This window comes from Vulpes lagopus, chromosome 6 (genome assembly GCF_018345385.1).
Source record: "Vulpes lagopus strain Blue_001 chromosome 6, ASM1834538v1, whole genome shotgun sequence".
NCBI lineage: Eukaryota > Metazoa > Chordata > Mammalia > Carnivora > Canidae > Vulpes > Vulpes lagopus.
This window is the reverse complement of record NC_054829.1, coordinates 45,233,324-45,371,632: the sequence shown is the minus strand read 5'-3', so window position 1 is coordinate 45,371,632 and position 138,309 is coordinate 45,233,324. Positions and strand designations below refer to the sequence as shown.

General features: G+C 41.3%; 2 protein-coding genes across 3 annotated transcripts; one reads left to right on the top strand and one right to left on the bottom strand.

Annotated features, from left to right (window-relative positions):
• The first annotated feature begins 25,420 nt into the window (after positions 1-25,420).
• On the top strand, positions 25,421-40,574 carry RTRAF (RNA transcription, translation and transport factor). The gene is made up of 8 exons (XM_041758540.1): positions 25,421-25,585; positions 27,150-27,274; positions 29,319-29,418; positions 34,027-34,113; positions 34,977-35,065; positions 37,738-37,806; positions 40,093-40,141; positions 40,245-40,574. Exons 1-8 carry the CDS (start codon positions 25,525-25,527, stop codon positions 40,397-40,399), a joined length of 735 nt encoding a protein of 244 aa, XP_041614474.1. The 5' UTR covers positions 25,421-25,524; the 3' UTR covers positions 40,400-40,574.
• A 104-nt stretch (positions 40,575-40,678) lies between these two features.
• On the bottom strand, positions 40,679-101,355 carry NID2 (nidogen 2). 2 transcript variants are annotated; one of them, XM_041758539.1, is made up of 21 exons: positions 100,678-101,355; positions 99,696-100,004; positions 90,226-90,458; positions 85,977-86,695; positions 75,774-75,923; positions 75,098-75,343; positions 74,061-74,261; positions 72,481-72,711; positions 64,051-64,194; positions 63,234-63,362; positions 62,239-62,382; positions 55,736-55,855; positions 54,708-54,938; positions 48,386-48,607; positions 47,602-47,771; positions 45,210-45,339; positions 44,591-44,762; positions 43,923-44,080; positions 42,572-42,695; positions 41,645-41,757; positions 40,679-41,346 (listed from the first exon to the last, which is right to left on the bottom strand). In XM_041758539.1, the coding sequence occupies exons 1-21, from the start codon at positions 101,122-101,124 to the stop codon at positions 41,336-41,338; spliced, it is 4,404 nt and encodes a 1,467-aa protein (XP_041614473.1). In that variant the 5' UTR covers positions 101,125-101,355; the 3' UTR covers positions 40,679-41,335. The 2 variants fall into 2 exon arrangements, with proteins under 2 accessions (XP_041614473.1, XP_041614472.1); XM_041758538.1 differs by lacking the exon at positions 40,679-41,346 and having other exon boundaries at positions 41,637-41,757; positions 100,678-101,139.
• Between the last annotated feature and the right edge of the window lie 36,954 nt (positions 101,356-138,309).

Below are 138,309 nucleotides of genomic sequence, written 5' to 3'. Positions count from 1 at the left end.
GGGGGCGGGGGAAGCTTCCCTCCAAAAGCCCTGATTTGAGAAGAGGAAGAACACAGGACAGAGGCCCTTGCAAATGCAGCTTCAAGAATTCACCCAGAGCCTCTTGGAAAGAGATAAGAATAGTGCTCATTCCCTTTCCTCTCCCCACTGCCACCCCATTTCCTGTCCCTGCTCCAGGAATATGCAATATCCCACAGGAGCTTGTCACACAGGATCCCAGCACAGAGCAACAGATGCTCCTGCATTTGCATAAGCACACACATGATGAAAAGCTTGCTGTTCCAGACTGTTTGCAAAAGAAAACTGTCACTTTAAGAAAGGGGTCAGCATGATGCTCTGGTACATCCCATCAGCAAAAAATTACCGCTTCCACCTGTGCAACATCTTGGCTTACTTTACAACAGCAGGTCTCAAAAAATATTCCAGAACTCTGGAGGATCCTAAGATCCTTTCTGAGGTTCTGATAGCTCAAAATTATAATGCTATGATATTATTTGCCTTTTCTATTCTCATTTTCTTATAAGTATAATGGAGCTTCTAGAGCATATGTAAAATTGACGTCAGTAAGTTCTATGTATGTAGTTCATAGTAAGTGAATAGCAAATGCACATGTGAGAATCCAGGACTCTTTTATTAAGCCAAGCGATAAAAGGATTTGCAAAAATGTAAAACAATGCCATTTGTCTTGCTGTATTTTTTGTTTTAGAACAGTTATATTTCATAAAAATATGTTATTTATATTAACATGTAATGGGTTTGTTATTGCTACTTCAATGAATTAATAAGTGCATTTAAAAATTTCTTAGTTTGTGAAAATAAATAAATAAAAAAATTATAAAATAAAAATTTCTCCTTTGGGGGTGCCTGGGTGGCTCAGTAGCTGAGCATCTGCCTTTGGCTCAGGGCATGATCCCGGAGTCCCAAGATCGAATCCCACATCAGGCTCCCCGCATGGAGGCTGCTTCTCCCTCTTCCTGTGTGTGTCTCTGCCTCTCTTTCTCTGTGTCTCTCATGAATAAATAAATAAAATCTTTTAAAAAATTATGTTTTAATTTCCAACGTGATAAATGTCAATAGATATAACCATAAGCCAAATCCTTAATAATTTGAGGGTGTTCTCAATAATTTTAAAAGAGGAAAGGGGTCCTTAGACCATAAAGTTTGAAAACTGCCACTTCATGAACAGTTTCTCCTTCAACCACTATTTTGCAGATGGGGAAATGTGTTATTCAAAGTCTTATAGCTATTTAGTGTCAGAGTCCTGAGGAGAACGTAAAAGGAGATGACTCAAAAGGACAAGCCAGAAATGTGTCAGGTTGTCCCCTAGGAGGCTGTTCAAGTGTTTTCTAAAAAGACACTCCTGAATTCAGTTTCACAATTAAATAGTGTATTAGGAGATAATTTTTCACATAAAAGTTAAAAAGTCATGACTTTCACACAGGTGTAAAATAAATACATCGAAGATTTTATTTAACTCATTATTGATAAGGACACAGAGGTTACAACTGGTTCAAAGCAAAAGTCAAAAAGCAGAGACACTTACAGATCAGGAATCCTGAGGTGAATTTGCAAATGGTACAAAACTATCTTCTTGTACAAAGGAAGAGAGAAATCACTTGAACCTCCCCTGGACAGAATTTAGTTGCATATCTAAAGTGAGATACATTTCACATGCCTATCAGTTGTCTGTAACTCACGAAGTTATAAAATAGCAAGAAAAGGTGCAGAGCCCCCTTGACCTCAGAACCAGATCGCTGAGAAGAGCGTGCTCTGAGCCATGCATAGCTTTCCATTAAGCCATCAAGGCAGTGGTGTTTCTTTTTTTTTTTTTAATAATAAATTTGTTTTTATTGGTGTTCAATTTGGCAACATACAGAATAACACCCAGTGCTCATCCCCCCCTCAGTGCCCGTCACCCATTTACCCCCAGTGGTGTTTCCCAACAACTGAGGCCCTCTTCAGGTGCCAGGTACTGACTGAATGAGTCAGAAAAAGAGAAACTGTGTGTATGCCCTGCTCTCAAGGATCTTACAATCCATTCGTATTACCATATTCTATACCCTGAATGTGAATGTGTCCTCTAGGATTCGTATGTTGAAATCTTAACCTCCCAAGGGGATGGTATTTGGTGGGGGGCTTTAAATGGTGACTGGGAGGAGCAGGTATCTGGGTGGCTCAGTGGTTGAGTGTTTGCCTTCAGCTCAGGCCATGATCCCAGGGTCCTGGGATCAAGTTCTGCATCAAGATCCCTGCAGGACTATGTCTCTGCCTCTTTCTCAGTCTCTCATGAATAAATAAATAAAAATCTAAAAACAATTTTAAAAATAAAAATAAAAGGTGATTAAGTCATGAGGGTACTCCTCATGAATGGGATTAGTGCCCTTAGAAAAGAGACTCCAGAGCAATCCCTCCTTCCTTCCACCATGTGAGGACACAGAGAAAAGACAGCTGTCTGAACCAGGAAGCAAGTTCTCACCAGACACTGAATCTCCCAGCACCTCAGTGTTGGACTTCCCAGCCTGTAGAATGGTGAGCAATACATTTCTGTTGTTAATAATCTACTCTGTCTATGGTATCCAGCCCCCGTGGACTACTATATTCTGTGATCATAGCAGCCCAGATGGACTAAGATACTATATAAGCCACTACTAATGTTGGAGCATATGTTGGTTCTCATACACTGATGAAGTATTTCTTAGGGTTCATTTCTATCTTCTAGGTAATAAAAGCTGTCATCTGTTTAGCACCTACTGCGTTTCAGGTTCTTGAAATCCCCCTTAAAGCCCTTTCAGATAAAGAATATTGTCCTGTCATTTTATAGATTAGGAAAGAGCAACTAAAGAAGTTCAGTCACATACATGTCTGAGACCTTGATCAGTAAGACTATGTGTATCTGGCTTCACTTGCACTCTCTCTGCTAGTTCAGTGCTGATCCAGCAGAGCCTCCCTGGCAAAACATGCATTTGGCAGTAAATAATCACACCAGAAAAAGCGGTTAGTTGTTTGACCCTGGAATATCATGTGTTTTTATTAACCCCTTAACCCAGTGCAAAATTTTCAACAACTCTCTGCTCACTAATAGTAGGAGCTTAAATGTTTTGTTTCCTTCATAATTTTTGGAGGATGTTTCTAGGTGGTCTCAGGGAGAAACATTTACAAAGATATTCTCTCAGAGAGGTGTAGCATTTACAGACGGAGTTGAAAGTTTGGGCTGATGGGATGGCTTAGGTAAGCAAGAGTTTGGCAAACCACAGGCTATGAGTCAAATCTAGTCTTTGTATGGCCTACAAATTAAACACACTTTTCCATTTTAAAATGGTTGGAAGAAACCAAAAGAGGAATGAGATGTGTGACCTGTGAAAATTATACAAAATTCAAAATTTCAGGGTCCGTAAATTAAGTTCCATTAGAAAACAGCCACACCCATTTGTTGTGTATTTTTTTGTGCCTGCTTTGGAGCTACAACAACAGATTTGGGAAGTTATGACAGAAACTACATGCCTGCAAAAGTGGAAATACCTATTATTACCAGAAGTTTGCCAACTCCTGGCTTCGAGTGACTTTCTGCATGAATGTTGGGAATAATTTCTCAGGAACCCCAAAGTAAGTAGTTCTGACTGCAACGCGGCAGGAGCTAAAGGTAACAGGTTTCAGAATTACTTGGGGGGAAATTCTGTTCTTGCAGGAGTTTTGGTAAGGAGGCAACCCCCATTAGAGGCTTTATATCCTCATCTGAGCAACACTTCGGGAAGGTTCTCCACTGGGTTTCCCGCCATTTGCACCTCTATCACTCTATGCCTGTTCTGGTTTATGTCCCGTGGAAGCTCCACTTGCATTTACCATTAATTACAATAGTTAAAATTAAGTGGTGCCTCCTGTGTGGGAATTTTCAGTCCCTGAAAAGAAGCTTCCAAATAATTCTTTTTCAAGAGCACCCTCTGCTGGTAAATTCTCAGAAGGCACCGTCATCGCGTTTTCATCTGTAGGTGGGTTTTGTGGTCAGGAAGAAGCCAAGGGCAGATTTTAGTCTAGAGACTAGAAGCATTGTCTCAGTGTCATGGTCTGGTTTTTCACAGCACATGGGCATGAACACCTAAAGGTAGGGAATTTCATTGTCAAACTTGGTGAGAGAACAAAACTCCCTTTGAATACAATCTAGCGATCTCCTACGCTAGATTGTTAACTGTTAACTGTTCCCAAACAACCTGTTAATAAGGCAAAGCTGAGTTTATCGCTAATCACCATAAGCAAGTCTGATAGTGTGTTGATAGGAAAAGCGGAAGGTCTAATTAAGACTTTGAGGTATGGTTTAAGGTAGGTTTTTTTTTTTTCTTTAAGATTTTGATGTGTTTAAGTAATCTCTACACCCAATGTGGGGCTGGAACTTATGACCTCCGAGATCAAGAGTCACATTATCTACTGACTGAGCCAGCCACATGTTCCTATGGTAGATCTTTTGATGTAGGGAGAAGGTTTGGTTAGGATTGGGTAAGGATTATGATACCATAATAAGAGTCTATGACTGGAGGACACAGCAAAGTAAGGCAAATCTAGGAATGCAAACTATCCGCTGATGATTTGACAAGGCTTTCCAGAATTTCTACAATGATAAAAGTTTTGCAACTTTGCTTTTCCCAGAGTCTCTGGACTAGTAAAGTGATGCTAATGAAGGTGATAGAACAGTGAGGATGCGTAAAGGTAGATAGTAGGCTGTGGAGTTTGGGATGGATGGTTTGGGTTCTCAGCTTCTTAAGATGGTGAATGTTGTCTGAGAAACCCAGTGTGGATGGGATGTCAGCATAGCCAGTGCCCTGATGACTTGAAGCAAAATGTTTGGCCTGCTCCAGGCTTCCAGATTGGTTAGGAGTTGGAACTGTGTTTACAGTTCTTCATGTTTAGATATGGGACTGGCTATGAGATAGCCCATGAAGGAAACCAGAATACATCACCCAAAAATACGTCTCTTTGACATAAAAGTTATTTTGAGGGCACCTGGGTGGCTCAGTCGGTTAAATCAAGAGCCTCCGACTCTTGATTTTGGCTCAGGGTTGAGAGATTGAGGCCTGCGTTGGCTCCTCACTCAGCAGGGAGTCTGCTTGAAATTCTCTCTCTCCCTCTCCTTCTGCCCCGACTCATGCACTCTAGAGTGCTCACTCTCTCTTTCTCTAAAATATATAAACCTTAAAAATTTTTTTGAATTGAAGGTAATTAAGAAGTGATAAACCCCAAGAGAAAAACTCCCCTTTTTCTGACTATCAGAAGGAAATAAATTCTTCTTTTACTAGAGTCAGACTCCAATCAGCCCAGAGATGGGATCAGAGAAATTCGCAGACAAATCTTGTTAAACTAGATCTTATCTTCCAAGGACTACCTAGCCCTAGTTGGATTATCTCTAGCCCAAATCCCTTTGTTTTGTCAATTCTTCACAAGTACTATTTCTTCATCTAAATGGTATGAAAACTTCCTGCTTTGATGACTTCTCTCTTCTCATGTACATGTAAACATTTAAAAAATGGGTACGCTTTTCTCCTGTTAATCTGTCCTTGCCAGTTTAATTTTCAGACTCAGCCAAAGACCCTAAAAGGGTAGAGAAAAATATTGTCTTCCCCAACACTTGCCAGGAAAGGGGTTGATCTCCATAGGCTGCCACAGTGCTGGTTAGTCCTAAGCGTCTGCATTGGGCCCCAAGGGGACCAAGGCCAATGGGAAATGGCCATATCCCCTTCTAGTATGGAGGAGCTCTGCAGGGACTCCCCTTTAAGAGCTACTGAAGGTGCACAGGGGATGGGACCCAGGCTTGGCTGGGTGTAAAGAGAAGTCAGGGAAACCTGCAGAATTGACACTAGAGCTGGGATTCATGGGCTGGTGGGAACTCACCAATTGGGAAAAGAGGACCCATGAGGAGGCCTCCCAGGCCCAGAGACAGGAAGGCTCCTGTGTTCTGGGAATGACAAATGGTTCTGTGTGGTTGGACAATGCAGGAAAGAAGTTTGGCATCTGGTGCTCAAAGGCCTGGTTTGTGAGAGTGTTGAACTTTCTCCAGGAGGTGGTAGTGGAAGAAGTCTTTGCTGGGAAGTACCATGATTGGATTTTTTATTTAAAATCTGCTTTAGGCACCCTAATGTTTCTAGCAGCAATGTCCACAATAGCAAACTGTGGAAGGAGCCTCGGTGTCCATCGAAAGATGAATGGATAAAGAAGCTGTGGTCTATGTATACAATGGAATATTACTCAGCCATTAGAAATGATAAAGACCCACCATTTGCTTCAGTGTGGATGGAACTGGAGGGTATTATGCTGAGTGAAGTAAGTCAGTCCGAGGACAAACATTATATGGTCTCATTCATTCAGGGAATATAAGAATAGTGAAAGGGAATAAAGGGGAAAGGAGAGAAAAATGAGTGGGAAATATCAGAGAGGGTAACAGAACATGAAAGACAAAAACAATAAAAAATAAAAATAAATAAAATAAAATCTGCTTCAGGGCAACCCTGGTGGTTCAGCGTTGTAGCACTGCCTTCAGCCCAGGATGTGATCCTGGAGACCTGGGATCAAGTCCCTCGTCAGACTCCCTGCATGGAGCCTGCTTCTCCCTCTGCCTGTGTCTCTGCCTCTCTCTCTCTGTGTCTCCCATGAATAAATAATCTAAAAATAAATAAATAAAAGTAAAATCTGCTTCAGCTGATGAGTACTGGGCAGGTGTAGAAAGGACGGACCAGCCTGGGAGCTGTTGTCGCAGCAGACTGAGGGCCTTGGCTAAGAACATGGCTTCCAGGGTGCAAGAAAACAGGTGGTTTATGGTGAAAGGTGAGAATTTGCTATCCGTATATATGCCCTGTTGGCATATAGATTATTTTGAGTTGATTATTTTAAGAAACAGCAGACAGAGGAGAAGTTACCCTTTCACAAGGGAAAGTTATATTTATAAAAGAAATCTGCATTTGTGAGGGTTTCTCCTTTCTATACCTCGAAGAGAGAGATGAGGGAATTTTAAGAAACTCTCATCAATGGAGAAACCACCGACTAAAATTCTGATTGACCAAACTCCCCCTGGTCATCCCCTTACCACTGGCCTTCCCCTTACCTTTTGTTGCTTCTAGCTGAAGATGGCATTTCTGCCTGAATTCTAAGCCACCTCTTGGAGAGTTTCTCACATTTCCCTGGGTGTGTCCCATATATACATGAGATATATGTGCTAATAAACTTGTTTGTTGACCTGTCTTTTGTAACAGGGGCTCCAGCCAAGAATTTAGAAGGGTAGAGGGGAAATTTTTTTTCTCCTCCTCTCAAAGATGATATGTTCAGCTTTGAGCCTGCTGGCTGGGAGTTTCAGAGGATGGGGCTAGCCCAGGAAATACAACAGTAGAGCTTCTCTGAGAGATGGGGGTGGAATAGATAGGTACTTAGGCTTCCCTGACAGGTGGGAAGCTGAAGCATGAAATAGCTGAAATCAGCATCATTGACAGCATAGGCAGAAAAGAGATGAAGAAGTCCCCTGCAGGAAACAGTGATACTGAGACAGAGAAACTGAAGGGACCCTAGGAGAGAAAAAACTGGGTTTTTTTTCCCCCTTTGCTTCCTTTCTGGCTTCTCTTCTTGCCAGGATCTACACCCCCCACCCTCCTACACCCCACTCTACACATGCCTTGTATTGCCGATAAGCACATATCCTCCTTTTAAGGGACAAGGGGTTGATGATTTCTCTTGAATAGATAACATCTAAGGAAGGACTAGCTGAGCTGAAAAAGACCAGAGGAAGGAAGTTATCGTGCATTATTCCAGACCACTGGTGCTAGACATCTTGACTCCAAGACCTCTGGCTTCAGGGAATAAGTGACTTATGATGGACACCCGGACCTTGTCTTCATTCTGACAAGTTTCTGGATGCCTCAGAGGACAAGTGCACCAGATAATCATCAATAAAAAACCCAGAACCCAAGCAAAGATGAGACTCTTTTCCTCTTCAAGTGTCCCAGATGCTCTGTCTATATCTTTCTCTGTATATCTCTTCAGTAAACTCTGCTTTCACCTCCTGCTGGCTCACATTTGATTTGCATACTGCACGAAGCCAAGGACCCTCTTGGCTGGTTCTATGGGACCACTCCTCTGGGTCCTTGAACTTGTACTGCTGGCATCCGTATGTATGCTTCTGTATCAATGGCTGAGCAAAACAAGATGGCTTACAAGCTCCTATGCTCCTCCTTTCAGGGATAGTGGTTCTTCTCAGAGGACCAGAGATGCCTCTTAGAACACCTACACACATCTGAGGGCCTTGTGCCACCCTGCCCTATGGAGAGGACCTTGACAACATAGAAAACTGCGCTGAGAAAAAGGAAGGAAAAAGACAACCCCACCTCACAGGTCAGAATGAGGAGGACAGAGAAGGTAATTAGTTTTTATGGAACAGAGGATTTGACCTATTTCTTCCTCTGAATTTAATCAACTCAATGCCTGAAAGACTGGGAAACAATAAAGTGGGAAGGAAATTGTTCAAATGAAGGCTGTGCCAGCTGCAGGAAAACCAGGTGCCTCTGTGCTGTTGCTCAGTTCTCAGTGGTTGAAACAGAATGATGAATGGTCCTAAAGGGAGGCAGGGCTGAGCCAAAGCTGGGGAAAGGATCTGAGCTAGAAACTCCTGGGTAGAGGAGGTCAACTCACCAGAGGGCACCAACTTCTCTGACAGCTGTTCTTAATCTTGAGCGCATCACCTGGGGTGGGGGGGCGGGGGAGAGTGCTGGTTAGAACACAGGTTGTTGCCCGCCCTGCCTCGTCTCAGAGTCAGTAACTCTGGGGTGGGGCTGGAGAGTTGCAGTCTTAACAAGTTCCCAGGTGATGTTAATGCTGTTAACCCAGGGATTCCCCCTTTGAGAAGCACGTGTATGAGATTCCTCAAATGCTAATGGGCCTGCCATCACCCAAGATGATTTTAGAAAGCACACAGATGAATGTTATACGTGTGACAGTTATATGTATGTTTTCCTGCGTCTTCAAAAGTGTCACTTGCATATCAAATTCATGAATTTAAGAATATTTTTGTTTGGAACAAGGCTGAAGTGGTCATAATTAAAAAGTGATGAATTTAAATAAAAGTGTTAAGCAAAAAAGTAGTGTAGGTAAAAATGTGAATATAGGAAAAATCAGAAAGTGGTATGCAAATGACTACTGTTTACTAAATAGGAGAATAAAAAGAAAGCAACTTTATATTTATACCTAGCATGTAGCTAGGGACAAGTGTGGATGTTGGAAGTCAACAAATAGGCTCTGCTGCAGAGGTCTGTCCAGCTATATGTCAGCCCAGGTCACTTACTTAATTGGGGATGAGGAAGCTGAAGTTACGAGAAGTTGTTTTCCAAGCTCACAAATTAGGGGCAAAGCTATGACTAGAATCTACAGAATTACAGGGATAAGAACAGCAAAATATTCCCAGGGCATTCATCTGGAAAGCTGCCATGTTCCTGCTAACCCTGTCCCCTTCCTCCACCACCAGGAAATAGAGAGGCTTCTCCCATTGTACATATGCTGGGCCTCCTTCCTCTCCTGTAGATTCCCTAGGCTCCCCGCAGGTGTCACTGGCCCACACTTATATGTGTATATCTGAGCACTTGTTCAACAAGCATTTTGTGAACCCTGTCTGTGCCCAGGCACTGTGCTAGACAATGAGGATACAAAAGCAGTAAGACACAAATGGTAACCTCAAGGAGTTCATGGTCCAGTGATGGAGATATATAAGAAATAATTACATAGAGTGGTGATATGCTGAGGGAAGCTGCACATGTGGAAAGGACACATAACTGGAGAGAAGTTGATCTAAGGCCTCCTGAAGGTCATGACCTGATCTGAGTTAGAAAGACAGCCAAACAGAGGGAAGATAGGAGGCTATTCTGGGCTGAGAGAGGAGCAGGTGCAAAGGAGCAGAGAACAGAGGAAACCACTGTTAATTCAGTGTGATTCTAGCACTGAGCAGAATAATACAATGTGTACTATGTTGCAAGTACTTTATATCCACATAAACACACATTCCTTGTATATTCATGTATACAGGTATTCATGTATACACATGTGAATTAACATAGAGGTAAACCTATACATATGTATACATGTAAAACATGTCTATTGTATGTAACTGCATACAAGTTCATGTGTGCTATGTGTATACATATATGTACATGTATGTGTGTAATATATGTATAATATACACTGGTGCCCATATTAATTAAAGTTTTAACCTTCACAAACCTACCAGATAAGCACCATTATTATTCCCATTTTACAGATCTGGAAACTGAGGCATAGAATGTTTAATAATTTCTCCAGACCTGAGGATATGGCTTGAGAATAAGCAGACGTGTATGGCAATTAAAACCATAAGAATGGATAAGAATGTTGGGGAAGGTTTGACTATGCAGAGTAATGGCTGCAAATGGTTCCCAAGACAGACTCAGAGGCAAATATTCAAAATTTGGGGGACAGAAAGAATGGAACATCAGCCACAAGTAACCTGAACCCCCAATATCTTGGCTGAATCCCAAACAGCCTCACAGGCTTTTAATTTCCATGTATGCACTGTGTGTGTGAGAGAGAGAGAGTGGGGGAAGGAGAGAAGTATTAATTTGGTATGTAATAAACACTTAATTTATACCACAATTTTGACAAGGCTTTGAGTTCCTTAATTTTCAAAATAAACCTAAAACCTCAAAAATCAGAAATGGTCTGACCTCCTTCAACCTCAGGGAGGCCCTGAATGGGAAGTCAGGATTTTACAGGTGTCCTCAGTATCCCTCCCTAGCTGGCTGGTTCCTTCACTGCTGCAGCCCTGACAGGTGTTCCTTTCTTAGAACAGTCTCCTCGAGGCTGGGTGATCTCCCTCTAGCACCCACCTGAGTAATACCCCTTTTGGATCTCTTGATTCTCTTGAGTTCCTCTCCCCACTCCCTTTATTAATACTGAAAAACAAGAGGGAATTTCATTTCTGGTGAAAATGTACCACGGTCAAAGCATGCAAATTCTAATTCTGGGGCTTTTACATGAACTTCTTCAAGATGTCTGAGCCTTCATTATAATTCAGGTAAGATACTCAGACTGCCAAATTTCACTTGGCAACAATAAATAGAGCTGTGGTTTTCTTTCTTTAATCAGATTTTTCTGTGATTCTCTTTAATAGAAAGCTCAAGGGTTTTTGTTTTTATTTTTGCTTTTAAAATTGAAATATGAAAGAAAACATCGTATAGGTTTAAAGTATATAGCTGAACCAAATGAGAGTTTGTCTACGTGATGTGCAGCAAGCCATAAAAACTGACACCAAGCTTTTGCAGAGAAGAAAGAGAGCCTATTTGCTGGTGTGAGATCACCCAGAAGAACAGGGAGCTAATGCTCAAAGTCCTGAAATCCCTGATGGCTTACAAATTGAGGGATTTCAAGGGCAAAATTTGGGCAGGTGCCTTTTGAGAAGATGGATGCTGCTGACTGGATGCCCATGATATCATGCTAGCAATTTGGTATTGCTTTTTCCGGTCCCTCAAGTTCTTTTCCATCTCAAGAGACTTAGAATCTGAAAAGATTTCTTTATTCTTTGTTAGAGAATTCAATCGGTATACTTTGTGGTTATATCTCTAAAGTGGTGCTAGTAAACTACTTATAAGCTAGTGGGGTTGCAATTCATATAGGTTCCTTGGTCAGTTGGGCTGTGCCTGGGGATGATATGACATCTAGTGTTCATTCTTCCATCTGAAGGGGCAAGATGGACACCAGCTTCAGATGTACAGGACATATTGGTTTGGTGCATTTACATGTTGCAATATGATTAGTTAACACCTCTATCATGTCACATAACTATCACTTCTTTTTTGTGGTGAGAACAAATAAGATCTAGTCTCTTAGCAACTTTGGAATTTATGATACAGTATTATTGACTGTATTCACTATTCTGTGCATTAAATCTCCAGAACTAATTTATCTATTAGCTGCAAGTTTGTACCTTTAAACAACATCTTCCTGATTTCCCCACCCCAACCTCTAGTAACTACCATTCTAATTTCCATATATAGGAGTTCAGCTTTTTTAGATTCCACGTGTAAGTGATGTCATACAGTATTTGTCTTTCTTTTTCTGACTTACCTCACTTTTAGGGCTAAATCTGTGAGAACTCATGGTAATTAACTAAAAGCCCAAAGCACTGAGTTTTGTTCCCACTTAGCCTGTAACACTATGACCAATACAATGGCATCCTTGCTTTTTTTTTTTTTTTCTTAATTGCAGTATTTCAACCCGGCAACTGTGTGTTGAAAGCTTACCATATACTAGGCTCTGGGTCAGTACCATGAGAAAGTGCTTGAGTTAAGGAAGTTTAACACCAAGTAGGGGTATGATAACATCACATGCAATGATCATTATGCGATGTCAAGGGGATGACAGTCAATCTATGCCCAATGGGGGCTCACAGAGCAGGTAAGAAGTCTCCTACCAGAGGTTGCATTTGAAAGGGTCTTGAAGGATCAGGAGGTCTTTGGAAGGTGAGCACATTGAGGGGGAGAGAAGTAAGGGAAGGTGGACAGCATGCACAGCATCCTGTGAGAGGGAACAGCATAAGCTAAGCCACAAAAGCAGAGAAGTCTGGGAATTGTTTAGGACAATGCTTACAACTATTATTGATCCACAGTCAGGAAAGTACAGAAACTGAGAGTAAGCATTTAAAAAGCTTATACAGCAATTTTATAGAGTAATTTTACGTTGGTCCAAACTAAAAATAATAATAGATTGAGCTTGTATTTCTGTGTATCTCTTTAATTTCATTTTTCTGGTGTTAATTTCTTTTTTTTTTTTCAAAAGTATTGATCTGTGATAGACTGGAAATTTAAAAACTGGTCCTTTGCCACAAAGAGTTTGAGAAACACGAGGTCTCGGGAAAGTCAAGTCTTTATCACCATACAGTGTTACACATAAAACAGAACTGGAAACAAAAGCTTGAAATGGTTGATTGAGGCATGTTGTGGGCAATTATTTTTTTAAGGTGATATAAGTCTATTTGTGGGTTCAGAGAAAGCAAAGTGACAGAAAAAGGTAGGAGCAGGATCTGAAATATGTGAAATCTTCTGATTTATGTGATGGTTATAATTTTTAATTTTTTCATCAATTAGTACATGTCAAACAAAACATATCTGATGGCCACATGTGGGCTACCAGTTGGGATCTTCAACGTGGGCAGACAGGGCTGAGTTGCTTTGTTTCATAGGCTGTGGCAGAGGATCAATTCTGCAATCCCAGGGTCCCAGAGGCCATGGAAATGGAGTTCCTGTCACTTAAATGGTGCAGGGGCCATGAGAACAACTGAAGGTTAACACAACGCAGAGAATCTAGAGACCCAATAGTGGCCATAAGCCAGGCATAGCAGGGACTTGTACACCAACCAACCAAGACTGGACAAAATGAGAACATCCCAGCAGAGGTCAATGAGGACACTGAACCCATCTAACTCCTGCCACTCACTCCTTGGCCTTAGAGAAGTTCCCCCCAAATTTAGGTGCAACCCATAGAGAAAGAGATCATACTTGGGGCTTAGCTTAGAAAGGAGGTTCAAAGCAGGAAATAGGTTCACATTTATGGACTGTTTTTATTTCACTTTCTCCAGTGATGCCTGGAGTGGACAGGCTGGGACCTACTTTGTCTCCTAGTGGCACTATCAAAGAGGCCCATATCAAAACAAAACAAAACAAAACAAAACCGAAAAACAAATTCCAAATATTTCCTGACTCTGAAACAAGGGTGTGAAAATGACAGCAGCTTCCAGAAAGTTGGGCTCATTGGGGAAATAACTCAAAATCTCATTAACAGTCTCAATTATTTATTCCTCTGTAGTCATTAGTGGGACCATTGAGGTCAGGTCTCAGGTTCCAGCCGTGTCATCCAAGAGCCTGCCTGATTTCAGCTGGAGAGGAGAGGATGGGAGAGATTACCTTTCCCCTACACTTGCTAGCACCCATGCCCAGCATGGAATATTAGGTACTGAATGCTAACTTCCCAGGAGGCTGCTTGCTGTTCTCATTTGCCAAAACTAAAGCAGAAATGACCCAGCAAACATGAAAAATAAGGAAATACCGTGTTCAAGTGTTAGAGGAAAAAATTTGCTCTTGATATTCAATGTCGTAACACGTTTGCAATATTTTCCAGGGACTTTGTAAAAGGAAAAACATATACAGAAATCACTGTGCCCTTCCTAAGCCTAGGAGAGGAATTGGGACCAGCATCTCACTAGAAAATAGGAAAATCTGTTTGAATTAAGAGTCACAGTGGGAGAGCTGGGAAGTGTGTGCTCTGACTGATCACAGCTATATTTCTCCCTTTCTTTCTAATATTCTCTTTCTCTCAGCCTTAGAATTTATTCTTCTACATTTGAAAAATTACCCAAATGGCTATCTGGCTCTTCCAGCAATGCTGAGTAACAAATGGGAGGCATGGAGGTGAACAGTTCATGGGAATGACTCTCACTCAATCACAGTGATGGCTGAAAGAGAGTAAAGGGTAATTTGCAACAGCTAAACCTCTCTTGATAGATTATGATGTACTGGATACTGTGCATAGCATGGATATTCACCCAACCATGGGAGCGACCTCCTAACTGGCCTCTGACTCTTATTCTTTCCCAGCTACATTCTGTTCTGCACGCAGCAGCCAGAGGGATCTTAAAACCCAAGTCACAGCTCATCACTCCTGTTTAAAACCTTCAATGGCTTTCTGTTGCACTTAAAATAAAACCCAGATTCTTCACCATGGCCTCCAAGGCCCTGCTGGCCTGAGTCAAAGATAAACAAAGATGAACACTAATTAAATTGGTAAGGACAGATTTTAATCTGTAATAACTACTTCAGTAGGAAAAAGGAGTCCATCTTGAACTGAACTCAACCCCCATTTGTAGAGGTGAATGGGCCAATGAGAGAGGAGGGAGAGGGGGCAAATGGGTCAGGTTGTAGTATAGTGCGGGAAATGAAAAATTACAAAGAGCTAGTCAGTATCAATGCAGTTAGGCCAGCTATGTCTGCCTGCTGGCAACTAGCCAGGTTTGGATTGTATCCTCTCATGGAACTAAGAGGCAGGGCCCTATCTCCAGATGATGGCTCCAGACCAAACAGTAAATAGTAAAGGTTTTTGACAATCTTGAGTTTTCTCAGGCAGGCACTTTAAGGTAGGAAGATCTTAAAGGCAGGGGGTGGGGTCCTGGAATCATCCTGGGGATGTGGCTGTGAGCTGTTAGAAGCTAGGTTAGTGTTTATTTGTCTTTATAGACCAAGGTTTTGTTGTTGTTGTTGCTGTTGTTGTTAAAGATTTTATTTATTTATTCATGAGAGACACTGAGAGAAAGGCAGAGACGTAGGCAGAAGGAGAAGCAGGCTCCTTGCAGGGAGCCCAATGAGGGACTCGATCCTGGAACCTCAGGTTCAAGTCCTTAGCCGAAGGCAGATGCTCAACTGCTGAGCCACCCAAGCGTCCCTAGACCAAGGTTGAAGGCTAGTCAAGAAGTGGGCTCGGAGGACCCTGGTTAGAGTTTGGCCACAGAGAGGGTCTTTGCCATTTGCCCTTCCTCTGTCATCACTACCTCCTCTCTGAACACTGGGCCACCTACCCACCTTGCTCCTTGCCTCCCCTACTACTCTAACATACATACCTTCAATTCCACAGTATCACACCCTTCCTACTAAATGGCCTTTGTGCTCACACTGGTTTCTGTTTTTTTCTGCTCATTTTTACATCTAATTATAGCTTATATCTTATGTCTTAGCCTAAATGACAACTCTTACAAGAGGTCTCCTCTGACTACCCTATCTAAAGTAGGTCTCATTACGTCCATCTCCATCTCTTTTGCCTGTACCTATTGTTTTCTGTCTCCCTGTTGGACTGTAGACACCATGAAAGTGCAGATCAGGTTTGTCTTCATCATTATATCTTAAATGTCTAGCATGGTACTTAACAGGTATTCAATAAATATCTGCTGAAAGAATGAATGAATGAATGAATGAATGAATGTTCTCAACCCTCACTCAGGTCTGACTTCCTCCTAAATCGCCCTAATTTAACAAAATCCAACCCAACCTGGCGTAGGCACCAAAGGGAATGTATTGGCTTATGTATATGAATATCTTTTGAGCACAGAATAATTCTGACATGTTCAAGCAAAAAGGAGAGGATTTTGTGTTCCTGCATCAAAATAGAATTTTACCTAAAATGTCCTCATATCTGAGAGCCGGTGTGAGATCAGGGCAGATCTGGAGGCGTTCACCATCCCCCGCCCTCTTTACAGTTTGCAGGCTGAGCTCCAGTGCTGTGGTTTGCAGGGAGGTACTTGAGAAGTCTGGTCCCAAAGTGAAGCCTGAATTCGGAGCCTACTCAATAGGACAGTGCCTTTTACAAGTTCATGATCCTCCAAGAAACCTGACTTTCTAGCACTAGCAAGATCCCTGCAGTAGTTAGCCTCGGGGCAACTCCCAGCATCCTGGAGAAAGAGCAGTTCTCAGAAATTAAAAAAAAAAAAAAAAAAAAAAAAAAAAAAAAGAGCCTTTGTGGCTACTTCTGAGAATTAGTCAATCTACATGAGGGCTCACTGGGGTGATGGAGAGAGGAATGAGGAGTATCAATGGGAGTCTGTGAAGCAGATTATCTAAATTTGACTGAATGTTAGTTAATATATGAAATCATAATCTCTCCCTTAGTCCCTGCCTTGTCTCTCCAAACCCTCTCCTCTCTGCTTTTTGGGATTCCATGTATTTCTTGTATCATTTATCCTTCCAACTGCTTTCTCATGAAAACTTTTCCATGACTCTTCTCCTACCCATTCAGATGGGAATATTGGGTTTTCCTGAGATGCAGTCATAGCCCCTCTTTTCTTTCCATGTGGCTTCTCAGGGAGTTCATCCTAGTAATTTCAACCACAATTTGATGTGGATGGTTCCCCCACTGACCTCTCTAGTTGGGCCACACACTCAAGTTCAGTCCTGAGTCTCAGGAGTGTTTATGGGTGTATGAGAGAAGATCTAGGTATTCCCTCTACCCTCCGAGTTCTTGGCTGAGACCCTGGTAACAAAAAGATTAACAAGAGAAAAACAGTTCACAGGACTACCTTGTTTTATTCAGCTTCACATTATTGCACTTCACAGATACTGTGTTGTATTGTTTTGTTTTTACAAAGTGAAGATTTGTGTCAACCCTGCATCAAGTAAGCCTATCAGCACCATTTTTCCAACTGCATTTGCTCACTTCAGGTCTCTGTGCCACAGTTTGGTCATTCTCACATTATTTCAAGCTTATTTATTACTATATTTGTTATGGTGATCTGTGGTCCATGATCATTGATATTCCTCCTCAGGTCTCCCTATTCCCTGAGAAATAACAATATTGAAATTAGACCAATAATCACTGCACAATGCCCCCTAAGTGCTCAAGTGAAAGGAAGAGTTGCATGTCTCTCACTTTAAACCAAAAGCTAGAAATGGTTAAGCTTAGTAAGGAAGGCATTTGGAAAGCAGAGCTGGGCCGAAAGCTAGGCCTCTGGCACCAGTTATCTAGGTTGCAAATGCGAAGCAATAGTTCTTGAAAGGAAATTAAAACTCCCTCTCCAGGGGATCCCTGGGTGGCTCAGCAGTTTAGCACCTGCCTTTGGCCCAGGGTGTGATCCTGGAGTCCCGGGATTGAGTCCCACATTGGGTTCCTTGCATGGAGCCTGCTTCTCCCTCTGCCTGTGTCTCTGCCTCTCTCTGTGTGTCTCTCATGAATAAATAAAATCTTTTTAAAAAATTAATTAAAAAATAAATAAAAGTGCCTCTCCAGTGAACACACAAATGATAAGAAAGCCAAACAGTTTTGTTGCTGATATGGAGAAAGTTTTAGTGACCTGGAGAGAAGATCAAATCAGCCACAGCATTTCCCTAAACCAAAGCCTAATAAAGAGCAAGGCCCTGACTCTCTTCACTTCTCTGAAGGCTGAGAGAGGTAAGGAAGCTGCAGAAGAAATGTTTGAACCTTGCAGATGTTGACTATAATCTACTCCTGGTGAAAAAGTTGTGAAGATTGTTGAAATGATAACAAAGGATTTAGAATCCGACATAGACTTTGTTGATAAAGCAGCAGCAGGGTTTGAGATGACTCTCCAATTTTGAAAGGGGTTCTAATGTGGATAAAGTGCTATCAAACAGCAAGCATGTTACAGAGAAAATCATTCGTGAAAGAAGAGTTAGTCAATGCAGCAAACTTCAACCTGTCTTATTTTAAGAAATTGCCACAGCCACCCCAACCTTTAGCAACCAGCACCCTGATCAGTCAGTAGCCATTAATGCTGAAGCAAGACCCTCCATCAGTGCAAAACCAAACCAAACCAAACAAACAACCCCCCCAAAAAAAGTGTGATTTGATGAAAACTCAGTTGGTGGTTTAGAATAAGGTATTTTTAAATTAAGATTATACATTCTTTAGACATAATGCTATTGCACACTCAATAGACTACAGTATAAACAAAATTTTACATGCACTGGAAATAAAAAAATTCATTTGACTCACCTTATTGTAATAGTCACTTTATTTTGTATTTGCTTTATTGGGGTAGTCTGGAATTGAACCTGCAATATCTTCAAGATATGCCTGTATTTATGCGTACAGCACACATCACGCAGCAAAAACCTAAACCAAAAGTAACTCAAAATGGAGGCTTAGATTCCAGCTGATGTCACATCTTCAACAAGGAGCAGTATGTTTGTAAAGAAATGACAGAAAACAGCAGTTTAAGTCTCTAAGGGCAGCAAACCATGGGAAGGTAAATATATGAGAGGAAACAAATGGAGTAAGGTTTGTTTGCAGTTTCCTCTGTTGCATCATTGAGCTGGTAAGAGTTTTTCTCTAGGAAAAGGAGAATTTATGCCCTGTCTTTAGGCACAAAAGGGAGCCCGATGCAGGACTTGATCCCGGGACTTCAGGATCACGCTCTGAGCCAAAGGCAGGCACTAAACCACTGAGCCACCCAGGGATCCCCAGCTCAAAATAATTTTTATGTTAGAGCAGCATATTTAGAGGTTTCCTATGTAGGCGACACCTAGCATCACCTCAAACTCAACTTTAACTTGATTCCTGAGCCTCTCCAGCTGGTTCACTTCTATCCGGTGCTCCTGTTTTTCTTTCTTTCTTTCTTTCTTTCTTTCTTTCTTTCTTTCTTTCTTTCTTTCTTTCTTTCTTTCTTCTCTTTCTTTCTTCTTCTTTCTTTCTTTCTTCTTCTTTCTTTCTTTCTTTCTCTTTCTTTCCTTTTTTTAAGATTTTATTTATTTATTCATGAGAGGCACAGAGAGAGAGAGAGGCAGAGACATAGGGAGAGGGAGAAGCAGGCTCCATGCAGGAAGCCTGATGTGGGACTCGATCCCCAGACCCGGGATCACACCCTCAGCCAAAGGCAGATGCTCAACTGCTGAGCCACCCAGGCATCCCAGTGCTCCTATTTCTATGCCTGCATCCACTGTTCTCCAGCCCTCTGATGTAAGACATTTCCAAGGTCACCTTTAAGGCATCCTTCTCCTTCTCATCTTCATTGAGTCCCATCAACTCTGTGGATCACCCCCTTTTTTTAAAAGATTATATTTATTTATTCATGAGAGACACAGAGAGAGGCAGAGACAGAGGCAGAGGGAGAAATAGGGTCCCTGCAGGGAACCCAATGCAGGACTCGATCCTGGAACCCTGGGATCACAAACTGAGCCAAAGGCAAATGCTCAACTGTTGAGCCACCCAGGAGTCACTGTGGATCATCTCTTTTAACTCTTTCTGGAATCTGTCATGTTAGGACTATTTCAGTTTTAAGATTTTATTTTTAAGTAATCTCTATACCTAACATGGGGATCAAACTCACAACCCTGAGATCAAGAGTCTCATGCTCCACAGACTGAGCCAGTCAGGTGCCCCAGGACTGTCTCAATTGTAAGTGACAAAATCCAACCCAACCTGGATCAAGCACCAAAAGGAATGTATTGACTCACATATATGAAAAGCTATGTCTAGGCTCTCATAAGACATTTCCAGAGATTGTCTTTCTCTACCTCTCATGTCTGTTTTCTCTATGTTGTTTTCTTTATCAAGGCAAGCTTTTCCCTTGCTGTATCAAATAGGGAAGGTGAATACTTCATGGTCCTTGTATGACTAAGGAAATTCCAATTCACTCCTATTCTGTTTCTACTATTAAAATTGAGCTCTATTTGCTTGCTCTTTGCTTTTCATGCTAAATCATGAAATTTCAGTGCCTGACCTAAATTTTAAAAAAAAGGAAGTCTTCATAATTAACAAAAAGAATCTCAGAAAAAGATGAAGGAGATGTTTGCTCTTCAGTAGGCTCCGAGGAAGAAAGACTTCTTTACATTTACAACTTGTTTAACAAGATCTGATTTAAATTGATAACATTCATTAAAACATCAGACTTGTTTTTCTGTGCAAGATAGAGACTTCTGTGGTTATTTTTAAGTGTTGCCAATTTGTTCTGTTCACTATCTTTGGAAGAGTAATTCGAACAAAGGGGTCTAGTAAAACAGCTAAGACTCTAAGAAATGTTGCGAAAATAACCTTCAAAGAACAACCTGTATCTCTGATTTGTTGTCTTACTTGATGTGTTGGCCTGATAATATTGGCAAAATTGCCACCCTTGCATTTATGAATCCATATAAACTCTTGCAAATATTTTAGGATTCATGCACCATATGGTTTCTGTTACTCAGCCCTTGTAGCACCAAAGCAGCCAATAAGCAAATGGGTGCGCTGTGGTCCATTACTTTATGAACACTGAAGTTTCAATTTCATGTAACTTCCCTGTGTCATGAACCAACTATTATTCTTTTGATTTTTCAGCTATTAAAAAATCTATAAGCCCTTTTTTCTGTCTCATTTGTACCAAGTGCTTGATCTCAAATGATCTTTTTCCATTTATTCATCTAGCTAACTCCCTTACCTCTTTCAAGTCTCTGCATTTTCCTTTCTCAGTGAGGCCTAACCTGACCATCCTTGTTTAAAACTGCTGACTGTATCATTTTTTACTGCCCCCATGGTCCCAACCTCTACCCCATACCCCTCTTATTTCATTATGATTAACATAGGACTTACACATTTTAATACACTCATTAATGTATTTATTTATTTATTTATTTTTTTTTTATTGGAGTTCAATTTGCCAACATATAGCATAACACCCATACTCATCCCATCAAGTGCCCCCTCAGTGCCCATCACCCAGTCACCCCCACCCTCCGTCCCCCTCCCCTTCCACCACCCCTTGTTCATTTCCCAGAGTTAGGAGTCTCTCATGTTCTGTCTTCCTCTCTGATATTTCCCCCTCATCTTTTCTCCTTTCCCCTTTACTCCCTTTCACTATTTTTATATTCCCCAAACGAATGAGACCATATAATGTTTGTCCTTCTCCAACTGACTTACTCCACTCAGCATAATACCCTCCAGTTCCATCCATGTCGAAGCAAATGGTGGGTATTTGTCATTTCTAATGGCTGAGTAATATTCCATTGTATACATAGACCACATCTTCTTTATCCATTCATCTTTCAATGGACACCAAGGCTCCTTCCACAGTTTGGCTATTGTGGACATTGCCGCTATAAACACCGGGGTACAGGTGTCCCGGCATTTCACTGCATCTGTATCCTTGGGGTAAATCCCCAGCAGTGCAATTGCTGGGTCGTAGGGCAGATCTATTTTTAACTCTTTGAGGAACCTCCACACAGTTTTCCAGAGTGGCTGCACCAGTTCACATTCCCACCAACAGTGCAAGAGGGTTCCCCTTTCTCCACATCCTCTCCAACATTTGTTGTTTCCCGCCTTGTTAATTTTCCCCATTCTCACTGGTGTGAGGTGGTATCTCATTGTGGTTTTGATTTGTATTTCCCTGATGGCCAGTGATGCGGAGCATTTTCTCATGTGCTTGTTGGCAATATTGTTTGTCTTTCCTTGACAGATGGCAAGCTGTCTGGGGGCAGAGGTTTCCATGTATAGGTGCATCCAAAGTGCCTGGAAGACTGCCCAGCACACAGATGACACTTAACAGCTTCGTTGGATAATTAAACAGCTAGATTCATGACCTATCAAACCCCAGATCAACCACTAGGTTGGAGTTCAGCTTATTTAATGGTAAAAGCTGGTTTCTCCTTCTTGAAGCATAGAGGATTTTGAGATGAAATTGTCTATGTGCACTTTCCCTTGGATTTTCATTTGAGATAAGCCCAAGGACTCCTTCCAATGCAGGAAAAAAAGAGAAAGACCTTGGTGTCCATCGAAAGGTGAATGGATAAAGAAGATGTGGTCTATGTATACAATGGAATATTACTCAGCCATTCGAAACGATGAATACCCACCATTTGCTTCGACGTGGATGGAACTGGAGGGTATTATGCTGAGTGAAGTAAGTCAGTTGGAGAAGGACAAACATTATATGGTCTCATTCATTTGGGGAATATAAATAATAGTGAAAGGGAATAAAGGGGAAAGGAGAGAAAATGAGTGGGAAATATCAGAGAGGGAGACAGAACATGAGAGACTCTTAACTCTGGGAAATGAACGAGGGGTAGTGGAAGGGGAGGTGCCTGGGGAGATGGGGGTAACTGGGTGACAGGCACTGAGGGGGGCACTTGACGGGATGAGCACTGGGTGTTATTCTGTATGTTGGCAAATTGAACACCAATAAAAAATAAATTTACAAAAAAAAAAGATTGAATGCTTATAACCTATTTTAATTCTTTTCCAAAATTAGTTTTATGATCTACTCAAGTCTAGTGGGTCCCTTTCAGCATTCCAACTGCCTCGCACATGGGAATGGCTGGGGCTGATAACCAGAGACAGTTCTAAATGGCTGGAAACTTTGGGCCTTCAAGTAGACAAAGTCAGGTGCTAACAATACAGGTTTTTGTTGTTGCAATTGTTTGTTGTTGTTGTTGTTGTTGATTTGCATTAAAAGGTCAATTCCAGAAGACAAATTTAAGAGCTGCTTTCTCCCACTTGTTAAAGAAATGCATTATCTGCAACTGCAGGTAAACATTCATTTATTATTTTCCCTCCTTGTCTGGCTCATTGTTTTCTTTTTTTTCACCAGTATTTCATTAATTATACAACTAGCATGCATCACAGTATATGCTTATAGCTTCAGCTTTGATCAAATTTTACTTGAGACAAGACACTCTTTAAACTGGTTTTCTTGATTTACTCTTTGAGCAGCTTAATTGGAATATATAGATTGTCTCACAATCCCTCCTTAAAGCTGTACAGGTATCCCCTGTTTTTTAAAAGTTCACATTATGCTACCTCACTTTTATGAAAGACCTTTATCAGTACCTCTTTTTGCTAACTGAAAGAAATTTGAATTTTTGCTTTTACAATAAGAGGCAAAAAGCAAAAAGAGTTTGCAACATTTGTTTGCAGTAAGCCATCCTAGAGGCAGCAGCACCTGAAGCAGCAACAGTGGCACAGACAGGTCCCTTTCCCCAGGAAATACACTCAGCATCTTTGCATTAAGCCTCAGAACTTTGAACTCTATCTGTGGTATTTTGATTTATTTTGTGCTTTCATTAGCGAGGTGTGTTTTAAGGTATCAGAAAAGCCTAAGAAAAGGTAGTTTTGGGGGTCTGGAAACACTTAAATTTTTTTTCCATATAAATTAATGGTAATTGCTTCTTCACTTACACCATTTATAACTTATGAAAATTTTCATAGGAACGCTCTCCTTTTGGATAGCAAGGGAAACCTGTATTTGGATCTAACAGCACACTTTGTATTTCCCATAAATTATTACTTTCTAACTCTAGATTATAAGTATTTATTTAACTTCCTGAAATAGCTTATTTGTAAGCCCCACAAGTGCTAATACAGTGTTTAATAATAACCCGTTGAAATGAAATGAAGCATATAGAGTTGGCATATCTCAAAGAACTTCAATAGCTCCTCTTTGCATGGTATGAAATGCCTTTCTTGATCAGGCCCCCATCTCTGTCCACTGTCATAACAGCTGTCATTCTCTCCTACTTTCCAGATCCCATAAACTCTAGCTTCTCTGGGCCACACTGCTGCTTACTCCTTGCTTTTCCAGTTGCTTCCCTTAAAAATACATTGCCAGTGGGCAGAGAATCCTGAAGTGCTTGTGCCAGGCTGGTGGGGGTGGGCTGGGAGGAAAGATGGGGATTCTAAGTAAGATTTTTTATTTAGGGGTGGTGTGGGTAGGACAATATATTCAGTAATAAAATAAAGATTGCAAATTAAAAAAAAAAAATAGGGCACCTGGGTGGCTCAGTGGTTGAGCATCTGCCTTCAGCTCAGGGCCTGATCTCAAGATCAAGTCCCTTATTGGGTTCCCTGCAGGGAGCTTGCTTCTCCCTCTGCCTATGTCTCTGCCTCTCTCTGTGGGTCTCTCATGAATAAATAAATAAAATCTTAAAAAGTTTTGACTGCCTTGTGAGCTCCTAGCCATCTTCAAGCCATAGTTCATACTTGTTTATCTGTTTATTGTTTGTCTTCCCTCATTAGCCTGGTCTTTAAACTTTATGAAAGTGGGGGCCTGGTCTGTCCCGCTCACTGTGATCTCTGCAGTGTATGAAAACCGACAGGGACTCAGTCAGTCTTCGATACAGTTAAATTTTGACCATTTCCAAAAGGCAACAGGCAACCATCAAAAGACACTAACCATTGAAAAAAATTATAAACAGGTTTTGCTTTAGAAAATCACTCTAGTTGCTGTAGGGGGAGAGGGAGGGGAATGGATTGGAGAAGGCAAGACTGACTCTAAGAAATCTGATCATCAGAATAAGCAAAAAATAAGGCCTGATTTGAGGTAGCATCAGTGGAGTTGGAAGGAGGTGAGGCACTTGAGACTTGAGAACAGCAGGGATGGATGATCTACTGGGTGCTATGACTTGAGTGAGAGGAAGTAAAGGATGGCTCCCAGTTTCTGGCTTCAGACTCGGCAGCTGGTGGTGGTGTCTGGAACGATCACAGTGTTACAGTTATACGTCCACTCGTGGGTCTCTCCCAACTCGTCTGAAAGGGACGTTGCGAAAACTCTGAAATAGCAGTGTAAGAAGAGCACCTATTATGCGGAGGCATACCATACACGAATGAGCGAATGGACATAACTGAAAATACTAAACAGTAGAAATCACATATTTACTATTCGCTGCCTGCTGTATCAAAATGGCAAGGAACACAGGAAGGAACGGCCTCGGAAAACGAGACAACTGGCTTCTCAGCCGCTTTCTGCCTATTGTACAACCAGGAAGCTGACAATAAAGTTTATTTGAGCGTCGACGTGCCTCGACGTGGCCCCGCCTCCCCACCCGGAGCCGCGATTGGTGGGCATTGGCAGGCCCCGCCCTTCCTAAGCCCCGATTGGCGAGGGCCGCCGTCATTTCGGAGCGTCCCGGCGTCTGCCCGCCCTTTCGCCGCGTCGCCGGTGCCTGCGCCGCCCGCACCTCCTCGCCTCTCCTCTCCCGGCCGAGGCCCGGGGGACCGGAGCGAGACGCGGGGACCATGTTCCGACGCAAGCTGACGGCCCTCGACTACCACAACCCGGCTGGCTTCAACTGCAAAGGTGAGGCGGCGGCCCGAGGCCGGCCGCGCGTCTGTGACCCCGCCGGCGGCCGCTCCCTCAGCGCCCCCAACCCGGGCTCCCCACCGGGACCCCCTGGGCCTGGTTTCACGCGGGCGTCCCCTGGCCCCTCCCCTCCGGGCCGCCAAGCACCTGTTTTCCGCCGCCCGTGCTGGGCTTCGGAGCCACCCCCCTCCCCCCCCCACACACACACCGGTTCCTGCCTGGGCATTGCCACTTTGGGCACTTGCTAAAACTCCAGCCCCCACCCCCCACCCACACTTGGAAACACACTAAGAGTATTCGCTTTCTAACGTAGCTCTTCAGCTACTTGGTTCCCCCGGGTAAGAGGGCGATACTTGAAGCACAGTGCTGAAGTCTGAGGAAGGTGCTGAGTAACTTGAAGACTAGTTCGCTGCTCTCCGGGAGCTAAGGGGTGGGTGGAGGGGGGTGCAGGCGGAGCCCACCCTGCAGTTTGAGATCAAGAGAGTGCACAGTGAGGTCCAGGACTGACCGTGTTGGGGTAAGTACGCACCGCAACAGGCTTATGGAGGCGTGCAGAAAAAGTTAATAGCAGGCGATCAGGGCGATTGAATTGTGGATGGGAAGGTGTTTCCGATTTCCCAGCGTTAAAATTCTAAAAAGCATTAACATTGCTCCCCATTGTTGCTTAACTGCTCCCCACCACTACCCATTTCTTCCAGAGTTTTTGGCCTGGGGTTAGACTTACAACTTTGAAAGTGATCTCGTACAACCCAGGGTCCTTAGATCGTTGTATGGTTCTCAAGACTTCATAAGGGAAGCCCGAGTTTGAAATCGGAAATGATTTCTAAGCAGTTAAGGGTGTTTTGTTGATCTCCTATAGAAGCATATCAATGTATAGGATTTTGTCTTTCTACTTTGCCTTCATTTAATAAAAAAGGGTCAGTGGCAACAGAGCTTAGATCTAGATTTGAATCTTTGGACTTCAGTTTTCTCTTGTATAAATTGGGGATATTACCTTCCTCAGAAAGATTTCGGAGGACTAAGTGAAATGTATCAACTTTTCTCAGGTGTACACTTATGACAGGAAATGACAGTGGTATCTTCTGTTCCTGTTTTGTCATTTGATTTCTTGTACTTTACTCTTACTTTGCTGTACATCTAACTTTGCCCAGTCCTCCCTCACTCTCCCCCCCCCAAAGGAACTGGAATAATAACCAACACTTATATAGCAAAACTATGTGCCAGCCACTGTTTTTATCTTTATTTTATCTTCATAACAACCGCAAGAGGTAAGTCGTATTATTATGCTCGTTTTGTAAATCATACTAAGGCACAAGAAGTTTAAGCCCAAGTTCACACAACCACTAGGTGTCTGTAGCCAGAATATGAAGGCAGGCCAGAATTTGAACAGAATATTTGCTAATCTGTTCATCTAAAACTTGCGCTTTCAACTTCTACTTCAAGCAGCTCAGTTAACTTACTCTTTTGGAGTAATAAAAAAAGTCCACAAGACCATTTATTTGTAGAGAAGGAAGTGGTTTATCTAGTGCTTCTAGTGATTTATGAGATATTTTCGTTGCAGATGAAACAGAATTTAGAAACTTTATTGTTTGGCTTGAAGACCAGAAAATCAGACACTACAAGATTGAAGACAGAGGTAATTTAAGAAACATCCACAGCAGTGACTGGCCCAAGTTCTTTGAAAAGGTAATGAATTAGAAGGTTAAATAAAAGTACACTGTACTTTTAGAGCTGAGCTTTTCTAAAGATCATATGAAGACAGTCAAGCTTAAAATTAATTATGTTCAAGATAGTAAAAGTAATGATCAGTGTTAGAAAAACTGGATATGAGAGATACAACTTTTTATTATGTCTTTAAAGCAAATTATATTGTCTCTTCCTACAAGCTTTCAGTGTTAGAAATAGTTTTGTAAAAAAAAAAAAAAAAAAGAAATAGTTTTGTGTGGAAACACTATGAGATTTCTATTCTATAAATGGTAAAAGTGGCCAAAATCAGATTTTTTCCTTAGACCCAAAAGGTAACAATAACACACTTACTTTGTTAAAGACACTGACGTGCTTAAAAACTAAGATTATTTCTTGTTTGTGGTTCTGTTTAACATACACATATGTCCATTGTTGTGTATGCTATAACTAATCTTGAAAAAGTCTGTGTATATATCTTATTTTTGTGGCCAGAGTAATTTTCCCGTTGACTTAGTTTAATTGTAACATATTTGCAGAAAAGAGAATTGTTTCCAAATTAGAATAAAAATCACATTTTCCGGTATCATTATTTACATTAAACATTTTAATCAGCTATATTAGTTTGAAGAGCAATATATTTTCCTTATAAAAATACAAAAAGTGTCTAAATTTTTTATTTGCTTCTGCAAGGTGATCAGATACTTTCTCGTTAGAATCAGAGAGTTTATGAATTAGGGAATTGTGTAAGTTACACACTAGTCCTGTGACTACAGGCAAGTTTTATTAAACTTTGTCTCATAATCAATAAATGATATAACAGTAGTTCCTATGTGATAGTGATGGAGTGTATTGTTAATGAGTGATAATATAGCCAGGCCTGGCCCATAGCAAGTGCTATATGCTTTATTTCTTACCCTGCCTGTACTACCATTATTGCTACTACTGGATTATTTTCTTTTGCTCTTAAAAAGTTCTTTGTGTTTGTTTTTTTAATATGTTTGAGACTTGGAAACATGTTTATATCACACCACATGACCCATTTATGTGTGCAGAACAACACATAGTTTCATATAAGACTATTTGAAGAATATAAAAAATCTAATGAAAAACACTTAGAAGTGACGGTAAAATAGGATAACTTAAATATATTGGAATTTACAGTCCAAACAGACATTATCTTTCAAGTTGGTCTCTTTGGAATGATGATGTCATTGTTTAAAGCATATGCATAACTTTTGTAATTACTTTTAGATCATGAAACATATTTTAAATATCTTTCATATTGATAATTTTTTATACTTTGAAGGTAGATTTGTTTTTTGTATCATGACCAAATCATGTGAATGAGATGTTTTCTTTAAAGCAAGGGTATAAAATTTTTGGTTAGAAAATGAGTTATAACTAAAAAGTACTGATTATTAATTAGGCCCAAAAGGGAGTTGCACAAGTTTTTACTAATAGCATTGCTCCTGGAATGAGATTTTAAGCTCCTGAGAGACACATTTGAAGGATAGTGGCCACTTTATATAGCTTCTGGCATTCTAAAATGCTTGGTTTCATTCTACATCTGTGTCACATGGCTGTGGCATTTCCATAATATGAAAGCTAAGATTTAGATAATAATTGGTTTATTTGTATATTCTTTTTAAAGGTTTGTTTGTTTTAAATTCCATGTGTTTTCAGACCTGGAATCAGAAAGTTTAGGTTCAAGTCCTAGATCCAAGTTGTGTAGCTATTCACAAGTGTTAATATTGAGGCCTTGTTTCCTCATCTATAAAATAAGGAAGTTGTTCTAGATCAGTGATGCCCTTCCGGGAATCTGCAAAAGTCAAATATTTTAAAAAGCATGATGGAAACAATTTTTTTCTTTAAGTGGTACACTTAAATGTTTCCTTTGTTTGGGTTATATAATTGCATCAACAGTTTAGTAATGTAAATGTTGTTTGCATTCATAGAGATCCAAACTAAGATCTCTTTCAATTCTACCATTTTTTCTTTCTGTGACATTATAGTAATAATGAAACTAGATATTTTTTCTTCACAGTATCTCAGAGATGTTAACTGTCCTTTCAAGATTCAAGATCGACAAGAAGCAATTGACTGGCTTCTTGGTTTAGCTGTTAGACTTGAATATGGAGATAATGGTATGTTTTTTGGGGAATGTGTGTTTTAAAGAGAGGGAGAAGAAAGGTGGGGGCAAAAGGAATGTTAAAATGTAGTGAACTTAACAGTTTATTTTTTGTAACCATCCTTTTATGTCTAGCTCTCATTCTCCCCCCAACTCCCAAATTGTCTAGGAAAGAGTTTTCTTTTCAAAAATTACAGTCTTTTCATTTATTAGAAAACATGAAAAGCAGCCCTCTCATTGGTACTTAGATTTTTCTTTTAGAATTTGGGAATATTAAGAGAATTGATAGTATTTCAGAGTGTTATTTGCAGCAGGTAATTTCTCAAGAAATGGAAACATACATCTAATGCCAATAGGTACTATAGGCCAAAATGTGTTTACTGCTTATATTTCACGTTGTTTTATTATAGATACTTATTTGGAAACTTTTGAATACTAGTACCTGCAGTTAAAAAAGAAGGAAAGAAAGAAAAGAAATTCCAGTAAACTCCTGTTTCTTCTCATTAGACCATTTCATTTTGAAAGGCCTGCCAGGATCTAAAGGCAAAGTCCAGTTATCTTACCTCCATCCTCGGAGTTTTATGTTGTTGTCTTTTATGGGGCTGTAATTCCCAGTCCTTGTCATCTTCTGCTTTTGAAGACTTTTTTTTTTTTTTTTAAAGATTTATTTATTTTAGACAGAACATGCATGGAATGCCCATGAAGTGGGAGGTGGGGACAGAGGGAAAGAATCTCAAGCAGACTCCCTGCTGAGTGAGGAGTACAAGGCGGGACTTGATTCAGGACCCCTGAGATCATGACCTGAGCTGAAACCAAGAGTTGGATGCTTAGCCGACCCAGCCACTAAGCACCCCTTTTGAAGCCTTTTGGACCTTTATCTTCTTTTTCCTCCCATTCTGTTGCCATCCATCTTTTCTGATGTCCATTGTATCTTCATTCCCACTCCTTTCACCCTGGTTCAGGCTCTTGTCATTTTCTGCTGAGATTATTGCAGTATCTTTCAAAACTCCTTTCCCATTAGCATAAACCTCTATTTTCATCCTCAGGCCCTCTGGGCTTATTTTTTGAAACATAAATGTTTTAGAATTCTCTGCTTTGTTTTCAAAGAACAGCTCTTACATATTCAGAAACACCATTGCTTTCCCCTTGTCTACAAAAGGAACTCCAGGTCTTTTGGCCTGATTCAAGACCTTTGATAACTGGTGTCTAACTAGTATTCACATACTTGACATCCCAGCCAAACTTTAAGAGTGCTGTTTCCTGCTTCTATCTCTTTTTCTCCCCTAGATTTTTTTTTGTGTACACTTTTCCTTGGCCATTATGTCATGTCAGTCTAGCTCTACACATCCAAATGCAACTCATGTTTGCAAGATCCAGCTCAAATGCCACCTCGCAACAATATTTCCTTCTCAACTTTCATAGCTTTTAACTCTACCTTGTCTACTCTTTAGGTCATTTGTCACTTTCCACTTTGCTTATATTATATGTCTTATTTGCCCCACTAAATTGTAAGCTGATACTCAGCTTTGTTTCCTATGTAGTACCTCTTAGTTTCTTGTTACCACAAATTCAATGACTTAAGACACAATTTATTATCTTACATTTTGGAGGTCAGAAGTCCAACTTCTGTTTTACTGGGTTAAAGTCAGTTTGTCTACACAGCCCTGTTCCTTTTGGAGGCCTTCTGAGAAGATCTATTCTTTGTCTTTTTCACCTTCTAGAGGCTGCTTGCATTCCTTGACTGGCTTCTTTATCTTCAGATTTACAGCATAGCATCTTCATATCTCTCTTGTGGCTCCATTGTCCCATCTTCTCTGACCCTGATCTTCATGCCTCCCTTTTATAAGGATGCTATGATTATATTGAGTCCACATCGATAATCCAGTATAATCCACCTATTTCAAGGTCCTTATTTTAATTACATCTGCAGAGTCCCTTTTGCGATGTAATGTAACATAATCGTAAGTTCCAGGAACTGGGATAATAGATATCTTGGGGTTAGGGGCTGGGGAGGCAGGGGAGCAGTCATGATTTTACTGCTACAGTAATATGACATAGTTTGTCAGATACAATAGATGTGCTTATCAACTTTAATAAATGATGAATATGGTTTATGAATGTTTAGGTATACTGATACAGAGCATCCAACCAGCTGTGTTTTGCTGGTTTAAATTTCAGAAGCCTTATGACAGAAATCTTAAGGAAAGCTCTAAGACTTTCTTTACTTTCAGTTTTAGTTTAGAAAAAAAAAATAGTTAAGTCTCTTCCTTTAGTAAGTATGTAATCTCAAGTCTTGGTAGCATTGGTTGATTTTTAGGGTCTTTAGCAAAGTCTTTATGTGTTGTGGTTTGAGTTGGCAGAAACTGTTAATTTGCAACAAAATTTTCCCCAGCTTTTCCAAAGTGTTCCAACTATTCCCAAATACAATTGTCACATTTCAGTTCATTCATGTTTTACCCTTTTATTTCTCTTGTCCTATTTTATAATACTGCATGTTTAGGTTACCTGGGTACCAAGAACAGTAGATGCCATATGAGTGTGTGTCCCTACAGTTGACTGTAGCTCTTAAGTACAAATATCTATTAGTAATAGCAGGGTCTTTTTTAGTATGTTAAAAAAAAAACAAAACAAACTAAGAGTTTATGTCTGAAATATAAATTTTTTATATTGAAAAATTATAGTTGAATTTTATTTGAAACGTTAGTTGAATTATAGTTGAAAAGTAAGTAGTATCAAAGTATATTAAAAGTCTAAACTTGAAAACAAGTTTCTGTTTAATTTTAAAATTGAGAATTGCAAACCCTTTTTTGGAAAAGGGTTAAAATAGTAAAACTATCCCTTAGCAATAGGAGGTGCTGTTGTTCTTTTGCTTTACTTTAATATGTTTCATTTTTCCAGACTTTTAAGGTATTTAAATTTTTTATTCTCATTTGATGAAACCATTGTGAATTTCTATTATTTGTGCCTTAACATTTTTAAATCCTTTCATTAGCTTGTCAATTAAGGTGATTTACAGAAGTTGCAAAATATTACAAAGAATTTTCACATTTCTGTATTTTATAGATGTTAACATTTTACTTAATTTGCATTATTCTCTATATATACATAGACATATATGTACCTTTTTTCTCAACCATTTTAAAGTTATAAATGATTCTTTCCCCTTATGTACTTTGATGCACATTTCAAAAAAAAAAAAACACTATCTTACATAATTACAGTACAGAAATTAACTTTGATTCAGTACTGTTATATATAGCTATTACTCAACATTTCACCAGTTGTCTCAGTAATGTTCTTTATAGCAAAAAACAACCAATCCTGGACCATGTGTTGCATTCAGTTGTTCTGTCTCTTTAGTGTCCTGTCATCTGGGACATTTACTCAGTCATTATTTGTGCCTCATGATGCTGACATTTATTTTGTAGAGTGTCCCTCAGTTTGGGTTTGTTTGATGTTTCTTCATAAGTAGATTCAAGGTTTGTACTTTTGTTAAGAATAGCACAGAAATAATGTGTTCTTCTAAGTTAGTGATATGCCCTGTTACTGGTTATGTTCTAATCACTTTGATAAGGTTTCTCCACTGTAAAATTAATATTTTCCCCTCTGTAATAAATTTGTATCTTGTGGGGAGATACTTTGAGATGATGTCAGTATGCTTTTGCTCCTCAGACTTTACCTCTACCTTTAGCTTCCATTTGATTATTCTTGCCTGAGTCCATTATTATGTTGATGATTGCCAGTGGTGTTTTTCTAATTTCATCATTTGTTCTACATTTATGTGTTGGCTTTTTACTGTAAAGAGCAGCTTTCCTTTCTCTTCAATTTATGTTTGTCTATTTAAATCATTATAGAAATGTGGATTCTTATTTTACTCAATGGGCCATAATCTTTGGTCGTTGTATATTTTGATGTTTACACTGTTCCAGGTTTGGCCAGTGGGAGCTCCTTTAAGCTAACCCCTGACTGAGTTAAATTTTAATGTTTTTATTTTCCTCTTTCATTTATAAATCACAGAAACACTATCGCATTTGGGGCATTAAGTTTAGTGAATTTTTATTAAATACTTAAGAGTTGTAAAGTCTTTTTAAGTGTTTTCTCAAGTAAAAGTAAGTAAAACTTGCCTTTGGAATTGTGAGTTTCAGATCTCCATAAAATTAGATTTTTGTATGATGGTGTCTTTGAAGTGCTGATTTTTTTTAGAAAGCACAGTTTTTGGATTCCATATATGGCATTCAAAAGACTTAGGAAGAAACTTTTTAGCAAGTTTGTATTTAATCTTGTGTAACCTATACTTAACCTTCCTCTGATTCTTCCCCTGCTAAGTTTCTCAGCAAGCTGTAAATGCATACCTTCTGTCCTCAAATTTAGATGGTGTTTAAAATGTCTTACTTGCAGAAATGTTAATGAAGAGATATTTGTATAGATATGTCAGTAATCATTTTAGCTTAATCAGGAAGCTACAATCGCATTGTCTTCTGATGGATTTTTTTTATAGCAAAAAATAATTTTGTTTGGATGAGTTATGCTTATCAGTTTGGCTCAGTTAAATTCAATAAATAAGCAATGTTTGTTTTACTTTAAGGTGCAGTTCTACAAATTGTATTTTTGCTTATGTTTACAGCTGAAAAATACAAGGACTTGGTACCCGATAATACAAAGAATGCTGACAACGCAGCTAAAAATGCCGAGCCGTTGATCAATTTGGATGGTAAGTATGTAAGTGCATAAAAATGATCATCAACATTTTTGGGCCCTTAAATGTTTATTTCCTAGAATGAGGAAGTCTTGGGTTCCTTGGTTTTAGTAAATTAAGAATGCTTTATTTTGATGCTTTATTCTCTGTTTTTATTTCATTTACAGTGTGTTTTCTCCCTCCTCTTAGAGCTGAATATTTGAATGTTAGAATGCTATTCTTCAATCTCTTCATATTAACTTGGGGGTTTTGATTTGTATATAATCATGGTGGTGATTGTTTGCCTTTCTGGATGCATAAAATATTTTTTCTAATCTAATAACATTAGACAAGTGGTAAAAATTTTTCATTATTTTCACTTCTAGATGCCTTTAAGTATTCTCTTTTTAAAAGTATAAAGATTCTATTATAATAATTTAAGTATTCTTTCATGATAGATTCATTGTGACCTATAATTTACAAGTTACTCTTAAGAATAAATAAGCTGCTTAGAAAGACTAGAGCTACTGCTTAGAGAAAAGGTTTGGGGAAAATTGTCCATTGAAGGGGTCTGGTTTAAAATTAATAGCTTTGGAAAGAAATGTTACTTAAGTGTTACATAAATGTGCCCTGCCAGAAAAGTTACAACACAGTCCTAATGTGAGTTAACTTAGTTATTTATTGGATTGTTCAGCGTAGATGATTAATACAGACCCCATTGATCTCATCAGTTTACCTAATCGTCAGTGCCCCAACAATTCTCTTAGCAGCAGTTTTAAAAACTAAGAGACTTTTTTTGTTATTGGAAAATTAAAAATGTATTTTGTAAGTTTATATGCTTACATATATGTAACTACATGTTTGCAGAGCCATAAGTTTCCATTTTTAATCTTTTATAGTAAATAATCCTGATTTTAAGGCTGGTGTAATGGCTTTGGCTAACCTTCTTCAGATTCAGCGTCATGATGATTACCTGGTAATGCTTAAGGTCAGTTGCATATTCTTGATTCTTGACAGAAACTCTTTATGTAGAAGAAAAACTTCAGTTTCTAAAAATTACCTATGCTTGATATGTAGATATATGGCTAAATGAAATATTGAGGAATGTGAGACTTAAAGCAGATTTCATGACTTAATCTGGTACCAGATTATCTGTAACAACTAACATGAAAGTGTTTACTTTGTGCCTGCCACTGTCCTCAATCCTTGGCAAAGATGATCTCATTCAGTCCTCCTAGCAATACTGGAGGTAGATGCTGATATCCTTTCATTTTAATATGAAAAAATTGAGACTTAAAAGAGAATAGATAAATGATGTCTAAGATGAGAGAGGCAGGATTTTTTTTTTTTTTAATTTTTTATTTATTTATGATAGTCACAGAGAGAGAGAGAGAGAGGCAGAGACACAGGCGGAGGGAGAAGCAGGCTCCATGCACCGGGAGCCCGATGTGGGACTCGATCCCGGGTCTCCAGGATCGCGCCCTGGGCCAAAGGCAGGCGCCAAACCGCTGCGCCACCCAGGGATCCCAAGAGAGGCAGGATTTTAATCTAGGCACTCTAACCTTGTGGTTTATTCTTTTTCTTGTATCTGCCCTTCTATTTAATAAGTCCTTTTAAAGATGCGTGATATGTATTCACTAATAGAAAATGCCAAATTAGTCCTGGTGGATGTGGTCAAAAATATGAACTCCAAAATCTTTTTTTTTTTTTTTTAAGATTTTATTTACTTATTAACAAGAGACAGAGAGAGACAGAGACACAGGCAGAGGGAGAAGCAGGCTCCATGCAGGGAGCCTGACGTGGGACTTGATCCTGGGACTCCAGGAACATGCCCTGAGCTGAAGGTGGCGCTAAACTGCTGAGCCACCTGGGCTACCCTATACCCCAGAATCTTTTTGAGGACTGAATGTTTTTATTTTCCTAGTGCTCCATCCTACATAGGCCACTCAATTCATGCCTGCAGTTCAGGGAACCTAATGATCTGAAACAGGTCTCTTCTAAGAGGAAAAACATACTCCTACTTCAGAAGATTTATGTCATGCAATTGTGATAGTACAGTGGGCCAGGATAGGGAGAAGGGAGCAGTATATTTAAGGTACTTAAGATTCCAGACTTAGAAATTATTATAGAAATTAGTACTGATTTTATGAGAAATTGAAGTGCTTTGGACTATATACAGGTAAATTACCTTAATCTACTTTGCAGTTAAATTCAGTAATTAAATTTCATTCTACCCACAAAAGATTAGCCAAAACTAATTCTACTTTTTAGAATTGTGTGTATTAAATGACAGTTGTAATAAGAGAAAAACTGTTTCTAGATTATTAAAATTCTCTATACTGGATCTGCATGTTAACTCAGATTGGATGCCAAGAGACAAAAAGTTGGGTCAGCTGGCTGGCTCAGTCAGTAGAGCAGGTGACTCTTGATCCTCAGGGTCATAAGTTCGAGCTCCATGTTGGATGTATAGATTACTTAAGTGAATAAATAAATAAAAACTTTTAAAAATAGAGAAGTTGTTTTTATTGAAATTTAGCCCTTTCAAAGGCTTGTTCCTTACTCAGGCCATTATGTAAATTGCTTTGGAACAGTAGTTCTGCAGTGGTCATGTCACCTTTATTCATCAACTGAGTGAGAGGACAAATAGACTAGCATATTTGGGGTGCTTTGGTTAGACTTTAAAAACCCAAAGGGAAAAAGTATAAATCAGCCATAATCAAAAGCATTATGTGACGCCTGGGTGGCTCATTGATTGAGCATCTGCCTTCGGCTCAGGACATGATCCTGGGATTCCAGGATCGAGTCCTGCGTTGGGCTCCCCACAGGGAGCCTGTTTCTCCTGCTGGGTCTCTGCCTCTCTCTCTGTGTCTCATGAATAAATAAAAATCTTTTAAAACTGTAAAATTCTAAGCTGCGTGTTTGGAGTTATTTTAAGAAGCATTCAAACAGCCCATGACAACATGGAAAAAACATTTTGATAGGTTTGCCAACTGAGAATTGATATACTATTTGGCAACTAGACTGATGAATAAATTCGTGATCCCGATTAAAGACTGGTTTAACGATTCTTTTTTTCTTTTAATGATTCTTTTTAAATGTAGCATTTGGCTTGCATTAATGATTTTTTTAAGTTTTTGCACTTGAGTTAAAATTGTTATCCACTAATTAAAATTCCATTTTAAAAATCTTTTTTAGAGTATCTGCTTAGGTACATGCATGCACTTGTAGCTGCCATAATAAAATGCTTTGGTGATGAAGAAAAACAATGTCGTATGAGAGATCTGAAAACATTTTACCATAATTAAGTGAAAAAAATCAAGGACAGTGTGTATTATATGTTAACCCACTGTGTCAAGAGTTTGTGTGTGCATTTATGCTGGAGCATGCTTATAATATAATAGAGTCCTTGTAATGACCCACAATAGTCTGATTCCAGTGACTGTGTAGAGGGATGATTTTGTTTTGTTTATGAACATCTTTCCACATTATAAAATATTAAAAGTGAAAGCTTTCTGTCAGCAGTTTTGTTTTTAATTTATTGGTGAATTTGTTAATGAGGTGTAGGTAATTCTAACTTCAAACTGGGTATCATTATTCTCTAGAACTCAGCAAAAAGGCGAACAGCCAGTAAAAAGTAAAAACTATTTTTGTGTTTCTTAGGCAATTCGCATTTTGGTACAGGAGCGCCTGACACAAGATGCAGTTGCCAAAGCAAACCAAACAAAAGAGGTATGCGTGATTTTTTAAATAAATTTTAAAATAATTATTAATGAAAGTTCCTTCTGGTATTCTTATGATTTAGTATTTTTATGTATTTGGTTAAGGTAACCATTCTAGTTAGAACTGCCCAGAAAAAGGATAGCTTATTTCAGTGGGATTGAATTTGGTTTTAAGCAATTTATAGCTATTTTTGAGTGAAAAACTTCACTTCATACCTTAAAGCAGCTACTGATAGCACATCCACAGTCTACCAGCACAACCACTGCACGAGCCCAGTTAAATGTTTAAGAGAATTTACCTTGTAAAATAGTATTATTGGGTTATTTTGACTAATTGCTCAAAAACAGGATACAACTTGTCTTACTAATTTTTTTCTTTTTTGACCTAAATCTTGTCCTTTCTCTTTTGTTCAGAGAAATCTCTCATTTTATTCATATTTCCTAGCATCACTTAGGAGAAAGTAATTTATCCCTAAATAGTGTTTGAGCTCAGGCAGTCTGATCGAAGAAACAGTGCTCTTAATGGTAGTTGAGGACAAAAGTCTATGTATGAACGCCCGTATGAGCTAGTTGATCAGCCCAATTGAAGGGAGTAGGGGGGCACAGAGGCTATATTAGAGTATAAGTTTCTGGGTACAGGTGACTGCAGCTGTCACCTTTCTGTCCTGATTTGTAGGCTGGGGAATAGTCTTAACACCATAGGAATAGTCTTAACACCATAACTATTTTTCCCTTAATTCTGAGGTATTAGAGATGAAGCATACTAGAAATCCAAATACTCTCAAAGTCTCATTGACTAAAGATAGTGCAGAGAATGTCCTCAGGGGTTAGCAGCAGCTGTTGCAGGTGTCTGATCATGCTTCTTGCTATGCATAGATAACTGCAATGAATGCCTTGGATATAATGGACATTCTAGATTCTGGTCCTTTTTTGTCTCCCCTAATTCCCCAATGTCTTTTGTCTGATCCCATCTTTAGCAAGGCCCAGCAGTGTTAAAAAGTTACTAATGCCACGGCAGTGTAGTCCCCCCTGAAAGACACTGTTTGTTTTAAAGGCTCTTATTGCTTATTAATTATGTATGAATCAGACCACTGGAAATTGGATTAAAGATCAGCTTCTTTCACCCACACTGTAGAACAGGCAGTAAATTGTTTGGGCATAATAAAATCATTCATTCATTCAGCGAAACTATGCCCTCAGTTTGAAGGCAGTGCAAATAAGGGCATAGCCATATCTTTTTGCTCTTGTTTGCAAAGTAAAATTTTATTTTATGTGCTCTAAGTCCTAAGTTTAGTACCATGCTATGGTACTTAATTCTTAAAATAAGAAATTCTTACAATAAGTATTCTTGTTTATAACCATAACTAGCATTTGGGTCATGTGGGATAGCTTGGTGGTCTGTTGACAGACAAAGCAAAAACAAGACTGACATAGAAAGCCACTCAGTGCAATTCTAGTTTTTAGTTTTGTTTGCTGAATTTACATACTCATTTATTTCTTCACTTAGATAATATTAGTTATTTTAAGGCAGTTGGAGCCTAAGTAGATTTACATTAATGGATAAGGCAAGATCAAGTAGTGACAGCTTAGTATTTATAACATTGAAAGTATAGATTTTATACAGTATGATCAGAGTTTAGACTGTTCCTGTTACTATGAACTCCATATGTTTGGCATCATGGTTACCATCTTTGGCATATCTCTGTGTAGGTACTGACCAGTTAACTAAATGGTTTAGAGTCTGTTCATTTTCGTAGATTTCAGAAAAATTTCCAAATGAGCTATTACTGAAAGTTTAAATTATATATAGGTAATCTGGTCTACGGCCATACCACCCTGAACGCGCCCGATCTCGTCTATATATAGGTAATCTGGTAATCATGCTAGCTGAAGAAAAGGTTGTATTTTAGATTTTGTATAAAGATAAATTAATGTGCACAGAAATATTAAAAATAATCCTGTTCCATTTGCCCTGTACTCTGCTGCCAACTATAGCTAAAGTAGGGCAGCAGCAGCCCTGCTCAGCTGCCCTTCCCTAGCAGCAGTGATAGAGCATGGCTGTAAAAGGAGCTACTGTTTTGTATGCCTTGTCTTAAAAGAGGGAATGGGTGATACAGAACTAGCTTCCACTACATGTAGAGGCCATTCTTTCATCAAAAGGCAAATCTAGAGAGAAAATTTATCTGTCCCCTTGCCACTGCAGCTAAAAGGGTTAACAGAATGGCTAGTTGATTTTCAGTTATAGGTGAGAAAACATGATTCTTAACTATTTTGACCTTTTTTTTTTTTTTTAAAGGGCTTGCCTGTTGCATTAGATAAACACATTCTTGGTTTTGACACAGGAGGTAAGTGATTTTGTTTGAATTCAAACTATTTTTAGACATTTGGGGGAGAAATGGGCAATAAATGGTCTTGAATACTGATTAATGCAGTTTTCTTATAAAATAGATGCAGTTCTTAATGAAGCTGCTCAAATTCTGCGATTGCTGCATATAGAAGAGCTCAGAGAGCTACAGACAAAAATTAATGAAGCCATAGTAGCTGTTCAGGCAATTATTGCTGATCCAAAGACAGACCACAGACTGGGTAAAGTTGGAAGATGAACATTTTAGGATTTCAGCTTCTCACCTGATTAGTACAATTGGGAGCCATGTACGCTCTGGCATGTGTTTGGAAATCAAATGTCACATTTTCAAGGGAAGAATCCTAGAAAATTGACTATGTTCTCAAGATTTACCATCATTGTTTTTTTTCTTTAATAAAGTTCAGGAAAGTGGATTTTTTCTGACTGCTGTGTTTGTGTATATAACTAATCATCCTCTTTGTGGTTGAGATATATGCCAACCCCCAGCTTTGTTATAGAGACAATACAGATCCTTAAATCATAGGAAAACTTAAAATATTTTATTGGAGTAATCTAGAAAATTTGAGAATTGTTACATCTTTGGTATTTATAAATGTAGTAACTTCTGTGGGTAAGTATACAGGGACTTACAGGATCAGAAGATACAAATTGAAACATTCTAGCACCTTTTAATATAAATAGAAATGCAGTGATGTAGAGGTAAAAAAAAAAAAAAAAAGATCTTTAAATAAGTTGGTTTTTTCCCCACCAGTTCTGCATAGCCTTCTCTAGGTCAAGGCTTAGTATCTTCAGGATTGTCTTTATATTGATAACCTATGCTTTAATTTCTTGGCCAGAAAGAATCCTTAGCAAAAATTAGACTTAGGGTCTTAACATATTCTAATTGGTTCTTAGTTGATTGAATTTGACCTTTTAAATATGATAGGTGTACAAAAAAATTGCTTTAATAACTAACAATCAAAATGGTTACTTTTTAAAGCTTGTAGTAACTTTTGTTTTTCAAAATACATTAGTAAAGATTGAGGTATTAACTTTCCACAAGATAGTCTTTTTGTACTGAAAGTGTTCATCTTGTAAGTCCAATTCCTTTTCACTTTCTTCACCTTTGTTTGTAGTAAATGTTCTTTAGGGTCCGATTCTGATTGTAAACTCCAAGTCCTTTATGATGCTGTATTTACTTTCTTCCTGTGAGGGGAGGTGGAAGGGACAGTGAGTGAATATAACCCAGTCGCAACAGCAAGTATTTTAAGGAGGATATGTCCTCATAGACTGACCTTTTTGTGTATAGTTAAGCTAGGTAGACTTAGGGTAGTAAAGACAGTTTACCCCTATGTATCAGCCATTAACTTTCCTATTCAAAGTGTCTCTCACTGGTCGCAGTGGCTGTGGCAGCAGCTGGTACCTGGGCCAAGTGTAATCTGTTATCAGGTATATCCTTCTCTACCCTGCTGGTCTAAAGAAGCAGCCTGAGCATTTTATTTACCTGCTGGGCAGTAGGGGTAGACTGCAGTTATCCCGTAGAGATGAGATCGCTGCTCTGGGAGATACTCATCAGTAAACTGGCCGCTGTCTCTATTTACTGATATGACACCATCCCTGGTAACAGAAAGGAAGAGTAAATTTGTGGGATTGAAGGTGAGATAGAAAGTCCATTCCAATAGAGAATGTCTGCTAGCTAGTCTTCTAGAATGTATTTTTTAAAATTTTACCAAATGTGTTTTGACTCCTTTAGATTTCAAGATTTTCTATATCAGTGGTTCTCAAAGTGGTCATCCCCAGACCAGCATCCTCTGGGAGCTTAATAGAAATGCAAATTTTGGGGCCCCAACTCCCAACTACTGAATTGGTAATTATGGGATGGGACCTGGCAATATGTTTTAACAATCCCTTAGCTAGATTCTGATGCCACACTAAAATTTTGAGAACCACTAATGTAAATCAACCTTTGCTGAACAATTTACTTGAGGATCTATTACAACACTAGGCCAATGAAATCAAGACTGCAAGGCTAAGGGAAATTAGCCTAAATTATTGTATTTCTCCTCCTGCTAGGTGGACAACTAATATATATCCATATTGTCATTTAAAAAAAAATCAATTTAAATCATACAGCTAATATACCTCATGTTACCACTTATGTGTAGTCTTTTATTCTCTGAAAATCAGATTTAGATTAATGCACTTCATTTTTGGATTGTTTAGTAATCTGCTCTGCCACTTTTCAACATGTGAGCAATACCATTATGATTTTAAAAGCAACACTTGAATGATATCTACTAATTAAGAAATAATGAAAACTTAACACTCTCCACTGAATTACTAAAGTAATTAGTGACATTAGGTAAGACAGGTGGTGTGTCTTCCAGAACAGTTTGCTTTTTCAGGCTTGGCTAGTGTGAGTCAGGCTTACCTCCTCCAGTCTGTGTGGTAGAAGTGATCTGCATAGCTAACAATACTGAAGGGGTAGTTGAGGTTGTTCTGAATCACACGCCGTCCAGTCCCATCAGGTAGTGTACACTCCAGTTTTTTGGTTCCTTTTAAAATATCAGAAAGGGAAAATGAGATCCTTTCATACCATGAGGAAAGAAAACTCCTTTGCCAAAAATACTTGTGGCAGGTAGGGGCCTTCTGAAAGGAAACATAGGTAGAATAGGGAATAAGATATTTTATTCCCAATGCAGTGTTAAAATTTAAAAATTAAAATTTTCCTATTCTATTTTCAGTCTTCAGTTTGTTTAATAGCCTTCTAGTTTTTAGAATTTGGACTCCTGTGAAGAGAGGATTGCATTTTTTTTCCCAAAGTAGGACATTAGACATAAACTTTACCCTAATTAATTTCAAGTATCACCTCCTAAATTGTAAACATAACATCTAGATAAATACTTGCCTTTTGTAAGGAATGTATAATGCCTTTTAACAAAATCCTTAAAGACTTATTTTTTTTCTAGATACAAATTGAAAGTCAAATGGTAACATGGTTAAAATGGTAACGTGGTTCGTATTTTTCAGTGTAAAGGAAGCAGTCCTCAAAATTTTGCAATACCTAATCAGTTTCTTATGGAAACTGGATTTAAATTTCAAATAGTTTTTTACAATGTAACATTAGAAAAAATAACTTGATTTGGACCAACTGGCTTAGATTATAAATTCTTTAAGAATGAATATTTTCAGATTCCTTAGTATGTAAGTAGACATACAGCATCTGGTCCGTTGTTCCAGTGAGGAAATCACACTACAGAAAGCAAGACCTTGAGTTTCGGCAACCCCAGCTTATTCCTGAAGGCCATCCTGACATGTCACTTTCCAAAGAGTTTCCCTCAGCATTAATAACCTACTGACTGGGAAAGCAACAGATACTTAAAATGTTCCTACTGGCAAAAAAAAGAAAACCTCTTGTTCACTTATCTAGGTTTGTCAATTTCAACAGCAGGTAAAGTTTTTTACTTTAAACAATATACGAAGTGCTTGTGTGGGGAAGGGCAAGTGCTACAAAAATGAGTTGGACATAGAACTAGCCCTCAAACAGCACCTAATTCACAGACACTGCCCCCCCACCCTGCCCAAAACCCCAGGAAGAATTATAAGTATCAATACAAAGTGTTAACAGTTTATACACCAACTAAATGAGTAGTTCTGGACCATACTGTTAAAAATTTAAACCAAAAGTTCTACATGATGAGATTTGGTTTTATAAAATCTGTGGTAGAGTGCTGGCACCCATGGTAATGAAGAGCTCTGTGTTTGCCTGCCACCAGTAATACCTGCATCTGCCCAGCAGAGCAGTTTGGAGAAAGGGTCAAAGGTTAAACCATTAGGTAGTCCAATGTCTTTATTCACCAGAATTCTTCTGTTTTCTCCTTCTAAAGAAGACGTTTCAATTTTAGGAGCTTCTCGATTCCAGTCTGTCCAGTACAAGTTGCTGTGGGATAAATTAAATATAGTGAAAATGAGGCCAGAGAAGTAAGTGTCAGAGTCTGAGTTTGGTTACTTTCACCATTTAATGATGATAAACCTGTGGCTTCAACATGAAGATTTCCTAATGCATTACTGAAGGAGACCCGCCTCATTCAAGGTTAAATGTTAGCCTGGCCTGGTCACCTGATCTGTATCAGCCCCCAGTCTGGCCTGGTCACCTGATCTGTATCAGCCCCCAGTCCCTCTCACATAGTCTCTGAATTCTCTATGTATCATACCACAAATTAATAATTTTTATTTTATTCATTAGTTTACTGTCTTCCTTCTAGAATGTGAGCTCCATGAAAGAACACTCTGTCTTTGCCTAGAACAGTGTTTACACCTAGTAGATCTTGTTATATTCATGCATTGGAGCTTTACACTCTTGTTCTGATCCTCCTCACACGGCGTTTAAAATCCAAGGGCTTCAAATTAGGATCTACAGGTAGCAGGAGAATCAGGAAGCCCAGCTGACCCTCGGATTGGATCCACAGCAATGGCTCGAGGATTCACCAGTTCCGTGTGGAAGAGAGCTTTGCGCTCAGAGCCATCCAGCCTGGCCCTCTCTATCTTATCCAGGCCACTGTCCGTCCAGTACATTGTTCTACGGAAGTGGTCGATGGCAAGTCCTTCGGGGCTTATCAGACCTGAAAATAGAACAACAAGACTAGAGTATTTGCAGGTATGAAAAGGGAACAACCTGAAGCAGAGCGCTCTACTATGTTTGAAAAGTCCAAGTTCTGAGAGGATCTCAGTTATAAGAACCAGGTTAATAGAGAAACAGACCTTTGTTAGTTGTTCTTCCACCTGTAGTTCTCTAAGCCAACACAGCCACCAGCCGGACCGCAGCAGGCACAGCTCCGGGCTGGGGCCAGGCTCCGAGTGCTCAGCGCAAGCCCTTTCTGCGGAGAGCCCTGTTCCTCAGTAGGCTCACAGTAAGATCCCTTTATCATTTCTTACATTATGAATGCGTGTTTACAGAGGGACTAGTATTGCACCACTCAGTGAAGTGACTTCTGGGGCACTTAACCTCTCCTGTTCAACTTAGTAGAACCAAATGAAGAACAAAGTGTCTTCTGGATGAAGTTGCTGACCTGAATTGATGATCGTCTCAGGCTCTGCTCCTGGTTGCAGACTGGCACGGCTGATTGTCCGCCCAGCAACATCTGTCCAGTACACCATCCTCTCGTGGCAGTCATAGTCAATTCCCACAACTATGGAGCCCTTCATGGACCAAAACATGAAATTGGAAGAATTAGGACTCCTTGCACGTCCCTGGGGCTCTCGCTCAGCTGTCTCACACATGGCTGTAGTGAGCAACCTGTAATACAGTCATACGGGCAGCCAAGTGGCATGGTGACACAAGTGGGCTTGGAGGCGGACTTCTGGGGTCCCAGCCAGGCTTGGCCACTGACCAGCTGTATAACTTAACCTCTCTGTGCTTGAGTTTCTTCATTTGTAAAATGAAGATAACAATACCTACTTGATGGTGCTGCTCTAAAACTTAGTACCATAAATTCTTGTATAGTGTCCTAATCACTCATTTGTCTGGAGCTAGTGCTCAATAAGCACTATTACTGCCAGCAGTAATAAAATGATTTTATCAGCCCCTTTAGTGATTAAAGGACAAACATTAGTCTCAGCAAAGTAAGTTCTTAATATTTTACCTGGGGGTGGGGGTAACACGGACAAAACTGTTACTCCTTCCAAATGAGATCAGCATCAGCACTTTTGAAACAGCTTTTCTAAAATTCACCAGCATGTAATGACAAAATCTACTCCTCCTTCCCCTGTGAATATAATCTTTCCCTTGAGGTGTAATCGCTTACCCCTATATTTCTGCTTTGAACTATGAAGCAAACTTTTTGGATGTACTCTTATGTAAGTCTCCAGTTAGGATGAGTTAAGGAACTGGAGAGTGGGTGGCCAACAAACCTCTGGCTAGGGAGGTCCTCCCTTTGTTATTGCTAAATAAATCTTCTTCTTCTTTTTAATGCTGAGTCTGTGATACTTTTTTGCAAAACTCCACAGTACTTGCTTCATTCAATTTCCAACTCAGACTCCTGGTCTGAGAAACCCAACAGATGTGCAAAGCAAACATCTAGGGGCCATCTGGCTGTCCCTGAGGTCACACCAGGTCCTGACTTGCCTAACACAGCCTCCTGGGGCTGACATGCCTCTGGGAGAGGAGTCAATATAAAAAATACTGAACAAAGCAGGATTTGGCTCCTGCCAAATGGGCAGTGTATATGGAAGGATCTGAAGGTCAAAGTACAGTTTTACTTGAAAAGTAAAAGTCCTCTGTCTCAGGCAAGAGTGTACATCCATGTGGGTTTCCATTGACTGAGGGAGTCATGGGATCCGTTAACCCCTGTACTGACTTCAAAGTTTCTTGGAAGAATAAATCATATTAAGTAAATTTCTCCAAGATGTGCTTATAACTCATGTTCCATTCTCTTTCAATTCCACCCCTACCACTACCACCACCACCATGACCTTGCCCTGGGAGAGGCAAATTCAGAAATGCAGTACAGCCATCAGACTTGGCTGGAATAGTTGGATTTGAGGTCTTGACAATTTCTGAGTTTCTACATCTTTTAGGGAAACTTACAAAACAGCATGCTAGTGTTTGCTGACTACAACAAAACCTAAATCATGACTACAAAACCTAAATCTTAAACACATCTTCCTCTGAATACTGGCTGCTTCTAAATTTTTGGAATCAGATAAGGGGTTAGTTTGTTAAGTAAAGGCAGACATGGACGTTATACTATTCTTTATTCTAGGTAAGCGAGTACCTGCTGCATGAGGTTTAGAAATGGAATCACACAGCTTTCCTTTATAAATGTCTGTGCCTTTCTGGTGAACTCCCTTCTCTTTTCTCCTTTAAAGAAATCCCTCCTCCAAAATGGAGTGCCTTGGCAGAAGGGATCCTGCAGGCTCAGGAAGCAACAAGCACCTAGGAAAGCTTGTCTGCTCCTTTCTCAGCATTCCCCTTCACCCAGATTTTCTGTGAAGGAGTTGAAGAGACTGATCCACAGAGCCAAATGGGGGGAGGGATGGGAAAGGAGGGGGCTGCAACAATGAGGTATTGGTGGATTTGTTTCCACTTGGGATTCTCAACTGACCACAGAAACCACACCCTTGAGCTGGACCTGTTGGACCCTCTGGAAAGGTCTAGCATGGAGAGAACCCTGGGGATTGGGTTCTGTTAATTTCATCTTGGATCATCATATAACCTCAGTATCCTGACAACTCTGAAATTCCCTTTCCACATATCTGAAACCCCATGAACCACGGGAGAAAGCGTTGGTTGGTAAAGTGTGATTCTCGGCAACACTGCCCCCATTTGCTGTGGTAGCAGAGTCAGACTCCTGAAGTCGGACTATAGCCCAGAAATCCTCTAGGACCTCCCTCTACCCCAGGCCCTTGCCCGGATCTGAAAGCCCTGTGCGGTCCCACCCCCACGGGAGAAGTCCACTTTACATGCAGTGACAGCAGGGTCTTGGCCATATCCTTCTGAAGCTTGGTACCATTGAGGGGCAAGTGACCGATCTGCTGGCCCTGGGCATAGAGCAGGAAGGTGCCCACAGACGGAGGGGTCACATCAGGCCGTGGCACGGGCCGGACCGTGGGCGGAGCCACGGTGGGTATACCTGCGTGGAAGAGGAAAGGAATCAAGGGTAAGTGGGGAGAAGGGAAGAAGTTACTTTCCACATAGCAGAACCTCCACAAACATCAAAAGGTTTTTACCCTAGACAGATGTGTTCCAGATGTTCCTTAAAAGAAATTCTAATTTCTAAGGGTTTCCCCCCCCCCAAGGATTATGTAAAACACTGCCAATTACTAGGGAGGAAGACGAAACATTTCCCTCAGAACAAAGCAAAAGTTTTTTTTTCTTCTTAAGGGGAAGAAAAAAAAAACCCGCCAGTATTGTGTCCGCTTTTCTTTGGGCCCTCGGGGTGACACGTGTCTTCTTTCACCCTGGGCTAGGGAGGAGGAGTAACTGCATGTTAAACTGACTTCCAGATGTTCTAATTACAGAAACTGCTAATGACAAAACCAAACACTAAATCCAAATTGGGTTCTCGGGTAGACTAGATTATAAATCAACAGCGTAGGAGTGACTTCTCTCACTGGACTCTACCCTTCATTTCCCTCCCCACTGTCACCCACAGCTGGCAGCTTCCCTACCGAGACCCCGAAACCCCGCAGAGCTGTCGAGGTGACTGGGGCGGGGCAGGGGGGGCTGTCCCTGGGGGCTGCTTACATGCAGGGGTGATGCCTGGCTGGGAGCGGGTGCCTTGCACTTCTCTGCCGTCTTGGTCCACACACCAGCAGAAGTCACTCTTGCCATGGCATTGCAGGGGGATGAAGTGGCCCAGGTCATCGCACTGGGGCACATACTGGTCGTCCCGGGGCGTGCCACCATAGTGCTCCAGCAGGTTTTCCCTCCAGCGCTCACAGACGGTCTGGGGCCTCTGGGTAGGCTCTGAGCAGATGGGGACAAAAAGCCTTTGATGGTGAGTCAAGGACAGAATGCAGCATGTAGCTGAGGATCCCTGCACCTGGCCTCCCGCCCTCCTAGTGTCTGCTCAGAAGGCTTCAGCCAGGCCCCTGGACACTGGGCCGCTGCAGTAAAATGCTCTAAGTAGCTCCCGGCAAGAATCTAGAGAAAGAAAATATCCAGGGCCGGGAGGATTAGTCATCAGGGCCCAGGCGAATCAGTAGAGAGCAAGAGGAGGTAAGATCAGGGGTGCAGGTCACACTCAGGCCAGGAGAGACCCATGGAGACCACTCTGCCAGGGCCCAGAGCCTCTGCTTAAAGAGCACTCAGCAGGGACCCTCCTTGGGAACTCAGTGGACTGCATGATGCTTAAAGACAATATTTATTCTTTCCCACTTGGTTCCAGCTCCAGGACCTACACCTGAGAGGGCTATTTTGAGACAGACCATGTGTCTTAGAAACGGTTCCTGATCAAATAGCCAGGGGAATATTTTACTTTTCATAAATTTATTTTTTATCGGTGTTCAATTTGCCAACATATAGAATAACACCCAGTGCTCAACCCATCAAGTGCCCTCCCTCAGTGCCCGTCACCCAGTCACCCACACTCCCCGCCTACCTCCCTTTCCACCATCCCTAGTTTGTTTCCCAGAGTTAGGAGTCTCTCATGTTCTGTCTCCCTTTCTGATATTTCCCTCTCATTTTTTCTCCTTTCCCCTTTATTCCCTTTCACTATTTTTTATATTCCCCAAATGAATGAAACCATATAATGTTTGTCCTTCTCCGATTGACTTACTCCACTCAGCATAATACCCTCCAGTTCCATCCATGTCGAAGCAAATGGTGGGTATTCGTCGTTTCTAATGGCTGAGTAATATTCCATTGTATACATAGAGCACATCTTCTTTATCCATTCATCTTTCGATGGACACCGAGGCTCCTTCCACAGTTTGGCTATTGTGGACATTGCTGCTAGAAACATCGGGGTGCAGGTGTCCCGGCGTTTCACTGCATCTGTATCCTTGGGGTAAATCCCCAGCAGTGCAATTGCTGGGTCATAGGGCAGATCTATTTTTAACTTTTTGAGGAACCTCCACACAGTTTTCCAGAGTGGCTGCACCAGTTCACATTCCCACCAACAGTGCAAGAGGGTTCCCCTTGCTCCGCATCCTCTCCAACATTTGTTGTGTCCTGTCTTGTTAATTTTCCCCATTCTCACTGGTGTGAGGTGGTATCTCATTGTGGTTTTGATTTGTATTTCCCTGATGGCAAGTGATGCAGAGCATTTTCTCATGTGCTTGTTGGCCATGTCTATGTCTTCCTCTGTGAGATTTCTCTTCATGTCTTTTGCCCATTTCATGATTGGATTGTTTGTTTCTTTACTGTTGAGTTTAATAAGTTCTTTATAGATCTTGGATACTAGCCCTTTATTCTGATACGTTATTTGCAAATATCTTCTCCCCGTCCTGTAGGTTTCTTTTCTCTTCTGTGCTTTTGTTTCTCTTGCCTTTATTGATGTATCTTGCAAGAAGTTACTGTTAGCCAGGGGAATGTTAAAAAAGAAAACCATAGCTGGGGCATCACAATGCCAGAATTCAGGTTGTACTACAAAGCTGTGGTCATCAAGACAGTGTGGTACTGGCACAAAAACAGACACATAGATCAATGGAACAGAATAGAGAATCCAGAAGTGGACCCTCAACTTTATGGTCAACTAATATTTGACAAAGGAGGAAAGACTATCCATTGGGAAAAAGAGTCTCTTCAATAAATGGTGCTGGGAAAATTGGACATCCACATGCAGAAGAATGAAACTGGACTATTCTCTTGCACCATACACAAAGATAAACTCAAAATGGATGAAAGATCTAAATGTGAGACAAGATTCCATCAAAATCCTAGAGGAGAACACAGGCAACACTTTTTTTTTTTTTTTTTTTTTTGGCAACACCCTTTTTGAACTTGGCCACAGTAACTTCTTGCAAGATACATCCATGAAGGCAAGGGAAACAAAAGCAAAAATGAACTATTGGGACTTCATCAAGATAAGAAACTTTTGCACAGCAAAAGATACAGTCAACAAACCTAAAAGACAACCTACAGAATGGGAGAAGATGTTTGCAAATGACTTATCAGATAAAGGCCTAGTATCCAAGATCTATAAAGAACTTATTAAACTCAACAGTAAAGAAACAAACAATCCAATCATGAAATGGGCAAAAGACATGAAGAGAAATCTCACAGAGGAAGACATAGACATGGCCAACATGCACATAAGAAAATGCTCTGCATCACTTGCCATCAGGAAAATACAAATCAAAACCACAATGAGATAGCACCTCACACCAGTGAGAATGGGGAAAATTAACAAGGCAGAAAACCACAAATGTTGGAGAGGATGTGGAGCAAGGGGAACCCTCTTGCACTGTTGGTGGGAATGTGAACTGGTGCAGCCACTCTGGAAAACTGTGTGGAGGTTCCTCAAAGAGTTAAAAATAGATCTGCCCTAGGACCCAGCAATTGCACTGCTGGGGATTTACCCCAAGGATACAGATGCAGTGAAACGCTGGGACACCTGCACCCCGATGTTTCTAGCAGCAATGTCCACCATAGCCAAACTGTGGAAGGAGCCTTGGTGTCCATCGAAAGATGAATGGATAAAGATGATGTGGTTTTTGTATACAATGGAATATTACTCGGCCATTAGAAACGACAAATACAAAAAAAAAAAAAAAAAAAGAAAGAAAGAAAGAAAAGAAAGTAATGACAAATACCCACAATCTGCTTCGACATGGATGGACCTGGAGGGTATTATGCTGACTGAAGTAAGTCAATCAGAGAAGGACAAACATTATATGGTCTCATTCATTTGGGGAATATAAAAAATAGTGAAAGGGAATAACGGGGAAAGGAGAGAAAATGAGTGGGAAATATCAGAGATGGAGACAGAACATGAGAGACTCCTAACTCTGGGAAACAAACTAGGGGTGGTAGAAGGGGAGGTGGGCGGGGGAGGGCGGGGGAGGGGGGGTGACTGGATGATGGGCACTGAGGGGGCACTTATAAAAAAAAAGAAAAAAGAAACGGTCCCTGAGTGCCCTACTTATGTGGCCCTCAATGTCTGCTCACTGGAAAACCATATGGAGTGAGACTTGCTGTGATGAGCATGTGTGAGCACAGCAGAGGTGGTGGCCAACAACTCCAAACTGACTGTTAAACACTCCAGTTCCCAGAAGCCCTTGGCTCAGAGCTGAACCTTTTTTCAGTAGGCTCCAGCTTGCTGCCTTGTAGCTATACCGCCTCCCTTCAGCACCCTCCCCTCCCTGCTCCCCCTACCAGCTCCTGCAGAACCGTGTCTCTAGCTGTTTCCTCCCAGCCTGTTTCCACGGGGCTGTCACTCTGTCCCAAATGTGGTGGGTCTCGGTTCTAGGTCTGCTGGGACTCTGCTGTAAGACGCTGAAATAACTTGTACACCCATCTAGGATACACTTATCTAAAGGAACTCAAGTAGAAGGTACTTCTCCTTTCTTAATTCCTGCAACTCAAAGCCTGTGGTCTGGAGAATCATACAGCCAAGTACCTCCTTGATACCATCAACTGGGTGTAGAACATCAGTCTCAGAACAAGAACAGGGGTGGGAATGGGGGCCTGCTTTCTACCCTCATCACTGCTCTCCCCTAGACTTTTCTGTATCAGTAAATAGCACCTCCATTTTTAGCCCAAACGTCCTTGACTCCTTTCTCTCTCTCACCACATCTGATAGGTCAGAAAATGTCATCTGTCCCTTCAAAATAGATTCAGAAAATCTTCACTTTTCAACACATCCACTCCTGTCACCCTGGTCCAAGTCCCATGGTCTCCTGCTAGGATTATTACCAAACTTTCTTACTAGTTCTGTGGCTTCCACCCTCTTTGCTGTCCCCCAGTGTAAATGACCAGCAGCCAGGAAGAGTCCCTTTAAAACAGTCATTTCATGTCACTCCTCTGGTCAAAACCCCCAATGGCTTCAAAGAACAAAGTTGGAAACGTTACAATTTAGTTCTAGTACCTACAATTCCTCCAGGAAGATGGGAGGGTGGTAAATAAAATCCTCAGAGCTCAAACCCAACTAGCTCAACTACAAAACTCATTGGGTTTGGGGGAAGTGGATGCTTTTCAGGTCACCTCTATAGCTCATGACCCTTGGGGAGCCAAGCTCTTCTTAAGACCTCATGGAGAAGGAGAGTCTCTGACTTCCTCACCCAGATGTGTTTCAAAGACCCTGACAGGGTAATGGCCCTTCCTCAAACACTAGCCATCTACATCAAGATGGGATTCCTGGGAGAAGTTCCCAACACTGCCCCAAGCTCCCAGTGCAAACTCAGAGGGTACAGTCTTGGTTCAGGGGACCACCCAGTGAGGCAAAGCTCTGTCTGGAATGCAGACACACAGCACACCCAGCTTCTGGGAAACAGGCACCTCACATCTGATATGTATGCCTCCCTCTCGTTCCTTACTATTTGAAGCTCCTTAATTCAACCACAGATTTCTTTCTTTTCTATTTTTGGTTGGCAGGGTTTTAAATATTTTGAAATTTTGGACACAGAGTGTTTTCCTCCCTTCAAGCCAACCCCATAAATGCAGAGGAGACTAGTCAGAAATGACAGCCAAGGCCGAACCAGCACCAAAAGAAAAGTCTGGGCCATGGGGAAAGAGTCTGCCCAAGAGAACATGTCCCTCCTTCAGTCATTAGCTTCTCAATCTCTTGGCTCTCTTCTGACTCCCTGTCATTCACACATACTTGTCTTAGTAAGTGTAACAGAACTCAGAACCATTCCCCAAGGCGTGTTGCAACCATCTGATTTCTTTAAATCCCAGATGGAGTTAGAACCAAGACTTTTTCAAAAGTAGGCAGGAGTGAAACAATTTTTCTGGGTGGGGTTTCCTTTTTTTTTTTTTTTTTTTGGACCTGCAAAATCTTTTCCTAAAAATAGGGAGAGAAACTGGGAGTTTCATGGCAATAAGGACATACACCTATGTCCAGTATTAACCAATTTTTACCTCTGTGAATCTTAGAAAGACTAATGTCCTGGCCATGATGCAAAACTGGTGGTAATTCTCCAGCTCTTCTTATTCTCATATGTTAAAAGCCAAGCTTAGTATTTCTCTTTTTCGGTAGTAAAAATGGACCTTTGAATAGCAAGCTCATGGCTATAGGAATTATTTGGGCTAAAATAGTATCATATCAATCCTATGTTCTTCATAATAAAGTCCTTCTATATTAAAAATAAAAAAAAGTTCTTCCCACTTTGAACAGTTCAGCAGGGAGCACAAACCTGCCCTGGCAATCTGCAGCTGGCATGAAATGTGAGCACTTGAGAACCAGGCCCCACCCAGACGGGGAGTGCTCAGATGACACAGACAGGTTCACCATCAGCATCTCAGACTGCATGGGTGACCATGATGGGTTCCCGCACCTCTTCTGATGGTGGCTGGGGCAAGTGGGACTCTCCCCATTGACATGCCAGGCCTGGCTAGAGACAACCGGGATGATTAGCTGACAGCAAACTAGCTGTGAACCTTTGGATCCACCCACAGGTTCATACTTATTTTTCCTATCAATGCTAAAATGACTTTCATACTATTTGCTGCAATTCAGAAGGCAGAGTGAAGTGATACAAAGGAAGATGGGAAAGCAGTTTTCCTTGTGGACAAAAGGTGGGTCTGTCTAGCTCTGTCTGTCTAGATCTGTCTAGCTCTCAGATCTCCCTAAGCTGACGTAACTGATGTAGGGCAGTGCCCTCAGCCTGACCTACACGCTCCATCTCAGGTTCCAGTCTTGTACCGGACAAGTCTAAGGTGGCAGTGCAGTGTGCCACAGTGATCACATATGTATGTCTGTCCATCCCCATCACGTGAGTGAGCACACAGGTGTACACAGATCATTCACACGTCCCTAGGAGGAAGGAGGCTGTGACAGGGTGGAGATCAGCCCTAGGTCTGCATGGTCTGGGCAAGGAGGGTAATCTGCCCCCTAGTCGGCACCGTCCCACTTCTCAGGCCCCAGGCCAGGGCTAGAACAAGTTCTCTTCCCTGACCGGCTCACCTGGTGGTCTGCAGTGAGGTGGCGTGGAGCCAGGTGGAGTCCGGGTGCCGGGGACTTCATGACCATCAGAGTCCACACACCAGCAGAAGCCCGTGCTACTGTGACACTGCAGGGGCAGGAAGTGGCCCTGATCGTCGCACTGGGGAATGTGCAGCTGGCTGCCAGGATAGGCCTGCTGAGCGTGGGCGTGGTGCTGCTGCTGCTCACAGGGTTTCAGTCCTGAGGCGGGGTCTTCCGAAGAGGCCAAGGTAAAGGAGATGTACACAGAAGGAATAAAACACATTGCATCCCGCCCACTTCTACAGCTAACTTCAAAGGCCTTGGTCTGAGGTGTTTTGTGTTTCCCTCCATATACTTGGGAGACAGTATCACATGGGAAAAAGAGCAAGGCACTGAGCTTGAACTCCTAGATACTTTTAGTTCTGCCACAACCTACCTAACTTCTCCCTAATTCTCACACTTCCCCCTGTCCTGAGCTGACTGTACTATAAAACAGCCCCTCCCCCTCAACCCTCAGGGTCCCCCCGGCTGTCTGCGTAAAATGAAGAAACATGAATGGCTTCTGTCCAAACATCCCAAGAGACTTGGGAGAAAATAAGCAAAACTTTGTTCATCCCCTGAAGTCTAGAATTTAAGTCTGAGAAGCTCTAGTCAATGGCAATCATGAAAATTGCACCATGCTGGCCAAGACCTCCTAGAATAGTCATGGGGCTTACTAGCAGCTCACTAGTGCAGATGGCTCCTGTTTAGTAAGCGTGATGTATGTAAGTTCTTCATCTAAATCACACGTACCAAGGCAGAGCAGATCACTAAGGCAGTTGCCACAACTGGTAGGACACTCGGCAGGATAATGGATGGGTCATACTCCTGGCCTCCCAGAATGCTAATAGCCAGTGAGCTTCAGTAAAATAAGCAGCTAGAGGGAACAGGAAAAGCCTTGGTCTCCAGTAAGAGTGGGCTGAAGGCTGTAGAAAAATAGCACCAAAGGAGCCAATTTTCTGGGCCTACTCTGGCTCTCCAAACCTTACCAGGTGTGCACTGAAATCCATCCCCGTGATATCCAGGGTGGCATCGGCAGGAGAAGGAGCCAGGGGTATTGTAGCAGGTAGCCGAGGGGTGACATCTGTTTTCCGAGCATTCATCAACATCTGCAGAGGCAGGAACAGGGATGAGGGGGTGGGGGAGGGAGGAAGGAACAGCATGACTTCACTGCACCCAACTGGGGCTACTACATGGCCTTAGTACACATGGGTCACTGACAAGAGGTCAACCTTAGAAGACCTTTGCACATGAGCAGAAATATAATGGCAGCTAAAGGCAAGCTTAATGCACAAAGTTGAGGGACAGAAGAGTCAACCCATTAGACTAAGAATGTCTAATTAGAAATCAAACATGTGTGGTCACTTCCAGTAAAAAATATCCTGCTGTATATTTCTAGAGCATCTTTCATCCACAGTGAATTCCAGGAAGTTATCACCTTTGAACTAGCCTTTAGACTGTAAATCATTCACTTCCTTTCAGTAGCACAGCAGTAAATATGTGTAACAATGGTTTTGTTCTTGCATTGTTGGCACCATGTCCCTATAGCACCAATACGCAGATGCACAGCAGCCTGTGAGGCTCTGCGTGCTTTTTCAACTAAGTTAGAAGCACATTCGGGCTCATGTAATCAGAGTCCTACTATCTACAAATGCCCAATTAATCAGATATTTTCTCTACTTTCTGTCTTTAGAAGAGATAGAAAAGTGCAAGAAAAATACTATCAGAAGTTTTGAAACAACACATAAAAAAGAAAATCTAAATTTGTCAGGTTTATCAGTATAAAGAATTCAGCACCCTCCACCTCCACATGATACCAGAAGATTTTCATATTTCTGAAAATTGCAACATCCTGCAAATTCAAACAAATGCCAACTTATAGCCCTTTTATTTACTGTAATCAGCATATGCCGACAATGGCAAAGCATACTGTCTTTATCCCCAAAAAACCTCTGAGAGTCAAACTATTAAGACCAATGGCCAGGGGCTCCTTCCTGGTGGAGCATACGACTCACTCTTGATCTCAGAGTTGAGAGTTCAAGCCCCACGCTGGGTGTAGAGATTATTTAAAAAGAAAAATTAAAAATCTTAAAAAAAATACATAAAATAAAACCAATGGTCGGTGATTGAGATAAGCTACCTGCAAAGACTTCCTAGTCTTCCAGAGTTAGAGAAGGATCAAGGGTATAGGCCTGAACAAGGCTCTACTGAAAATAAAAGAAAGCAGTTGCTTCCACAAAAGCACCCCAAAAATGATTTTTAAATGTGTGAATAGGAAAAAAAAAAAGTGAGTTGAGATGATCAGTGTGAAACCTAGAAGAGTGTGGGGCCCAGGAGTGAATTGCATCAATTTGCTACAGTCAGTGGCAAAAACACAGAGAACCCAGGAATCTGGAGAGTTACAGCCTGAATTTGACATGAATCAGCTGGGGACAGAGGTGGCTCCTCGGCCCACCTTCAATGCAGCAGATGAAATCTCTTCTAGGGTTGTCAGTACCAGCCTGGCTATGAACTGGCTCTCATTGAGACACCTTCCCATGGCTAAGGGGCTTTCCTGGGTACCACTGAGTGGACATGCTGGAAGTGAAACCCAGATGCTCTGTTCACAGGAGAGGAATCCCTTACACTGTTATTAGTAAATTCACATTCTGTTTATCCTCGGTCTTGGGGAAGTTTAGTCAAAATAAATTAGCTCCCCTAAGTCCAAAAGAATCCTGAATGCTTGATACAACCAAGTTTAATGCCACCCAAAGAGTCTCTGCCCAGATGAGCAGCTGGGCTCTTTGGTTACCTTCCTTTCTACCTACAAAGGCAGAACAGTACTTATAAATTCATCTGCAAAGTTGGAAATAAAGAAGGTTTTCTGGTTTAGTTCCTCAGCTTTTTTTTTTTCCTTAGGAACCAAACAAAACCAATGACAACAAAAACCCTATCTTCAATCTAATCGATATGGGTTCTCTATTGTCATATTTAATTACCCCTGAGTTTGGCTCTGTCTCTTCAAAAGGACAACTCAAATCCTTAGCTTAGTGAAGCTGTGGCCGTTCAATTCCCTGGGCCTGCAAAAGGCTGTAAAACTGGCTGTAAAACCAAAGCTGTAAAAATGAACATCCAGCAGGAAAGTAAATGCAGGAAGTTAAAGCTATTCATAATACATATGCTAAAAGTACTTCTCATGCTAACAGGAACCCCAGGCAATGACAGGAAGCAGGAATTCCTGAGACACAGGGCCTATTTCTAGAACCCAGGGATCAGTTTCTTGAAATTATTTTTGAACTAAGAGAGAGGGGACTCCCCAGAGCTACCAAGTTAACTTATGTTCTTAAAGCCTATGGCCTAGGAATTCTGATCAGAGTCAGTGTCAGGACAGAAAACATGAAAAGATGTTAAGCCCCTTGGCAAAGGAGAAACTCCTTGTTGTACCACTGGGGGAGGGGGCTGCCATTTATGCTTAACAACCAATGTCTGGGGTCTTTAGGGGTTGCTAGGACACTGAGGCCAAGACAACAAGGTTCAAGAGCTCCTTTACTATTCAGATAATGACATATGGCTCAATCTCAGCATAATTCTCCATTCTATTACCTATTAAGCTGGTGAAAAACCTGTATGGAAAATCTGTTAAAATCCTCCATCTTGAATTCACACTTTGGTGTTTCAACACTCTTCTCACTGGCCTTATTCTGCTCACACCCAAAACTAGGTGAAGTCTCTTCAAAATAAATCCAACTACTAGATTAACACCTCCTAGCTTCCCACCAACCCATCCCACCCTACCCCATCCCCTTTGCTTCTAAACCGTTCAGTGAAAGTTCCAAAAACGGATTTGGCCCACAAGTTCTCACTCCTCACCTATTCAGTCAAGCACCCCACCGGTTGTACCCCACCGGTTGTGCCCCACGTGGTATGTGATGACCCTCTCTCTGGGACCCTCTCTAATAAACTCCTTCCTTTCAAGCCTTGCTCTCTTCTCCTGTGGCTGCAGCGACTTGACCATACCTTTCCTAACCTCTCCATTCTTAGGACAGGAGATCTAAGAGAAAATAATTTAAGTATGTCTTCTCATGTCCCTCCTGAATGGTAAGGGCACTGAGCAACATCCCACCTATTCAACTCACACTTGCTCCTCCCTGGAAAGATCCTGACTCAAGAGAATTTGCTTTTGCACTTAGCAAAGTCACCAAGATCTAGGAGGACAAACAGGCCTGAGCATTAAAACTCGTATCAATACATGGTTGAAATCAACCCTGAAACCATTGAAATTAGGGTTGATTGAGGGAAGCTGGAAAAGATTTACTTATACTTGGATAAAAGTAATTCCTGTTAGTGACTCAGACTAGACTGAGAACCCAAAGCCAAGTCCAGCCTCTCCAGGGAACTCAGTTTTTGACAAACTGGCTAAAGAAAAACTCACACACCCTTTTATTGCTACTTTAATGGAGTAAAGAAAAATATGTGTGCTTCAAGAATGCACACTTTCCACAAAATAGAACCTTTTCTCTATTTTGCTGTTTTCTCTCTGTGGTCACAGGGTCACATGCGGACTGTGGCATGCCTTTAAATATGTGCATGCATGCACACACACATGTGTGCATGTGCACACACACACACACTCCTACTCTTACATATTTATCCTGTAAGTCACCTTCATGATTAGCCCAGCTTGATTTAAGGCATGGCATAAGTCTTTAGGAAAATTACTATTCATTTTCTACTGCTCTACAATCTGAAAAGCTTGGAAGGCAACCACATGGCAACTGCTTCTGGGAGGCAGCCTCTAAGGAATCCCAAAGATCCCTACCTCCTAGTGTTTGCAATCTTGTGTAATCTTCTTCCCTTGAGTCACTTGCATCTTGCCAACACACCAAAGCAATATTGAGGGGATGTCATTCTTGTGATTATAACTTCCATTCTGCTAGCAGACTTGCTGTCACTGGCTTTGAGGAAGTAAGCTACCTTGTTCATGGTCTGTGTGTCAAGAAGCTGAAGGTTATCTCCAGGCAACAGCTAGTGGGGACCTGAGGCTCTCAGTCCTCAAGGAACTGAACCCTGCTGGTAACCATGGGAGGATCTTTCTTCAGTTAGATCCTTAGATGAGACCCCAGGCCTATCCTTTGCAGTCTTGCAAGGATCCTTTAAAGCAAAGGACCAAGCTAAGCCCTTTCCAGGTCCTTGACCTATATATCATAAATGTGTATTGTTTTAAGCTGCTCTGTTTGGGGGTAATTTGTTATGTTGCAATAGATAACACACTAGGGAAGCAACTGATGGGTTTGGCATGTTTTAAGGTTTGCAGGTTCCAGAGAAAATCTAAAAAGTAGAGGAGCAGAGATTCAATGAGGACAATTAAAAATGGCAGAAATCTAGGGCAACTGAGTGGCTCAGCAGTTGAGCATCCACCTTTGGTTCAGGTCGTGATCCCTGGGGTCCTGGGATGAAGTCTGGCATTGGGCTCCCCACAGGGAGCCTGCTTCTCCCTCTGCCTATGTCTCTGTCTCTCTCTCTTATGAATAAATAAATAAAATCTTCAAAAGAATTAAGTTAAAATGGCAGAAATCAGCAAGATGTAAGTAATAGCAATGAATGGCATCAGTCGAAAGTTCTCAATGTGTAAAAGTGGCCAATTTCCGAGTTCTAATCTGACTCCAAAGATAATCAAAGTCTTACAGGACAAGTAGAAGTTAAAAGAAGGATAAGAGAATAATTCTAGAAGGAATTAGGCCAATAAGCATCTAACTCAAATAGTATTATGATTATTAACATGCATCACATCTAGGCTGCAATTAATTTAACTTACTGGCTTTAAACCAAAGACCTAAAGAGTTAAATACCTTAAAATCACTACCTCTGCTGCCCTGAGCAGCCCAATGTTTAAATATGAAATTCTGACAAGATTTTGATTTTCCAAGCAGTCTCATCTCTTAGAGCCAGAAGTGTGTTAAATGAAACTGTATGACAAGGTTCCACGAGGGTGGAAAAGATATTATTCCCACTGTGAGAAATAACAGAACCACACCAGTAGGAGTTAGTGCACCTCACACCCTGACCCCCATACCTGTGGAGGCTACCTCTGTCTGTGAAGAGTCCTATGACAGATGGAGCTCTTTGGCTGGTCAAATGAGAGAAGCATCTGTGAATTCCAAATCTATCTCATTCTAACTGGAGAAACACTTGAGCTCTAAAGATGGGGGTGTTTTTAGGAGGGGAGAAAAAAAACAGGGTTGAACTGAGCCATAGCTTTGGGTCATTTCAGTATAAACTGTATTTTCAAGAAAACCATACAGCAGAGCTTCTGTACAACAGAAGTGGAAACATTAAAGAGCCAGTGCAGACAATGCCCAGTGACCCACCACATCTGGGAAGGAGAGGACAGCTGTGCTGCCCTGACACGTTTGTTCTGTCCATAACATATGGCTTCCGTCTACAGGTCCAGCCAGCCTCTCCACTGAAACTGAGGGGAAGAGGAGTGGGAGGAGGATGAGAAGCAGACATTTGGTAAGGAGTGGGGTGGGCTCTATGCTATTTAAGCTGCTGTAAAGCTCCCAGGAGTTACACGGCTGTTCTAGCACATCAGTTCGGGGTGCCCAGGGGCACAGTGGCCTGGCCAATGCAGGCAGCAATTTTAAGAGAGGGGGAAAGCCTGTGTTTCAGGTTTATAATCCCCAAACAGACCCTTTCCCCACCATTCTCTCATTCCCAGGGTCTCATTTTACCATAATTCTGGGATATTACTGACAGCATGAAATTGGGTTTCAATTCCATCACGTCACTTGATACATTTTGAAAACCTTTGGTGGATTATGCAGATCTGCTAAATAATAACTATATTAAAGTACTACTAATCGTGGTTTCATGAACATTTATACCCAGAGAATTATACCTCGCTCAGTAACAACCTCAAATGTCATTAGTATTATTTGGCCAAGTTAAATGTTAATAGTTAGTCCTGTGTTCCAGTCTCATGGTAATACTGCATCAAGCCTCAACCACCTTAAATGTCTTCGGATTTCCAGGAGAAAAGGAGAGAGAGGGGAGGGGGAAAAATTAGAGAAAAAGCATTGCATGTAAGTGTAGAGATTATTTAAAATACCACTTCAGCCAGTTAGGCATGACTAAAAGCGTTAGATGAAGCCATTAACCAAAGAGATTGAAGGACAGAGACTTCCCAACAGGTGAGTGGGCTTTCCCAAAGATCCTCCAGCCCACACCAGCTCCAAGGAACAGAAAGTTACAATCTGAGAGTGGCTTCCTAGTGCTCCAAGAATGTTTCCACCAAGGATAACTGTATAAGCTCAAAAATCTAGTCCAAGGGAAACCACCCCTCGCTCTGCTTTTTGACTCAAAATACAGCTTTTCTCTTGCTCTTTAGATAATTCCAAGGCTGCATGAGTGAAGGAAGGGAGAGGTCCTTTTGAGAAAGGTTCTGGCTATGTGGAGACATTGCATCCAAGCGACCTTCCAGAATCGCTGAGGTCGACAGTCCACAGGTACTCACCAGTACACTGGTGCCCGCTGCCAGTATAACCAGGCAGGCAGGCACAGCTGAATGTGCTGCCTCCGTGGTAAATGCACCGGGCCTGGCCAGCAGGAGCACAGGTATGACTGCCATCCTCACAGGGGTTGGGAGGTGGGGCGATCACTGAAAAGAGAAGGCGGCAAGGACATCTAAGAGTGCAGGCCTGCGAATGGGTGAGGCTTACTCCTCCCAGTGTGATCCACACACCAACAGCATCAGGATATCTGAGGGCTCAGAAGATTCTCAGGCCATATCCCAGAGCCAGAAAATCAGAATCTGACTTTCAAAAAGATCCCTAGATGGCATGGATACATATTAAAGTTGGGGAGTACTGGTCTGAGTTTGTAATCAAAAACACTAAACATGAAGGTCAGTCATTGAGATGGTCCTTGATTAAAGTTTATAAATCACCAGAACTAGACACAAGCACACAGAGTTTCTGTGATCACTGCTACTTTTTCATCCCACTGGGTTAAAAAGTGTATTTTCTCTATCATCATTTGGCTCTACCAGTGGGATGAATTTGGAATCCTAGTTCTCTCAGATCCACTTCTTTAGATCCAAAGGTTTTTTTGTTTTGTTTTTTTTAACCCTACAAGAGTAGATTTATTACAGATGGAGGTCTATAGTTGGTCACGTGGAATGAGCATCTTTGAATTATAATCCATTTCATTTAAATTTGATAAATACCTTACTTCTATCTAGAACTGGTGGTATTAGAGGTTCATAGTCTTGTTACACAATTGGGCCAAATACCAAGACATAGGAATCCCAACTGGGAGAACACCTTTCAATAACTCAACACCAGAAGTATCCATTTAGAGGAAAACAACAACACAGGACTGAACTGATCCATACCTTTGGGTAACTTCAACATAAATTTTTTCTAAAACCATACGGCAGAACGTCTGTATGTCAGAGTGGAAACATTAATGAATCAGCACCATTTTGGCCAAAAAGAGAAATGCACTCACAGACGCAAGTGTGCCGGTCATCTGCAAGCTCATAACCACTCCGGCACTCACACCTGTAGCTTCCCGGCAAGTTGACACACATGGAGTTGGGGCCACAGTGATGGGAGCCAGTTGCACATTCATTTACATCTAAGAAGAAATAAGGACAGAAAAGCACTCCTTAAATCAAGAGTTCTCCAAGTGGAAGCTCTGAAAGCCCAATGTTGTCTCACTGCCATGAAGCTTCAATGAACAAATAAATTGAGGGGGTGGGAATCAAAATGTCATATTTCTAAGCATCAATGTGAATGCATGTTGCAGGTTGTAATATTTATCTCAAATCATTCAAGTATAAGTCACAGGGAGAAATATTGAATATTCTGAAAAATCTTTAAACAGTAAAAACAAAAACAACCACTCAACACTTAAAAGAAAAACAAACATTTTTTCCTTTAGAAATATAAAATTTCTGAGACTTGTGGGGATGTAATGGATGAAAGGAACACAATGTCTGAAACCTAAAGATAACTGGAAAACATATGTTTTAGTAAATATAAGAAATAATACAGGGTTAAAATGACAAAACTTGAGAAATCAAAATATGCAGGAATTGTAACATGTCTTCTTTTCCCAGTCCTAGCCCCAAATACTCCCCTCCAAACTATCCTCTAGACCTCAAACCTAACCAGAACGTGCTTTAGTTTTTAAATGAGAGCATTTAGGTGAACAGCTGCTAAACGCGCCTCTCAATCAGTGGAGAACCTAAAGCAGACATGCTTATCTTCTATTAACACCGAGTTGGGGGATCCCATGAAAGAACAGAGTGCACACAACTTACCCACACAACTCCGTCCGTCTCCCTGGTACCCAGAGGCACACTCACAAGTGTAGTCTACATCTGTCCCTGGATGGCACCGAGCTGTAATGTCACATGTGTGGCTCCCATCATAGCAAGGATTCACTGGGGTGGGTTCTGAGTTCTCTGCATGAGTAGAGAGGAAGTAAAACACACAAGCACAATCTGGTTGTTGTAAAGAGAATGGCACAGACAAAAAATAAAAGACTCCTTGGGACAGACTGTATACTCATTTTTTGGGGGGCCACCTGGCTACCTTACTAAATTATTAATACCCAAAGCTGGACTAGATTATTTAAATTGCAGTTTTAAATTCCAGAATGGCTTCCTCTTGCCTACTCTGCAGACAGCTAACTTTTTCTTGCTTATAGTAGGCCTGTGTCCAGGGAATAAAAGCATCCAACCCATGTCATAATTTTATTTAAAAGTGGCTTTCACTCTATCACCTTGTGTGAGTCTCGGGATAACTTTGTGAGGTGGGCTGTCAGCCCTGTGACTGGTAATTATGGATATTGGTTATTATATCTCTCAGATAAGTGAGAGACATTGAAAAAAATGCCCCATTTCACAAAGCCAGGAAATGGTACAGCAAGAACTCACATCCAAAATTTCTGCCTCTAAACTGGGCAATCTCTCACTAAAACTATTTGGTAAGTCAATTTGATTACTGGGAACATCTTGCTTTGTTAAGATCTGGAAGACTAAAGAGGAATGATTTTTGCAGTATTTACTTTTTTTTTTTTTTAATTTTTTTTTAATTTTTATTTATGATAGTCACAGAGAGAGAAAGAGAGAGAGGCAGAGACATAGGCAGAGGGAGAAGCAGGCTCCATGCATCGGGAGCCCGATGTGGGATTCGATCCCGGGTCTCCAGGATCGCGCCCTGGGCCAAAGGCAGGCGCCAAACCGCTGCGCCACCCAGGGATCCCCAGTATTTACTTTTTAGGAATAACCTTGCCACAGATCCACCCATCTCCTAGGTAGTGATAACTCTTAATATCTCAAATCTTCCCTAAAAAGTTTTATTTCTAAATAGAGCACAGTAGTAACACGTATTTGCCAGGCACTGTTCTAAACCTCTTACACATCCTATCTTTTTAAATCCTCACCACCGCACTGTGAGGAAGGTTTTACCATCTTTACTTTCAGTACAGCACAGAGGCCAAGTAACCTGCCAAAGCTCACACAGTCCGAACAGGTGGTTGGAGCAGGCAGTCTGCTTTCCACCATTTTGCTACAGCCACCACCAAGGACCTTCAGAGAGGTATCTAAGCCAAGGGCACAGAGATGGTATTAGAAAGAGCCCCAGACACAATGAATCCATTAACTCTGGGCACTTCCATTCACTCCTCAGATTCCTCGTGTAAAATAGGAATAAAGATAATACTGATACCTACAAAAACTGAAGAGAATAAAGAAAACTGACATGATATATGTGAAAGGCATCCCCCCTTCCCCCATGGAAAGGCCTACCCAGTTCCTAGTGACTCCATTCCTTCTCCCTCCTCAGTGGGGGCCACTGCTCATCTTCATGTGATTTCAGCTTTGTCTCGGTCCCTAGAATTAATTCTGATCTGAGACTTAAAAGATTCTAGGAACTTCACCCAAACCTGCCTTGCTCTCAACAGCTCTAGGGACCAACCTCTCAGTATCAATAGACATGTTGGCAGTACCACCTACTTTAACTTCCTAGACCCACTTCCTTCCAGATTCCCTCTCATTTCTCTCTAGCTCACCCATATCTTCTCACGCCCCCTTATCTCAAGTGGGTGGGCTTTGCCCAAAATAACTCTTAGTCTACACCAAGTGCTTTCTGCTGCCACCTGTCTCAGACTAGACTCCCTACCAGTCCTGCAGGAGGTCCATCCACCTATCCAGAGCTTGTCCCATTGCCCACGTGGACTCTTCCAATATCCTGTGTTAATCTGCTGTGAACTGGGATGCCTTGGCTGAGTCTCTGAAGGGACCCCCTGCTTTCTGGAAAATTCCTCCCATTGCCTTAAAAGAAACATCACCATGTGTTCCTGCAATGGACTATTCTTATTACCACATTATGGTCCAAAAAGGGGGGAAAAAAAGAGGGCCATATGTTTATCTTCGGTTTGCCTCAATGATGTTAGCTGGATTATGTCACAGTATCTTTGCCAAGAAAAAAGGACCAACAAATGGCTCTGGCCCTTTTTAAACTTGATGAACTTAAGTATGTCCACATGAGCCTGAGTTCTGCAAATCAAGCAGATACCCTTGCATATCCCTCATTCTTACCTCTGGATCTCTTGGTGGACAGGATGGGGTTATAGGGTAGGACAGACCAACTTCCTGAGACAGTCCCCGGCATGGTTATAATTAAGAACAGCAGGGTCATGTCCTCACTAAAGACCCAATGCAAGACAATTCTTTCTTATTTCTCCATTTTAGAAGAAGATTCTGTATAAAATGCCTCGCCTACCCAGGGAGAAGTGAGCTCTGAAATGTTTTAATTTGTAAATACTAACGCTTAACCTTTTTGCTCAGTACTTTCCAACATCATATTTGCACTGTGGCACATTCTGGTACAGATCAGTAAGTATGCATAGATGTCAAGAGCTTATGTCTGCTAGCTTATGCCTGTTAGGCATGCAAAACATGTAGTGCAAAAGTTGACTTTCAAACTTGAACAGGATACCCCGCCCTCCCTAAAAATCGAGGGGAAAAATTGTCCATAATTATCTGACACTGATTTAAAATATACTTCACTGACAGGATGGGCCACATAATACACAGAGCTTAGTGCAAAATGAAAATGTGGAACCCCTTGCTCAAAAATTAAGAGTTTCGCAAGAACAGCAACAGAGCATTAAATCAAGTATAAAAGCCCTTCTGAGCATAGGCCCTGTTCGCTGAATTTGGTTTCCAAAAATATAGTTTTAAAAATACATTTCTAAAGCCATGTGGCTATTCATTCTCCATGGCTTGTTAGCTTTCTCCTATTATAGTAAGAACAGCAGTATCCTCCTCACGACCAGTTCTGCTTCGCCCTCACCCTCTCCAACAGCTTGACTCTCTGACAGGAGATCTGGAACTAATTTACTCATTTAATCAAGAGAAGAGCGGTTTTCCTTCAAGGAACAGTCCGTTCCGCTTCACTGAGTGGCCCTCTTCCCAGTCTCCCCAACTAGCCAGAAGGAGCCCCACGGTGGCTGCAAGAGGGTCCCATTCCAGGAGCCCAGGAGAGACCGCCCACGCACACCTGAAGCGCAAACACTTGGCGAGGTGTAGGAGCTGCAGCTGGGAAGCGGGCCGGGCCCCAGGCTCTGACTGTCACTGGGCAGACCCCACAGCACTGCCTCCCAAGCACAGGGAAGCCACGGGTGCCCACATCAGCCGGTGTGGCTGTGCTGGGTCCCACACATTCCCTTCCTCCAGAGGGAATGACGGTCTGGCTGGAAACACTCACTCAAGAAGATACTGCGATGCACCAAGGGCAGGGAGGTGGGGGCCAGGGGTGGGGTGGGGTGGGGTGCAAGAATGGGAGGGGAGGTTTTATTTTGTCATTTGTTTTCTTTCCCCCCGTCTCTCCTATTCAGGTTGCATAAACCATATTGCAGTTTTCCATAGGGGTGGCTGAAACAGGGGACAAACACACAGGGTTAAAACACACATTCCCTCTTGAACTTTGGCCCAATTTTTTAGGCCATCCTGAGGCCAGTGGAGTTCATGTGGGAAAGCAGTGCCAGGTGAGGTTATGAGATGGGCTCTGGGGCTGGTGCCCAGGCCTGGGTCCCAGCTGGCCACTTCGTAGCTGTGACTGGGCAAGTTACTTCATGTCTATACCTCAGTCTCTGTAAAATGGGGGATGGTGATCCCCTTTTGGGGCAGGGGCTTGTGTGGGACCTAAAAATGTTAATTTGTGAAAGTTCTCCGAACAGTGCTTGGCACCCAGTAAACCATCCTTTGCTACTGTTATCGTTTGACTTGCATGGAAGGGAAAAATCACATAAAATTCTAAAAGACGAGCAGCTTGGTACCTGCCAGTTTGCTGGCATTCTTTTTGTTACTCCCATCTTGGTAGGTCTCCAGGAAAAATACAGCCAGAGATTTATCTTCTCCCTCCATAATTCTAGAATCTGAGCAGGATTCTGGGCCTGGAAGGCTCCTCCACTAATCATTGTTTTTATACAGACATCTATGCTTAGCAAAGTGTAGAAGGACAGTTTGCTCAGTTGTTTTTGTTCAAATCTTTTCTTGAGAAATAGGCAATAATCTTTTTCCCCTCTTCCGATGTACATTTCTCTAAAATCAACATTTTCATGCTATTCAATACCTTATCATCTTTGGGCTCCCAATGCCTGCACCCCGCAAGCAAGTTTCCTAAAACCAAACTGCCCATCCGCCCCACACCAGCAAACTCAGAATTCTCATTTCAAGTCACCTCTGCATTCTTTAAGAGTCCAGCCCTCAGGCCTCAATCTCAGTATCATAATTTGGAAGTGGCAGCCCCACCTGGAGCCCGAGGAGGCTTGCAGAGCCCTCCTCTCCAATGCTGACTCATAGAATCACCTCACAGAGGTACCAATTCTGGCCTCCAAAGTATCAGTGTGTGTAGCCAAGGGAAGGAGACCTTCTCTTTTCCCCTCACTGCCCCTTCTAGGGGAAAGCGCTAGCTATTGGCTTTCAGAACTAAAATGTCCCTTTCATCTGACAATTTCCTACCTATTAGGGTTTCCAGACTTCACAGGTTCATCTTCTGGCTCACCTAAAATTTCTTTTTTTTTTAAAGAACAGTTTAAGTTTTGTAGAAACACTGAGCAGAGAGTAAGCTTCCTTAGCCCTCCACTTTCTCCAATTTGCAATTCATTGGCTTCTTGTATCAGTGTGGTACATTTACAACTGATAAACCAATACTGATATATCACCTACTATGATCTACATTAGGGTTCACTCTTTGTGTTATGTAGTTCTATAGGTCTGGGCAGATGTATAATGACATGTGTTCATCATTACAGTAGCATACAGAATAGCTTCTCTGTCCTAAAAATCCCGTGCTCTCCCTATTCACCCCGCCTCCCTCCCCCAAACCCCTGGCAATCACAGATCCTTTTATGCTCCGTAGTTTCACTTTTCCTAGCATGTATATACAGTTGACCCTTGAACAACATGGGGGTTAGGGGTGCTGCCCCCTGCATAACTGAAAATCTGTATAACTTTGGCACCCCAAAAACTAATAGCCTACCGTTGATCAAAAACCTTACTCATAACGCATATTTTGTATATTATATATGGTATTCTTATAATAAACTGAAGAAAATGTTAAGAAAATCATAAAACTACAGTACTGTATTGAAAAAAAAATCCACAGATAAGTAACCCTACACAGTTCAAACCCATGTTGTTCAGGGTCAACTGTAGTTGGAATCACACAGCTGAAGCCTTTTCAGACCAGCTTTTCTCACTTAGCAATATTTACTTAAGATTCCTCACACCGTTAATGCCTTAACAAGGCATTATGGTGCCTTAAAAAGCCTAGAACTTTTTTTTATCATGTTTATCAAGCTTCACGGTATGGTTAATTCTAACAAAATTGAGAAACACTGCTTTAGTATTTTTTGCCTCCCCCCCCCCCAACTTTTCTTCAGTTAAGATATAATTCACACACCATATAATTCACGCATCTAAAGTACACAATTAGACGTTTTTTAGTATATTTCCAGTTACTCAACCATCACTGCAATCAATTTTAAAACATCTGAACCCCCCCCCCCAAAAAAAGAAACTAGTACCCTTTGGCTATCCACTCCCGATCCTCCTATTATGGCCCAGCCCCAGGCAACCACTAATCTACTGTCTTTGTGGATTTGCCTCTTTTGAATATTTCATTAGATAGAATCAAGCAATAGGTTGTCCTTTGTGACTAGCTACCTTCACTCAGCATGTTTTCAAAATTCATTCATATCAGTACCTCATCTTTTCAGGTCTTGGCAATATTCCATGGCATGGATATAGAACATTTAAAAAATGCACTTGTCAATTGATGGACATTTGGGTTGTTCCTGCCTTTTGGCTATTCTGAATAATACTGCTATGAACATTCATGTGTAAATTTTTGTGGGGACATAAATTTTCATTTCTCTTAGCTCTGTAAGTAGGAGTAGAATTGCGCAAGTGGTAACCTTGTATTTAATTTTGAGAAACTGGACTGTTTTCCATAGTAGGCATACTATTTTATAGTCCTGCCAGCAGTGTATGAGGGTTTCAGTTTCTCCACATCTTCACCAATACTTGTTATTACCTATTTTTTTATTATAGCTGTCCATATGCATATAAAGTTGCATCATTATGGTTTTGACTGTGTTTGCATTTTTCTGAGGAGTAATGATACTGAGCATCTTCTCCTGTGCTTGAGTATTTGTATATATTCTGAAAAATATTCTCTCTAAATTTCTTTTAGATTACTTTTTAATTGTAAGAGTTCTTCATATATTCTAGATACAAGTCTATTATTAAAATATAGGATTTTCGGAGGCACCTGGGTGGCTCAGTTAAGCATCTGCCTTTGGCTCAAGGCCCTGGGATCCAGCCACAATGGACTCCCTGCTCAACAAGGAGCCTGCTTCTCCCTTTCCCTCTGCCCCTCCCCCTGCTTATGCTTTTTCTCTCTCTCAAATAAATAAAATCTTTAAAAAATATATAGGATTTTCAAATATTTTATCCCATTCTGTGGATTGTATGTTCACTTTGTTGATACTATCCTCTGAAGCACAGGCTATTAATTTTGATGACACCCAATTTTTTTCTTTCTTGCTTATGCTTTTAGTATCCTATCTAAAGAAGCCATTGCCAAATTCAGTCATAAAAATTCACTCCTATTTTTTTTCTAAAATCTTAGCTAAATTAATGTCTTTGACCCATTTTTGGTTAATTTTTATATATGGTGTAAGATAGGGGTCCATCATCATTCTTTAGTACGTGGATATCCAGCTGTTCCTGAACCATTTGTTAAAAAAAACTCTCTCCTCACTGAATTGTTTTGGCAACCTTGTGAAAAACCAATTGGCTATAAATGTGTTTATTTCTGGATTCTCACGTCTATTCCATTCATCTGTATATCCATTCTTATGCTAGGACCACATGGTCTTCATTACTCTTAAGTTTTGAAATCAGGAAGTGGAATTCCTCCAACTTTGTTCTTTTTCACTATTGTTTTGGCTGTTCTGGGTTTCTTAAAAGACCATGGATTTTAGGATCCATTTCTCAGTTTTTGCAAAAAGGTCAGTGAATGGGATTGTATTGAATCTAGAAGTCAATTTAGGAAGAATTGCCATGTTAATACTATGTCATCTGACTCATAACCATCAAATAAGGTCTTCTGATTTTCTTATATTTAGGTCTTATTTGTTCATGAGAGACAGAGAGAGAGAGAGGCAGAGACACAGGCAGAGGGAGAAGCAGGCTCCATGCAGGGAGCCCGATATGGAACTTGATCCCGGGACTCCAGGATCACATCCTGGGCCAAAGGCAGACGCTCAACCGCTGAGCCACCCAGGTGTCCCAGGTCTTATTTTTAAATGCTTTATAGGTTTTAATGTAAAAGTGAAAAGTATTACACTTAAAATTTTTTTATTTCTAAACATTTTTGCCACAAAATTTTTTAAAATTTCCCTTTCAGTTTGCTCATTATATAGAAATAAAGATCAATATACAAAAATTATATCCTGCAACCTTGCCAAACTTAGTTCTAATAGTTTAATGAATTAGATTTTCTACATATAAGATTATAAATCACAGGAGAACAAAGATAATTTTACTTCTTCCTTTCCAGTCTGGATGCTTTTTATCTTCTTGCCTAATTGGTCTAAAACTTCCAATACAGTGCTAAATAGAAGTGGTAACAGCACACATCCTTGTCTTATTTCTGATCTGAGAGTGAAAGCATCCAGTCTCTCCTCACTGAGTATGATGTTAACTTGGGTTTTTCTTAAATGTGGTTCTTTTTGTTTTTCTAGGCACTGGCTCTTTGTCTTATCCTGATTTGGTGAAATCCTTCTCATCCTTTAAGCTCTAGCTAAACTGTCACTTTCCAGGGACCCCTTCCCTCAACTTCCAGAGGAGGCTCACAGCACCCTGTTCTTATTATAATACTTCATCTTCCCTCTTGACTTGGTCTCACCTTGTTCACATGTGTCTCTCCAACACAGACTGGCACACACCAGCTTCAGTCTATTCCCTAGTTTGGCAGGAACACTGTTCTAAAAGTTCCATTCCTACCTGTCTCCACCTCAAAGACAGACCCTGCTTTATTCATCCTTACTCTCAGCACCTAACACAGAGCCTGGCATTCAGTAACCCTTAGTAAACTCTGTGAGTCATTCTAAGGCTACTCACAAAGGAAGAAATAGATTCCACTTTCGCCCAAAACAACAGAAGGAAACATACCTTCAACTGGGCCAATCTGATTGGTCACAGCAAATCTAAGCAAGCTTTCTTCTTCTGTGTACAAGGCAAAGACTCGGTCTACATTCAGCTGCCGGGTGGTGGGGATGGCCCAGTGTCTGGGGGCATGCCTGCATGCCTGGTAAGTGATGTTCTGGTAGATGCGGTAGGATCGTGTTTGGTTGATAGCACCAAAGATGAGGGAGTAGTCTCTGGAACTTGTGGAGGTCACAGCTGCAATAGACATTAGTTAGCCCAATTGGTAAATTTTTAAGATGTTAGAGATTTTCATGTGGGAGATTTTCATAGATTTTTTTTTTTCTGTACAGCTTTTCATGATGCCTGGAGTATGTTCCCTTGGGAAGTTCCTGAGTTTATATGGAAAACCTGCAAGGCAATTCCAGGAATCTGAGTAGACACAAAGCCAAAGTGCTAAGCGGCAGGAGAAAGAATCACTGCTGTCATTATTAGCAAAGGATAAATTCTGCTTCTCTGTGCCAGCCATGCCAAGTGCTATAGAAACACTGCCTTATATATACCTCATACCAGCAATGTGAGCCTGTGATCCTGTACAGGGAGCCTTACAGAGGTTGAGAAGCAGCCTAAGACACAAGGTCAGTGTGGGATAGAGCTGAAACTGGAACACAAGGCAGCCTGACTCTATACCCCAAGTTTTCAACCAGTCCATTCTCTAGATTACACAGATGTGACAGCTCCCAACACCCTGCACATAAGTCTGAAGAGTTCTGGGCCAAGGAAGGGGTCGTTTGTCTCAGTTTGAGTGTGGAATTGGAAGCCTGGGCTAGTTTTCTGGCCATCAGCTGTTCTGTTTACCACCTGGGTCTCCACTACCCATCTTCCTCTCTTTATCTCCTGCCTGGCTTCTACCTCTCACCCCACAGAAGGAGGAAGGGCAAAGCCCAAAGCAAACTGCAGTGCTGCAGGCCAGCAACTGCTAAGCCAGCGTCTTGCATTCAGGTGGTTTTCCAAAACTCATCACAATTCACATGTAACAACTATGGAAGGCAGAGAGAAAAGGTGTTCTTAATGCTCATTCTAAAGAGGAGAAAATAGGCCCTCGGATGGTAAGTGACCTTATTCCCATATATTTTAAACTACACATCCATGATCTGAATTCTGATCTTCTGACTCCAAATCCAGCATTAGTTTTACAACACTGGGCAGCATCTCATTTTAAAACAGGCTGAAACAAGGGTATAGGACAAGTAAAAATTCCAACAGTCCATAATTTCCTGTGTCCCAAAGAGCACAGATGGTTAAAAACTGTATGTAATTATACAACCCCTTCCCACCCCCCACCCCCGAGACAAGGTTGCTGTTGATTACATTATTACTGGCATTACATTAGTACTGGGAGAGGGATCTTGATATTCATTTGTGTAGCAGCCAACACTTCTCTCCCTTATACTATATACCTGGTAAGAGTAATAAAAAGGACATTGAGCTCCTTTTATGTGCCACACACTGTTCTAAGGACATTCCATGTAATAACTCATCATCCTCACAAATATCTCATAAGGTATGTACTGTCCCCATTTTATAGATGTCAAAACTACACATACCTGAATCCAAGTAGTGGTAAATCTCCTTGTAGGGAGCTATGTGGGCTGTGAAATTCGCTGGAATGTAAGGCACCTGGCCTTGAATGTTGGTCTTAATGCTCAGATAGTTCTCTGGGTCAAGTCCCTCAGCAGTTTGAGTGATTTGAACCCTCTCTTCTCCTGGGTAGAAAGTGATTTCCATATCATGGGTAAAGGTTGCACCTGGAGAGGAAGAGAGACTTCAGTACACAGCTAGGATGAGATGTAGTACCCTCCAGTAATAATTACCACGTCATACATCTTAATTTCTACCACTGTTGGAAACAGTGCCTCAGAAGATCATTGGATATCCAGAACTAAGTACTACCAGCTGCTGATTTCATCGGTTCCCCAAATCTTCTATTAAACAGTGTGATTTTATCCTGCCTCATTTCAAACTGCTTCTCTTTGTAACAGCTTGTTTTCTGTGCGAAGCTACTGGGAACACCTTGTGCTTTCTCTTTGTAAGGTGCCAGATTTAACAACAACAACAAAAAAACTAGCACAAAAACTTAGGATACCCAGTTAAGTTTGAATTTCAGAAACAATGAGTGTATTTTTAGTATGATACATCTCATACAATATTTGGTACTTTCACTAGGTTATTCAAATGATGACTGTTTACCTGAAATTCAAATGTGACTGGATATACTCTACCTACTTCTAACTCAAAGTTTCATTCAAAATTTGCTGAAAAACAAGTTCTTACAAATAGCTCTTGAGTCTATAGCTAGAGGTGGGGGAAGAACTTTTCTCTCAGTACCTATGATAAGGATAAATCCAATAGGAAACAAGCCTTTTCAGGTAGGGAGGAAAGAGGCAAAAGTATCCTCAAAACACTTGCTATCAACATGTGGTCCTTAGACCAGCATTAGCAAACCATTCCCAACTACCTCCACACAGAAAACTATACACCTGTGGCTCTGCAACACTGAACAAACAAATCCTCTTTCACGGAATAAAAACTAAAGCATGATGGCTGGTGACCATCAGCCTCTTCAAAGGCCCCTCCTACTCACCTGTGAAGCTAAAGCCATTCTCCCAGCCTGGTTTCTCTAAAGCAAAGAGCCAGCCAAATAGGCCTCCGATTGGTGTGAGTGGGAGAAGGGCTTGGGCCGCAGGCTGAGGGATGTGGCTGATGGCCGTGTAGGCTCTGCCATCATTGCTCACAACGTAAGCATGCAGGTCCACGTCACTGAAGTGCACAGGCAAGTGGCCCACGTGGAGGTGGCCACTCACTTTCCCGTTGACTCGATGAGGCGCTCCTAAAAGACAGCAAATCCAATCAATTTTGACCACCATCCAGGTTGGGGATGGGTGCACAGAAAACAATTCCACTCACAATTCCCAAAACTCAGTCTTTAGCCATCTTCATGATGCTGTCACCAACCAAGTAACCATCTACATACAAAACAGACCTGTCTTCGATTTATCTTCTCCCATCCTCCCACTCTCCCATCCACTTTGACTCTAATGAGAGCTGGCAAAGAGGAGAAAAGATTTCTGGCTAATCCTCAAATTGGGAAATCAGCCCAAATGTGTTCATTTCTCAAACATTTATTAAGCACCTGCAAGTTGGCAGTGCTTTGATTCAAGCAGGGGAGATGCAAGGTCCATAAGCTCACAGCAGCAGTTGGAAACGAGCGAAAATACCCACGGAGCAGCCCCCAGTCCAGTCAAGCCTGTATCCCTTACCTGCTGGTAGACAGTGCTTCCCGTTTCCGTAAAACCTGGACTGGCAGTGGCAGCAGAAGCCAGTGGTGTAGTCCGTGCAGAAGGCATGCCGGGAGCACTGTCTGTGGTTGTGTTCACAGGTTTCCTTGTTGGCAGCATTATACGTGAAGACTGGAAAGTAAAAACAAACTTGCGTTAAAAGGACTAAGTGATTCCAGCATCGTGGCTGTCAAATTTTATTAGGGACACCACATCTACTCCATAAAATCAGTTCAGATTGTAATAAACAAGTAGGTTGATGTTTAGGAGACAGGAACAACATTCAACCCAGGGGAACTCACTTACTTGGTCTTCTGACAAGAAGTACTGCTGACTGCTCCCATCTGGTCTCACCACAGAGCTGGTGAAGTCAGAGGACCACTCGGGTGGGGGTGGTGCAGGAACATAAAAGCCAACCAGTAAGCACAGGTTAGGCCAACCTGCACAAAGCTGCCATCTTATGAACCTACAATGGTCACATAGCAGCAGTTCTATGTGGCTCAACCTGAGAGCAACGACCCCGAGAGGAAGACCGAAGAGAGAAATAACAAATGTGGTCTCAGGTCCAAGAATGCTTTTCTTCTAGGGGACACTGACCCTAGAGAGAATAACTTGTAGCTTCTCACTGCTCAGGGAAGTAGATTCTCTTCCGAATAGGGCCTTCAAGGGCACACCCCCTAAGGAAAGTGTATAGAGAGGGAGGGAGGAGAGGGAGGGAGAGGGGAATGCAGCTGTTAGATGTCCTATGCCTTTGCAGGGTTTCTGGTGGCAAGTATGGCACAAGCAAGATTGCTGTGCAGTATAAGACAGTGGGTCACAATCACAGCTCTTCTAGGAGACCCCAGTGGACCAGTAGTATTCCTTCCATCTTCCACTTATTTTGCCCATTAATAAAAAGGCAGCCATCTGTACTCCCAAGAAACAAAGGAACTGGGGCAGAGGCCATTGTCCATAAAGGAAATGACCAAGGGAGTGGAGTGTGACTAGAGGACGTTAAGGGAAAAGAGAAGGCTCTCTCTGGACACCAGGGATGATGTTAATCCGAGTGTGGCCACCAGGAGGCAAAGTGGCCATGCACACCTGGCCTCCACCTTCCCCGGGGCAAGAGGGAGTTGGGAGACTCCGGGAGCCCAGGGACAGCACAGAACCCCAGTGCTGGACTCTGTTGCTGCTGCTGCGAAGTGCCAGCTCCCAAGGAAGACAGGTACCCTACTCCTAGGCAAACCTAGGTGGCAGCTGTGCTTCAGATGTAGGTCTGAGAAAGAGGAAACCAGAGGGTAAGGAAGAAATGGAAAGATCAACAGGTAGGCACACAGGATTCCAGGGAAGAACAGAAAACAAACCAACAGAGGGAAGATATAGCACCATGGTAAGTCACAACACAGCCAGAAAGGGACTTAACCAGCAAGTAAAAATTGAACAAAGTAAACATTTAAATAGTGTGTCCTCTATGCCAGAGACTACTGTGAAGTTTATTAAGGCTTTCAATTTGCATGTGAGCAGGGGCTCTTTTTATTCCTGTTCTGCAGATAAAAGATATTACTCAGCCATTAGAAATGACAAATACCATTTGCTTCGACGTGGATGGAACTGGAGGGTATTATGCTGAGTGAAGTAAGTCAATCGGAGAAGGACAAACATTATATGGTCTCATTCATTTGGGGAATATAAAAAATAGTGAAAGGGAATAAAGGGGAAAGGAGAAAAAATGAGTGGGAAATATCAGAAAGGGAGACAGAACATGAGAGACTCCTAACTCTGGAAAACGAACTAGGGGTGGTGGAAGGGGAGGTGGGTGGGGGGTGGGGGTGACTGGGTGATGGGCACTGAGGTGGGCACTTGACGGAATGAGCACTGGGTGTTATTCTATATGTTGGCAAATTGAACACCAGTAAAAAATAAATTTATAAAAAAAATAGTAATCACTGAACAAAAAAAAAAGATATTAAAGGGACCTTCCTGAAGTCACACAGGTGGTAGGTAGCAGAGTTGGAATTTGAACCCAGGAGGTCTGGCTCCAGATTCCTAATAGCTGTGCTCCAATGGAACCCAGGTACCTAGACCATGAGAGCTAGGTTAAGGATCTGATCAGGTGCTTGAGGTTGATCAGCATAGGCTTCAGCAAGTAAGATGTGAGGTATACTTTAGAAATCAAGCCTAATGGTAGGAGATAGCAGAGATGCTCCAGATGGGGATTACAGCAAGCAGAGGAAAAAAAGCATAGGAGGAGCATTAACTTTAGGGAAGTACTTGACTGCTGCTTATAGATTGAGAAAGCAGCAGGCTGAGGGGCTGGCAGGATGGTAATACAGTTTAAGTGGAATATCCGTGAACATCATGAGAATAAAGTCAATGACTCAAGACTTGCTATATGGCCTTGATGATACAGCTGACAAATTTCAGTTTGATAAAAATAAAAATTTAGCCATAACCCTGAACATTTTTTTATATTTTTAAAAGATTTTATTTATTTATTCATGAGACACACATAGAGAGCTAGGCAGAGACACAGAAGAAGCAGGCTCCATGCAGGGAGCCCGACGTGGGACTCGATCCCTGGTCTCCAGGATCACGCCCTGGGCTGCAGTCAGCGCTAAACCGCTGTGCCACCCAGGCTGCCCTGAACATTTTTTTTGAAATAGGAAAGTGATATAGAACTCGCATCCTTCCCCCACCACCATCACCACAAAAACCAGAACGGATATTATAGATGCTGTTGTGAAGAAAACTATGTATCACTGTCTACCATTGGTTTAAGAAGTCTGTGGGGACCTAGTTTGAGTAAAATAAACCAATGTAACTGGTCAGTCTTGGGTTTCTCCAGCTCCAAAGGTAAGCGCTTAGTGAAAGCAGCACACTGGTAAGTGCTCAGGGCACTGCCTCAGGCAGGACTCTCCTCTAGAACCAGGTGGGGAGGGACATGGCATAGGGGATTACAGTGGGGGGGGGGTCACCCCCACCTCTAGAACTCAACCTTGGCCACAGCTCAGGTGGCTCTGTGCAATCCGCAGAAATGCACTATTCCTTCCTCTCTAAAATCAGGGTGACACACTTCTCATACCTTCATCGCCAGAAGCCACACTTTTTTTGAACATATTTCTGAGTACCAAGGTAAAAAAGCAATCTGATACAGATCTAAAGGGTAGTCATTTTCAGGTTGAGGAAAAATAAAACCAAGCTCTAAACACTGTTCTTCTGAATTAAATTGTGAGTTTATATTATATTCCCTCTATTTGTTATTTGGTGAAGACGTGTCCTTGCACTCAGTCCCCTTTGCAAGAGTGAGTCATCAAACAGAGACCTGGGACACGGGAAGACAATAAATAGGGAGAGTGGGTTAATTTAAAAAGGCACAGGCATGGCTTTCATATGGGCAACAGGAGAGGAGCTTGGTAGTGCAGCCAGCAGCTTACAAAGGCAACTGTGCAAAAGTTTGAGCTGACTGCCATCCAGACTGCACTTTTCCTCACAACAAAAAACACTGGTTAGGCTTCCATGAAAGGCCATAAGGAGGCTTAAACTATTATTATGACAGGTTAGTGGTTATTGGGAAGCTGGCTCGGGGATATTCATAAGCAGTTTTTTCAGGGGGAACATTGCATTCGCAGGATGGAGCTTGTTGCGTCACTGATAGAAGCTCAGCTTTCCAGCCCCAGGACAGCTACACAGGGAAAAGATGGGTTCACTCCTAATGGGGAACACATGTTTCCCTTAGGATGGCTTTTCTGTGCCTGCCTTCACATAGATGTGCACACAGATGCACACCTTACAACAGCTCATTAGGGGAAAGGTAAATGCCCGTTGCACTTTTCTTTCATTTATTAATTCAGCAAATAATGTGAGCTCTCTGGGCACCTGGGTGGCTCAGTGGTTGAGCATCTGCCTTTGGTTCAGGTTGTGATCCTGGGGTCCTGGGATGAGTCCCACATGGGGTTCCCTGCAGGGAGCCTGCTTTTCCCTCTGCTTTTGTCTCTGCCTCTCTCTCTGGGTCTCTCTTGAATAAATAAAATCTTAAAAAAATAATGTGAGCACTCACTAAAGGCCTGGCTCTGTTCTAGGAATTAGAGACACAGCAGACAAAAAATGTGAGCACTCACTAAGGGTCTGGCTCTGTTCTAGGAATTAGAGACACAGCAGAAGCTTACATTCTCCTAGGCAGCAGTGAACAGACAGGTAAATTATTTAGCACAGATATTAAGAGTTGTGCAGAATCTTAAATCAGGGAAGGTCAAGAGGGCTGATGGGGAGGGGACTTTGTTCTTTAGAACAGCAGGATCAGAGAAGACCATGGGAGAAGGGGGTGGGTACTTCCGGGCAGAGGCTGGAGGCAGGGACACTATCAGCAGGACACAGTGGGCTGGGAGAGGAGCAGGGGCAGTGAGAGAAGGCTGGGGATGTATGGGCCAGTTGATGGAGGGCCCCCACAGGTCATAGGATGGATCTGGGCCTCAGTCCGAGTGAGAAGGGGAGCCACTGTGCTGTCCAGAGCAGAAGAGTGACGACATCAGACTTAAGGATACCTCAGAGAACGAGCCAGTAAGTGGGTGCCAGCAGTTGGAAGTGCTGTTGGAGAGGAGAGGGCCCAGATATGGAATATTTTGAAGATGGATCTGACAGGGTTTGCTGATGGGTTGGATGGAGCAGAGAACGAGGGCAGAAAGGGAGAGAAGGCAAGAGGGAGGGAGAAAGAGAAAACAGAGAGATGTCAATGGTGACCTTCACATCTCGGTGAGCTGCGGTCTCCTGAGACAGGGGCACCGGGCGGGGCAGGCTTGTGAGGGATCCGTTCCAGCAACAGCTTGGAGGCATCAGGGAAGCTCTGCTCCCTCCCACAGGACTTAGAGCCTCAGCAGGGCACCATTCAAGCAGGCAGAGGGAGAGCTGGCATTTCACTGTGGGTTGGGGAAGGGGGATCACTGCATCACAATCACCTGGAGGGCTTGTTAAAAATGCCAATTCCCAGGGCACATCTTAGCCCTACCAATTCAGGCTCTAGGGGTGGAGCCCAGGTATCTGCACCTGCGCCACTCCCCAGGTGGTTCTTATGCCCATAGGTAATGACCTTCGGGATATCTGTAAATTTTCCATTTCAGAGCTAGAGAATGCTCATTAACGTGCGTGGTTAATGAATTTCATCTGACAGCAGCTCCTGGGGTGGTGGGATTTCAGGGAATGCTCTCACGTTCAATCCTGGCCAGCTGAGCAGGAGGACTCGGTGCTTATTGCCCACTCAGGCCCAGATCCACAAGCATGCAAAGTGAAGATCCTTTAGTGGAGGGAATCCAGAAGCCCTGAAGAAAAGGCAGAAATGGACCTAGAAACAGGATCCCACATGCAGCTATCAACCTCAGGCCAAATTTCTATGGGAAATGCAGATAGATCCAAAGATGCTGAACTACTTGAAGGTATAGAGTCAGTGTCTGAATCTCAGCTGGATGAGATGTGCGATGAGCGTGTCCCAAAACAAAGTGGCAGTTTTCTCTTTCAGTCATCATTTATATGCTTCTCCACATCAATTTTGGATATATTTTCACACTTCTTTCTATTCTGGTAAATAGATATCATCTCCATTTTACAGATGAGAAAACTAAGGCCCATGGAAATATGGTCTTCTGGCTCTAAGTCCCATGCTCTATTACACCGGGCAGTACTCAAGTGTGGCCTTTGGAATCACCCAGGGACCCTGGTTTAAAAATGCAGATTCTGGTTCAGACGGTGGAGAAGGGGTGTGGAAAGTGGCATTTTAAAGAAAGACCCAGGTGAATCAGAGGCAAGTGGACTAGAGCCCACACATTAATAAATCATTTTTCTTTCATGTCCTCCTGTCTCCTGAGTTTACCCACAGGCTGTCTTCCAGACCCTCCTGGGACCCACTCTCTGCCTGGAAGCACCTGTCCCAAAGAGTCAGAACAGTAGAGACAAGTCTGCTGGTGACTCAGGGTACAGCAGGAGGATGGAGGCCAGCCAGTTTTGATGTGATCAGTTTGCAAAGGCTTTGTTAACTGGTTAGACAGTAGCTGAAGCAATCGTCACATGAGGACTTTTACATCATTTCTTTTTCCCATTTAACGCTTCTTTACTCATATCCTTAATAGAAAGAAAAATGGGGCGGGGATACATAAGAGAAAAGAAGCAAAGGCATTACCAAAATACTTGAGATGTGTCCTAATTGGAAGTTACTCACGCATATGGAAACTTCTCTGCACTGCTTTGGATCTGTCCTTCACTTTTCCTTTTGCCAGCAACATTTAAGCACCTGTTTTCAGCCTTGGGCCTGGCCTGCCTCCTTCTCTAAGAGCTCTGACGGAGCCACGTGGAAGGGGACAGTGGGCAGGCTCCAGGCACAGTGTGCGAGAAGAGAGGGGACAGAGGGCTCCCAGCATGGGGCTGCCCCTGGCAGCTGGCATGACTTTTACTTTTGACAGCTTTCACTGCTCAAAAAAGGACCCACATTTTCACTAAAGGAAAGATCTTCCTGTTTCCCTGCCTTGAAGAATGATTAGTAAGAAAAACCACATCCAACTTTGTAAATGAAAAACAGTGGCATGCTTTTTCCTCCGGTTTTCATGTGTTTTATTTCGTGGTGTAGCGATGCTGCTTGGACAAACAGTTATTAGGATCACCAGCAGGCTCTCCCTTGCAGGTGTCTTCACCGGTATGGGAGGCCTTGGTGTTCACAGACCCTGAGCACCCTGGAGGTGTACCCAGGAGAGATGCTTTCTCCTCTGGAAGGTCGGATGGGGAGGCAGAGCCTGTTCTAATTCATCCTGAGGTGGAAGCTGCATGAGTAACACATTCTTGCAGCCTTTCCCAAAGCCAAAAGTCGGGTTGGACTAAAAGCCACAGGGAAATCCCTGTGACAGCCTGGGCTTTCCTAGCTCTACTGCCATCTAAGTAGGAACACGAGGATCCCACAATGGAGTCTGTATGAGTAGGTTTTGAAAGCCGGGTGTCCCTCTCCTTTCTAATTCACCATGCAGACTGAGGCTAGATGAAGCTCCTGGTAGCACCACCTCAGCAGGTGTAAGAATATCTAAGAGCTCTGGAAGTCATGACCCCTGCTCCCCACCACACAGGCAGACCCGGTCAGCTGTAATTCTGACCTCTCTCACCCACCCCCTCATCATCTCTCTCTCCATCTCCATACTTGTCAGTCCTCTGTGCTGACTGTTTCCCCAGTTTCCTTCTCAGACCCTGAGCCCATGGTCCAGCTCAAGGCCCTCCTCCGTCACAAAGACTTCCCAGACCGCAGGGACACGTAGGGCTACCTTCTGCTCTGTTACCTTACCACCTGTACCAATCCTTCCATGGCTTCCTTGCCTCTTATTCAGACAAATCTCTCAGTATTTCCAGGCTTCAGTTTCTCTGTAACATGGGAACAATAAGAGTATCTACCTCACAGGGAAGCTCAGAAGAGTGACCATGGCAGCACAAACTAAAGCAAGTTCCACTTAGCAACCCACTGGGTATGTGGTAAATGCCAGGCAAAACTTCCACTAGTGTTTCAGTCAGAGAAGGACATGCAGTAGGTGCTCATGTAACTTTCTGGGTTGTCGACAAGCTACTGGAGCTCCCTGGAGTCACCAGGCACCTCAGACAGGATGCTTGCATTTCCACTTTATTGCTGGTTCTGTGGTCTATGAGAACAGAACAAAGTGAGTAATACACTTGAGGCCAGAACTAGAATGTGGTTGGGACATTCTTGCGTGGTGTACACATGTTCTGAAAAGAATCTAGATTTCTCAATAACAAGAAGAGCCTCTAAAAAGAGTCCCTAAGGGGAAAAAATTGAAAGGGAGAGAGATTTGGGGGGTTCTTTAAATCTTAATATCTTCATTTGGCAAGATGACTTCTAAGTTTAAAGGGGAAATTAAAATGCAATGGGCTTGGTGCCTTCCATATTCAACTTTAATTCTCACAGCTACGTCATGAGGTCTACATTTCCTCCATTTTATAGCTGAAGAACATGAGGGTCAAACAGAGTATACATCTTACCAAAAACCACACAGCAGAGCTGGGAATCAAGCTCAAGTCCACCTAACACCTAAAGCCATGCTTCTCTACTCCATCAGTAGAAACAGCCAGGCAGGATGGCTCACAGCTGGGCACTTGTAGGCAATGTTCTGTGTGAGTCTCCACCATCCCCACCCACCAGCTGTCCCAGAGGAAGTCCACACAGACCTCTGGGGTGCCAATGTTTCATCTGAAAAAAGAAAATGTCATAACTGCATAGTCCCATTAGCCACACAGTCTTCCTAAAACCTGAGGGGAAAGCAGAAGCTTGCCCATTTTCCCTCTGTGCTTTCAAGTTTCCAAGTCTCTCTGTGCTTTCTAACATGCTGTTGCTGATTTTGTTGTTGTTGTTGTTCAAACGTTTCTGGTTGGATTTTCCCCCCTAAATGTCGTAGTGTATTAACCGGCTTTTTCATATGCATTCTGCCATTTTTAAGACGTCAGGAGTAAACGCCCTCCAGCAGCTGCTAAATATCAGAGTTCATGCCCCAGAAGGCTTATGGCTGCCGCCTCTGTTCTTGACTCTCTTTAAGCCTCCTCCCCTATTACTGCAGCGAGCTTAACCTCTCACAGCTCAAAGCAGGCTGTGCAGCCCCTTCTTCTTAACTCCTTAATAAATCACTCCACAGATCTACTTAATATTCCAACCTCTTCCCAGGCCAGGAAGTCACAAGGGAAGAGACCATTTTAGGATTCCATCTTTACCTCAAAATCCCTTTACTATAAATCTTTGATACTTGGTTTTACATTTTCTTTAGATATACAGAGTTTTCACTGAAAAGTCAGGAGGTTGTCATAAGGAAGTGAAGGTTCTGAAGCCTTCAGATAAAATTCACATCTTGGATTTAACTGAAATGTGGTCCTTCGGCACAAAATAAAGCACGGTGATTCAACAAGCCTATTGGCTAGTCTCTTGCCATCCCTTCACCCCATTCCTCCTGTTTTAAATATCCTATAGTAACAACAGCCACAATTTATTAAGGATCAGTTAGTACAGACACTGAGAACCTTGTTATCTCATTTAGTCCCCTCAGCAAATTTAAGAAAAGTCAGGGACTTGGGGGTTCCAAGAGTGCCTCAAGCAAATGCACAAGCAAGCAAAGCATCTAGGATTCAAATCTAACTCTGACACCAATAGCTCTCCCTCTAATCATTACATGAGGCCACTTTCATCACAAAGTCGTTTCTTTCCTCCTAGAATAGGCACATCTTCAAACATATTCTTGCTTGATCCCTACCACAGCAGAAGAACCCAGAAGGCCCTCTTTGCTAGGTCGACTTGTTTTTACTACAAAAGAATGGGAAACAGAAAAGGTGGGGGGGAAGGGGGAAAGAGGTCCTGAAGAATGCTTTCACCTCTGGCCCCTTTCCTCCTCTTAGAGGTCAGAAGAGCAATCCCTGGAACAAATGGGCTCAGTTGCCCACTCACATGTTTACATCCCTGACTGGAAAGAAAGAACCAATGTGACAAGTCTTAACAAGGAAAGGAAGGCGACATGACTTCGTGTCTGTATTAATTAACCACTGCCTCCTCTCAGCATTTCTTTTCTGGCCCCTCACTCTGGTCAGTGAGTCATGAAATGAGGACAAGACTCCAGGGAGGTGAATACCACAGCTGCACAGCCATGAACCAAAAATGACAAGACACAGGTGGTTAGCAATTTTCTTTCCCCATGGGTCTCCTCTCCCACACGCCACCGAGGCATCTCTCACCAAGAAGAGCACACGCGTTGTCCCATAGTGGAGTATGAATCTGGAATGATCCTCTGAGCCAGCATAACCAGTCACTTAAAAAAATTGCCTTAACCCTTTCATCCCTGTAATGTCTATGAAACCCCAGAACGTTTCACCTTTGCTGAACTTTCAAATTGAAATACTTCATTACACTTGAGAGCATAGCTGGCCCGAGCAACCTAGTTCTTCCCCACTTGCTTCATGAGGCCCATTTGTAGAAAACATTATTAATGGTCAAGAAATTCCAACAGAATCTGCCTGCCAAGATTTATTTGGCAAAGGAAAGCTACTCCATCTCCTGAAACATAGGTTTAAAAGTCCATTCCAATCTTCATTTGCTAAACATCACACCAACTCACTTGAGAGAAAAATCGCAACTCTGTGCAAACCAGCATCTTAAAAATGAAATCCCAGCACCCAGTCTTCTCAGGCACTTACCCTCCGTGCTGGAATCAATGACATCTTCCACACCTAGCACTTGCCTCCCCTGACCCAGTGGAGTATGAGCTGGCACGGAGTAATTCAGAAGAACTGCCTTTCCTTCAGGATGGGCTGGAGGAACATCCTCTTCTGAAAGCGGTGCCCCTCTACCTGGATGGGGAGGTGGGGTTCCCTGGGTAGGATCCAGTGAATCGCTTTCTATCTCTGATGGGGCTGGGCCTCTGGTCCCTGGCTGTTCAGAAGACTCCACTCGGCCATTTAAATCTGGAACATCTCTCCCCTCTAGAACTCTCCCCTCTTTGGTTTGAGGGTCCAAGGTGACAGACTCTGTTTCAGGGTAGGATTGCCCATCACTAGCTGTCAGATGCGGCAAAGGGGAGGCTGGAACAGAATCCGGTGGAGATATCCCACCTCCTCCAGGTCCTAGCTCAGCCTTCGCCTGGAAGGAAACGTCAATACTGCTGTGGCCATTCCATGCTTCCTCAGGTTCACTCGGGGGGTATTCCACTTCTCCCTCATTCTCATCATAATAATCCAAATTGTCCTCAGTGTAGTCACTTTCCAGGGCTGCCTCAGGCCTGAAGGACTGCTCTGGGGGAGGTGAAGGGTGGGCTTTGGTAAGGTCTCCTCCAATGGTGGCTGGCCTGATATTGTCCAGTGGGGAGGTGCTGCCGATATGAAAAGCCCACACTCCAGGAATCCCCAGGTTGCTCTGTCTAAATAAAAAGGAAACGGTGCATAACAAAAGTGTCCACTTACCCACCATCCTACAATGGTGAGCAATTTATTTCAAAACTGAAAGACTATTAAGATAAGATTCAAAGTTTTCCCTAGTATAAAACCAAATAGAACCAGGCCTACATGCTAACTAAAAGGACCATACTGAAATTTTGACATTAGGTTTCAGAATGCTAGACCATCAAATGAGAAATCTCTAAAATTCACATATTTTGTCTACAACCTGGCTATTTGAAAACAAATAGGGAATGATGGAGTATTTTATGCCTTCTCTACTTTTAACATGCTTGGGAAAATGTATGCTTAAAAATCTTTGCCAAACAAATAATAATGATACATTATTGTACATAATTTTGAGACTTAGTGATGTCCTGGATCCTTAATGTTGAGATTGACTTTAAAATACTTAAAAAAAGATGAATATGGTGAAATATCAACAACTCTAAATCCAGGGGATGAGATTTTGGGTGTTCATTTATGTATTCCCTCCATTCTTCTGTGTATTTTTGAAAATTTAAATGAAAAGTAAAATAGAATATTAAATTGAGGAACATTCCTACAATTGAAGGTATAGAAGGACTTTCTAAGAGTAACAAAGACCTAAAATCATAAAGGAAGAGAACAATAACTTTGCCAACCCTGAACTTACAGCTTCTAGATGGTAAATAGCTTTAAAGATGAACAACTGGACAAATAGATTCACATCATATAAAAGGATTAATATACTCACTATATTTTTTCTTATTTACGAGCTCTCTTTGCAAACACTCCAACAGAAAATAGCAAAGGACAGGGGCAGAGAAGTCACAAAGATAGATAAATAGCTATTATACTACTAATCAAAGAAATCAGAGTGAGAGTATAAACGTTTACACTGATCAGATTCACAAATATTGAAAAGAGGGCTTCTGGGTGGCTTAGTCAGTTAAGCATCTGCCTTGGGCTCAAGTCATGATCCTGGAGTCCTGGGATGGAGGCCCCTGTTGGGTTCCCTGCTCAGTGGGGAGTCTGCTTCTCCCTCTATCTCTGCCCCTCCCCCTGCTCGTGCTCTCTCTCTCTCTCTCTCAAATAAAATAAATAAAAACCTTTATAAATATATAAATAAATAAAATAAAATATTGACAAGCTGCTGATCACAGCTCTATCTTGTGAGGACATACACTGGACATTTCAGAAGGGCAGTATGTTCCTGTTCATCAGAATGTTCAACTGTGTATAGCTTTTCTCAGCAATTCTACTCTTAAGAAGTTATCGTTAGTGGAAATGAGAATCTGAACAACGTGTGTTCTGCTGTTTCTGCAATGATATTTATAATGAGAAAAATAAAAAAAAACATGCTAAGTGTTCATCAATAAGTTATTATCTTAATGGTATAGTATAACTATGATGCAGTGTTCTGTAGTCTTAAAATGATTAAAAGAAAAAACACACGTATCTTCCTGAATGATACCTATAAAATAGTGATAAATGGGAAAATGTCGCATGGATAGCAAAAGAATCATATTGGTTTTTAAAAGTTTCTGCATGGTCCTACAGTCCTCAAATAACTAACACTGGTTATCACGTGAAATGGGTAGTGATACTGGGTAATTTGTGCTTAAAGTCTGTGCTTTCTTTTTTATGTTAAGCATGGATTATACTAAAGAAAAGTCCCTCCCTCTGTACCACATCTTTCTCTGTTCTCATCAAGCAAGTTGGAGATCTCTAGGAAGCATCAAAAATACAAACTGAGGGCAGGAACCGACAGAGGTAAATGTGAGCGCTGCGTGTGTGTGTGTGTGTGTGTGTGTGTGTGTGTGTATGCGCATGTGTCTCCTAGTTCCAAAGGGTCTTTATCACCGCAGTGGGGAAGCACAACTGCTTTTTCCTGCAGGTTGTTTGGCCCCCATTGCCTCCTGTACCCTGAGTACTGCTGGCACTCTTTCCAATGCTCTGGAATTGTTGATCTGTTCGTGTGTCGCCCCTACCAGAGTGCAGGTTGTTAGTGTGTGCGGGGCCTATGTTTCAGACATCTTTGTATTTCAAGTGTTTGGCCCATTGTGATCTCTCAATAATGTGTGAGGAGAAGAGAATCTGTGGAAAAGTGGAAGAGGAAGGTGCAACCATAGAAGAGAAAGCAAAGAGCTGTTTTCTCACAACTGGATTTCTAAAGGTAGCCTGGGTGGAGACCTAAAGATGCCCAAGGTGGGTCATAAGACTGGGAAAGGAAACGAGGATTCAGCACAAAAGAAGTAGTTCAGAACTCCAGGCTCGTGCTTGAATTTTGAACTTGCCCCTGAATAACTCTGAGGTCACAGGCAATCTAACTTCCCTATGCACATTTGTCAAATTGAGAAAAATAGTAGAACTTACCTCCTAGGATTCTTGTGAGTTTTAATTAAGATAACTTGTGGAAAGTGTTTTACATGGTGTTTGGCAAATAACAAGCTCTCAATAAATGCCAGCTCTAAGTAACCATATTTGGTTGTAGGGCCTGCTTGCTGGCAGCTGAGCAAAGCAGATGGCATGCAAAAGTGTAAGGTGTTCCAGGGCCCAGGAATAATGTAATGGAAGGAAGAAGCAGTTAGGCAAGGCTAAGTAACCAGTGTATTCCGCCGGGCTTCTAGACCCGGACTTGGGAAAGAAATAAAAGCAAAGATTTTTTTTTTCGCAAGCCCTAAAATTAACAAATACCAACTGGTGCTAACCCAGATATGGTACTATGTGGACCGACAAAGAGCAAAGGGGCTTATTACTGCACTAGTAGAGTAAGCCTCTGATGGGTCTCAGGAATGTTGCCGGCTACCTCATGGAAAACCAACCAGTGTGGTTTCAGTTGATGAAGCTGTACCTGAAACCTCAGGAAACCCTGAGACCTCTGAATACTACCAATGTGTTTGGTTTTCCCTTTGCCCCAAATTACACTATTCTTGACTTAACTTTTAACGTGTATCTGTCTAAATGACTAAATCACAACATCTCCTCCTGTGAAATGATTAACCTGGAAAAATCTGTTATATTACTGGATATTTTTATGTGGCTCCAAGAGCAATGTTTTCCATAGCAAGCCTCAGTGGCTGTGCAAACACATACACACTGTTCTGTTTCTGATGTCTGTACCAAATAGGGCAGAAAGGATAGGGAGCCTTTTATATTTTGGTGAATTTGCTCCTCCCAGGGTCTAATCTAGTTCCTGGTTTTGACCTGAAGCCTCCCTTAGCAGCCACCAAGAGGGGCACCTGGGTGGCTCAGTGGTTGAGCATCTGCCTTTGGCTCAGGTTGTGATCCCGGGGTCCTGGGATCAAGTCTCACATCGGGCTTTCAATGGGGAGCCTGCTTCCCCCTCTGCCTGTGTCTCTGCCTCTCTCTCTGTGTGTCTCTCATGAATAAATAAATAGAATCTTTAAATAGAGGGAAAAAAAAGAAGTCATCAAGATATTATTTAATGGTGTTATGGCCACTCAAGTTTGGGTAGCTGCAAAGGGTCCTTACATCTGACAGGGAAGGGCTTATGCCCTATGTTACTTACTGGTAGAGATTTTTCACAGACTGCTCAGTGCTAGTCAAGCTGAAATAGGGTCCTTCTCTCTTCAGGTCATCGGTCTCCCCTCGGCAGAAGCCCACCCGAGCAGGAAGCTCGAGCTGGACGTTGTAAGACTCTTTGGGGCGGGTTCCAAAGAACTGAAGGCCATTGGCAGGGTAAAGAAAGAGGGCGTAGGTATCAGATTCATCAGATGCCAGAACTGCCTGGAAAGTGTTCAGCTATGAAAAACAAACAAACAAACAAACAAACAAAAATAGGTAAGATTCTTAATTAAATAAGAATAGAAAAAACAATGCAAGCAAAGCATCATTAAAGTATAAAGGGTCTCCTACCTTCTCAGGATTCCTCCAAATTGCTTTTATATATTATTTTCTATTCAAATTCCTCTTCAAGTTGTAATTTTATAAGCTATATCATTACCATAATCCTCTTTTATCATTTAGGTCGATACTTGAAATATGCATAGGTAAGAACCATAGGTTCCAAAAATAATGTTTTTAAGGTTTCAAACTTCTCTCATCCAACCGTCTTTAAGAGCAAGTATCAGGCACCTGGGTGGCTCAGCAGTTGAGCATCTGCCTTTGACTCACGTCGTGATCCTGGGGTCCTGGCATGGAGTCCTGCCTCAGGCTTCCTCTGCCTATGTCTCTGCCTCTCTGTGTCTCTCATGAATAAATAAATAAAATCTTAAAAAAAGGCAAGTACCAAAATTCACCTGTGTATTCCCACAATTGCTGCCTTAATTTACTGCCTTGGGCACTCATGTGGAGCATTCATTCATTCATTCATTTGTGCGTTTACTGAATGCCTATTATGGGCAGGCATGGTGTTAGCCATTGGCTGGCTGACCAAAAGCCTCCATACTATTCTCACAGCCTCTCTCTTTTCTCTTTCATCTGCCTTTTCACACCAGCACCTGAGTTATCTGACCCTCATTTCACAGACCAGGAAACAAGACATGTGGGCTAACAGATCTGCCTAAGGTCAGCCGGCTCTAGAATCCATACCCTGCACCACTAGGCATCCTAACTCCTTAGCATCCCATTCAAGGTGGTTTCTAACTGCCCCAAACTCTTTCCCCAGGTTTAGATCTGCTGGGTCTTCATCACACTGAGTAATATTCCCCTTTGTGCTTTAACATACTTTAATGCTTCTGTATTTTTGCTCATGTTTCTCTGTGTCCGGAAACCCTCCTAACCTTCTAATGCTGCCCTTCTGAGGTATTCTATGATTCTCTGTAGATTTATTTCTGTTCTCTGACCACCCATAACATCTTTGTGGGTGTTTCTGGTTAGCTCCATCTTGCCTGGTTAGCTGTTTCTGTGTTTGTAAACTCCACTTATTAATTCACTTGCATATTAATTCAGCCAAGTACCTACTAAACATGAGGCATTACGCTTGGTGCTGAAGAAAATGGAGCAAAGAAGGGAGTCTCTGCCCAGGACAGTCTCATACTTAGAAGGGAACGGCCATGGCTGGAATTCAGGACAGTTACTGTTGAAGATAGTACAGGCCGGATGAGGGTGTGTGAGGTGTCAGGCTTAGGCTGGGAGGCATCACAGAGGCAGCCTGTGAACATTAATAAACACAGGAGGAGCCAAAGCAGACCAGAGTGAGAGGCCAGGAGTCTGAATTAGCCACAAACTCCACACCTAGGCCCTCATAAAATCACTCCTTAAAGTTCAATTTATTCTTGTTTTTTCAGCCAGACGCTTTTTGCCTTTACCTATATAATGCTGTCTCCATCCATACCCCCAAGTAATCTGTTAGTGGTATTTCCTTATCTCAAACCGGTATTATATTTAGGACTCTCTTCTCTCACTAAATCCCTCTCCTTTTACAATTTGGTAGGGAACTGGGAGCTATTTATAAATACCACTACTTCCTAAATAATGTGACTCTTAGAAATGTTATTTTAAACAATGTTTTAAATAACATTTTAAATAAATGGAGTATTATTTCTCCATTTTGCTAGACAGACAAAAGTAGGCCCCAGAAAAGAACATCATATCTTACTAAATAAAATAGCAAACAATAGGAAAGTGCCTTGCATTTCATTCTGTCCTGGGCCCTTCCCCATATGGTGTTCAGACTCTTCCAATGTTTATTCTTCCTTTCTCCAATGCTTAATTTCAAAGTATAGTTCTGACATTTTGCTTATAGGACACAGCAATTCAGGTGTTAAATGCTTTTCAAGAAAAAAAAAAGCACACAATCTTTCTTTTTGTTCTCTAACATAGACACACTTACCTTATTTTGCTTTCTTTTAAAGATTTTATTTTTAAGTAATCTCTGCATCCAACATGGGACTCAAACTTACAACCCCAAAGCCAAGAATCACATGCTTGGGACGGCTGGGTGGCTCAGTGGTTAAGTATCTGCCTTCGGCTCAGGGCGTGATCCTGGAGTCCCAGGATCGAGTGCCACACTGGGTTCCCTGCATGGAGTCTGCTTCTCCTTCTGCCTGTGTCTCTGCCTGCCTCTCTCTCTCTCTTTCTGTCTCTCATGAATAAATAAATAAAATCTTAAAAAGAATCGCATGCTTTACTGACTAAGCCAGCCAGGCACCCCTGCTTTCTCTCTTTAAGCTCACACACTTAAAGATGGTGGAGGTAGAGGGCTATATATTTGTTATCTTTACAGTTGTTGATAGTTTCATCAGCAAAGTTTGACGGTTCCAGAAACAAAAGGCAAAAGATGCTTTCTAGAATTTCTCAAAGCTAGGAAACCATAACTTCTGCCAAATGTAAACAAAGCCTATTCTGCAGTATGTCTATACATAATACATACTATGTCATTGATTAGCATTGATTCCATAACTTCAGAGTACTCCTTTGGTCAGAATCAACAAGCTTCAGCTAGGGAAATCAAAGTACTTGAGGAAAGAGAAAGGACTTGTAACAAGCTAAGCTTTCCAAGCTCCTGGCATTGATTACCTACAACAAATGTAAGATATGAAGAACCCTGGTTCTAAGTTTAGAGAAATTCTGTAAGATAAGGGGGGGGGGTCCTATGGATTGTGAGGAACTGAAGGGGATGGGGGAGGAGAGGAGGGAGAAAATAAACAGAGCTGTGAAGGGGAGTGTCTGGCTTTTACTGTGGAGCCTGGGAATTTAGCACTTTATTTTATTCATTCTTGTCAGTCAAAAAATCCAGTTTGATGAAAATTTATTCAATGCCTTTTATACGCCATCCCTAAGGCAAGCACTTATTATATAGGTGGCAAGGCTGTATTTAATCTACTTGTCTCCACTGAAAAAGGCGAATAGGAGGATTTTAGATAGAATTTATGATACTAAAGTACAGGCCAAAAGAGTTTGGCTGTTTAAAAACCACCCACACACCAAATGATCACTTTTAGAGTTCTCTCTCTTGGCTCTACAAAATTCTACATCTAATTGCTAAAGAGCATACTTCTTAAAGTCCTGAAGGACTCCTCCCAACACACTCCTCGACTGGCTTCCAGACCGGAAAGGTCTTCACATTCCTGGAGACCAGTGCCTTTGCAAGAACCACACATGCTCTGTCTCTGAAGATAAACCCTCAGATGGGCTGCCAAACCCTACAAAAGGGTCACCGGTTCCCAACTTCCTCAGGATCCCAGGGAGGAGAGAGGGGCCTTCATGGGAAGAGAAGTAGCACAGAAAGGATCAAGGCCAGTGGCTGCCTTGCTTCAAAGTTTCTGCCATCCTGTTATCAGAGAGAAAAGCCAGAGTTGTCAGCAGGAACCAGGCAGGGTCTGACTCTCCCTTTCAGGTATGGGACATCACCAGTCAATGTTGACTTGACACTCGGCAGAACCAGGCTGAGGGATACAAAACATGCTCCTTTACAGGCTTCTAAATTTACAATTCATTTAATTAATTTTCAGCCATTTGGCAAAGAAACAGAATGGTGCCAGCCTTGTCTCAAACAGGTTTGCCTATAGTGGCTTACAAAAATTACGATAAAAATTCAGAAGTAGGGTAAATCCTACAGGGGTCACAAAATTCTCTTTCCATTCTTCCTTAGGGTCACATGTTCTCTACAGTGGTAGCATCACTGACTTCTGGCCTCCAGTGTTTGGTGTGAGCACTAACCTCCATCCCTTGCTTTAATTCTCCACCTCCCAGTACCTGTATGTTGCTGTCACATGCATGATTTCCCCTCATTCATTTTTTTATGCCCTAAATCCTACAGATCCTGCCCAAAATTCAAAGATATATGTTCTTGTCTCTAATGTGACATCCTTCCTGACTCTTAGTCCTTAGGAAAGCTTAAACATTTCATGAACCAATTTCCATATATGTCTCTATTCAGCACATCTTCACAGCTATGTCTTAGCCTCAGGTTAAATGTTTTCAGATAGACCCAGACCTCCTGTCTTCTGGACTTCAGCTCCAGAAGTCAAAAAGCTACAATCAAGTCCTTCTACCTCTCATTCTCTCTGTGGATTCACCACCCTCCATCAAGGACAATCATCCCTTGAAACAAGTCAACACCCTCTAGTCTCGATGGGCTCCGATGGGCAACCTTCCGTTCATGTGTGACGGCCCCATGACTTCATCCATGTCTCCCACCTCAGCTCTCTCAGCCTGCTCCCAAAACAAGGCCTTGCTTAGAACATTTTCTCCTGCTGCTTCATTCTTGAGATCCATTCTTTCAGCCCTTTCAGCTCAACTGACATTCAAGGTCAACAAAACAATCCCCATATCACAAAGATCTGTGTGACCAGTTCTCCATAACTCCCATTTGTCCAACAACAACAAAACAATTCTCTCCCTCCCTACAAACCACAGCTGAAGTAAACAGCAGTCCTCTTTATGTCTCCGTCAACAAGTTCTTTGAAGGTCAATACTGTGACTTCTTTGCCCTGTGAGGTACCTATGACAGTTGAGGAGTCTCAGATCAACTGAACTGATAAACACTATTTGTTCCTTTTTTTTTTTTTTTTTTTTAAAGAGAGCCAGGGGGAAGGAGAGAATCTTAAGCAGGCTACACATCCAAAGCACCCAACGAGGTAGATCTCACGACCCTGAGATCAGGACCTGAGCTGAAATCAAGAGTTGGATGCTTAACCAACTGAGCCACTGAGGCACCCCATATTTATCCATTTTGTTTTTAGTTGCAGTTACACTTTGCCATTCCTGCAACATCAGGTACAACATCTTGTCATACTCCCTGTGAATATCCATGGAGAGGAAAGGCAACAACTGAAATAGTTTTAAATGGTAAAGATGCCTGTTCCTCTGGTATCTTCAAGTTTCCCAGATAAACAGGGGTTAGTGTGTCAAGGTTTAAGAAAGCCACGTAGAACTCACACAGCCCTTCAGGCAAGGCAGATGACTGTTTGCCAAAATCTATCTCCAAAGAACTATTAAAATAAGAACTCAAATCACAGAGCTCTTTAAAGTATTCTGAAGAACCTTCAATGTGGGTAATTGAAAAAACATCCTCTCTCCAAACAGAACCCTTATCTTCTTTTGAAATGAAACAAATTCTGAAGCCAACTCAGCATATGGCAATATCTGAAGAATGATTTTAACTAGAAAAGAGAGCTGGAATCTACAAATCTTCCCGTAGTTCCCACCCAAAAGAGATCAAACAGAAGTTGTAGTTCAGAAAACCTAATATTTAAAGAGTTCTAATGTAAAGGCCTTACATCACTGAGTCCTTACAAGATAGAGAAATTTAAAAACCAGAATCTGCCCCTATCATGCCAACATATAGGAACACAGATTGGCTGAGCAGCCACATCCACTAGGTCTAAAAGAATACAATGACTACTTAAAAAACGTCACCTTAGTTAATTCTGACTACAATCCTGTAAGGTAGGCATTTGTCCCCCATTTTACAGCTTAGGAATCTAAGAATGAAGCTAAGTCATTGCTTCCAAAGCTACTGCTAACCTTTCACAACCCACATCTTCTTTCACACTGTTTTTGTATTGTCATTGTCTTCACAACCAACCTGAAAGGTGGGTGAAATAGCAGTATTCCCATGCTACAGGCGAAATTGAAACAATAAGTGACGAAGTCACCTTTTCTGTATTGTAATTTTTGGTTTCAAATAAGCTGTGAAAAAATGAAATCTTAAGGCTCTAGTGTGATTTCACCATCCCAGCACTTCTGTACAACTGTTCATCTCTCTGACTCCTCTCACTCAACTCAACTTCATCTTTATATTGTTGAAAAAGTAAGACAGGTGCAGCTGAATTCAGAGCACTGGAATGCTAATTTGGAAGTATTAAGGTATCAACAGCATCCTTGCCAGCCAATTTCATTGCAAGTCCATTTTTCCTTTGAATGAAATATGATGCCAAGTACTCTTCTGATACTAAGATCACATCAAGCCTTATTTATTGGAAGTCTTTGGGAAAAGCACAATTATCATTGTGTCCACCTACATTACTTGAGCCAAGAAAATGGGTCTTGCATGAAAAAATCTGGGCTAAAAGCAATACGAAAACAAACAAACAAAAAACAAACAAAACGGGCACCTGGCTGGCTCAGTTGGTAGAGCATACAATTCTTGATTTTGGGGTCATGAGTTTAAGCTCCACACTGTGTGTAGAGATTACTTAAAAATAAAGGCAATAAAAAAACTAGGAATCAAATGTGTATTCTAAACTGACCTTTGCCTCATTAAGAGCAGAATTCTGGACAATTGCATTATCTTCTATTTGCCATTATCTGTGAAATGCAAACAGTAATTCTTGTACTTATCTTGTAGGATTGTTGTGGGAAGACAATATGATAAAATAATGGTTTTAAGAATTAACTAGGTAGCTTGAATATACAACATATATAATAATTGTCTTAGTCTTTCCTTTGAGCCCTTACCTTTTCAATATAGACAAAAAAGAACTCTGGGGAAAAAGAAATTCAATCCCTTGCTTAAAATTCTTCAAAACCTGTCCACTGCCAAAGAAACAAGTCCAAACTCCCAGAAGAGCATGATCTGCCCCCACCCCATGGCCTTTTCATCCTCATGCCTAAACACCCCTCCTATTCAGTAATAATGTACCACATGCAATGCCCAAAACACATTATACTTTACAGAACATGGGTAATAGGTCACATGCTATTTCTTTGGAGACTGTTCCACTATGCTCAACTCAGATTCAAAACTGCTTCTTCATTAAAACCTTCCCAGATTGAGTCCCCTAACCAGGAAGTAGCAGAGTTAGTCTCCAAGTGAAGATGCTATTGCACTTACCATTTGAACATAATCAATGTCTCCACTAAACTATGAGGTCCTTTCACTGTATCTGTACCAGTTCTGAACTATAGTAAGTGTGCAAAAACAATCTGCTGGATGAATAAATCTTAACTACATTTAAATATACATGACTTATACACACATTTATATGAATATACCACATATAAGATATATGTCTACAAAAAAAAGATTGACAGAAAACAATAAGCTATTAGCAGTGATAACCTCTGCTAATTATAATTATAAATAATGTTTATTTTCTAAGTTTTTACTATAAGTATGTTATATTTAATTTAATTTTTTAGTATTTATTTATTTATTTGAGAGAGAGAGAATACAAGCACACAAGCACACACACAAGCTGGGGGAGGGGCAGAGGAAGGGAGGAAGGGGGGGAAACATTCCCTGCTGAGCCAGGAACCTGACACCAGGCTTGATCTCAGGACCCTGAGATCATGACCTGAGCCCAAATCAAGAGTCCATAGCTCAACTGACTGAGCCAAGCAGGCGCCACTAATTTTAAGTAAGTTTTTAAAACTTATATACAAAAATGAATGAATGTGAATGAATGAATGCAACATAATAATGGAGAGCCCTCTTTCTCCAGCCCTCCACCTAGCCCAATGCGCTGCAAAAGGGAAGTGCCCAATATATTTGTTCAAATTGAGTGTATTTTGTTGCCCTGAATAACTGAAATGTCAAACCCACCACTGTAAAAAAAAGTTACTCAAAAAACAAAACTAAATGCTGCCTGACAAAAAAATGAATGCCAAAAAAAATCACAAATTCAAATATCTTTTATTTCTAGATCTTCTTAGATATCTTTTGGGAATATTTTTCTTATTTTTCTTTTCTTTTTTGAACACAAAACAAGAATGCCGTCTTCTTGAACGATTCAGTGAGAGTGAGCAAGCTACTTAATCTTCTAGGGAGGATATATGCCATCTTTCTATAACTTAGAAACACTCTGATGAGTTAAAATAGAGATAAATTATAAGAGTTTCAGCCCTTCGAGTATGACATTTTAGATTCCGTCTAATTTCACGGGAGGAAGACCTTAACTATTCCAGGAATGAGGCAGTTCCCCATTTGCCAAGCTACCCTGGTTCCACCTGATGTCCATTTAGAGTACTTTATTTTTTTTAAAGATTTTATTTATTTATTCATGAGAGACACAGAGAGAGAGAGAGGCAGAGAAACAGGTGGAGGGAGAAGCAGACTCCATGCAGGGAGCCCGATGTGGGACTTGATCCCAGGACTCCAGGACCATGCCCTGGACTGAAGGCAGGCACTAAACCACTGAGCCACGCGGGCTCCCCCATTTAGAGTACCTTAAATGTTGCTGCCAAATCTAAAGACTGGGAGCTTGGGTTGTTTTACCTTCTCAGGTAGAGACTATAAAACAAATGGAGGACAGTCTCTTACAAACTAGGGAGCATGTAAACTGATATATGCAGGGCATTTGGCAAAAGCTATCAAGAACCTTTATAAAAAGTATATCCTCTGTGGCCCACCAATTCCACTTCCTGGAATATCAAGTAAGGACATGTGGAAATGTTTAGTTTAAAAAAAAAAAGTGCTTCATAAAATTATTTATAATGATGAAAAATTGGAAATAACCTTAATGACCCCTGGACTCAGTGGCAAATTCACTGGGTGGAATATTATGCAAATAGTATAGATGATGCTATTGAAGCATACTCACAATATACTATTTAGTGAAAAAAATCGTTTATAAAACAGTATGTGCTGTGTGAACCCATTAGTGTTAACAGACAGTGACAGATAAATACAGATATCAATAGGAAAAAAAGAACTCTGGAATATAGAAATGAAAATGTTTAACAGTGATTATCTTTGAGTGGTAGGAAAATGGATGGTTGTTCTTTTTTAAATTGCCTGTATTTGCTGATGTTTTCCTTCAACGAACATATAATTAGAAATAATTCTTAGATACTTAGAGGTGACTCTAAAAATAAACAACCTAACAGTGAACCTCCTTGTGTTGGGAGGCCCTTCCGCATCTGGACTGGGCCCTCCTACTCCCTTGCTTGAAGCAGTCACCCTCAGGTCCACCTTAGAGGACCCCTGGAGAAAACAGCCTCCTTCGCTTCCAAGCCACTTCAGCCCTGGGGCCACCCATCGATCCATCGGGTTCAGCACGAGAGCAGCTCCAAACCCGTCCCGGGGTTCCAGCCCAGAATGCAAGCCCACCCCTCCGCTGGCCCAGCGGCCGAGCACCCCGGGTCACTCACCTCTCCCGAGGGCGGCGCCCGGCTGGTGGCCTCCTCGTAGGCGCCCACCTGCTCCCAGGTGGCCAGGAAGGCGTGAGTGGGGGTGAAGCGCGCCGCGGTGCGCGGGAAGCCTGCGCGCACGTAGCGGGCGGCCTGGCCCAGCACGGCCAGGGACGTGTCCTCACGGTACAGGACCTGGCCCCTGCCCTGGCTCGTGTCGATGTCCGCCAAGAAGGGGGCGATGGCCGGAAAGTCTGTGGGGAAGTCATCGTCCACGTACTGGGTCTCCCTAGGGAAGTCCTGAGTGGAGATGATGCCGTTGGTGCCCACCTGCGGGAGGAGGAGGACAGAAGGTGACGCTCGCGTCCGCGGCAGGAGGCCCTCGGGCGGCCACCACTGGTCCAAACGTGCGCGCCCACCCTGCTGCGCACCGAGGGAAGGCAACGGCCCGGGGGCCTGACGCTCCCCCCTCTCCACCCTCTGGGAACCGGCCTCCGGATCCAGGGCGACCAGCGCCAACTGCAGCCGACGTCCCACCCGCCACCCCAACCCACGGCGCGGTGCGATGGGCCCAGGAATCCCCTAAAACTTCTGGTCCACGTATCTTCCCACTTCCCGCACAGCGCGGGAGAAAACCTCCGGGTCCGAGGGGGGACCCGCCAGCTCTGCAGAAGCGCGCAGCCTTCTCGTGGTCCTTCCTGGAAATCCCACTGGCCGCCCCAGCATCGCCACCTCCTTTCCTGCCTGGGACGCTTGTGTGGCTGCGAATTTGTGGGTCTGAATTAATGCCCTTCCTCTCGAGGTAAAGCAAAGCAAGCAAGTCAGCAGCATCGCTGCAAAGCCAGGTCCCCCCCCGGGGGCGCTCGGGGACAGCCCGGCGTGCGTTCTATTTATTTCCTCCCCTTGGAAAACAGGGATTCGGGGAGATCCACACTACATTGACCCGTGGGAAGAAGCTGCGAGAAATCTGCCGGTTTCCACACCAAGCGGGGGATGGACTTACGTAGAGGTAGCTGAACTGGGCTTCGTAGAAGTGCAGGGGACTCGCCAGCTTCACCGCGGCTGAGCTTTCGTCGTCGCCTTCCTGCAGGAGCTGGTCCCCCCGCGACTGCCCGTAGGGGAAGAGCTCGCCTGGGTGCAGCGCCGCAGCCCGGGACAGCAGCAGCAGCAGCAGCAGTGGCGGCGGCGGCAGCGGCTGCAGCGCCAGTCGCCGGGCTGCCCGGTCCCCCCGCATGCTGGCTCCGCTCCTGGGCTGCCCCGCTGCAGAGCGCGTCCCCGCCCGGCCCGCCAGGCCCGCGAGTCCCGCCAGTCCGCTAGCTGCGCCGCGCCAGCCTGCAACCTGGATCCCCGCGGGCGCCCGGGCGGGCCGGGACTCCGGGCCCTCCCAGCGCGCTGATTGGCTGCGGCCCCCGGCGGGGACCCAATCACCGGCTCGGGGAAAGTTCGACATCTGGTTCTCATTAAAAGTTTTCCGAGGCAGCGGTCGCCGGAGCGGCGGGGCTGGCGAGGTGGAAGCCTCGGGCCGGGGCTGCCCGGAGTGCTGCTCCGCCTCTTGCCTCCGCAACCCGAGAGCTGCCGGGCTCGCTCCCGCCCTCCTGCGGGGACTGCTCCGCAAGGGTCGGCGGGCCCCTCCCCCGAGACCAAATGGCCCGCGGAGTCCGAGGCCAGCGGCGCTGCAGGAGCGGGGAGCTCAGCGCCAAGGGGGAACCCCGCAGCGGCGTGTGCAGCCCCGCCAGGCTGGCAGGACGAGGGTGTGGTGGTGGAGTCCCGGGTGCCCTGCTCTCGAGGCACTGTCTTGCTCCACCCAGAGACGCCCCGCGGAGAAGCGCGCCTTTGTGTGAAGCCGGAACGAAGGCTGGGGGCGGGGGTGGAGTGCAGGGGTGGGGGTTCCAATTCCTAAGTTCCGACCCCCATCCAGAGGCTACCACCTGGGAAGACTGGGCTACCCGGCCGAAATGCCCACCGGCCTGGGTCTGGGTCTGCGTCTGGGTCAAGAGAGCGCTGTGTACCTTTCCCAGGGAAAGCAGCACTTGGGAAGACCATGGAACACTACTGTGTGAGATCGGCTCCACGTGGGGCAGGGAATGAAGCTTCCCATTTGGGCACCAAGCGGAAATGGGCGTGGCGCTAGGGGGCGGGGGGGGGGTACCTTACGTCTCTCACCCGCTGCCTTGTGGGCACAGGGGTTGGCCTTGGGGTGGGCAAGAGGGTAGTAACCTGAGTCGCTCCCTGGGACTGGAAACCAGCTGCTAGATGTGGGGGAACCCCATAAACCACAAACAAACCCTATGTGAAGCATCAGGAGCCAGATGAGATTTTATTACCACTTTTATTATCAAGAGCTTGAAATTTCCCAGATAGTCTGTTTTCTCTCTCTAGCCCCCCATGGGGTCCTTGGAAGCAAAGGTATTTAAAAAGAAGGGGAAAAAAAGCAAACCCTTAGAAATGCCTTAAGGGATGTTCAAAAGACAAATTTCTTTTTGTGGGTGTTTATTCCAGTTATACAAATCCTTCTGGGCCCAGAGGGCCAAGCCCTGAAAACTTTGAAGATGTCAGACGGTGAGTCTCACAGTATCAACACAAAATGGAAAACTGGCCCAAAGCAGTTTGCTTCCTCTGACTGTGATGAGTTGTATGCTTGTTGTTACAAAAATGTATTTATACTTGCACATGTATGTTCTCATTTCTATGGGAAGTAGGTATTTTCACTGTACTGAGGAGAAAATGAAGGCTCGAAGACATGACATGATTTGACCTAGCCAAAATCAGCTGAAGTTACTCTTTAATATAAAATCCTTCACCAGCTTTCTCTAGGTTTTCCAAATCTCTCAATTGAGCATAATAAAAATCGCTAACATTTATTTGGTGGTAATATAAGCTACCATCTATAGGCTAGTAGCCTAAAATGACTCCCAAAGATCCCCATTTCATGGTGCTCATTTCCTTTTATAATCCCCTACCCTGGAGTGTAGTCTGCCCTCATGACTTTTAACCTATAAAATGTGGCAATAGTGTTGAGAAGTCACTTTAGTGATTAGGCTACATCTGTCTTGGTCACAGATTGTCTCTTACTGACTCTGATGAAGCAAGCTGTTATCTTGGGGAGGCCCACATGGCAAGGAACTGAGAGCAGCCTCTGGCCAATGGCCAGCAAGACACTGAATTCTGCCCACAACCATGTAAGGGAGCTTGGAAATGGATCCTTCTCCAGTCATGTTCTGAGATGACACCTCATCTCTGGCTGACACTTAGATTGCAGCCTTGTGGAGATCCTGAAGCAGAGGACCAGATTCTGGACCCACAGAAACTGAGAATTTAATAAATGTGTGATGGTTTGGGATAATTTCTTAGGCAGCAATAGATAAATGATAGAGCTACACACTATGCTAAGGAAACCAAGACTTACAGTTTAAAAAAAAAAAAAAAAACAGTTAGTTATGTGGCTGCTAACTACCGGAGCTGGGATTCGAACTCAGTTCTGTCTGATTTCTAAACGTCTGCTCTGAACACTAAATCATATTTCCATAAGGCCCTTTGCAAGGTAGTTCTAGCCTACTTCTCTAACTTCAGCTCTGGCCACAGCTACCATTACAGCTGAGCCTTTAGTTCTCAAATGCAATCTTCCATTTTATGGTATGTAACACCTTCACATGATAGTCCCTATACCTATCATGCTTTTCTCAATCAATCTCCTCTACCCATCACTCATTCATCCTTCAACACTTGAAAAAAAAAAATCTTTCTCTTTCCGGAAGCTTTCCCGAAATCCACAGTCTGATTTAGAATCTCCATGTGCCCTGTGTGTGCCATTATCATATTGCCAATCACATTGTATCTCCCGTATTCCCTGACTGCCACATGTCTTCCTCACCCTCACCACCACACTGTGAGGGCAGGGACTTGGTCTTATTCAGGGCCTGCCGCAAGGATTACACCGCTCATCGCTCATCTGGAGAAACTTAAAGAAATGTTTGTTGAATAAGTGAAAACAAGCAAGGCAGCCTGGGGCTAAAATCCATGTCTGTTGACACAAATGAAACATTCTTTCCCCCACACCACCTTTCCTGTTAATCTGACCTGAGTTTCGTAATCCTCTTTACCGGGCTGTAAAGCAACTCATCTTCCACTGTTTTTCAGTTTTTGTCATTCTTTCATTCATCCATCCAACAATTATTTTCTGCAAGTTTACCATGACAAACACAACTCTGCAAGATGTATTAGATTATAAAGTATGACCCCTGACGTCAAGAAACTCTTAATCTGGTCAGGAAAATGAAGTATAAATATGAAAAAAGCAACACCACAATGTAGCATAGATTCGGCAGCAAAATAGGCAAAAGGAGGGGCACCTGGGTGGCTCAGTAGGTTAAACTTCTGTCTTTGGGTCAGGGCATGATCCCAGGGTCCTGGATGAGGCCACATCAGCTTCCTGCTCCATGGGGAATCTGCTTCTCCCTCTTCCTCTGCCTCCCCCTCTGCTGTGCTCTCGCTCTCTCTCTCACTCTCTCTCAAATAATTTAAAAAAAAAAAAAAAAAAACAGGCCAAAAGAGCTGTTGCACTGAGAGGATGTCACTAGTTTTTAATCTGATGCTGAGTACAGCGAAGGGGCAGGGGCTGAAATAAGCAGTTCTGGCTCTTTGTCTGCTTAGAGTGGCCGGATTCTTCTTGAAATACGAGGCTATAGACAGTTGTGCCTGAGCAGACATTCCTTTGAGCCCTTATTCTAATATTATTTTTAAAAGACTATGGCACCAAGTGGTTTCTCCTTTAAAATGTCACTCTGTGTCTTGAGGAAAAGAAAAAAAAATCTGTCATAGTAATTTCACTGGTCAAAGTAAATACTGAAGAAATACCTCTCTTGTATCCAGTTCCAGAGTAGAATTTCCATGACTTGCCAGACGGGCTGAAAAGGCAGAGGCCCCTTTTGGGTTGGCAGTCAAAGAGGACCTCTATATAAATGTTGAAGTCTTCTTGGATTGTATCTTCACGGTAACTCCGAGCTCTATTACTTGAGAGGTAAGATGATTCAGGTGCAGGACTTTTTATCCCAAGCCAGGAATCCTACCAGACACCTTGCCAACAGACCTCATCAAGAGACTCCATAGTTATATTTTTGTGTGTGTGGTTATATGTCTGTTATAAATACCAAGACTTCAAGAATGATGATACTTCCTGTTATTTTAATCAAGAGAATGAAAACACATTTGCTCCACAGTGTGGCAAATAGATGTTGGGTTTCAAGAGCAAGTTCTATGTATAGCCCTGACTGGTATGTGTATGTGTTTGTATTGGAGGTGGGCTTGGCAGAAAATGTTCTGGTTCTTGTTGCACACAGTGATTCTTTGCATAACTTTACTATCCATTAAATTCCAGGGTGGGTATATTAACATGTAGAAAAAACAGGGCTGTGCAAATTAGCAGGTCTCCACAGACTTAGGCTTAATTGAAGTTGTTAGGCCTAAGAAAAACCATGCACTGCTTAGAAATTCCCAGTAGTGCTTGGGATATATTTGATGGGATCCCTACATTCTAATGACCTCCAAATATATCCCAAACCCTCGGCTTTCACTTGAGTTTTTCATTTATATCCATCCCCAGGTGGGATGACACATCAAACCCACTCTTAGAATTAGATCCACTACTCAGAATTTCTGTGTTCAGTTTTTGTTAGTGGCAGCAATGACCACTCTTTCTTTCTTACCATTGCCCTGTTTCCAGTCCTTGTCTCCTCTTACTGGCTAGCTTTTGTGGCAGAAATGACAGGTTATCTACCCAACCTGTATTCCCAATCTCCTCCCTTGCAAGAATCCACCATAGATGGAAGGAGATGAGTGCTCTCTCGGGTTCTTTTGTGGCTGGAGTCACCATTAGTTACCAAACTGTTAGGCTGAACTGCTAACAGTTTGCTGGAAGGCAAGTGATTTCCAGGCATAGTTGTGTCTTTCTCCATTTGCTGCCTTACATATCAATGTGTTGGTTTGAGCCTGGACAACCCTCTCCTGACTATAAAGTGACAATTATGAGGACAAAAGTATGGCAAAGTATAAAGATAGGAGATGAGTGACTTGGTCATAACTACCTACCTCCAGATAGTCAGTTATGTGAGAAAACAAACCTGCACTGGTGTTAATCCAACATTAGGTGCAACAGTACCTAATCCTGATACTTGGCTAACTCCTTTTTCTACATCTTTCTAATGCACAAATCTGACCACCACACATTCCTGTCTAGGACCCTTTGCTGGATCTTCCCTCACCTGCAAGCTAAATCTTTAGCTGGAAAGGCCCTGTGGCTTGCCCTCAGTCTGTCAACTCCTGCCCTTTCTTACCTATACCGTCAGGGATAATAAACTATTGGTAGCTCTCCATCCCCACAGATAGCTTGACTCCAGTGTGCCCTGTTTATGCTGTTCCTTGCTTAAAATACTCTTCTTATCACCTGATGATCTCTCATTCCCTCTGGGACTTCAGTTCGGACATCACTACGCATCTGCAGCCTCTCAGAGTTCTGGCAGAGGACTTATCCCACAAGTGGTTGTAACAACTGGGCACACTCCCATCTCAGGTCCTCACCAAAAATACTAAAGTGCTCTGTTTATATTTGTCCTTTCAACTGGTTAAAAGGGCCTGAAGGGGTAGTTTTCATATAATGGCACACCTTTGTCTTCTTTATTTTCTTATATGGATTCAGTATATCTATTTCAGATCATTTGACCACAATCCTGAGCACAGAGAAAGAAACAGACCTTGATGGGCCACTAGAATGTGAACCAACCCTGAAGGCAGGACCGTATCTTTCTCATCCTAAACATCACAGGTCTAGCACAGTACCTGGTACAACCTTCTGGGCTATTTCTGGGAAAAAGTGTTGTAAATAAATCTTCCAAATAAATAAATAAAAAGAAATCTTCCATAACTCCCACACCTTTTCCTGAATAATCTACTCCCTGATTCTTCACAGATTAGTTATATCCTGGATTGTTGTGGAATAAAAGGAATTAAAAGGTGTGGTTTTATGTTGGTAGCCAGGATACCTTCACTACTAATCATATTTTAAGGTATTATGAGTAACAACATTATTTTCCTCTAGAAATAATGGTGGCAGAAGGGCCAAAATTGTTCTCTATCTTCTTGTAACTCCACTGCAAGCACAGGCTGAACCTCACAAGTTAGCACTTAACATCAGCATCCACCTTCTTCACAAAGACTTCTTTCCCCACCCAGACTAGAAGTTCCTCTAAGGGTCTACTTTTCACTTCCTTTAAATATTTCCACCACTATCGGACACAATGTTGAATAAATAGGGCTGGTCAAATTCTAATGAGTTGAGTGACTGCCCAAGAGTGACCTCAGTGTGTGCTGTCTCCATCGGGTAGTGGCTGTGGTTGTGTTTCCAAAGGCTGTTGTCCTTGGCTTCGTCTGTGCTTCTTTCCTAGACATCCTGTGCTTCTTACCAAATTGAGTCACCTCATTTCTGTTTGCATGTGACCTGCTGGCCATTGTCCCTTCCTCTAGAAGTTAGTACATGAGTCAGAACAATGCTAATAAAGCCAAAGATAATAATAGCAAGCCTTAGCTGAACCTTTATATTGTACCAGATTCTAGGTAAGGACTGTATATACATTATTTCATTCATCCATTCAACATATCCAGTTTTCAGATGAAGAAACAAGTGAAGAGGGATCAAGCAACTTGAGCAAAAACTCAGCCAGCAAGAATTGAAACCAGAATTCAATTTCAGGTGGTCTGACTCTAGGACCCGAGCTTTTAACCTCTTAAGACTGTGGACCTGATTCTCCACTAGACATGGTCACTTTTTTCTGTAACATGGTCGTAGACAGTACCTTCAATTCTGTATGCCTGATAAAGGCAATTCGTTCTAATATTCCCTATCATTTATAAAGTTGGAATTGTATTACCTTTATTGAAAACCATCTCGTGCATGTTTAGGGAACTATAAATAGCTAAACTTTATAGAGAAAATATGACCCAATACCCTTAAGAAGTCTGTAATCTAGATTTGGAGATAACAGCTATAATTTATTGAGCATTTATTATGCAATAGACACTGTAATATATTATTTGCAATCCTTACAACAACCCTACAAGACAAGGACAATGAGATTCTGAGACCTAAACTGACTCGCTCAGGCTATAACAACAAGCAGTAGCTGAACTATGATCTGATGGCCCCAACAGTCACATCAAATGTAAATATGATTGTGTTTCATGCATCCAGTGACAGGAATCTGGTGCATAAGTCATCCAGAATGAGCGTGAGCACCAAAATGAGCTAGCAATCTTCCAAGCATAAATATCAGAAATAACAAAAACAATAAATAAATGAAGAAAAGACAAAAATGTGAAGGCTACAAAACCTTCTCAGGGCTTGATTCCATTAATATATTGATAGATTCCCCCAAGCAGTAGAGCGGCCATATCAGATGCTACTTCTTTTTCTTTATAATGTAATACTACTACCAAGGTTAACATGAGTAAGAACAAGGTCTCAAGTTCTAAATGATGTAAAGGGGCTATATCCTATGGCTGCCCTCTCTTTTGTTTTTTTGTTTTGTTTTGTTTCTACCGTGCACATGTAACCTGATAAAGATACTCCTTGAATTGGCTAGGGTGCATTTCTACCACCAAAGTAAAGTACATCAAAGTGAAAAGGGCTAAGTAAGCACTGAGTCATAGTAAATAAGGATTTCTCTTTGGACCTTGTTTTTCAGCCAGCTTATGTCCCTGGGATATGGTCTTACTCCCAAATCCAGTGTTTTACAATTATGGTTCTCAACAATAGCTGCACATGAGAATTACCTAGGAAATTTTTTATCTCTCAAAGACCAATTAAAACAGAGCCCCTGGGGTCAGACTCGGGTATCAATATGTTTTAAGGTTCCCAGGGTGATTCAAAATACAGCCAAGGTTGAAAACCACTGTTCTACAGACACCTTATAAATAATAGCTTGCTGCCTACCTTGACCTAAGGAAAACCTATTTACATATAAGTCACTGATTGTGTGAACCTACTCTTAATATTTTTTCAAGATAAAATGATCTCTTCTGTAGTTATGATTCAAAGCAGTAAGGTTTAAACAAATCCTTTAAAAGTATGAGCAGATTCACTATACTTTTTTTTTTTTTTTTTTTTTTTTTTTTTGAGGAAACTATGATCTTACCATCTCAGTGGCACACCTCCATGAGGAAGTGGAATGATCTCTGGCCTGGGAAGGAATAAAAGAGGAAGGCTTCTAAATTTTTCCAGCAGCATGTCAACTCTGTTGGCACGTATCAGTGGCCTACAGAGCTTTCTTTGATGAGCCACATTGAATATTGCTGTGTTAGGTAGCAGGCAGGGAATCTCTCTGGCCAAGAATTTTTTTTTAAATTTTTTTTATTTATTTATGATAGTCACACACAGAGAGGAGAGAGAGAGAGAGGCAGAGACATAGGCAGAGGGAGAAGCAGGCTCTATGCACCGGGAGCCCGACGTGGGATTTGATCCCGGGTCTCCAGGATCACGCCCTGGGCCAAAGGCAGGCGCTAAACCGCTGCGCCACCCAGGGATCCCTCTCTGGCCAAGAATTAACCAAAATCCAGCCCTTGGCAGTAGTTTCCTAGACTCATCTGATATTTGAAACATGGCCTATGGGACATAAGTTCTATATTCCATCCCTATATTAACTTATATCATTATAAAAAATGTGTTTGGATTATTTTGTCTTGCTGCCTCCAAAAAATACCTTGACTGGGTTAAGACTTATTTTTATGCTTTCTACTTTATAGAAGGTCTTTATGGGAAAAGTCAACTTGACATATATTTTAGTATCTTTTTCTAAAACTATACTTACAGATATTGTCTACGTTAATGAATTTTCTTATTTTAGGTTTAAAAAAAAAAGTCTCCCCAAATCCAAGACCAGGAATGAGCATCTCTAGTCTAATCTGGATGTCTCTCTAATTAGACACTGAGAAACTACCACTCCACACAGATCACCTGGTTCCAGCCATAGAACTCAAGAGTTGAAGCTTATTTCATTTTAGGAAAGCATTTTAATTAGATATCAATTCTTCAAGTCCATTATGCTGAACGCTGAATGTGTCACCTTTCATACTGACCCAGTCCTCCTCCCTTGTTGTCTTTTCCTTGTTGTCAGTTGCACCAGCATTTCCTCAGACACACAAGCTAGAAACATTGGCACCCTCTGTTTGACTTTCCCCTTTCCCTTCTCGCTGACCTCCAGTTAATGGAACAGACCATAATTTCACAGACATCAAGATTCTGCCTATTTCACCCACCAATGTATTCCCTGGTACAATCTCTGACACAGGGTAAATGTTCGATAAATATTTATCGAATGAATAAAGGTCTAGATGATCCCTGGGTGGCTCAGTGGTTTAGCTCCGCCTTGGGCCCAGGGCGTGATCCTGGAGACTCGGGATCAAGTCCCGCATCGGGCTCCCTGCATGGAGCCTGTTCCTCCCTCTGCCTGTGTCTCTGCCTCTCTCTCTGTGTCTCTCATGAATAAATAAATAAAATCTTAAAAAAAAAAAAATAAAGGTCTAGAGACTTGCTGGCTTGCCTGGTACTCTCTTTAGGCTTTACCCCCTCCTGCTCTTGCCTGCCATCATTCAAATACAGGCTCTTCTCATCTTTCCTTGTCAGTAAATAACACTACTCTGTTCTGACCCCAGTCCCCATCTTCACCCCGTCATATCAACAGTTGCTAGGTAAGCTTTCTAAAACACCTGAATGTGCCTCTTCCTTACTCAAAGGCCCCCCTTGCCCTAGCATTCAAGATGAATGTTTGATAGGATTCTTTTTTTTAAAAAAGATTTTATTTATTTATTCATGAGAGGCCAGAGAGAGAGAGAGAGGCAGAGACACAGGCAGAGGGAGAAGCAGGCTCCATGCACCGGGAGCCTGATATGGGACCTGATCCCGGGACTCCAGGATCACGCCCTGGGCAGAAGGGTTTGATAGGATTCTTACATCTGCTTCCAATAAAAGCTATGTGGTATGAGAGAAAAGAAGTGGGAGCAGCAGCCAGACCATGGCAGCTGTGAAGGAAGATGCTGATGGGAATGAAGCACAGGGTCAGGATGAGGACAAACAGCTTCTGCACCTCTCAGAGGGAACAGAAGGAAGTTGGGCCTGGGAACAGGGTAAAATTGTGAAGCGCCACAGACAGGTATGTTATGTTTGTAATAGATGTTCACAAAGATAACCCTGAGTCATTAAAAAAAATAATTGCAAATTATTTCAGTATGTTGGAGAAACAGAGTATCATTTCAGAAAGATTTCTGTCCAAAGTTTTCATTCATACTCTTACTGGCACATAGCAATCCTTGCGTTTGTGGGGGAGTTTGTGGTTTACAATGCATGATTTCATGTGCATTATCTCACGTAGCTCATTCCGATATCCTTAAGAGATAAGCATTAGTGCCGTCATGGGGACACTGAGGCTCAGAGAGGTTGGCTACATGGTCAAAGTCACCCAGCTAGGAAGTGGCGGTACATGCTTAGCGTAAATTAAACTGTGGAATTTGTTTGCAGGCACATTCTTGATCTCTGTGTTATCTTGAAGTAAAATCCAACTTTGGAGGCCAAGTCTGGTGCCTTAGTCACTCCACCACTGCCATTCCTTTCCCCACCACTGCCTGCTGCTCAGTGTGGTTCTGGAGCATATCATTCACTACAAACTGTATGTGGAAGAAGCAGCAGAAGTGGTGTTGGTAATTGACTTCCAATGTTTCATGATCCAGGCAAGCATGCATTATTTTATTTAATCCTCAGAGCAACTCTCTGAGGAGAGTAATGTTATTATCATTTTTCACATCTGATGGGCAAAGGCCCCAAAGCAAGGAATTTGGCTAAGGATACACAGCTACCTGATAAGACTAACATTTGAACCAGGGCAGGCTGACTCAAACACTTGAGTATCTGCTGTCACTATGCCATGTGCCCTAGGACATTAGAAACATCTCAATCTTGCCAAATTGTCATCTTTTAATAGTGTCACTTGCCTGTACCCACCACTTCTTCACTTTGTAGTCTGTGTATTGAATGAGTAGTATACTGATATGCAGATGAGTTAATGATTCAGGAAGAATCCTAGGCCTTGTGTATCCTTGAACTCCACTACTGATTGGACCCCATGTTTCCCCCTTTTTGCATAGACTCATAGCCCAACATGGATGGAACTGGAGGGTATTATGCTGAGTGAAGTAAGTCAATCGGAGAAGGACAAACATTATATAGTTTCATTCATTTGGGGAATATAAAAAATAGTGAAAGGGATTAAAGGGGTAAGGAGAGAAAAATGAGTGGGAAATATCAGTGAGGGTGAAGGAACGTGAGAGACTCCTAAGTCTGGGAAACGAACAAGGGGTAGTGGAAAGGGAGGAGGGCGGGGGGAGGGGGTGAGTGAGTGACAGGCACTGAGGGGGCACTTGACGGGATGAGCACTGGGTGTTATGCTATATGTTGGCAAATTGAACTCCAGTACAAAAAATAAAAAAGGAACTGGAAGGGGCTCAGGAAATCCCGTCATCTAATCTCCTTGTTTTAGTGTGACAAAATTCTGACTCAGAAAGTTACAGTCACTTGCTCACAGGTCAGAGCACCAGGAGGAACACATCAAGCCTAGTTCCCAGGCTAGCAATCCCAAAGCCAGAGCGCCAGCCCTTGCTGCACTAGAGCAGGCAAGCCAGAGATACACAGTGATGGTGAGAAAAAGCACCCTCTCTCAGATCAGTGCCGAGCAGTGGTGGTACCCTCTTTCCTGAGCTTTCTGGCTGTTACCCTGTCAAAGACAAAGTATATAGGAAGGACTTAATAGACTCTGTTCGCTTGACTGAGATATGGAAACATTAGCTTGATGCTCTGGGTTGAAAAGACCTACTATTAGCATTGACTTGAAGCAGCTGCAACCACAGTAAACAGAATGACAGAAGCAAAGAGGCAGCAAGCTAGTGTCCCACTGTTATTTTCTGATGCGGACAGGAGGAGATGTTCTACTAGAAGAAGTGAAATAAAATGATAGGCATTTGGTGGGGAGGGGGTACTTCCTTCAGTTTAGACTCTAGCGTACACTGTTATGTGAAGTGGTCACTTCATTAAGAACATCTGGTGCATCATAACCATTACTTAGGGTGCTACTTTGAGAACTTATTTATATGGAACAATCTGTTTCAGCCTCTTCTATTAACAAACCAAAATTTATCAAGCCTGACTCATTAATAAGCCATGTGAAATGAGTAGACTTCATTTCTAAGCTGAGCTGTAAAATGGATGTGGCCAAGAAAAGCTCAGGCTTTCAGCCTTAGGCAGCAGATTTTGTTGTATTGTCTTCTCCATTTTCTTCTTTTTCCTCTCTTAAAAATTTATTCATTTATTTACTCCTCCATAAGACACACAAACTTAAAGGGAAATATAATTGGAAACAGTGTTTTTATTTTGTGGAGTACCATGCTAACTGCTAAAGATTATTCCTTTTTTTAAAAAGATTTTATTTATTTATTCATAGAGACACACACAGAGAGAGAAAGAGAGAGAGAGAGAGAGAGAGAGGAGAGAGAGAGGCAGAGACACAGGCAGAGGGAGAAGCAGGCTCCATGCAGTGAGCCCGACGCGGGGTTTGATCCCAAGTCTCCAGGATCATGCCCTGGACTGAAGGTGGTGCTAAACCAACCGCTGAGCCACCCAGGCTGCCCTAAAGATTATTCTAATGCTGCCCACTAAGCATTTCATTTTAGGTTTTGGAGCCCTCTAGGGCCTTCTTTACTATGGTTTGAATCAAGGAAGAAGCAGCATAGACATTTGAGACAAAGGTGATCAAACAATTTTTTGCATCTAAGTGATGGGTGGGTAATGCCACCCTCTGGTGTGAAGGGGGTTAAAGCCTTAAAAGAAGGCACCTACAATCTGCAGTCTACTCCTAAATAACGAGTATTGACCTGCATGTCATACAGTCTTCATTTATGCAGAGACTGCAAGATATGGCTCTGAACTCCCAATCTCTCCTTAAGTAGCAAGAATCTCACAGTTAATTTACAATTGGCAACGGCCTTTAATTTAAATTTAAAAGCAGTTTCTCTTAATATGACCCAGAAAATTCATAGGATGAATCAAAACTTGTGGATTTATAAAAATATTAATTAGATCTTTTTAATATCATTTAAAAAGTATTTTTTAAATTTACATACGATAAAATTCACCTTTTTGGCGTACAGTTATAGGAATTTTGAAAATGTTTAGAGTTGTATAACCACAACTGCACTCAAAATCAAAAACAGTTCCATCACCCTAAAACACTGCCTAGTGCTTCCACTTTTCTCACCCCATCCCTAATCCCTGGATACCAACTTACAGTTGTGCCTTTTCCAGAATGTCATATAAATGGAAACATACAGCTCTTTGGGTGGACTTCTTCCACTCAGCATAATGCATTTGAGATTCATCTATGTTGTTGCATATGTATTAATAGCCTGTTTCTTTTTCCTGCTGAATAGTAGTTCATTTTATTGGAATACCAGTTTATCCATTCACCAGTTGAAAGACACTTAGCTGTTTTCAGATGTTGGTAACTATGACTAAGACAGCTAGAAATAGGATCCCTGGGTGGCGCAGCGCTTTGGCGCCTGCCTTTGGCCCAGGGCGCGATCCTGGAGACCCGGGATCGAATCCCACGTCGGGCTCCCGGTGCATGGAGCCTGCTTCTCCCTCCGCCTATGTCTCTGCCTCTCTCTCTCTCTCTCTCTGTATGACTCTCATAAATAAATAATAAAAAATTTAAAAAAAAAGACAGCTAGAAATATTCATGTACAGGTGTTTGTGTGGAAATTAAATTTTTCTTTCTCTTGTCCTAGAAGTGGAACTACGGAGTCATATGCTGAGTGTATGTTTATCTTTATAAGAAATTACCAAACTGTTTTTCCAGAATGGTTGTACCATTTTACATTCCCACCAGCAATGCATCAATGATCTGTTTTCTTCTGCATGCTCTCCAGCATTTGATTTTGCCATTATTTCTCATTTTGGCCATTATGATAAATATGTAGTGGTAGCTCATTGTGGTTTTATTTTTTAAAAAAGATTTTATTTATTTATTCAGGAAAGACACAGAGGAGAGAGAGAGGCAGAGACACAGGCAGTGGGAGAAGCAGGCTCCATGCAGGGAGCCCAATGTGGGATTCGATCCTGGGACTCCAGGATCACACCCTGGGCCAAAGGCAGGTGCTAAACTGCTGAGCCACCCAGGGGTTCCCTCACTGTGGTTTTAATTTGTATTTCTTTAATTATGAATGATGTTGAACAGCTTTTCATATGCTTATTTGCCATCTGTATATACAGATTTTTAAAAATACCTTTATCTGATTTCAAACACAATATACAGCTTGTTATTAAAAAATTAAAATATGTCAGAAATATAATAGATTGAATACCAAAGTTTCCTTTAATAATTTTATTTTCTAGTTATAGCTGCTATCAACAGCTTAACTGTATATTCCTCCATATAGTTTCTATGGATGTGCTCTAGTATGTATATAGTATAGTTTTATACAAGTGCAAAAACAGTGGCATTTTATATATACAGTTTGAAAACTTGCTTTTATCACCCAACAATAATCTTGGCTAGCCTTCTACATCATGCTATTCAATTGTATGCTTTATTCAATCATCTAATGTGTTATATTTTCCAATAAAACAAATTTTCTGTGTTTTTTATGTTAAAGAAATCACATTTCCACAATTCCATATGCTTCAATGTAATAGCAATTGTATTTCTAGTATACCTGAGTAAAATTTAAAGTTGTATAAACTTCCTGATGAAATTATACACTGCACATTTCCCAGCTTTGAACTGAGAATTATGTTGCAGCAATAAGGACTGTTTTAGAAAGATGTGACCAGTTGAATTGTGTGGAAATATAAAACAAAGTCTAGTCAATTTCATGTTTATGTCTTAAGAAACTTGGCATGTGAGTAGCTGCTGTATCATAAGGAATAGCAAGACTACAAAGAAATTTATTACACTATATTATTCCTCACCAGGATTTTCCATAATAAACAAACTGGTTCTGGCATGTACTTTTAATTATTTCATTTCAAGGCAATTACTTTCTGCATCAATCACTCCCACTAACTCATAATATTCTCATGGGGGTCAAATTACTATCACTATCCTTTCATTGATGATCTCATAGAGAACAGATATGGTGGCAAGGGAATGAAAATAATTTATTTCTTGTGACTTAACCTTAGACTCCTATGCTTGCTTAAACTGAGAGAGATAAAGGGAAAATGCTGACAATATGGTCATTCTTAAGCAGAAGATTCTTTTGGTCTTTTTAACCACAGACAGACATTATTTAAATCTAGAAGACTACACAGAAGTAAGAAAGAAAAAGGAAATATCAGAGACCTTAGTGAGTTTCTCTCTCTCTCTCCTAAGAGTATTTAATCTTTTGGTTTTTAAAGCAAATCTCTTGCAGCTGCTTAGTTCTCTGTTCGTGCCAAGGACCCTTTGTTTATACTAACTGCACCCAAAGAATTCTTCTTACACAAGTTGTACTACTTAAGCTCTTTTGCAAGGCTCAGACTTTATCACATCTATGGGGGAACAGAGCTATACTTTTCTTTCTCAACATTCCTTCTGGTCAAAAGAGAATGTAGAGGATTTAATTCCTTAAGCATCAAGTCTTAATACTGCCTCTGATTTGCATGTATCGATGTATGAGAAAACTTTCATAAGCCTGTGGCTAGATAAACCTACCATTTCCGTGCCAACTGAACTCAGAGAGACAGCCCTAAGAAGGGACCTGGAACAACAGGTTTAGTCCATCTGGATTCAGGTGGCTTTCTATCCTAACCTTAAAATCAGCAAGAACCAAAAGGTCTAAGAAACAGAATAAAGCAACTGGACTATGTTCTCCTGGAGAAGACGGATTCCAGATATTCATCCCATAAATTCACAACTTTTTAGTTCCATGAAAAAATAGCTTTTTTGGACACATTCTTTAAAATTCTTGAAGATTAAAAAATAATGTATCATTTTTCATCATCAAAACCCGAATTACGCAATTATTAATCTAATTCTCAATTTGTTTTTTTTTATTTTAAATAGACTCCATGCCCCATTTGGGGCTCTAACTCGTGACCCTGGGATCAAGAGTTGCATGCTCTACCAACCGAGCCAGCCAGGTGCCCCTCATTCTCAATGTTTAACATTTTCCCTGAAATCTCAAAAGTTGTAAACAAAAGGAAGTTCCTTTTGTTCAGCCATGTCTGTTCAATACCAAAACTTAATATTATATAAACGTTTGGATGGTTAACTCCATTCACTTAAATTGTCTCAGTTGATGTCTATTCAACCGTTTCAGAGATGAGATCATCAAAGCTAGGAAACGTCAAGGGACACATTGGAGATCGTGTATCTATCCATTGGATGAAGTGAACTCAATCCAGACCCTTTGATTTCTTCACATTCTCTTCACTGTACCATAACTGCTTTTCCCAAATTATCCAGATTTTTAAAATTAAAAACACAGCTAATCATTTTGATATTTATTATCAGACTCATAGCTTTTTTTTTTTTTTTTGGCATGATATAGATAAACTTCATCTATGTAAAATCTTACTTGGCTAACATTACCTCTCTTCCGCCTTTATTTTCCAGTTCTTCCTGAAAAGTTCGTCATCTACGGAATTGACAGACTCAAGGCTAGCCTTAGTCTAGCAATACTTCACTCACTTGTGAGCTGTGTGTTTCACCAAAGTACTTAAACCCTTGCCTCTGTTTCCTCATTTTGTGAAAGAAGGAAAACAACAGTGGTCTCCCACTATAGAGAAAATCAGATGAGAAAATTGTGTGTGTCTTTATGACTTGGCCAGGTGAAGTATCTGGGAGCAGTGCTCCAAGAGAACAACATACAAGACGAAATGTGTGGGAATATGAGGAGTAAGAAGACTGCACTCCTTGCCACTCAATGGTGAGTGACACAGGTTTCCTCTAGGATCCAACATGTATTTGATGATAACATAATCTGCAAGGTAAACTGTGGTGTGCTGGAGGCAGTGGATAGCAGCAAGGGTTGGTTTTGTGTATTTCTTCCTCATTCTGTGTTCAGTGAGGTCAAGTTGGTGGCTCGAACATTTGGTGGTTTATTGTTTGGTAGTTGAATATTTATACTACTGGAAATTGGCAAGCACTTTAAAGCAGACCTCCACTCCTGTACCAGAGAGCTGGATGTTGAACAGTCATCATCACACTACTGGCAGAGACCAAGCTTTGAGGTCCAATCAATATAGGTTTGCAACCAAACCTAAACTTTACACTCACTAATGTCCCCTGGGCAAGTTCCTAGAGCCACAAGCCTCTGATTCCTGACCCTTAAAGTGGAGATAATAATACTACTTAGTTTAAAGACAATTGAGAAGATTAAGTGAAAGAAGGTATGTGAAACATTTAGGATCGGACCTAGGACCTAACATCAAATAGTGGCTGTTATTATTGTTGTGGAAAGTCAGGAGTAGTTTAAAACTTAACCAAATCCTATATATATTTCACTTCTTCTGCACAATATTTAACAAAGACATGCATGTGATTTTACACTGAACTTGTCAGTCTAAGTCAGGAAAGAATTTGTTTCATGAAAAAAATTCTATTCAAGTTCTTTTATTGTTTCTGTTTCAGAAAATATTTAAACAAATTTGAACATCTAAACAAAGAAAGTTTTAAAGCCAAACATCTAAGTGCTCTGAGTCTCCTCTGAGCATTTTTCAACAATGTTGGGCCCAAAGCCAGAATATGTTACAACCCTTTTGAACCCACCCCACCCTGCCCCAACAGCAGGCCTCCCCCAGAGAAAAGAATTTGATATAATGCCAACAAGAGAATCTTCCTCCTTAGAATATCTTAAAGCTTTCATCCTTTTTGTTTTTCTTTAAAAAAAAAAAAAGTAGCTAAAAATTTGGGTGTAACAAGCTTCAAAATATCCAAATTCATTGAGCCCAGAGGAATAAATTTTTGAAATATAAAAATCTTTGGTTCAGAGGCATATACATTAAGGGCCTGGGCCTGAGGTTCCACTTGCCATAGTGTAGAATAATCCAGACAACCACAGGGCTGGATTCCTGTCTACACTCAAGCCTTCCTCTTAGTTCCCACATCATTAAAAGAGTAGCTGGTCACCCTCCTGTTATGTCCTTTGGCGGAGGCACAATGGCTCAAGGCAGTCCAGTTGGGCAGTTGGGTAAAGGGTCATCCATTCATTTTTCACTCTGTTGCCAGGGCGTGCCAGGGTGGAGCAGAAAAAGGAGAAAGCAGACATGACTTAAGAGCACTGGTAGAGTTCCGGAAGCTACACCCTATAAGCTGGTGAAGGAAGGATGTGGAAAGGATGGTCCCTTGCAGGTCCTCCAGTGTTCTGGGGAAGTTCTATCACTTCCTCTTTATCTCCACCATCCACCTCCTCCTTTTGCTGGAGGGACTTCTGGGAACATGTAATATATTTGATATACTCTATAGCAGGGTAAAATCAAGATTATCTATGGACAGCTGCTTCTTCATTCTGAACCATGAGTCTATATCACCATTGTTGCAGTACTATGGAAGCCAGAAAGACAAATAGGACTTTAGAATTGTACTTTGTTCTGATAACAAGACTCCAAGAGGTGAAATCCTGTTTCTGAGGTTGCACAGCTTGTTCATTGTGTGCCTAGAGCAATTTTTTTTTAACTTTCCTCCAAGTTTAATTTTCCCAGGATACACAGTGATAGCAACTTCTCACCACCAAGACCTTAAACTTTAAGTCTCTTTCTCTGAATTAAGAAATTCAGAATTCTTTCAGAATTCAGCTTCTTCAGGCTAACTTTGAACCAAAGTCCCACAGAGCAATACACTTCTGGTCCATTTGCTTTGAACACCAATCTCCTTCTGGATTTACTTCTCCCCATGCAGAGGCTGGACCAAAGAGCCTGGTTCATAGCTTTCCCTGGGTAATCGGCCTCACCCAGTCTCTTTAGCCCTTGGCTTTTCCCACTGTGATCTCAGGCTGCTAGGCCTGGCTGGGCTCACACAACCTTAGTTAGGTTCTAAGTGCTACTCAGCACCCTCTTGCTCAGGATACTTGAGTGGGTCAGTGGTTGAGTGTCCTCCTTTAGCTCAGGTCATGATCCCGGGGTCTCAGGATCAAGTCCTGCATCTGACTCCCTGTGGGGAGCCTACTTCTCCCTCTGCCTATGTCTCTGCCTCTCTGTGTCTCTCATGAATAAATAAATAAAATCTTAAAAAAAAAAAAAGAACATTCTTGCTCATCATGCAGCAATTTCTCATTGGCTGAGCTGTTGCTGGACAAGGAGAAGTTCTTCCTCTCCCTCTGCTGGAATATGAAAATAGTAGTGTGTGAGAACTTCCCTTCTGGGCTTCCTGACTCCATTTTTAAAAATTATGGTTTTCTTTATTTTCACAAGTTCATTATCTCAATTGTAATGATAATTTCTTATTTTTTTTAAGATTTTATTTATTTGATAAAGCATGGAAGAGAAAGCAAGAGAATACAAGGAGGGAAGAGCAAGGGAAGAGAAGCAGAGGAGAGAGAGAAGCTGACCCCCTCCCAAACAGGCGGCCTGATACAGGGTTCAATCCCAGGATGCTGAGATCACCACCTGAGCCAAAGGCAGATGCTCAACCAGCTAGGCCACCCAGGCTCGCTTGTAATGATAATTTCATGACTATACATATAGCAAAACTCATCAAACGGTATATTTTAAATATGTACAGTTTATTGTATGTCAGTTATACCTCAATGAGATTGTAAAAACTAATAAAGCTACTGGAAAAAATGCCACCTGGGATCAACCATCTTATCTTATAGCTCCCACTGATTCTCACTCCTAAATCTCTAGGAAAATTCCAGAGACATTGGTCTACTAAGGGCAGGACACTGCCTAGACAATAGGAGAAGAGGAAGAAAGCTCATTAGATAAAGCCAGAATCTTCTCTGGGGAGCAATAGAAGCACAAAGGAGAGGCTAGGAACACTCATTTTTTTGCAGCTCTCACAAAGAAATGTCCTATAATTAAATGTGCTACTGGAACAATCACAATCATGCAGAACATGAATCTGGCCTTTACCTCTTCTTGGAGCTCTTTTAAAAAGGAGGCATTCATATATATTGACATACAAAACAACTTCAAGTTGGTCATTTCTTGAGATTCCTGTCTTGTTTTTGTTTTATTTTTTTTTAAAAAGATTTATGTATTTGTTTGAGAGAGAGAGTGCATGCAAGAGTGGGGGAGGGGCAGAGGGAGAGAATCTCAAGCAGACTCCCCATTGAGCAAGGACCACCACGCCCCCAGGGCTCCATCTCATGACCCATAAGATCATGACCTGAGCCAGAATCATGACTTGGATCATGAGTTGGATATTTATCCAATTGAGCTATCCAGGCACCCCTCATTTTATTTCTAATGAAACAACATCAATTAAGTGAACATACTTACATGCATTATCCCTTATTTGGCAACTCGTAGTAGAGCAAGTCTTGTTTGGCTCCTGTTCCAGTGCTCTTGGTCTAACCATCAGAGGGAAACTGTTTCTTGGCTCTTAGCTGTGTTGGTGATTTTTGTCCAGCACCCGAGTCTGCTATCACACCTGAAAGCCCCTTGTAGATCCATAATGGCACCATGACCCACATCCATCAGTCTCAGGATGGTGCCAACATCCACAGAAAAAGCTGCAGCACCAACTAAGATTTCTAAGTGAAGCAATCTTTGACTAATATTTCTCAAGCACTATGAGGGAGATACATAATCAACAGCAATGTTTTTTTTTTAAGATTTTATTTATTTATTCATGAGAGACAGAGAGAGAGAAAGAGGCAGAGACACAGGCAGAGGGAGAAGCAGGCTGCATGAAGGGAGCCAGACGTGGGACTCGATCCTGGGTCTCCAGGATCAGGCCCTGAGCTGAAGGTGGCGCTAAACCACTGAGCCACCCAGGCTGCCCAACAGCAATGTTTCTTAAAAGCATTTTGTTCTTGGAATACCTGGCTGGTTCAGTCAGCTAAGTGTCCAACTCTTGATTTCTGCTCAGGTAATATCTCAAGGTCATGAAATTGAGCTCCTCAGTGGACTCTGCACTCAGTGGGGAGTCTGCTTGAGATTCTCTCTTTCCCTCTCCTTCTGCCCCTCCCCTCATGTTCTTACTCTCTCTCCCTCTCTGAAATGAATAAATAAATCTTTAAAAAGGGGGGGGGCATTTTGTTCTTCTGTGTTTCTTTCATGCCTCATAGATTCTTTAAGCCAAAACTCCTCCCAAAGTCCTTGGAGGGTTTCTCTCCCAATCTTAGTTCACACATATCTTGGCTCCCATCCTTCTCCCTTTTCTCTCAATTAGTCATCAACAAAATCCAGGGGAAAAAGTCTGCAAAGGCAGAGTTGTCTTCAAATCATGCAGGGGGAGAAGCAGCTTAGTAAGCAAAAACCTAGTCTTATCAGGTTTATAGTGGAAATGTGGCTACAGACCTAGTAAGATCCATGTAGTGTCTTTAAGCATGCAAACCTATGTGCTGATATCACATCTGATTGATATTTCCTATTTCTCTTACCACCTGATTCTCTTGTCTATTTATACTTTGTAATTTTATAAGTGGCTTCAGGTCCATTGTGGAATGAGGTAATGTGATGAATGAATGAATGAATGCACACATAACTTTCCTTCTATCTCCTCCTTTACAAGATTACACATACCTTTTCCCCTGCCTTTTAAATTTCAGCTCCCCTGTACTCTAAACCCATTTCTGCCCTAGGTTCCCTTCTTTCTCCCAGTAACCTGGGATCAAAGTTAGACTTTATCTTTGGCTTCTCCTGTCCCTTCTCTCTCAGGCACTCACTAAGACCTGCCAGTTCTCCCTTCATTCCCTACTGTACATCATTCCCTTCCTTTCCATTCTCAAGAACAGATTCTTGTTCAGGTTCTCACTACCTCATACCTAGATTATTGCAATATTTTCCTAACTAATCTCCTTGGCTGCCAGCCTTCTCCACTCCAAGTCATCCTACAGATGCTGCATCATTATTCCTAAATGCATAGAGACTTTTTTGTCTTTTGTAAATTTAAACCCCCAATTCAAATTTTATTTTAAAAATCTGTGAAGAGTCTTTTACATCTTAATATCTTTGAGGTTTTCCAGATGGGCCTTAGGTAACTAAAAAGAATTATCCCCTCACCTTATAAAAGGAATGATATTAAAATAATAAGGTATGTTTCATGCTCTTTATAGTTTAATTAGCTCCATCAGCTATACGAGTGAAATAATTGTATCAATGCTCACTTTCTGGATCCAGATACAAAATGAGCCTTTCTTTTCTTCAAAAACTAGACTAACTCTACTTTTGACATTTTGACTTATACCAACCCTTTATCATAATACGTGCATCACGGACAAGGTTATATTTTAAGGGTACTTATTCCAAAGTAGGAGCTCATCATAAGTCCATTGCTTATGTTTCTCTTGACCCCTCATCTAAGGCTTATATACTTTGTTTATCTGCTGGAGGCAACCCAACAATAACCAGCACTTTAGGCTGGTTGATTTTCACCTATTAAATTCTTGGGCTGTCTATTTCCAATACATGATTAAATGCTGCTTTGATCCAAACCTAATAACTCTCCCTAACCTTCCCTTTAAAACAATTTTTTTTAAAAAAACTTTTAAAATAATCTCTACACCCAACAGGGGACTCAAACTCACAACCTCAAGATCAAGAGTCCCATGCTCTACCGACTGAGGCAGCCAGACATCCTATTCTCTTCCTAATATAAGAGAATCTCATGACATGAAAGAGTTGTTCAAAGCCTGTTCTGTTCTGATTGGACTGTTTAACCCTCATGACAATGATATATTTGGTGATTGTCCCATCTTAAGAATAATCAATACATAGTTTGTACTGCATGAGTAATAGATTCTAGATATTCTTTTATCAATAGCTTATTCTCCTCAGATAGCTCTGACGTGAGTATGCCACAATTAAAACATGTCTAAGCTGATATTTCTCATGATTTTGACATGTTATTCCAGAAAAGGGGATTTTCTAACCTCCTTGGAAACTCCTATTACAAATTTTAAAAATTAATGTCTACTTATTGGAACAGTCTAATATCCAAAGGGAAGTCTCATTAATTCAGACTGGCACCATTCTAAAAGAAAATAGACTAACCTACTATTATACAAAACAAATATCCCTTGCGGGTGTTACTACCATTAAAATACAGTGGTTCAGTAGGATTTCTGAATAAAATAGAGTTCCTCACATATAACAATCTTCTCCACTGAAAAAGAAAAGATACTATTTCAAAATTTTCTCACATCCCTTGATGTCTTTCCAAACCACATGTCTAAGTTTTTGTACTTACAAATCAACACACACACACACACACACACACACACACACACACACACATACTCGCAAAAACCCAAGCGACAGTGGTAGGGCTAAATCGGTTCAGACTTTACAAAACTGAATGGGAAAAAATTTACCTGAGAGACTCAACAGATGATCAAATCCTGCTATATTTAGCTCTCATAATTCAGGAAAAACTGGATGATTTTTTTAAAAATCTCATTTTACAGTTAAAATATATGCAGAAATATTTAAAGAAATATATCATTGAAATATCCTTCCTGAAACTCTATGAAAATAAAATGAGCTAATGGTACTTGAAAATAAAAAATGTCCCAGTTTTCCATTTTAATGGAATCTGTCAAAACCTCCATAAATATGCACTGTAAAAAAATTGTAAAATTGTTGCATAAAGCACTGTGAGACTAAGCTTGACTCTTTCCCTGGCAGATTCTATTTGGTCTTGTCAGATATGATCAGGTAGGTATGTGGTCACAGGTGCAAAAGATGTGAGCTGCCATTATAAAAGGTACATAGTTGAATTTATCACTACAGGATATAGATTTAGGAGACCAAATATATTTAAACAGACCCCAGTGAAAGTCAGCCTTAAAACTGCACTGAGTCCAAGCCCCATGTTGGGTATAGAGTTTTCTTAAGAAAAGAAAAAAAAATGCAGGGCTCCTGGGTGGCTCAGTCAGTTAAACATCCAGCTCGTGATCTCAGTTCAGGGCTGGATCTCAGGTTCATGAGTCCAAGCTCCACATTGGCCTCCATGCTGGGCATGGAGCCTACTTTAAAAAAATGCAATGTAATACATGTTGGGGCGTCTAGCTGGCTCTGTTAGTAGAACATGCAACTCTTGATCTTAGAGTGCTAAGTTCAAGGCTCACATTGGGTATGGAGCCTCCTTAAAAAAAAAAAAACAAACACTACACCAAAAAGGACTATTTCAGGTACTCTTAGTCACACATATTGTTTTTAAATTCCAAGACATATATCGTAGACACATGTGTGCCAGTAAACATACTTAGTATCCTCCATTTGTATCCTAAAGTCTAGACCACTATATATCTGACTCAAGGTTCTAAAAGGACTAAAAGTCCTCCAAAAGCAAGACAACTTCTGGAAGTCATCAGCTTACTTCCCAACCCTCTATTAATGAAAAAAGGTGTCATTAAGTATAGATAGTTTTTTTTCAACACCTTTGGATGAACATCTATGATTGAGTCAAAGGACCTATCTATGATTGAGTCAAAGGACCTATCATTGAACTTAAGATTTATTGTCTCTTCTTTATTTATTTTTGTGTTAATTTCTTTCAATCTCTTCTCAACTACTTCCTTTCCTATAGAATTCTCTGAACTAAATTTGCCTTTCTCAAAGAATTGCAGTGACCACTAAACTTTCTGCATAATAAATTTAATCTATAGCCCCCAAATTCACTAAAATATACATATTTTAACTTTGACACATCTCTATACTTCAGTGGGATTTTAGATCCCCACCAATTAGCTCCTGTTACTGATATTTTTCCGAGCTTCAAAGGAATGCAAGGACATCAGAAAATAAGGAGACATGTGACTAATTGTGCAAACTGGTCCAAACTATTTTTCCATAAAACTGCAGGAATCACTGCATTTTCTCTTAACTCTCCTGGGATTTTGTCCTCTACAATTAGACCAATTAAAGTCAGATTGTTAAAATAAATACATACATACATAAAAAAATAAAAAATAAAATCAGATTGTTATTAGTCCCTATTCTCATTTAACAGTACCTCAATACTCTTGAGTCTATTCTTATTGAATAATGAAATAGTCCTCTTGTCCTTAACCATACTAAAATATTTTTTGGACATGGTAATGTGTTCTTTCCAAGCATTTAAAACCATTCTATCATTTACTTACATTTTATTAAGAGCTTTACAAAACTTACCAAGAGCTATCCAATATAGATTTTGTTGGTTTACACAAGGATTCCTGAACTATAATGTAAGATTCATAATTTATGTCTGACGATGGTCCCCCACAGAAAATAAGAAAACTCAATCTTGAGTTGCTCAAGAGGCTAGAATACATTTATTGGCTAAAATAGTCCTAAGTAATAAAATTGCCCTGGCTCATTTCCTGGTCAGCCAAGTTGCTGTCTGATAATATTTAATGTATTTTTCTGGAACTGGGTAAATACGTCAAAAAAGACAAAACAATTAATTAATAAAAGGGATAACAGTCACTTGTTTAATTAAAATCGATCAAACCAATCCTTTGAGACTTACTTTCCTGATTAGGCCTAGACTGACTAAAAATTGAATGCAAAACAATTTCCATTTTTTTTTAATATTTGTAATTATCCTCATACATGTTTGCCTTGTTCTGCCTTTTACTGATGATACAACACCAAAAAGAGACTGAAGCCCTTGGAAAAACTGATTCTTCAGGAGTTTGCTTTAACAAGATTGTGTCCTTATTTGTTTATTGTCTTTCTCTTCCATTGAAAACATAGGTTCCATGAGGGACTACCTCTTTTTCACTGTACCATCAGTGCCTAGATGTCATAGTGTCTGGCATGTAACAGATGGTCAATAAGAATTTGCTGAATAAATAGGTTTCCCTCTCCTGCACTGATGGAGGACAATATAGAAGTATTCTCAACACTTGGAAGACAGCCCAGGTGCATCTTGGTGGGAACCACATACATACGCTTGTCAGTGGCCATGCAGAGCAAGCAGTGTTCACCATCATCAGAGACACCCCTGGGGGCTGTCAGAACAAGGAGATCAGGACCTTGGCTTTCTCATACCTGTTGCTTCAATAATCAAGACAGGGTCTTGGACACAAGTGTGCATTCTGGAAATGCCAAGATTTATTTGGGGATAAAGACACTGGAAGACATTGTACCTCTGGTAATCAATGCCATCAAGATGTAGATATGTATGTCAATGGGACCACAGTGTGTTTACCAGCTATAGACACTAGGATTGCACATATATTTTCCATTTTGAATATGTATAGTCAGCCCACCTTGACTTCATTGTAAATTTCTCAAGGGCGGGCATTTAACGTGAATGAGGAGTTTTATTGATTGATGATGGAATGAAAATAACCCCTACAGGTTTAAATCTAGAGAAATGAAGAACAATGAAAAGCAGGTCAAAATCTTCCTTTCTTATCCCATACTCTACTCATGAGGCCTCTGAAAATAATTTTTACCATGTGATATGGGAATATGCAGTGGCAAGGAGGTTGACTAGATTAATATAATTTAACATCCAATGTGATCTGGTGGTGGTATCTGCTTATTATCTTTCAGAATAGCCAAAAAAGAAGCTTCTTTTTTTCTGCTTGTTATTCAAAGACAGTGGCCCAAAAAGAATCTGGCAAGAGTAATGGGTCAAACTTGATTTAGCTGATGATTTCTTGTGTGATCCTGATTCCAACATTTGACTTCTTTCCAAATGTATTTCCTCCTCTGCTAAACAAGGACCATATTTGTCTGTGTCACACAGAGTTATAAAAGTTTATATAATTATAGAAAGGCATTTAGAATGTAAACGATTCTATATTAAAAGTGTTCTAGCACCTCTTCATTCTCTAAAAGCATTTTAAGCAGTATTATGTTGTGGGCCATTTGCTATCACTGAAATAAACAGATGGTCCCCTATAGTACAAATTTATACAGATGACAAGGTCATTATTTTACAAAAAATGTATTGAAAGCAAAGAGTCCTCGCATAAAGATTCAGAAAGATTCAGCTACAATTTTCTCAGGATTTCCAAAAGTGGAAGAGAAATCATCATGCTGGGATCACTGAAAGCTACATCTGGCTCAGGCAAACAGGTAACCTAGAAAGACATGCTCAGAGAAGACAGTATTATTGCTGCTAATGCCTGCAGATGATATTGCTCAGTGTTACCCTCAGTTTCTTGCTAATGGAGAAGTGTTATACAGAAAGCATTTCTGCAGCATAGGTTAAGCATTGAGTGGATTAATCAATAAATGTCAAAAAAATCATAAATAAGATATATGCACAGAACATAAGATATAAAGATTCCAAAAAGTGTCAAGTATTTCCTGTTTTTCTTGTTATCATCATGCAGTACAGTTTGATGTTTGATAAATGTAAATCTCATTGAGAAAATGACACAATCATTTTCTGGCAAGTAAATGTGAAGCACAGGGTAATGTACAAGGCAGGCCCCACATCTTTTAATCTCAGGATAATGTGAGAATCAGGGAACCAGGAGTGTCAGGCAGATGTTAAATGGCAAACATTTGGAAGGTTTTCTATTTTGTCTTAAAAGGTCTTGCAAAGATGAGTATTCTGTTCTCACCTTGCATGGTCTAATGCTTGAGCTCTTTTAGATCAACAGACAGCTTCTCTGCCTGGCTGAGATCCTTGTTACTACAAGTTGAGCTGATGTCCCATCTTCTCTCAAGGAGATGAAAAACAACTACCTAGCATTATCCCCTTGACTACTGTCAGAATATACAATGCTACTGTATATCTATATATAAACATGTAAAAATTACACCTTCATGAGAATGAATGAGGAAAGATAAATCTTCTGTATGGGTGCATATATTCTGGTGAGCAGAAGATGCCATGGTATGAAAAAAAATGTGCTCCTCTCACTGACAAATTCTGCCTAAGCCAGAGCAGTTTGGCAAGCCCCCATTGGCTTCCTTGGCTGCAACCCTTTGTGCAGCAAACAAACCTTACAACTGTATAGAGTAATTCATCAGTACTGCAGGATAGTCATTCTCACAGCCTGGCTTCCTGGCAAGAACATTTTCCCAAATCTGTCTGTGTTTTAGAATTTACAAAGCCCTTTTAATATTATCTTACTTAATTCCTTCAAAAATCATGTATTATTTAGATAATTCTATTATTAGATAATTAGATAATTTAGATAATTAAGCTTAGATAGTACATAACTAGAAGTAGTAAGACTGGGTGTTAGAAACTAACCTTATCTTTCACAATATCCTAGCTCTACAGCATTAAACTGCTCCTTACCCCATTTAAATATACCAGATTATTTGACCATTTTTCATACATCTATTTCTCTCCATTTAAGATCATCTTTGAAAAAAAAAAAAAAAAGATCATCTTTGTTAGAAACCTAAGTCCCATGTCTTACTAGCACTCAGAGATCCAAAATTCAGACACCCTAATATATATAGAGTCATTGGTCAATAGCCTTTATTGGCTGAATGTGTTGTGAAGGGATCCAAAGCACTAAGAAGTACAGTCCCAAGGCTTGAGTATTGATCTCAAACTGATAAGCATGTCATTGCTATTAAACCTCACCTGTGTTTGGTTCTCTTGAGAATATGGCATTACTATTTAACACTATAATTTGACAACTTTCATCAGATTGTTAATGCCATACCTTCAGGTTTTCCTTATTTTGCACCTGTAGCATTTCATATTAGATCCTAAATGCCCACTTCAACTTAATCATTTATCATATTTATTTTTAATACTTTTTCTGATATGTGGTTAACAACTCTTTTCTCCTCCTGCCTGATTTAGCAGCACTACAAATTTAGCGAACATAAGTTCAATACTTGATTATAAGTCACATGGGACATCTCTCTTATATCTTCTACCTCTGTAAGGGTGTTCAGTTGTGTAAGGCTATGTCTCTAAATAGGTTAGAGCAGTAGTCCACACACTTTTACTGCAAAGGACCTGAGAATGAATATTTTAAGTTTTGTAGACCATACAGTCTCTGTTGCAATGATTCCACTCTTTCATTATAGCACAAAAGCAGACAATACATAACCAAACAAGCATGACTGTGTTCCAATATAGCTTGTTTTATGGACACTAAAATTTGAATTTCATACGTTTTCACATGTTAAAAAATATTATTTTCCTTTCAATTTTCTTCTGACCATTTATACATCTAAAAGCCATCCTTAGCTGGACAAGGTTTGGTAGCCTTGACATAGAGATCAATACTTAAATATTAACATATTTCCAGCTAGTTATATATCTGATAGGGGGTTAATATCTGAAATATATAAAGAACGCAGACAGTGCAATAGCAAAAAAAACCCCCAAACAATCCAATTAAAAAATGGGCAGAGGAATTGAATAGATATTTTTCTTAAAAAAAAATTTATGTATTTATTTTACAGAGAGAGAGAGAGAGCGCGCGCTCATGAGTGGGGGATGAGCAGAGGAAGGAGAGAGAAACTGCAGGAGACTCTGTGCTGAGTACAGAGCCCAATGCAGGGCTCAATCCCAGGTTTTGACCTGAGCCAAAACCAAGAGTCAGCCACTTTACTGACTGAGCCACTCAGGCACTCTTGAATTGATACTTTTCTAAAGAAGACATACAAATAGCCAACAGATACGTGAAAAGGTACTCAACATCACTAATAATCAGGGAAATACAAATCAAAACCACAATGAGTTATCACCTCACACCTACCAGAATGGCCATCATCAAAGATAAGAGAGAACTAGTATTACCAAGAATGTGGAGAAAAGGGAACCTTTGTGCACTTTTATGTGAATGTAAATCAGTACAGCCACTATGGAAAACAAGATGAAGTATCCTCAGAAAAATTGAAAATAGAACTCTCCCGTGATCCACCAATTCCACTTCTGGGTATTTACCCAAAGGAAATGAAATCACTATGTTGAAGAGATATCTGCATTTCCCCGGTTCCTTGCAGCATTATTTTTTTTAAATTTTTTTAACTTTTATTCATTTATGATAGTCACACAGAGAGAGAGAGAGAGAGGCAGAGACACAGGCAGAGGGAGAAGCAGGCTCCATGCACCGGGAGCCCGACGTGGGATCCGATCCCGGGTCTCCAGGATCGTGCCCCGGGCCAAAAGCAGGCGCCAAACCGCTGCGCCACCCAGGGATCCCGCAGCATTATTTATATTAGTCAAGTCAGAAACAACCTAAGTGCCCATTGACAAATGAATAGATAAAGAAAATGAGGTGTATACACACACACACTGGAATATTAGTCAGCTATAAGAAAAAAACAAGCAAGTTCTGCCATTTGCTACAACATGGATAGACCTTGGGGGCATTATGCTAAGTGAAATAACTTGGACAAGGATGAGTACTATATGATCTCACTTATATCTAAAACCTAAAAGAACCAAACTCCTATAAACAGAAAATAGACCAGTGGCTGCCAGAGGTGGGGGTTGGTGGGGTGGATGAAAGTGGTCAAAAGATGCAAGCTTCTAAATATATAAGATGTATAAGTTCTAGGGATGTAAAGTACAGAGAGCATGATGACTAAAGTTAATGATGCTGTATCATATATTGGGAAGTGGCTAGTAGAGTATATCTTAAAAGTTCTTACCAGGGATCCCTGGGTGGCGCAGCCGTTTAGCACCTGCCTTTGGCCCAGGGCGCGATCCTGGAGACTCGGGATCGAATCCCACGTCGGGCTCCCAGTGCATGGAGCCTGCTTCTCCCTCTGCCTATGTCTCTGCCTCTCTCTATCTCTCTCTCTGTGACTATCATAAATAAATAAAAATTTAAAAAAGTTCTTATCACACACACAAAATTTAACTATATGAGGTGATAGGTATCAACTAAGCTGATTGTGGTGATCATTTAAGAATATATACACATATCAAATCATATTGTAGTCCTAAAACTAACACAGTGATACATGTCAATTACATTTCAATAAAACCACAAAAAAATAAGTCTACCATCTTCCCTAAATATTCTATTAATTTTATACACAGGTATATAGAGGAACATTATAGAGGATATATTCTTATGAAACACCATTGAAATATAAATAAATTAAAATATTCTATAAATGTTAGATGCTCAAAGTAATTGACTTACTCTAAACAGTATTATTTACATATTGATAAATATTATATATATAAATAGTCATCATTTATCGAAGAAGCATTTGTTAACTCTAACTACGAACTTAAATAAAGGACACATGAAAAAGGAAGATGCAACTTGGCCACAACAACTTCTTGCAAGATACATCTAGAAGGCAAGGGAAACAAAGGCAAAAATGAATTATTGGGACTTCATCAAGATAAAAAGCTTCTGCACAGCACAAGAAACAGTCAACAAAACTAAAAGACAACCTACAGAATGGGAGAAGATATCTGCAAATGATGTATCAGATAAAGGACTAGTATCCAAGATCTGTAAAGAACTTATTAAACTCAATAGCAAAGAAACAAACAATCCAATCATGAAATGGGCAAAAGACATGAACAGAAATCTCACAGAGGAAGACATGGACATGGCCAACAAGCACATGAGAAAATGCTCCGCATCACTTGACATCAGGAAAATACAAATCAAAACCACAACGAGATACCACCTCACACTAGTGAGAGTGGTGAACATTAACAAGACAGAAAACAACAAATGTTGAAGAGGATGTGGAGCAAGGGGAACCCTCTTGCACTGTTGGTGGGAATGTGAACTGGTGCAGCCACTCTGGAAAACTGTGTGGAGGTTCCTTAAAGAGTTAAAAATAGAGCTACCCTATGACCCAGCTATTGCACTGCTGGGGATTTACTCCAAAGATACAAATGCAGTGAAACGCCGGGACACCTGCACCCCGATGTTTCTAGCAAGCAGCAATGTCCACAATAGCCAAACTGTGGAAGGAGCCTCCGTGTCCATCAACAGATGAATGGATAAAGAAGATGTGGTCTGTGTATACAATGGAATATTACTCAGCCATTAGAAACGATGAATACCCACCATTTGCTTCGACATGGATGGAACCGGAGGGTATTATGCTGAGTGAAGTAAGTCAATTGGAGAAGGACAAACATTATATGGTCTCATTCATTTGGGGAATATAAAAAATAGTGAAAGGGAATAAAGGGGAAAGGAGAGAAAATGAGTGGGAAATATCGGAGAGGGAGACAGAACTTGAGAGACTCCTAACTCTGGGAAATGAATAAGGGGTAGTGGAAGGGGAGGTGGGTAGGGAGATGGGGGTGACTGGGTGATGGGCACTGAGGGGGGCACTTGGCGTGATGAGCACTGGGTGTTATACTATATGTCAGCAAATCGAATAAATAAAAAAATATTCAAAAAATTTTAAAAAAAGGAAAAAGAAAAAGGAAGATGCACTCTTCTTAGGGAATTAACACTTTGGGGGAAGAAGGTTATATTAAAAATAAATGTAATCAAAATTATATATAAATCTATATATTAAAATGCATATATCTATATATACATATATACACACACACATATCAGTCTTTTGGTCTGCCAGCTGACACTATCCAACGACAAACCCATAGTAGCCCTAGACTGGCCCCTTAACAACATAGGAACCAAACCCTTCCCATTGTACCTATAGCAGGTAAAGTGGACCACTGCAGCCAATGGGACTGAAGGTAAATGCAAGTCAGACACAACAGTAAGGCACATGTAGCCTAGACAGAAAGTACCCCTGAAGTGCTGGCCCTGGTGAAAAGGGTCATTGTGCTACAGAGCCTTCTTCATAAGACCATGTCTTTCAAGAGCAGGCGATACAGCTGTCTTTCCTAATACATAGAAACACAGATTTAGACAAAATGAGGAGACAGAGGAATACATCCCAGTTGAAAGAACAGAACAAAATCACAGCAAAAGAGCTAAATGAAATGGAGATAGGCAATATGCCTGGGAAAGAATTCAAAGTCATGATCATATAGATAGTCACTGGACTTGAGACAAAAGGACTGGAGGACCTCAGTGAGACCTTCAACAAACAGATAGAAAAAATAAAAAAGGGCCAATCAGAGATGAAGAATTCAATAACTGAAATAAAAAATACACAATAGGGAATCAATAGTAGATTAGAGGAGGCAAAAGAATGGATCAGCAACTTGGAAGACAGGGTAATGAAAGGAAGCTCAGATAAACAGTGAACAAAAGAAAGAAAGAAAAAAAGAAAGAAAGAAAGAAAGAAAGAAAGAAAGAAAGAAAGAAAGAAGAGACTAAGGGAACTCAATAGCATAATCAAGCATAATAATATTCACATTACATGGATCTCAGAAGGAGAAAAGAGAGAGAAGGAGGCAGAAAATTTATTTGAGGAAATAATAGCTGAAAATTTCCCAAATCTAGGGAAGGAAAAGAGACATCCAGATCTAGCAGGCACAGAGAACTCCCAACAAAATCAACCCAACGAGGTTCACACCAACACACATAGTAATTAAAATGGCAAATGCAAATGGTACTGAAAAGAGAAAATTTTAAAAACAGCAAGAGAGAAGAAAACACATACTAAGTAAACACCATAAGGCTGTCAGCTAATTTTTTAGCAGAAATTTTGTAGGTCAGAAGAGAGTGGCATGATATATTCAAAGCTGAAAGAAAAAAACTGGCACCTACAAATACTCTATCCAGTAAGGCTGACAAATACTCTATCCAGCATTCAGGATAGAAGGAGAGACGAACAGTTTCCCAGACAAACAAAGAATTCATGAGCACTAAACCAGCTTTACAAGAAATGTTAAAGGGAATTGTTTGAATGGAGAAAAAAAGGCCATAATCAGGAGCATGAAAATTAGGAAACGGATAAAATTTCACAGGAAGCATAAATAAAAGTAGTAGATTAATCACGTGTAAAACTAGTATGGGAGTGAAAACACAAAACTAGTAAATGAATTTTATGTACAAAATTCAGTCAAGGGATTCACAAAATAAGATGATGTAGAGTATGAAATCCCAATACATAAAACATGGAGGGTGGAATAAAAATGTAGTGCTTTTTAGAATGGGTTCAAACTTAAGCAACCATCAACTTAATATAGACTGCTATATGCATAAGATGTTATATATGAATGTAATGATAACCACAAATAAAAAACCTGTAATAAATATACAAAAAATTAAAAAGAATCCAAGCATAATACTAAAGAAAGCCATCAAAAAGCAAGGGAAGAGAACAAGAGAAGAAGAAAGGAACAGAGAACTACAAAAACAACTTTAAAACAAGTAATAAATGGCAGTGAGTACATACATATCAATAATTACTTTTTTTTTTAAAGATTTTTATTTATTTATTCATAGAGACACACACAGAGAGAGAGGCAGAGACACAGGCAGAGGGAGAAGCAGGCCCCATGCAGAGAGCCTGACATGGGACTCGATCCAGGGTCTCCAGGATCACGCCCTGGGCTGCAGGCGGCGCTAAACCACTGTGCCACCGGGGCTGCCCAATAATTACTTTTGATGTAAATGGACTAAATGCTCCAATCAAAAGACATAGGGTGACTGAATGAATAAAAAAGCTAAGACCTATCTATACACTGCCTACAGGAGACTAAATTCAGACCCAAAGACACATGTAGATTAAAGGTGAAGGGGTTAGAAAAATACTTACCATGCAAATGAATATGAAAAGATGAAAAGAAAGCCAGAGTAGCAATACTTAGGTCAGACAAAATAGACTTTAAAACAAAGACTTTAATAAGAGACAAAGAAGGACACTACATAATGATAAAGGGAACAATCCAACAAAAGGATATAACAATTATAAACATCTATGCACCCAACACGGGAGGACCTAAATACATAAAAATACTATTAATAGGTATATGGATGAAACTGAAAGTAACACAATACTAGTAGGGGAATCTAACACCCCACTTAGACCAATGGATACAGACAGAAAATCAACATGGAAATAGTGGCTTTGAATGACACCTTAAATCAGATGGATCTAACAGATATGTTCAGAACATTCCATCCAGACAGAAAATCAACATGGAAATAGTGGCTTTGAATGACACCTTAAATCAGATGGATCTAACAGATATGTTCAGAACATTCCATCCAAAAAGAATGGAATACACATTCTTTTCAAGTGAATGTGGAACATTCCTCCAGAATAAATCACACGTTAGGCCATAAAACAAGTCTTAATAAGTTCAAAAATATTGAAATCATATCATGCATCTTTTCTAACTACAACAATATGAAACTAGAAATCAATCACAAGAAAAATCTGGAAAAAATACAAATACGCAGAGGTTAAATAACATGCTACTAAACAATGAATGGGGAAACCAATAAATCAAAGGGGAAATAAAAAATACATGGAGACAAATGAAAGTGAAAACATAACAGTCTAAAATCTTTTGGATGCAACAAAGCTGTTCTAAGAGGGAAGTTTATAGCAATACAGGCCTACCTCAAGAAACAAGAAAAATCAAATAAACAATCTAATCTTACACCTACAGAAGCTAAAAAAAAAAAAAAAAGAACAAAGCCCAAAGCCAGTGGAAGGAAGGAAATAATAAAGATTAGAGGAGATATAAATTAAATAGAGACTAAAATAATAGTAGAATAAATTAGTAAAAGTAGGAACTGGTTCTTTGAAAAGATTAGCAAGATTGATAAAACTTTAGCCAGATTCATCAAGAAAAAGAGACAACTCAAGTAAATAAAATCAGAAATAAGGGAGAAATAATTGACATCACAGAAATACAAAGGATTATAAAGAATATTATGAAAAATTATATGGCAATAAATTAGAAGGCAACTAACCTAGAAAAAATAGATAACTTCCTAGCAACATAAAACCTTTCAAAACTGAATCAAGGAGAAATAGAAAATTTGAACAGCCTACTAGTACAGAAATTGAATCAGTAATCAAAAAACTCAAACAAACAACAATTCAGGACCAAATGGTTTCACAGGTGAATTCCACCAAACATTTATAGAAGACTTAATACCTATTTTTCTCCAACAATTTCAAAAAATAGAAAAGGAGGGAAAGCTTCCAAATTCATTATGAGGCCAGCATTACCCTAATATGAAAATCAGATAAAGACACTGCAAAAAAAGGAAACTGCCAATATCTCTGATGAACATCAATGTAAAAATTCTCAACAAAATAATAGCAAACTGAACATTACAAAAGCATTACATTTAAAAAAATCATCCATCATGATCAAGTGGGATTTGTTCCAGGGATGCAAGAGTGGTTCAATATTGTAAACCAACTAATATGATACATCATATTAACAAGAAAAAGTATAAAAGCAATATGATTATCTCAACAGATGCAGAAAAAGCATTTGACAAGGTGCAGTACCTATGCAGGATGAAAACTCTCAACAAAGTAGGTTTAGAAGAAATATACCTCAACATGATAAAAGCCATTTGTGAAAAACTCACAGCTAACATCATACTTAATGGTGAAAAACTGAGAGCTTTTCCTCTAAGATTAAGAAGAAGATAAGAATGTCCACTTTCACCACTTTCACTCACCATGGTATTGGAAGTCCTAGCCACAGCAATTAGACAACCAAAAGAGATAAAAGGCATCCAACTTGATAAGGAAGAAATAAAACTTTCACTCCTTCAGATGACATGATACCATATTTAGAAAATCTTAAAGAATCCACCAAAAAATTGCTAGAACTGATAAATTCAGTAAGTTGCAAGATACAAAATTAGTATATAGAAATATGTTGCATTTCTTTAACCTAAATATTAAGTAGCTGAAAGAGAAATTAAGGAAACAATCTCTCTTACAATTGCACTAAAATAATAAAATACCTAGGAATAAACTTAACCAAGGAGAAAAAGACCTATGCTCTAAAAACTACAAAACATTGATGAAAGAAATTGCAGATGACACAAACAAATGGGAAGATATTCCATGTTCATGGATTGTAAGAATTAATATTGTTAAAATGTCCATACTACTGAAAGTAATCTACAGATTCAATGCAATCTCTATCAAAATACCAACAGAATTTTTCATAGAACTAGAACAATTAACACTAAAATTTGTATGGCCCTGAATAGCCAAAGCAATCTCTTTTTTTAAAGACTTTATTTATTTATTCATGAGAGAGACAGAGAGAGAGGTAGAGACATAGGCAGAGGGAGAAGCAGGCTCCCTGTGGGGAGCCCAATGTGGAACTCCACCCCAGGACCCTGGTAACATGACTGAGCCAAAGTCAGATGCTCAACCACTGAGCCACCAGATGCCCTAGCCAAAGCAATCTTGAGAAAGAAGAAAAAAACTGCAGGTATCACAATACCAGATTTTACAATATACTACAAAGCTGTAGAAACCAAATCAGTATGGTACTGGCACAAAAATAGACTCATAGATCAATAGAAGAGAAGAAAGCCCAGAAATAAAACTAAACATATATGGTCAATTAATCTATGACCAAGGAGGCAAGAATATATAATGGGAAAAACACAATGTCTTCAACAAAAGGCCTTG

What these genes read in the sequence shown, in the direction of transcription:
- RTRAF (XM_041758540.1), top strand. Translation starts at nt 25,525, where the DNA reads ATGTTCCGACGCAAGCTGACGGCCCTCGACTACCACAACCCGGCTGGC. An exon ending in ATTACCTGGTAATGCTTAAG is followed by an intron (nt 35,066 to 37,737) that starts GTCAGTTGCATA and finishes TGTGTTTCTTAG; the next exon opens with GCAATTCGCATTTTGGTACA. An exon ending in AAGCAAACCAAACAAAAGAG is followed by an intron (nt 37,807 to 40,092) that starts GTATGCGTGATT and finishes TTTTTTTTAAAG; the next exon opens with GGCTTGCCTGTTGCATTAGA.
- NID2 (XM_041758539.1), bottom strand. Translation starts at nt 101,124, where the DNA reads ATGTCGAACTTTCCCCGAGCCGGTGATTGGGTCCCCGCCGGGGGCCGC. An exon ending in GCCAGGCATCACCCCTGCAT is followed by an intron (nt 47,772 to 48,385) that starts GTAAGCAGCCCC and finishes TCTTCCACGCAG; the next exon opens with GTATACCCACCGTGGCTCCG. An exon ending in TGAGACGATCATCAATTCAG is followed by an intron (nt 44,763 to 45,209) that starts GTCAGCAACTTC and finishes TTCTATTTTCAG; the next exon opens with GTCTGATAAGCCCCGAAGGA.